Below are 144179 nucleotides of genomic sequence, written 5' to 3'. Positions count from 1 at the left end.
CCCAGGAAAACAACCGGTTCCTACGGGATTGTAAAGAATCGTATTAAACGACAACGAACACGGGCAACAGCTAATAGTTAATAATTAATAGCGTAATTTTCCTAATCGGTTTATGGATACTTTTGTGATAATCTTACAAAGGAATATACAGACTTTTCAAATAATATCAACTATATGAGTACCTCAAACAAAAAGAGAAATACGTAGCTAATGAAATTCATTTAAAGTTTTCAAAGCCAACAAGCTTAAACCGTAGTTACATGTTACCAGTAATGTTAGTTACATGAAATATACCTAATATTCCTCATTTCTTTTATATAGTTCAACGGGTAAATACCACGATAATGTTTTTAGATTTGTCGATATTTCGACCCAGTTGCATGGATAGTGGTTACGAAGGGACTGCGTAGGTACGAGATGTCAAGTTGGATGTCACGGGCAGAATCTGACTACCCGCTTTCGTGTTCTTTTTGTCGGTATTTCACGAACTGTTTGACATACTACACTGACAACGTCACTTTTAAATTAAGAAGCTGTACGATGCTTTCTTGGTTTGCATAATTCTACCACTGGATTTCATACACTTGCTAATTGAACTAGTCTTGGAATATATTGAAAGTTGGTGGAGAGAACTTTAGGGTCATGTAGCTCTATCCTGTGCTTGGTGCCCCCTTCTAGAATATGCTCCGCAATCGCTGTCTTCTGTGTTTCATTGTCTCTTACCGCTTTTATAATATTCCTAGTTTAAAGTCGTATATTACGATTTTTGTATATTACAACCCTCCAGAAGTATTTGCTATCCTCTGGAAGTATAGTCGTATAAGTGTGAAATAACTCTTTAGCTTGAAAACAAAATAGCCAAGGTCGTGAAATTCGATTAGGTATTTGCGCAATACTTGCTACATGTAACCTGCCTATAACTTTAATATAGTAGCTGAAAGGCATCACGTCCAACAACATATTACACTTTCTAATATAATATACAGTCCACAAAAAAATCCATAATGCGCCCTCCTATTTAGCTTTCTATCGATTGCATGAAAAAAAGATCGATTTATGCAATGTGGATTGCAAGCGCACATAATAAGATATTATGTGCACTTAATGTTTATTACAGTACCTACTATAAAATTCAGTTTTTTAGTTTTATTAGGGTATATTGGATACTTCCAATATATCCGGATACTTCCAAGCAACCTTGTCATTAAGAAATTCATCAATTGTACAGTAACCTCGTTGTCACCAGGGATCAGACGAACCTGAGCCGCAAGCAGAAGAAGAAGAAGAAGAACCTCGTTGTAATAAATGTGTTTTAACATATTCTTTGAACTTATGCATTGGTCGGTCCAAAATTACCTTAAGAATCATATTATAAAAGCGTATACTCAATCCCACAATACAATACTTCTGTAGCTTTCGCAGACGATATGCAGATGTCACTAATTTACAATCACTTGACACTATACGACATTTTTATACCGGAATAATGCAAGGGTATGTGCGATAGACCTGTTCACTGCAATGACAAACCTGCTTTTGAATATTTTTCTAATATTAAATCTCGGAATACAAAACCTACATGAAAGGCAGCAACTTTCGCATTTACGTGTGAACAGATAAAACATTATTGCCGTGAAATAGGAATAATAATACTCAACACGCGGGCGAAACCGCAGACAGTTATATTTACTTAAATAATCTAAAATACTAAATACTCTTTTTTTTTTAGGTTTTCTTGTAATGTGTGTGTTTAAGTATGAATGCTGTACTTTTTTTTTGTGATTTAATAATTTGGCCGTTTGTTATTGTGCCAATTTTCACGTGACAGTCAGTGGCAGAATGTTTAATCTTTGATCGACAAACCGCTGCGCCGTAGGGGACGACCGGGGCGTGTGTGCTCTCAACCCTGAAATGAGTTCGAGGATGGCTACGGGGCGACTACTAGCGGGGAGCGATGGAAATATTCGATGAGCTTCTACGCTTGAACGTCAGACAACCACCTGATTTGACTTGATAAATGTTGTCTAGTTGAATACTCTGGGTTTCTTACCAGGGTAAGAACATTTTTATACAGCAGGGAAATTGCATAAAACGGGAAAAGTCCTCGTAAGGAGGACTTTTCCCGTTTTATGCGTTTACGAGGAAACGAGTACGGGAAACGAGTTGTAAATAAATTTTAGGATAGGCAGTGCTTTTGTGCATGCATGAAGTGCTCGCCACTGGTGTTGTCATCATCCTCATTCAAATTTCTCAGGCAGGTTATTTGTGTCAGATTGCATTGCACAGTATGCGGCCGCAATATGGTAAGTCAAAGTCAAACTCACTATATTTCTTTATTCAAATAGGCACCCAGATTGCACTTTTGATGCGTACAAGCCATAAAAAATATATACTTATGGTATGGGAGTTTGAAAAGTTTGAAAAGTAAGAATTTTAGGTCAGCTGATTTTGTGATGTGTCGTCCTTCTTGCACTTTCGGTTAGAGTCTGGGCTATCTGCCTTCTACCTTCCCTATAATTTTAATTTAAGGCTTAACAATCGAATTAATGTCTGACAAATATATTTTAAGTTTTTCTTATCTTTAAATAACATAATATTAAAATTACAGACATTATAAAATACTTTGAAATGTTATAAAAAAAAAAAAAATTGCGTATGGCACATAGCATCGTCAAAAATGTCTAGCAATAAAAAAAGTATGTCAGGTAGACTTATTTAAAAACAAAAAAATAAATATTACGCCTTCTGAACTGTTTTTAAAATCCAGAATTATTACCTGTACAGGTCGGATGCGCACTAATGAACGCAACCGCTACCGCCAGCCAGATAGACCATCACATCTAAAAGGCCTAGCAAGCAATGAAGTAGTTATAAGAAAAAAAATTGGCTGTCAGTTGTTATAATTGTAAAAGTATTTACACGTAAAGTATTTACATGTAAAGGATAAAAACACTTCTTTTTTCATGTAGTAATTTCAATTCAAAAGCACAGTTCAATGTTTATTTACTTAACTTGTACTATGGCTTTTTATTTTAAAAAAAATGCTAACGAAATAATGGCTTGCGTTTTTCCGGATCTTGGGTTAAATTAACTTAATGTTATCTGATGCCGGAAAAAAAACACTATTTATTGTATAAGAAAATAAAATGGTAGACACCAATAAGGAAAAACTAATTCTTCAACCAAAAAAAAACCTAACATCCTTACAAGAATTCTGTGGAAATATACAAAAAAAATGTTGTCCTACAGTTGAATTGCGATAAATAATAGGTATTATACAGTTGAAATTACTTCGAGAATTTCAGACATAAAAAGTAGATTAGAGTTTTTGCTTTTATTGACGGAAAGAATTAAGAATTCGGATTTATTAATGTTATTCTAGTACAGCTAGATAAGTACATAACTTTAAATACATACTTAAAATTTCAATTGACTTTCAAAATAAGTAGGACTTCACACCTTTTAAGAGGAGGTAATTCATTTTATTAAATTGTTAGTAATCATGTACGAAAATCCTATAAATTCTTTATTTATATTTAAAGGATTTTGCTATTTAGTGGTTTCCATTTTAATTTGATAAGGATCTGACGATACACAAGGAGAATATTATATACCTTAAGCTAAGCTAAGCGATTTAACGTTCTGGTCGGGAATAAACGTTTGGTATGGTTTATTACTACTTTACCCCGAACAGGTTAGCCCGCTTCCATATTAGACTGAAAGATTCCTTTTGCGTCAGCACGATGACCGCTACTAAAATGTACCTATCTACCTATACCTACCTATCTATGCTTAGATATCGGGCTTTTGCAGAGCTAAAATCCCTACAGGTATATAAGCTTTGATTAGAGCCTGTTTTCTCGAAATCTTCTGGTGCACTTTATTGCTTTACTGTGTAGATACCCCAAAGGTATGCTTCTATCTAATCTATGATAGCCTAGTGAGTAATTCTTCGGCTTCGCTTTCGGTGGACAGAGTTCGAGCCCCGGCACGCACCTCAACTTTTCGGAGGAAGTCCACCAATCCGAATTGTCCACCACGCTGGCCAATTCGGCCTATGCCCTTAATTATATTATTATATATGTTAGTTTTTATTTATTATTATTATAGTTGTGGGTTTATTTAGTTAGTTTAGTAGTATTCGTCATATTGCTGTATTTTTTTAATTTTAGTTTTTTTTTCGATTGTTTTTTGTTACTTAACTTAACTGTTGCTTAGTTCATTATTAAATTAAAATATTAAAATGTGGTCAGTAGATGGCTACGCATTTCCGTGGTGTCACCTGGTACAGGTGCCAACTGAAAATGGCACCATTTTTCCAGTTTGTGCCACACATAACACATGTGGTGTCGTTAATATTGTAATGTGTGGCGCAATGTAAAAAAAATTTCTTTCTTAATTCTTCTCATTTTATAGTGTACACCTTTGTAGTGTGATAATATTTGATGTTCGCAAAAAATAATAATTAACTTCCTCACCGCGTTAACTGACGCCCTACACATACGAGTGGGGCTTGCGTTTCCCGCTCTCACCCAATCCCTGTTTAAATTAGGATAGGCTTTGACATGTCTTTAGTCCCCGTACACCACCAGTTGTGTGTATATGTGAGACTTTGTGGCGTGTGCCATTCAGTCTGAACATAGTTGTTCGTATTCAGTACATTTTGTACATAATGTCAAAGTAAACCGAATAAGAAAGCTCATATGGATATTTAAAAACCTAAGGCATATTTCATCTAAAAAACTACTGAACACCATTTATGTTACACTAGCGCAATCTGTTATCAGCTACTGTATTCCTGCGTGGGGTGGGGCTGCTAAAACAAGGTTTTTAGATCTAGAGAGAGCTCAACGTTCTCTCCTCAAAGTAATGCTTTTTAAAAATTATATGTTTCCCACAACACAGCTGTACAGCTTATCTGGGCTGCTTTCAGTAAGAAGCCTGTACATTTTGCGCACAGTTCTAAAAACGCACAAAACCCTGCCACACTCAATTGACAGTCTTCGTAAACGTCGTCTTCGTAAAGATATTGTAGCCAAAACACATCCTGCCAGGACTAAATTTGCCCGTAATCAATTCCAACGGCAATCTCATTATTTGTATAATTTGATTAATAAGAAACTCAATATAAATCCCTTAAACGTAAAAACGCCTGCAGAAAAATTCTTGTTGAGTACCTCTCATCTCTTAGTTACGAAGATGTGGAAAAACTTTTAAAGCGGATTATATAATCACTTGAAGCACATCTATTATTCGTATTATACACATTCACACACTCACCCACATATCACATACACACGCACACACACGCACAACGTTAATTTGCCTAAATATATCATATTTTAATATTTTAAAACGCAACTTACTTCTTTTACGCATATAACGGATATTGTTATGGAAGAGCGGAGTCTTCTGATACAGGTGTAGTACTACTACATCTAAAAGAAGGTTCCAAACTTGCAATCTTGTTAAAACTGTAAAAATTTGGAAAAAATAAACTATTTATTTATTTATTATTTATTTACTCTACAACCGGTTCACTGGAGATATTCTACCGAGAAGAAGCCGCCAAGAAACTTAGCAGTGGCTCTTTTCCAATATCATTTTACAATTTAACAATCATTGTTCTAATCCAGGCAACCTTATCATTTGAGCAGCATGCTGGGAACAAGATCCATATCTCTATGATAAAAGAAAAGACCTACCCCAAGCAGTGAGATATTAATTAGTCATTATATGTCCCACCTCTTCTCGTGGTTTCATACGAAGCAACTAAGGGAAAATTAAGGAGAACGAGTTGCATCATTCTTTGTGCTAGTACTATCATCTACTGCGATCATCAACCCGTCTGGTGATTGTGGAAAACTCAACCGCTGGGGGAAGCCTTTTCAGTCCAGCAGTGGAATTTAATTAGGCTATTATTGATGAAGATAATATATGTAAATAGGTACAGGAGTCATCTATATGGTGGTATGAGTGGATCGATCTGAATATGCCGAGTTTCTAGCAAGTGTCATCTCGGTAGAATATGCCCTCCGAACTCCGAACTGGTGGTAAATTCACAACGAACTGGTGGTAAAGTCACTGCGTACAGGCAATAGGATTTAATCGTTTAACAGGGTTATTCTGTATTACAATTAAAATCTAATTTCTTTTTATAAATGATAACGTGCAAGTGAGTAGCCAAGGAATTGCCAATGTGTGGCTTATGAGGGATACATAACCCCCAGCCCCCCACTCTTAATATAAACTTCATGCTCTGTGTGACATGTAGGCATACAAATTTTCTGTTCAAGACAATTTGTAAGCCCTACAAATTGTCTTAAAAAACAAGATAAAATACTTGCGCCGTACCTCACTTAAGTGTAAAAGCACTTTTGCAGAAATTTTTTAACATTAGTAACATTTTTTAGATAACTTATTGTATATTGACTTTGGCTTATCTGAAAAAATATACTACCTACCTAATCTTACCTAGATATACTTATCTTCGATATTCATTGTAGGTACTCTTGTGTGCCTAAAATCAATTTAAAGAGTACTCATCCATACTTAATGTTATAATTTATTTGTTTGGTTGTTTGTCCTTTCTTCAGGACCTAACTAAGCGACCAATTGACTTGAATATTGGCATGAAGTTGGTTGAAAGGACGGAGATTAACGTAGGCTACTTTTTATTCCAGAAAAATAAACTGTACTTACGACATTTGTAAAAAAGAATGCGGGCAACAGCTAGTAAAGTTGCTTGAAATAAATAAATTATGAATTTGAATTTATTATCGCAGATGTTTCGTCGGTTTTCAGCGTAACAAGGTTAGTAAGGTCCCTGAGGCTTGTGCACAAAAAAGACTACCACACAAATTATTTTATCGGTTTTTATCGTTTACCGATTATTTTAATCGGCTCGGGTGTCCGTCTGTCGGTAATAGTGGTAATCGTCCGCTAATCGGCGGACAATTTACCAAATTGTCGATCCATGTCGGCGTCCGAGCCGATGATCGATTAGTGATGTATCGATAACAATATCGATAGAATGTTTGGTAGTAAGGACGTCTTTATATAAGATTTCTTTGCTGAGAGATTAAAAATATATATGCTATATAGGTGCCATGCTTCGTGCAACAGTGTTACAGGAAGTTATACCTTCAGTTATTATTCGGTTATTATGATATCCGATAGCTATAATGACAAAAAATAACGTTAAACCCAATCGGAAAAAATCCCACGTGATCAAATCCTAGATGAACCAGTTTTACTGAATCCGTCAGTTAGTTTCGAAGGAAGTGGTGATGGAGTGATGGATAGGGTATGTAGACGTTTGACCCCAAGGTCACTGACCTCTGTTTTTACTACTGCACAGGCTGCTGTGATTTTATTTTGGTCTTCAATTGATTGACTCCATTTTGGCGCTGTAGCTGTGCGCTAGGTTAGGCTATGATTTTTCATTATGTCTACTTTTATTTAGGTAACTAAAACTAGAAGGTACATGAAAGTAGGCATGGAAAAGTGCACGGAGTGGCCACTTAGTACTTTAGCTCGCGTTTAAGTAAGCAACTTTCTAAAATGGAATCTGGTCATCTCATCATGCTTGGTTTGGTCCCGGTTTTTTATCAGTTACATGAGAATAAAACTCGTACCTCCAGCATACTGGGCAGTGGCGTGCATAGAAGGTATGCACAGGGTATACAGATGATATTAAATTAAGAAAATCTCCCGTACGAGTTACATAAAACTTCAGGATAGGCATTGTAAAAGTTATAAAAAGCCTAGCCTTAAGTTTTGTATAACTCGTACTGGAGATTTTCTTCATTTTATATCATGTGCATGCCCTGTGCATACCCTCTATGCACGCCACTGATAGTGGGTCTACCCTCTTTGATTATTTGGTCTAATTTTCCCAAAATTAACATCCTGACTACGATAATGTCAAATTCGTGCAGTGTAAAGTAAGTTGCCTAACGTAAACAGCAAGGTAAATGTTCTAAACTTCAGTGGTCGAACAGGGTAATCCCCTAATCGCAGAAAACGTAGTAGATGTTATATTCCCTTATTCGTCTAACCGCGGAGAGGGAGAGGGCTGGTGAAAACTGTATTCTGATCTGCCATCAGCACACGGCACCTATTAACTCAACGTATAACGCATACATAACTAGTGGCGACGAAATAGCCCCAAGTCATCCTTCCAGGGGAATTCCGACGTTCGGTAAAAATATAAATACTTCTACGTTCCCGGTATTTGCAAACCTTCCAGGGGATTTCCCGGTCTAAACATTGATATCTATATCTTATTATTTACAGTTAGCAGCTAACCAAATGCTCTTCTCTGCAGTACCCGGTATGCGCTGACTTTTTGACGACCTCCCTGGCGTAACGATGAGCGCCGTGAATTTAATTAGGAGGTCCCGGGTTTGATTCCAGGCAGAGGCATTTTAGGAATTTATAATTTCTGAATTTTCTCTGATCTGGTGTCTTTGTCGGTAGGGTACCGACAAATACGCGCCAGTAAGCGATTAAGTGTTCCGGTAAGATGTCGCGTAGAAACCTAGTAGGGGTATCCAGTGGCGTGTCCTTAGTTATTTCAGGGTATGCATACAGCACGAACATTGCATAAAACGGCAAAAAGTCTCCTCCTATGCGTGTGATATAACAATTTTAGGGTAGGCAGTGCTTTTGTGCATGTATTAAGTGCACGCCGCTGGAGGTATGACTACTAAAGTCGCTAACAGGCTACCCGCTACCATCTTGGACTGCATCATCAATTACCACCAGGTGAGATTGCAGTCAAGTGCTAACTGGTAGGAGGATTTAAAAAAAAATACTTTGATAATCGAGGCAGCATAATTTATATAAGATTTTTTATTTTGATAATCGAGGCCGTTTTTCAATTATTTTCAAGAAATGCGATGTTAATCTAACAGTTGTTTGAGTAAGAGTTATCGATAATGTGAATCGACCGCATTATTTGTAACCAAATTATATAAAAAAAGATATAAAATTGGCAGCGAACCGTCTAACCCCCGTATTGATCACAATAATCGATCGTGTGCCACGTAATTGCGCAGGATCGAACCCGCGACCCATTATACCATTATAGTCTATCGACCGCAACAATAGAAAAAAAGATTTTAATTAAATTTCAACCTTACTACTTCAAATATAAAGCTGACTAACACGACAGCAACTAAATAAGTTGTATCGTTTTATTAATAAGTTCAGACATATTTTATTTAAGCGAATTTAAGTTTTAAAATAAGGGATTGAAGAACACTTTGGTTTGACTAACAAAATCAATAACTAGACTGCGCTGCGTTCTAAATTCAAAATTGGCAGTGAACGTTGTTTGGGCGCCAGCGCACCTGTGACGTCACACCGTTCATGACAGATGACATCATTTCAAAAAATAATACAGCACTGTTGGTATATCGGGTTTTATCTACTTGTTTTAGTAAACTTCTGTTTATATCCTTAGTTAAGTATATATTTAATAAGTATATATTCTCTCTTCCATTATTCGACACAAAACACCTAGACCAACCGTGTCAAACCGCCCGCCTGTTTAAATCGTTCTCGCTTGGCGTTTAAATTTACTTTTACAGACTAAAAACAAGCATAGAAGTAAGCGTGCTGTAATAAGTAAGCATTACTAGATCGTGGGTACGAATCCTGGGCAGGCCAATAGTTGTTATTTATGTTTTCTTTTTCTGTCAACAAATTTCAGTTTTCAGGAAATTGGCTTGACTAACATGCGACAATATTCGTTAAAGCTCGCCAAAGCTCATTGAAGCAATCTGGTGGGTAAATTCTTTAATCTCGGTCATTTGACTCTGATATTTCTTAATATTTAAGATGAGTACACTTTTTGTGAACGCTGTGTTCTTGTGAGCGAAGGACGATCCCCGGCAGAGGCCATTCGGGAATTTATAAGTTTTATCTGTTCTGGTTTGGTTTTGTAAAGGCTTCTGCCGAGGCTAGCTATCATTCCATTACGCAGAATGCGATTAGTGGTATAGGTTTAATATAACTGCTATACCCCTAACAAGTTATTTTAGACTGCTTCATTATTACCACCAAGTGAAATTGCAACTTGTAGTGTGAAGAAAAACTCCTTTTTAACTAATCAACTAGTATCCCATCTAAATAGTAATATTCAGTTCGAAAAAAAAAAATGTAAGTAAATAATAAAAGAATAAAATAATCGTTCCATGTCTAATAGGATCCTTTCTCACCTTAAAATAAAAGTTAAACTTTTTCCCGGGAGTGTTTATAGGTCATAACGTTTCGTCGGGCACGATTGCTGTGGTTGCTGACCGCATGCATCATTGAGCGCCGCCGCGAGCATTGTGAGAACACCCATCAGCCCATCAGTTGACGATAAAAGATTACGTCTACACCGCAAGCCCTACTCGCTTTATCCACACTAATGTACTAATATTGCAAAAATGCAGGAGTATAATATTAGGTACGTACGCAAGCAACTCTTTGATATTTATACTTCCCTAGTACCTACCATTTTTAGATGACTACTAAGTAATATTAAAAACTTGGAAGTTTGGTTGGTTGCTTGGGTTTTTTGGTTTGCTGTTCTGTTGCTGCGTGAAATAATGATAATTTTTTCTTACACGAAGCAACCAATTTTTGCATACGAACAGTTTTATGGGTTAGAGACTGTTAACATTATCTTTTCTTAGAGAAAAGAGTTTTTGTAGGTCCTAACTTTCAATGGGGCACGATTGCTGAGGTTGCTGACCGCATGCCTCTTCGAGCGCCGCCGCGGGCATTGTGAGAACACCCATCAGCCTAACAGTTGACGATAAAAGATAACGTCTACAACGCAAGTCTTATTCGCTTTATCCACACTCATCCTTTCTATAAATATTGGAAAATATTTGAGAGTGTAAATATTAAGTCAAACAACTTTATGCAAAAGTATCAATCTTATATGCGAGATACTTTGCAACAGGCCTTAAAAGCTAGCATCGCATATGTTGCTCTTCTGGTGCTGCAGATGTTTATGCGCGGCGGTCGTCACTCAACATCAGGTGATCCGCTTGTTCTTTCACCCGTTATAAATATGACATGGTTTGCGTTAAAAGTAAGTATCTATCTATCCTTTCAACTAACTCAATACCAAAATAAAATGTTTAAATAAATAAATAAATAAATATACTACGACAATACACACATCGCCACCTAGCCCCAAAGTAAGCGTAGCTTGTGTTATGGGTACTAAGATGACTGATGAATATTTTTATGAATTATATATACATAAATACTTAGAAAATACATATAAACACCCAGACACTGAAAAACACTTAATGCTCATCACACAAACATTTTCCAGTTGTGGGAATCGAACCCACGGCCTTGGACTCAGAAAGCAGGGTCGCTGCCCACTGCGCCAGTCGGCCGTCAATGCTTCGTTAGGGCGTAAAGGAAGGAAAAACAAAAAACAAACGCACTTTCGAATTTATAATGTTAAAGTAAGATGATTAAATTCAACTAACAGGTAAGTTCGTTCAATTGTTTTTATCATTGACGAATTTCACGCTGTATCAATCGCCCCAGGAACAGCTAAGGGAGGTACTATCGTCGTTAGGAAAGTATTACACTACAAAATATGAAAGTGTGTTCCAAATCCGAAAACAATGGCCCTTTCAAACTCTAGACCAAACCTGATTGAAACTTAAATTCTCTTTCATTTTCTATTTATCTTAATTGGTGGATGATAGATTGTCGATTTTTACGTAGGCTACCACTGGAACTACATTATAAGTTGTCTCAAGTGACACATTAAAAGGACCGACTGCAACAAATCACAAGTCTTAACGAACTATATATAAAAAACTCGATTAATCCAAAGTAAAACTAATCAAGCCTATCAGAAAATCGACTAACAAAAGTCGTGGTGGGGTTAAAAAACAAATGAATGAGGCGGTGCAGGCACCTCGAGCATAAATCATGTTCGGACGGGAACCGAACGCGCGATCTTAGTAGATTTTAATAAACATGAGGCTATCTTCGTTCATTCATGATTTTTTTGTTATTTTAATTACAATTTCGTGTGAAGGGTTCGTGGTCAACTTTAGGTTATAAGATGTTAAACATTAGCAACAGAATTCTAAAGATAAAGGCCAAGAGGCCGAAGGACACGGACTTTTGCAAATATTATAGCAACTTATAATACTTTCTGTAGTAGCGGATGTATGGTTATTATATGACATAGGAATACATCATTTAACATCTGGTAACTTCTTCAGTTGGGTAAGTAAGATAGTGCTTCAAATTCCCTTAGAAGTATATTACTTATGTACTTTGGGTGCACGAATTAAACGAGTTACTCTTTATCGTTTGATTCTTTTGTTTTGGAACTATTAATTTTTATTTGGAATACACACGGTTTTTCTATTTTAAGCCTTTCTGATTCTGAGAATCTGAGAAATGAAACGATTGGGCCCTGTTGTTTTAGACAACTCCGTTTTGGATGGGTATATATTTACATATATTATTTAGTATTAGATCACCAGGAACTTTCTAAACTTTGCACCAGATTTGCATAATATTTCAGGCTCATTCCTTCTTAAATGTTTTGCTGTTAAGCTCAGTAGTCATATCCTCTCTTGTACACTGATTAAACTGAATTTAAATTAAATAATTTGCTAAATATGGGTGAATTTCCAACTTTGTGTTAGAGCTGTACAGGTCCCAATATATTCTACTTATACATAAGCAATATCAGTCTATTATTAGGTAAATTAAATTAAGTTATGCAATAGAAACTCTGATACAAATTACGTTAATATAAAACAATCCGTTACATTATATATAATACATTATTCTTTACATTAATCTTCTTTAAAAATATATTTCAACATTCGAATCCAAAATATAAAATCTTTTAGGTCTCTGAATTATAAATCTATAAATACTCTTTTCAATAAAAACATTGATCAGCAAAAACATTAAGCCGCAGCTACAAATAACTTCGGGATAAACAACGCAAAACATATCATTATTTCAAAAGCATCGGTACATGGCTGCCTACATAAAGGCTGTGCTCGGTAAAAAATAAAAGAATGTCTATGGCAGAGTGGGCGGCGCGCACCAGCAGCCTTAATTACGGGGCAGCTTCTTGCCTCGTACTCTCTGGTTTCTACCAGATATCTGTATATTGCTTAACAAAGGCATCCTGCATACGCTGGAATCAATTAAACGGTTTTATACCGCACGCACCCATGAAATCAACTAGTTGTATACGTCACCAGGCACATGGAATGCTAAAAACACTAATTTTGGCAGAGCGATGCATTTACATTGTGCATTATGTATATACAACATACGTAGGTACACGCCAACTCGTTATGAGGACGGCCAAGTAAGATTGTGCGATCTGTAAATGTCATACACTTTTCTTTTTCCTCTTTCTTTTCTGTGTTTTGTGTCGTCAAAATGCCTGTAGTTTGGGATCCACAATTGCAACCACTCATATTGACAGTCGTTATACGTATCTAAGTTTCCTTTGTCATTGGAAATATGCCGTTCATTTTAGTCTTACAACTCCGACAGCTTCAGTCGAAAGGATAAAAATGTTTCTACACTTCATAGAGGTTGTTTTCGATTTGCCTCCTTGCAAATTTTGTTTTAAAATAATTAGTTTCCAGCAAGCCTTAGTGCCTTCGCAGTAGTTATCATTAATATGAAATCTTTTAGTACGATACTGTGTACGCGTTGTGTTAGTAAAATGCAACCTTAAACGAGAATTTGCGATTATAGAAAGCATGTTACAGGGCAAAACTTGATAGTATCTTCCTATACTTAACCGTTATTTGTAGGATTATATTTACAATAAATCTGTGTTATATTTATATATTATATATTTATTTATATTTCTTTTCCTAGCTGCATGCCGAAATGCTACAAACTAAATACGTACATACCTATATTATACATTCAATTAATTTAATTTTTTCAGTCAATAGCATAGCAAACAATAAAGCGTCTAGTTTAGCTACTGTTACAATTACTTTGTAATAAAGCCTTTCTAAAAAATAATAGGCATACAAATCTGGGGCAACTAAGACGAAAATGTTGTTATATACCTATATCGGTATATTGTAAACAATTACTACTTTATATTATTGAAATCGCGCAAAGGTACAAAGCATCATACCTACCTATACCTTTGAAAAACACACAATGGAAATAACGAATTGGCGTGTCTATTTTCATTAAAATAAATTATTGCTAAACTAGTTGTTAAAAAATAATATAGTCGCTTAGGTACCTAGTATTATTAGTGTAACTTATATAAGCTGAAAGTCTGTCTGTACATATACTTTCTCTAATTTTACTAAGGTTAGCAAGGAAGTCTGCATACATTTTTGATTATGACAGTTATCTATTGTATTTGGCATAACAGCATCGATACTGCCACCTGACTTGACAGTCAGCAAACATTATGCAGTAATGTACTTATACCTACTCATGATCAGCGTCAATTTTCCTTTAACAACACGTTAATTTTTAGTAATAATATATTTTTAAAATGTAGATAACTTATCTGCAAAATGTCTCCAGTCCCTACTTTTCAGTCAGTCCTCATGTATCAAACGATCTTTGCTTTTTTGGTTTTCATTTTAATTTAGGGTTTTCTCTGCATCGATGTTATTACTGGTTAGTTTCTTATAGATAGGTCATATTCAATGTTAATTAAAGCAAATTAGAAGATGTTGTAAACGTGACGCAATCACATAGATAGTCACATAAGTACATGGGGTTTGCATTCGATGTCAAGTAAGTTCGTTATGTGAACGCACCCGTACACATAAAAGTGCGGTAACGTTTGCTCCACGCAGAGTCTATTTTCCCGATCTTTTTTTATGAGGTAAGACGAGATAGTAGTTTGACATATTTATCTCGGTGCGCATGTCTTAGCCCGCTAGACGCTATAACTTTTCCTACGTGGTAGTAATGAACCAAGACCAAAATTTGCTCAACAGATGACTAATGTTTGCACTTAGATTAGCTTTTAGATTTGCATGAAAATAAAATTTGTCATTTAGGTACGAGTATCTAAGTTTATATAAGCATTATAATTGTGTTTTTAAATTCAAGTATGCTTTACTATTTTAATAATTATTAGATTTTAGAAAAACTATATGTCAGGTATAGAATAAACGCTTGGTAACTTATTTTATATGTAGAACATTTCCTATAAAATTGAAATACTTTAAATTATAATTATAATTAGACGGGTTTTTTCTCATAAAATAAATAAATTTGTTCAAAAATTTGTGTGCTGTTTTAAACCACTAGGCAATTTAAAGTCTCCATTCTATTCAAATTTATCACTATATACAAATTGCCTATAATGATCCATGATCAACAACCATGAACAACCTAAAATAATCTCTCTTCAAAACTAAAGTGATAACTTTAAGTGATAAGACCGCCATTGCTAGGGTGCACTATATACTTTTGTCTTTGTATTGTTTCTTTGTGTTTTGTTGCAATACAGTAATTCTATCTATCTCAAGCAATGTAGAAATTACAAAGTCCTTAATTGATCCATCTTCTGTATACCATAAAGCTAGCTTGAACACCTACATTGGAGAGGTGTGGACAAAGTCACGAGCATTCTTAGTAGCACATTCTTTACAGAAGTCACATTGCTACATAATAGAACCAATAGAAACGCACCACAAAAACTACTACCTATAGAACAGTAGATTAAACTATGATTAAATTTTATTTCATATAAAAAGTTGAAAGGCAGAGTGACTGTACATTTTCGGCTGGGCGGTGCGGTGGGAAAGGCGAGATTAAAAAACATCCATGTAGGTTGGGCGATGCCTTATCAATGGCTATATATTTTATGTGTAAGCTATTGTCGTTTTTTACGTTTGACTAGAGTCTGGTCGTAACCTGATGCCTATAAAGAAACATCCAGAATTCTAATAAGATATGGAAAAAATTTACTTTCACGGGAAATAATCCCCATCATTTTTCACTCAACTTTCCTTCAGCTGGAAATAGGCCTTCTCCAGTGGCTAGGGTATTACGAATCTCACAATAGCTTGGTTGCCAAAAGTAATTTTCGTATTTATACTGTCTTTGTATACAAAAATGATGTCGGCAAATATCGCCAGATTTACGCTTGTCGCGAGCCATTAGTGATATTCGTAATCGCCCTGCCGAACATACTAAAACACTTAAAACATTTAACTATCATGTAAAAGAAATTACAATTTAGAACAATATAGAAGAAACAAAAGATCTCGTGGGTTTAGAAATAAAATAAAAAGACAAAATATAAAACCTACTTACCCAGATTTTTTGGTCTTATTTTCCTTTATCAAGTTTAACCGATGGAGGATGAGATGGTTGGAATCACTCTAATACACTCGATCAGAATTTATATTTTTTATTGCTCAAACTGTACACAAATAAAAGTCTTATCAACTATTACGTTTTTTTAGTATTCTACCCTCTTTAAGTTGGCGCCAGTATCCAATGTTCAAGTCTATAAGTTGTGCACCATTTTATCATTTGACACCACCTTTGACGCCACCTTACGACTTACAACAACTTTTGATCAAAGGTTTTATTAATAGAGGATACAGGCTAAAGCTTAACACAATCTCGGCTGGTAGTTAAATAAGTAGTTAGATGGTAGACTTTAGATAACATGTGCATTCTCACTAAAAATTTAGAGATGTCTGAGGGTTCAGACACTGACCTCTGTCAATACAACTGGCAGCCAAACAATTGTTCTTAGGGACAGGCTGCTGACACTTAATATTTTTCTCCAATTGTTTAATGTTAATTTTGAAATTATTTGTAAAAGTTGTGAAAACCTGTAATAAGCTGAACATTCACTTAGCTCGCAACGTAACAACTTGGACAAGAAAAAATGTATTAGCGGTTGGATTTCCTAAATAAATAAATAAATAAATAAATAAATAAATAAATAAATGTCATTTTGACGTTGTATAATTGTAACGTTATACTAAGAGTACAAATATTAACATAACACCAGCCCACTACAGGGCACGAGTCTCCTTCTAATAATGAGCAGCCGCAGTCCACCACGCTGGCAAAGTGCGGATTGGTGGACGTCACAACTCACACGCCTTTGAGAACATCTCTCAGCTTTGAAGGTTTCCTCTTAATAATTTTCTGCGCCGTCATATTTAATAGTCTTTATTGAAAACGCTTATAAATCCGGAATGATAGAGGACGAAGGACAAACACCGTCCCCCAGAAAGAGGCTGAATCCACAACAACTACGCTATAACCACTTCAAGGAGCTAAAGCTAGAATTGTAAAAACGCTTTATTATTAGTTCTAGAGACACTCGTGTAACACATGAGCTACAAATACGATGCCGCTTAAACACTGATTGGAGTTCCACACGCCCAACAAGTGAGCCCGCTAACATCTTAGGCTGCATAATTACTTACTAGCAGTTGACATTTCAGTCAAGGGCTAATTTTTAGTGGAATAAAAAAAATTGGGACAAGAGTTAAGTTATCATTGTATAGACAGCCAGTCTAGGGTGTTTAAACATGAGTTCAGTAAAACCAGGAAACGTTTAGGTACTTGAGCACATTCAAATATGTTTGTTAAGACGAAATCATAATTATGTTTTTATTGCTCTTATTTCTAGTCTATTATTTTTTATTTGTAGATAAAAGTGTATTCACGCCTAAATTAGATATTTAATAAATTATATTATATATGTGAAACGCATAAATTATATATGTGAAATTATGGCAAAGACATAAATTTAAATTCAGAAATCAATATGGAAATTTACCTGGAATAGTTAGATCGTAAGAGGAAGTCTGGAAGAGACCTTTGCCGCTAACTCGGCCACAAGATAATAACTATCTACCATCTACATCAATTAAAAACCCCATTCAGTTAAGAAAATTATAATATTGGAGGTGCAAACGTGAAATGCCCAGGGGTGAACCGGCCCTGGTATTATTAGGAAGCGGTCCACCCACCACCGCTAGCGATCGCTACCTTAAAACGATGAGCTACGAGTTACCTGTTCACAAAGTTTTACTTTTACAGTGTTATTTAATTATTTACAAATTAAATTTAGGCAAAGTAGTATGCATTCATGGCTGGTGCGGATTATAAGATTTCAGTTAATACTAAATAACGTGCGTGTTGTAACATATTTTGTTCTTATGTTCGAGTTTGTATCTACACCGATTTCTTTGTAAATACTATTATTATTCGACAGAAAGTGTGCTCTTCAACAAGCAATACTATATTGGGTTGGCATAAAAATATGGAATGGATGAGCCTCACGATCCCACGAATTCGGAAACATAGATACACCATCTTTTCCGAATACACCGATCGTATACGAATGCCGCCGTACCAACGTTTCATAAATGTCATATGCACAATAATCATCACTTCTCCTGAAGGCAGAGCCGTATCATTTACATATCTTGTTTACGGGCTGTCTGTCCGTATATGTTAATGACATACGAACAAATATATTCGCCGTGGACGTCTCACCACGTCGCGTTGTATTGTTTTGTAACAGCAACCGATATTTTGAGGTCCCGCTTAATTTATATTATCATAGTGTCAAAGGTTCTCGCCAAAATGGTTGTATAGTTTGTTTTTTTTTACATTATAAATCCCAGCTGGGTTTTGTTTTTATTTTGTTATAATTTCGCGAAGATGCCGCGGGCGAAGCAGCAATATGAATATTAAGTTTTTTTTGTTTAATACTCGTGTAACCGTTTCCATTGTAGCTTTAGATAGTCTTTTTTATTTCTCGGTAAGATGATGCAGCCTAAGATTATTTGGCGGGATAACTTTGTAGTATTATGGCAGTTATACTAAAACTATAACCTTAATATATTTCAACGCAACATGGTACCGGGAAGTTAAATCTTCGTCGGTACGGTGGTTACTAGCCACGGCCGGAGCATTCCAGACCAAACCAGACCACATCTGGGAAAATTCAGACTCTTAGTATGCTTATGCTTGTAACCTTCTTGAATGAACTTAATGCATTTATTCTATAGGCAACAACTCATTAGTCATATCTATAATTTCTGATTATGAATTCATCATCTTTATCATCAGCCTATCAATGCTGGGCAAAGACGTATTTTATCATAGGAGAGTGGTTTACCGTATGTTAGTGATAATAACAGGGATCGTTGTCTTTTCTTCAGGAAATCTCATGATTCGTATTCAAACACGCTAACCACTAAGCCTACAACGCAAATATATAATAAGAAAAGAATAACAAATTTTTAAGTGTTTCAATTTTTTCTATCACTACACTTCGCCCAGCCCAAGGAAGTTTTAATTTAATATTTTTGAAATTGAACTCAAAGAGTCGTAGGTATATCAATTGATTACTTATTTGTAATTATTTGATAAAAATTATCATTTTCACTGTATTTTGTTGTTATTTAAAAGTATGATTCCAGTCATGAAATTAATTCATTGCTTATTTCCTTTAATATTTCAATGTTTTATCTTTGGCATGGAATGTTTGCAATAAATGGGCAATCTTATCGGGTAATGTTAATGTAAATGGGCTTAGTTCTAGACTTCTTAGGAGGTATAATTTAGATTCTAATATATTACCGTTTTATTCAAATTCATTAAGCTGTCCTATTTATATCGTTATAGTTGTGTCATTAATATAAATAGTTCGTTATAAAATTATTAATTGTTTTAAGTAGATAGGCTTAAGAAGTTAAGCGGTGGGCTATTGTCAAAGTAGCAAGTATATTTTATGCAAACTACGACAAGCATTCTGGAATTATTGCTTCGGCTTGAAATTTCTATTAAATTATTTCCCGCGTAAAGACGGTCTGTTTGTCCCACATATGTCTGACCATAAATCCTTTTATAGGTGCTTAGGTTCTTATGGCATCCAGATATCTTCACAAACTATTTACCTCGTTGCATTGCCAACGATGGATGCCAATTTGGTTCTTGAAATTGATTAAAGAGTATCACTTCTGATGTGTGTCCCATGGAACCTTTATTTTTCTCGTTATTTCGTTACCTTAATTATTTTCGTTATCAATAAACTGATTAATCTGTATAATGTTCTCCATTCATTTAAATGAAATTTTCGGATCTGGTTTAATATGCATTCATGACTTAAGCAAAATCATTATTATATTTTTTATATATAATATTTCGTAAGACGAGGGAGAAACCAAGGAATAAGACATTTTTCGCAATTGTATCTAATCATCGGAGTAAGCTAAGTATTTAATAGTAACTAATTACCAAATCAAACTTAAGGGCATTAATATTTTTATTTTAATGCCCAAAGTTTTGATTACAAACTTCATTATAAGCGAAATAATTGCATTTTTTTTTGCAATGTTCCCAGGTTTTTCGCAAAGATGCGATTCGTCTAAATATCCTTCGATAGAGATAGAGTAACTCAAGTGTACTTACACACATTCTTTTGCTAAATATTCTCTATATTTATGTTGAAAAGGCTTCGTGTTTATTCCTTATTACATTCGCTTCTTTTCAAAAATAAGCCATAGACTAGCATCATCTAATCTTACAATAACTTTATATAGTACGTACCTAAATAATACAACACTTGATAAGTACATATAACAAATGTGCTTATAATAATTATTATTTAATTAATAAATAGTTTTTAAGAAACAATGAAATTTATATTTGGTTGAAAGCCAATGTTCATGACATTGTGTCGATGGGTATTTTAGTATATAAATACTAGTGCATTTCCGACACACTTGAGTCTCGTATGGAATTGGGACGATGCAAAGATACCTCATGTTGTCATAGTCGTTATTACTAAAGTTTATGTTCACACTTTAATATTAATTTTGTATGTCACGTATGTTGTCCACGTAGGCATACTTTAATAACGTGCCGTTTATATAGAAGCAATGGATACTAAACCTAACGGACACCGGACCCATTTGACTGACGGGTGACTGAAATTTATGGCGGCCGATGGACGAATTAATAGTAATTGTTCGAAATAATAGGACGGGTTTATGGCACAGAAGCACGGTAATTTGGATTAGAGCGTAGTTTCGGCTTCAAGTCTTTATGTTATGGTAACTGTTATAGAGTTTATCTCATCTAATATCCATTCAACATTTCCTGCCTCGTAATCTCGTAGATGTAGAGTTTCTTGTTTATAAGTAACTTGCCATACCAACTTGTTTTTACCCGTCTACAGAAATTCCTGGCTATTGATTTGCAGGAAAATTTATCAACTGGAAACATTTAGTTATATGCAAAACCATCCGCGAGTAAAAATCAGCGCAGGTTGGTTTCGAAACGATTGAATATTTTTTACACCAGTTTATGTCTGCCCTTCACGAAGTCCAAGATGGAAGACCTAACCTGTTAAACAGCCAGGCTGTTAGAGGCTATGCCCCTTATTGGTTTCTACACAACAACTTAGGTTCTTAAAACCAACTTAAAGCACCCACGAAAACAAGATATAAAATATCCCATGTTTGCCCATAATCAACGTGCCCGTTACATTCCTCTAGTCGCCTATTACGACACCCGTGAGAAGTGTATGGTTGACAACTGAATTCTGATCTGCCGTCACCACACAGTACAATAAATTGTACCGATAATAGTAACACACACTAAAGTTATATAAACCTTGTGTCATTTCATAAATTTAACAAAATATAACTACGCCCACACTTCACGAAGATTTGCGATATCTTGTCAGGGAATAATAAGTTAAAAAAAAAAACTAAGAGCTAACTTTGGGATTCCTTGGCTCTGCGATATTCCACCTTTAGGCTATAACAATAATACATTAACAGCGCACGCAAGACATACTTTTCGTGGCATAAATGTTATTTGTTCGTGAACTGGAAAAATATTAACGGCACAAATTTAAATCCAAATAAAAAGACTAAGAACAACATTCAAATCCAAACAAAAAGATGAACTCCCAAATTCCAATACAGACAAATTTAAAAGAACATAACTCAAATTCATTAGGCTAGTCCGCCGATTTTACACGGCATAATGATCTACAAACCCCAAAAGAATCGGCCAACTCATTAATGGTATTCCGTAGAACTATATTAATCACAACTCACCACGCCCTCTGGCGGCTAAACACCAAATAATTTCTGCCATACCATTCTCGAAGGGCGCGTAAAAAAACAATAATTAATTTTATTCTTTGGCATTTTTGGGGCGGACGTTTTTTAACCTCTTCTCCGGCAGGTGAAGCTAGATATATTGCGATTATTAATGTTTGATTACAGAATCTCGTAAGGCTGAGCGTCTCAATTTATTTTCTCTTTTATTGTTTCGAATTTCTCACGCCGTCATAAAGTAGGAGTAATATTTGTATTAAAGGATTTTGTTATCCAAACAAATTGAACTCAACATTATCTAAATGGTCCGTATATCCTGACAAAGAACTAAAAGTGACTTTTGCGTCCATCAATGTATATGTATATATATGTATTCTTACTCTTATTGAGCCATCAGTATTCAATATCATAAGATATAATAAGATAATATAGATATAGATAATCAAGAATGTAACATCGTTATCTCCCTCGATGATCATCATCATCATCATCATAATAAGGCATTATTAGGATTAGGATCTCAGTATAAGGCATTCTTTCTAATACCTTTATTGTATATTTAATTTCAAAGAGGTACATAAACGGTATATAATATTCAGATACTCTTACTTCTTCGTTTTCTTTAAAAAAATAGCACTTAAATCAAATAATATTATCAGCAACTGCATCTGTTTGTCTAAAGACAAAGGCCTCTTTCAACGTTTCTATTCATGTCGATTCCTTGGCCATATCTTTCCTGCTACAGCTTTGAGTTCATCTCCCCATCTTCTATATTGTCCTGCTTGTCTTCTTTTAAGGTTCTTTGGGTACCAGTTTGCGATTGATTTATTCCATTTGTCTATGCCACGCCATGTAGATATGTCCTGTCCATCTCCACTTCTGTTTCCTGTTAGTAAAAGTGACATCTCCTAGTTTTGTTCTTTCCCTTTGACTATATTCCTTACATTATCAGACCTCCTACTCTAGCGTACTTCGCTCCATGGATCTTTGGCATAGCTCCAGATATAGAGTGAGCGATTGGGTAGGAGCCCATGTCTGGCAAAATAGTACATTTATTTGAATTGTTAAGAAGTTATTTTGTTGCATTTTGCTTCACTATACTATTTTGACCTTCAACTATAGATCTTTAAAGTTCTGTGTTCGATAATCGGGTGGGTTCAACAAGTCATCATATTGACCCATTACCGGGCCACTACAAGGCACAGGTCTCCTCCAACAATGAAAATGGGTAAAGGCCGTAGTCCACCACGCTGGCCCAGCGCGGATTGGTGGACTCCACACACCTTCGAGAACATTATGTAGAACTCTCAGGCATGCAGATTTCATCACCATGTTTTCCTACACCGTTGAAACAAGTGATATTTTGATTGCTTAAAACGCACATAACTTAGAAAAGTTAGAGGTTCGTGCTGGGATTCGATGCGGCCCCCTTGAAGGTGAATTCGAAATCCTACCCACTATCGCTATCACCGCTACTACTCAGGTCAACAATTAATAGGTATTAGATTTTTCTGAAGAAATTTAAATGCCAGCTCATATTTAGGAAATTGATGGTTCCTACCCTTGTACTTTGAACAGCCTCTGAAGCCATCGGTTCTTGTAATTATCACTAACGTTAAGCTATTAAGCGTAAAAGTCCACCAACTTGCATTGGAAAAGCATGGTAGGTCCATACTCTAAAACGTTAATAGGTTGATGATGATACACTGAATGCGATTAAAAATCCACCTAACATCATTAACACATCAAACAACCCTTATTCAAACAATGGGACATCCGTAATTTTGTTGTCATCATATAGTCAAGCAATTAGACTGTAAGTACTTAATAGACAGTGGTAGGTACACAGCTACATTGTGTTTATATCTACGACATTAATATTCTGAGTAAACAATTAATTTACATAATAGTATGTTAAGAGTCATTTAAAAGCGTTTACAGTTTTTTAAACTCATGTTTTTGCCACCAAGGAACTAATCGATTTGTTCTAATCGTTGAATTACAAGACCTAGAATTTTATCATAAAGATGATCTCTTTGAAATATTACCATGCGGCCGTGTTCATTTAAAAGAGAGTTCGATTTTCGTGAGAGGAGCAGTAAGCGGTGATAGCCTAGTCTAAGCTGTGATAGGCTAGTGGGTAGGACTTCGATTTCACTTTCGGTGGGCTGAGTTTGTAACGCAACTCTAACTTTTCTAATTTTTGTGGGGTTAAGCTATTAAAATAAAACTTGGTTCAACGGTGAAGGCAAATATCACGAGGAAATCTGAATGCCTGAGAGTCCATAATGTTCTGTAGGGTTTATGGAGTCAAAAATAACCCTATTATTTTGTCTACGATGTCCACCAGTCTGGCTGTAATAGGTGGTAAGTTAAAATGTTCGCAGTATTTATTACTATTGCCACTATCGTCATCAAAATCATCTCAACCATTGGGCAAAGGTCTTTTGTAGAGAGTTCTAAATACTATGGTCTTGTGCTGTTTGGTTCCAGCGGCTCCTTGCGACTTGCTTGATGTTCACCAATCAGTCAACCTCGTAGCGGGTTTACCAACAATGCGTTTACCGGTTTGAGATAGCCATTCCAGTACCTTGGGATCCCAGCACCCGGGTTCTCTAAGCTATTCGCTCCGCCCGTTGCCACGGCAGCTTCGCGACTAGTTGAGCTATGCAATTAAGCTTTAACAAAAAATAGTAAGAGATAACAAGTTAATAGAACTCGGTCCATCTGAAAGAGAGGCCAAAGTGTTCACTTATCCTTCACGTGTTTATTAATCTTAGAATCTTTATGACGTAGATTAGGTATATGTAAATCATGGTCTATTCTATCAGCTGCTGTCTCTACTTATGTAAGCTTTGAATTTTTAGAACCCACCAAGATAAACATTGGGCCGCATAGGTACTAAGTATTCCATTTCGAACTAATGGAATGAACGAAAACAATTCCATAAAACAAAGTAAAGCCTTTTAAGTGCCTGTAAATTAATATAAAACCATATTTAGCAGATGTTAGTTCTTAGCCGTAATTTAAGTATTAAATTCTAACGTTAGCGGTATATGTTACAAGCCTAACCTTTCCGTGGACGATAAATAATTTACGTACGTTTCGAACGCATGACCACGTTCGGCAAAGATCACACGCCACTGACCAATGGGGTTCGTGCACGCAAATGTCACTTGAACACGTGCGACCGTACTTATATAGAGATGATTACGTTAATAATATTCGTTAAGCCCTATTATTTCGGCTTAAACTCAAATGTGTCAGCGAGTTAAGTTTATCTTTACCCGACTGCGAAGCGAATGGATGTGTTTATCCATAGGTTTGTAGGTTTCGTGCTGCTCTGATGATAAAGATTGTTGTAAGATCTTTTTTTTACAATTCTAGCATCAATATATAAGAAGTCAAAAGTCAACGTGGCTGCCATTAGATGCCATTTTGAGAAAATGAAACACCAAATTTACTTGGATTTACTATGCGGAAATCCATAATATATTATAAAAATTAAGCTTAATTTGCTATACTCCGCGAACAGCAGGAGATAATTCTTAACAATTATTCATTGTAAAGTCATTATCATCATCTCCTGAGGATGCTCTGGTTTCGGAGCGAAACGTGCGTAGAGGGTACATTGCCGAGGATCTGTTTGTCGTGGAGTAAAAGGATTGAAGAAATAATAAATTACACTATACAGATTCTCCTGCTATTCGCGGAGTATAGCAAATTAAGCTTAATTTTCATAATTCCAAATTTACCTAAATATATTAAATACAGATCTATTAAAATAGCTTATTTTATTTAATACTTTCTCCTTTTGAATTACTGTTTGACTGTAGTCGCTTACAGTCAGATTTTTGTATTAAACTAGGTAAGGTAAGGTAATGTAAATACTTAAATCTTATAAGTTTTACCAAGAGAGAAAGCTTGTCTTGCGAGGAATAAAATAAGAGCTGGTAACAATGCGTGGAAGCTATCAGCCAACCGGGATTGGAATTAATAATTTTGTAGAATAAATACTACCGTGTTGCTCTACCAAGTGGGTATTTAAAATCATTATATTTATCTCAGTCCGTTAGTTGTAGTAATCTTTCTTCGAAAGGAACAATGTTTATGCTCTCTTAGTCCAAAAAGAAAGGGAATATTATTCCCTTTTTTTTTTTCTTTTCGTTAAATTTAATATATTTTTTTTAACAAAAGATCCAGTACTAATAGCCTGTTTTCAATGCCAAAAAAGGTCTTTGTCAGTGAATAAGTCAGTATTATTTAATGTCACAATCACCATTTTTTCTCAAAAAGGTGTCTGTTTAATCAAAACAAAAAAAAAAGGAAAGAAATTAAATGTAAAATATTTTTTAGTGAATTACGATAAAAAGATGTGTGATCGTTAAATCCATGTTTTTTTGGGAAAATATTTTCTGTTATATAATGGAAATGCCACAAAATGTAATCAATTATCCGCTGTAAGCTGTAACATAAACATAGTAAATTAAATTCAGATATAAATTATGCGAGCTGCATTTTGTCATTAAATCCCTCGTAAATAATGCTCACTTTAATCATAAAACTGCATAAAACTTATATTGCCCTTTTATTATTTTTAGTTTATTAAAATTAGGCAGACTGATAATATGAAACGAAGGTTTATTATCATTATTTTGATTAAGCACCTTTTCTACGTACCTTATTTGTATACTGGAATCCTAAGGAAGTTTTACTATTTACCTACTTTACCTACACTTAAAATAGACAGGTCTAAATACTTTGTGGTTTAAATGCCTTTGTTAGCTTAGGTATTTTGTGCAAGTTTAACTATTATTACATGAAACTATGAAACTAGAAACTTTATAGTTAATGTAGTTAATGTAATATTCTGCACACTCGAATTTAACTGTGCATAAACTTTGATGAAACATATAAGTTATGTAGTTAAGTAAATAATGGATGTCTACAAGTAACGATACACTTCATAAAAATACTTTTATGTAATATTTATGTAAATATAATATTATAATGTGAAATTTTGTAATTTACATGAAACGTCTTTTGCATAAGATGTTAAGATTAGATCGAATGGGATGTTTGAAAGTCAGCATATCAAAGCTACAACACATTTTTTATTATAGTAAACATACTATTAATAAAGCTAAAGAGTTTTTTAAGTGTTTTCCGAAATGTTTGTATGCATTAAAGAAAATTAAGTTTTTTTTTCTTTGGACGCGCTAACCTGTGGAACCACCAATTAAATTATAAATCGAAGTTAAAGCGCAGTGGGTCAAGGTGATTTTAGAGTAGCGGATCCGTACTAGAGGGGGTAGTAACTACTCTATATTCATACAGTATAGTATTGTCGAATCTGTAATAGTTGTATGTCGCCCCTTCTAACAACAATCGAACTAATTAATGGACAGTTTCGTGTGGAATTCTGCTATTTACTTGTTAGTGGGGACTGGGGATGCTTTGAATTTTGTTTTACGTAATTCTTCTAAAGAGAATCAAGTACCCTCCAATTACAAGAAAAGAGTTCACTATTTTATTATATATATATATATTATATTTTTTATTTTCAGTTACAATTACTACAGTAAGATATTTTACTAAATTCCTTCAAACTGTAGAAAAGTTTGTTGACGGGATCGGCCCTCCTATTAATAACGTAGGTAATAATATGTATAGATGCTAAAAACTTTTTCGACTCATGAATAGGTAAGTAGATGTTTTATCAATGGTTTCATGATGGAGCTTTAAATGGTTACTTTATTAGTACTTACAGGTCCCTTACAAAAACATCTCTTAGCCTATTTTTAAGACCCTTTTTAAAGACTCACTCTCTACTGTACTTAACGACACGAATGCAGAGACATTTGTGTTCCCAAACTCAGCAGGAAGTTTATTAAACAGATTAAGAACAAGAAACTTAAAATTTCGTTCGTTACGTTGTTCAACCACCAAAGTAATTATAAATAAATAAATAAATAAATATACTACGACAATACACACATCGCCACCTAGCCCCAAAGTAAGCGTAGCTTGTGTTATGGGTACTAAGATGACTGATGAATATTTTTATGAATTATATATACATAAATACTTAGAAAATACATATAAACACCCAGACACTGAAAAACACTTAATGCTCATCACACAAACATTTTCCAGTTGTGGGAATCGAACCCACGACCTTGGACTCAGAAAGCAGGGTCGCTGCCCACTGCGCCAGTCGGCCGTCAAAATTACGTATAGGTATTTGTGATGTAAAAGGTACCTTTTTCTTCTTCTTTCCCTGTGACTGTCGGTCGGAACCTTCCGTTGTACGAAGTGCCACTGGTACGGCTCGCCCCTGGGTCACTCCAGCCAGCCGAGCTCACTCTAGAAGCTAAGCAGGCCGCCCAGGTCGCCAAGTGCTTATCGGAGTTATGCTGGGGAGCCAAGTTACGCTGCGCGTTGCTCTGCTACTCCTCTACATCAGAGCATTAAGTGTGTCGGTGTTTCATCTGCATCTATGTATGCTCTGCACAGAGGACGGTCGGTTATACCTAAAATTTAAAGGTGTTTGTTTAATAAATAACAAAAAAATAATAAGTTATACAAAAAGAAAAAAACAATATTTAAAGTCTTTACAGATATTTAAAACATACTTTACAAAAAGAAGTTCAGTTTGAATCTTTTAAGGTGCAATAACGGAAAAAAACTAGTTAACAACAGATGGATTATTTAAACGGTCCTTAACTTTATCAGTAACTTTTATGTCTCAAGTTAAATATGCCGTAGCCGCTGCTATCTTATGACTTTTATAGCAGTTATGGCACAAATTAAACAGCATAAATTACGACATGTTATAAATTACCACCGTTATAAATATTGTCTACCTTTGTCACAGTCACAGACTATAAAGATTTTTATTAAATAAAAAGCTAATAAATATATCTTTATAACCATACCTATAATATTATAATCGTAAGCTTTTCAAAGTGACGGCGTGTTTAGATGACAAAGACCGAGACTGAACAGAAGATATGAATAAGTATAGGAGAAGTAGGGAATTACATATTTTATTTTATTTCGTAAGATTACGTGTTCTCAGCCCAACCGCCATCCAAGATCTATTCGCGAAATATATAACGACAATAACAATCATTTAAAAATTGTAGGTTATGTAAACACCAATAAATATTACGAAAATCATTATCAACACTACTTCAACCAATTGACGTCCACTGCTGGACATAGCTAGGTCTTTTATTGGGAGTTCTAAAATCTACGGTCCTGTGCCGTTTTTTCCAGCGATTATTCACGATATTTTCCTTCACCATTGAATCAAGTGTTATTTTAATTGCATTGAAACGCTCATAACTTAGGGGAAGTCTCGTATCGTCGTGAGGAAGTTTGCATAACTGGGAGTTCTAGATAAGGTTCTCAAAAGTGTGTGGAGTCCAAAAAACCTTAGTGGGCCAGTATGGTGGACTACGGCCTGAACCCCTCCTCATTGGGCCGGTGATAGGTTGATACAGATTTTATAGAGATATGGAAAGGTTTGGACAACAGGTTTGGTCTAAGCTCTACATCCCTCTACTTCGAGTACGTTTGTGTAGTAGATTTATTAATTTGACCGATAATGATGGAGTAGCATCTCCTCAAAAAATCATCTATATAATGATGTAGTAGGCACCGATGTAGAATGAATCCAAAAAGGTATACCTTCTTGCAAACGATATCCAATCAATCACAATTCGTCACGCTCAGTAGGCAGTTGCGACTTGCGTGCGTAGTTAAAACTACCAAAATACATCAATACATCTGTAAGGAAAACGTGTGAGTACCCTTAAGGCCTAAATCACATTCATCAATTCATTCAAAGTTGCTCTTCATTATTGTATTAAGACGACTCCAAACGAGTTGCTGGGAACAGCTAAAAGCAAGCGGCAATGGATTTTGGAACTCCCTACAAAAGTCCTATGTCCAGCAGTGGATTTCAATCGGTTGAAGTGATGATATTTCTATGGATTCATCGTTTTTATCCCTTTACCGGTCCACTACTTAAAATGGATGTCTTCTTATAATGAGAAGGGTAAGAGCCGTGGTCAGCCCTCTGGCTTTGAGAACGTTTTGGGACTTCGGACCACCCGAAAGAGAAGATTGAGTTCTAACCACAAAGCTGTCAGCGCTAATAAACTATAAGTTTCACTAATAAACATTTATATTTATATCTAAGGATTTTATAACAAAATATACATTCAAAGGTATACTGTTAAGAATTCACTTTCAAATGTTAATTAGATACTCCTAAACAATAATAACTTCGAAGGCGTTATCAACACATCTCTACCATAAAGGAAGTGGCTTTAAGACTCATAACAGAGCCACGTCAACGCCCCTCGGACTTATTAAAAATAAACAATACTACAATATTTTTTTTATGAAGTAGGGTGGCTACCGTCTAACTTTTTATTAATTGATAGATAAGTCAGTACACCTGGAAGTCTCTTTAAAGGTCGTTAATGACTTATAACAGAGACTTTTAAATTCGACAACGGTTTTTTATAAAAATGTTTTTTTTCCGGTTTTTTTAAACCTTCGCAAGAAGTTTAAATTCCACCAGCGTTCGTGGGATAACAATTAGTGCTAAACCGATTCCAGAATTCGTGTTATCTCTGTAATGGTATCTCTCTCTCTCTCTGTTTTGCGGTCAATCCTGCGAGAACCATTACATTTTTCTTTTATGCCTTCCTTAAGAATGTAAGGTATCAATGTAAGAAAAATTAGCTATATATCATCTTTTCAGCGGTTAAACCGTGTATAAGTATCTTAAAACAAACAGGCGGGTATAAAATAAAATAAATATATTAAGTAGGTATGGAGCGACTCACCTTAACATAGGCTGTGACTTAACCAGCCTAGTAATTTAACCTTATTAAAAAAAATACCTATCGTATTTAAACTATTCAACAGGTTATTGTATTTCAAAAGAAGCTTACGCTTAAGTTATATTTATAGATAGCTACTCAGTTTTGAGTGACACGATTTTACTGCGTTATCAAAAAATATCCGGAGAAGTTTCGTGACGCCCTTGTTTAGACAGGAGGCATATGTGAAACTCTTTTCGCTTTAGTTTTATTTTTTAGTATGATTTAGAGGTGATGGTAGCAAAAAAAAAAGAAGAAAAGAAGAATTTATTTTCTAATCATCATCAGCCTCAGCATGTTAACGTTCCACTGCTGGATAAGGGCAGCTTATTCTTAGTTGCACCGATGAGGGTTAGCAGGTATATTATCACGTAAGGGAATAACCAACGGCCTAGTGTACCCTCTCTCTACGACACGGTAGACAACGCCAATTTCTTAACTCCAAGCTGCTACTTAGAATTCCTAGACGAATTGCGAAACGCCCATTGCAATCGGGTTCCTACTTTATTCGTTCCAAATTTCGGAACAGAAAAATAACTAAACATAGCTTTACCCGGCGATCGATCTAAGAACCTTGCAGTTATAAATAGTAACTACTTCTAATCTAAAATGTCATGCTGCTAATAGAAAAATATGAACGTAAATTACTTAAAAAAAGAAACTTTCATATACATTTTCATCCCCTATTTGATACCTTTGGAATTGGATTTTTTTAAATATGTGAAACACGTATTTCTTTATTTTAAATCGAAAACCTAAAATAAAAGTTTCATGGAATAAACTTGAAAAATAAATTGATAAATGAAGGATTTTATACAAACTTTCATTCCCCATTTCAAAATTCAAAATTCATTTATTTCAAGTAGGCCTAATATAAGCACTTTTGAAACGTCAAGTCTGTCTGTTTGTAGTGATTCTACCACCGGTTCGGAAGGCAGATTCTACCGAGAAGAAGCCGGCAAGAAACTCAGCAGTTGCTCTTTTCCAACATCAACAATTTACATTTTACATTTTAACATTCATTTTTCTATCTTGTGAGAGCTGAAAGCGGAGCCGGAAGCTTCCAAGCAACCTCCAAGCATTTAACCCTCTTAGGGTTGGAATTTTAAAATTCCTTTCTTAGCGTAGCGTTACATTGTAATAACTGCAAAAGTACAGCCCAATCCGTCAAGTGGTTAGAGCTGCGCGTTGATAGATCAGTCAGGCACCTTTGCCTTTTATATATATAATATAAACAAATAAATATAGGCCAAATAAACTAAAAACAGTGAAAACACAAGGATTACATACCTACTAGCAGTCGTCATTACAAAGGTACACATCAAACACCATTTCCAATTACCAGGCTCGCATAGCACCGCAGCTAATTCGAGCGTGCGAACCGCCACGTGTAATCGTGCCCTTCGCCCGTTCCAATTTTCGTTTACGATGGCGACCCGACCGGGGGTGGTTATACACTCTATTATTGTCATCGCGTCGCTGATAAGATGCGATTGTTTGTGGAAATGGTGATGAGTTTTTTTAATTAAATTTTTACAAAAAACTCAATTATTATTTCACTTGCTTTTAGTAGTAGTAGAGCTTTTCGTGACAGAGCTCGTCCGGGGAAGTACAACCGCTATGGTTATATCCAGTGGCGTGCATAGCCCTTGGACCCAAGGGTATGCACAAGGTGTTCAGCACAAACATAAAGTAAAATTAAAATTTAGATTTTAGATAAGTATGTAGGTTTATAATCAAATTACTTTACGAAAGTTATATTTTTGATCTATTTAATACTATCGTCTATCTACTGCTAATTGATAAAAGTACATACCCTGATTTACGTCACAAAATTATGACACACCTTTCGGCAGCATTTTCTAAGCACACTGATGATGATAATATTTTTCCAACATATCATGTTTTTAGCGTCTTTATGAAAATTATTAAGATCACAATATCCTTTATCATTCCACACTTTACGTATATTGGACAATAAAACAAAAGGAAAGCAAAATAATCGATTGGTATGTACAAAGCCGCTTAGCCAAGAAAAGTTTTCGTAATATTTATTATTAAACATACGTGTTACTTTATCACCTTTTTTTTGGGATATTTGTAACATTGGTAGGTACAGTCCTTCCTTTGCGAATGATTTCTAATTTTACGATATAGGGATAGAAATTAAAGTTTTCTCTAAGTACTTTTTCCAGGAACACTGAACCCAAACAAAGACCGCACGAATATGCTTTCATTATAAAATGAATGAATAAACTATAAATTAACCTTAACACATTAAACTATCACTACTCAAACTTTTATGAGATACTGAATTTATGCACTTGAACCGTTTATTTATCACCAACGCCGTACAGCATTGTTCGAAGGTAAACAATAATGGCGATTGAATATGCTAATGATAATATTGCAATCGAAATTAGTCAAAATAATCTTTAATTTTTTTGTAAGTATGGGTACGAACGCTATTTTATTTTGATATGTAAACAATAAATAGAAACTATATTTATTGTTAACTCTCTCACTTTCCAATGATTCCTGGAAAACCTAAATTATTCATTTTTCAAAATTTAGACAGCGTTTGGTTTCATAGATTATTTTCAAAACGAAAGACTCACGCCAGAACAGCTTCTAACCCTGTACCAAGCTCAGGTTCGGTCGTGCATGGAGTACTGCAGCCATTTATGGGATGGCTCTGCCAAGTACCAGCTCGATGCTTTGGATTCGGTGGATCGTCGTGCTAGGAGACTCATTGGCAACGACCTTGTAGTCAGTAGACTTCAAAGCCTTGAACACCGGCGCAAGGTTGCTTGTCTGGCTGTTTTCTACAAGATACATTTCGGAGAGTGTGCTCAGGAGCTATTCGATTTGGTCAAACCATCTCCTTTCTACCATCGAACTGCGAGGCACCGAAAGAATCTGCACCGTTACGTGGTTGAAATACCATCAACACGTACGAAGCGTTTTGCTTCTTCCTTTCTGATCCGCACCGCAAAGGCCTGGAATGCCCTCCCATCTTCCGTCTTCCCTGATACCTATAATCTGGGTACCTTCAAATCAAGAGTGAATAGGCATCTTCTAGGCAAGCGCGCTTCATCTTAGGCTGCATCATCATTTACCATCAGGTGTGATTGCAGTCAAGCACTTGTCTATATACTTTAAAAAAAAAAAAAAAAAAAAGACTAATTCGATAATATTAGTTCCTTAATTTTCTTAAAAGCAATTTACATTTGTGAATAATGTTTTTAATTCTAAAAAAAGAATAATGACCGTTTTCAACAATAACAAACCAAGGAAATCATTTTATTCATGAAAAATCAAACACGTAATTGATTATCCACTTCCGTAAGCAGTGCGTATAGACACCCATACTTAAAGTATTTACGAATGGAACTGTTCACACAAGACCGATGCTAATCTTGTAAGTACAAGCGCACGATTATAACATTACACGACACACTACTAACTTGCACGCACACATCTAGCAGAACGATTCTTTTTTGGGCGTGCTTATTTTATTTGATATTTCTATGCAACAGTAGAGGGCGTCATATGTCGAGTGATTCATAATAATTGATTTACCCTGCAATCATGAGACATGAGAAGATTTTATTTTGTACGCTATGCGCCTCGCGCATAGTTTTCGAAATAAAAGTATATTTTTTACTTAGTGTTTTTTTAATTACAAAACTTTAATCATCCTATCTGAAGGCTCTTTAAGACCCTGAGGGTAGGGTATGCACTGCTTATTTGCATATATGCTATGCAGGCCACTGGTTATATCACAGGCACATAAGGCTTAAAACCTCAGGCTGATGGACACAAGGACTTTGAAAGACTTGTTCCCTGCATGCTCTGCGAAGTAAATAAATAAATAAATAAATAAATAAATAAATAAATAAATATACTACGACAATACACACACCGCCATCTAGCCCCAAAGTAAGCGTAGCTTGTGTTATGGGTACTAAGACGACTGATGAATATTTTTATGAATACATAAATACTTAGAATATACATACATATAAACACCCAGACACTGACAAACATTCATCACACAAACATTTTCCAGTTGTGGGAATCGAACCCACGGCCCTGGGCTCAGAAAGCAGGGTTGCTGCAAACTGCGCCAATCGGCTGTCTAAAGTACCTATTGCTCTTGGTTTTCCACCACCGGGTGAGCCATCTGCATGGTCCATCAATTATGACTATAAAAAATATATCGTTTGCGAAAGGTACAGGAGTCCTTTATGGGATTGAGTATACTATTTTATTATATAATGTGATTCTCAAGGTAATTTTGTACCTACCAATAAGTTTAAACAACATGTTATACACATTTGTTACAGTGAGATTACTATACAATTGTTAAGTTTCCAAATGACAAGGTTTTTCTGCTTTATATGCGCTTATTACAGAACTTCAAGTATGTTTGTTTTAAGCGACTCTACCATCGAATCGGAAGGCAGATTCAACCGAAAAAGTGCCCGTAAGAAATTCAGCATTTGCACTTTTCCGCGGTGTAACAATCTGCATTTTTTAAATCTATTTAAGAATACTCAGAGCGTAGATTTTCACCTAGCGGAGCGACCTGCTTTTAAGTAACTTTGCCATTAAGAAATTCAAGAAATTCATCAAATGCGTAGTAACCACGACTTATGAAACGTGTTCATTATTATATGCGATGATATGTGCCGGGGATCGAACGGCATCCCCGGCACATACCTACCTCTTAGCTATTCAATGGTGAAGGAAAACGTGAGGAAACCTGTATACCTGCAGAAAGGTGTGAAGTCTACCAATCCACACTGACCTGCATATAATACGGCCCAATAAGCCCATGACAAGAGACCCGTGCCTGACAGTGGATCTGGTAATTGATTGAAAATAAATTTTATTGATTAAAGTTATGCAAAGATAAATCTTATATTACCTTTTTTTATTTCATGTTATATCTTGTTATATATGTTTATATCTTCTTTGTATTTATTATAGTAATATATTTTTTTTATATATTTGTATAATTTTTAAATCTTATTGATTGCACCACCTACCTCTTTTCTATGTTTTTACCTTTCACGCCTTTGGTTACCTCGAAGAAAACCCTATGTAGCGATAAGGCCACCAAATTGTACTCTCTTGCTCTGTATTTATATCTCTGTAACTACTTTTTTCTTTGGTGTACAATAAAAGTGTATTCATTCATTCATTGATACCTTCGGCATCATGTTAAAAGACTAAACTCCCTGAAGGATTTCTTTACTTTTCTCTGGTGATATGCAGATGTCACTAATTTGTAGCAGCATTTTGATCGGTCAATGCTATAATTTTATCTTCGTTTAAAGAGGGGGCCTATGTCTGCACATCAATAGGGGAATAAAGGAAAATTATGAAGGGAATTTGTGGGCTAAGGTCCGGGTGGTGGGTACATTGGAGGCTTGAGAGGGCTTCCGTAACAGCCAGTTTCCACGCTACCAAAAGTAACGAGTCGACGTCTCGGTTAAATAAGGTAGGTATATATTAGGGATATGGGGTTTACTAAACTGTCAGACCGTTCCAAGGTAGAATCAAATCTTAAATCTTCTTTTAGCACCAAACGGGAAAAAACACAGATAAAATAAAACGTAATCTTAATTTATCGAATAGATTTTATTCTTATAGACAATTCCATTATATTTTTATTTCATTTACTAAATACAGATAGACGACAAGTATGTACCGAATATTGACACTTATAGTAGAGTACATACTTAATTAGTGATCCTGTTTACCCTTATGTACATTGTCTCTTGATTCACGATTACAGGACATTTGAGTAAAACTTTTACTAAACAAAAAAATTACAACTAATTCCCTGCCCTAATTTTTTAAGAAAAGCGTGATTTTCAAAATTATTTACCCTTGGTTTAAGAATTGTACGTTCCTAATCGAAGATAGGTTTCGACTAGCGATACTCTGTGACAATAGGCTAAAATTGAATTTTTTAAACCTATTTGAAAGATCAACAGTTACAGTAGTTCAATGCTAGTTAGACACTCGATTATTGCGAGCGTGCTAATCTATACTAAGCTTTGCGTAATTTTCGCTGCTTTGGCTTTGGCAAGCTGTAAGTATACTGAGGATATAACTAAATAAATGTCTGAAACTGTACCTCTACCAAGACTGATTCAATTCAGTACAACTAACGCTATAGGTACCTAAATCGACAGAATAAAATGCGCTACTCTACCTACAAAGTTAAGATCCCATGGCTCCTCGCTAAATCATAACAGCTGTTCTCGAAATGACATTTTTTGACATTAGTACAAACTACCTTTCTTCATGCAAAAACTAAATTTATACTTACGTCAGAAATTTTGCATAAAACTGTGTGAAGATTAGTTTATTAAAGCGTATTAGGGCCCTGTAATTCTTTCTACGGCCTATAACCGTTAAACATGTGTAGCTAAAGAATTTGGTTCGTTCACTTAACTACACAAGACATTGACGCAAGTTTTATCTTCTCGCCATAAAATAACTGCAACTTTGATGTTATTGGCTTAGGTTATTACACCAATATTGCTTGTGTTGCGATCTAAATGTCATAGCGAATAGGGGCCTCGAAGACCTATATTTGCTGTGACATTAGGATCGCAACACAATAGCCGGTTCAGAGACTTTTGAGTAAAATGTGTTTCTTTGGAGAAAAATCTTGCTAGATTTTTTCTCAACAGTCAGAACATCTAGAAAATTTATTGTACTTACCTATAATATTAGAAAATCAGTATTATTTCTAAGATTGATTCTTATGTTTACCGGAATTTGACAAAATGCCAAAAAAATATCGATCTTTCATACTATATGTTTCACATACCTAGTTCAGTTATGATGCTTCTGTTTATCTAACATAAAATAGAAAAATAATGAGGAAGGTTACGGCGTTATAACATCACGCTATTATAATGTACAACAAAGTTAACCTCTTCTATATTTATACAAATTATCGTAATCGTGAATCAAAAACAAATGTATTCTACATATAATACATATTCCTAATATAATACAATGTTTACTTAATTACAGAAATGCTTTCGAAAAATATTTCGCGAATATAGATATATATTACAATTTTTACAGTCACTACCTAAATTTTGCTTAGGAAGATATATAAAATATTTTTATCTACCAGTAAAAAAACTGTATTGGTAGTTAGGTACCTAGTATATTTTCATCAAAATGAAAAAAGCTTGTTCTTCGAAAGCAATTAAGTTTGTTATAAAAAATACTAACACATTTTTAGCTGCTTGGTTAAGCTAATTCCTGCGTGCCCCGGAAATACGCCATCGGTCTAGGTCTTTCGTAACCAGTCAGCTACAGTTAGTCAGTTAGTCAGTTAGTATAGGATTTTCTCGCTCGCAATCGAAGAGTCGTTATAAGTATATAAAATACTTGAAGATGAAAGTAAAATTGAGCCTATTTGCATTGTGCTAAAGCTCAAATTTACCTACAATTCTTTAGCTCGGGCTTTTGATAGAGCGTTTGTAAAACAAAAAAAAGTATTTACAGGATTTGCATCTCTAAAACGAGTGACATTAGGTCTATTTTACTGTGACTGCACAGAGTTTTATATGTGGTAACGTCTCCTCGATTGCGAGTGAGCAAATATTACGAAGGCTACAGGAGCATTTGCAAACTTCGTTTCGCGAGTATTCGTTGCGCGAGCGCGAGCGCGAGCAAAACATTCTTTCGTGATCACAAATTTGCTAGTTTTTGCTTACACCAATCTCTTCTGTACCCTTAGTACCTACACACATTTAACGTTACATTTATTCGCTCGTTTTCAAGTATCGAAATACTACAATATCAGAGAAAAATAGATTTTGTTCATATTTCATTAAACAAAATAATAAACAAAGTATGAAATAAGGTTGATTTTCGGATTTTCAACATAACTGTAATATTATATTGCGGTGCAAAGTAATAGTGCGTTTTGATACCTATCCATTTTTGAAACGCGTCCTTATTTGCCTACTTTCTACAGCTTGGACTTTTGGCAGAATGTTTCTTTAATCAAAATCAGATGTATAGGAACAAATGACATTAGCCCCAACTTTCTTTGACGTTATAGAGTTTGATATGGGAAAGCGACTCTTCGATAGCGAGCGTAAAAATCTTGTACTGCCTTGTTGTTCTCGCAAATGTTCGTGCGAGACAAATGCTCGCGCAACGAATGCTTGCTAAAGACATATTTCAATGGGAATACTCCTGGTGTGTACCGTCCTCAAGGCAATAGGCAATTGACGAAAAATGTATGAACCCATCATAGATATCCTGTTATGAATTATAAGTACATCACTATCTTGTACGAAATAGTTTTTTTCTACTTTTATAATACCCACGTCAATTAAATACTTTGTAGTTTGATTATTTAATCGCAAATAAAACAGGAGTAAATTAGATAGATTTCTTATTCAGATTTAGATATAGATTCTATTGTTTACGTAATAGAAGAACGTCAAAATGTCAATATTTACTCAGTTATAGATTGTTTGACGAATGATAAATCGCCTCGTAATCGAATAAAAAATGATTAAATACAAAAGATTAACTATTATGAAATACAAAAGATAGTGTTATCTGCATTATATCAATATATAACATACATATATAAGCTGAAAATACGAATGTCGAAGTGCATAGTAAATATAACTAGGTATGTGTTACTACACAAAACGATTACATATATTATAGACAATTAATAAAAAAAATTGCTCAGCAATGTACTACTTACTGAATTTTATTTACACTAAAATATATGTATTTACACCGATAGTTTATTTATATGCGTGCATAATAATTAATTTATTTTGACTTAATCATAAAGGTAAGCTATTAATTTACCCAATAAATATACATAAAACAAAAATGTGTTAACTAATAGTTAACTACTATCTTAAAATAGGAACCAAAATATCCGCTTACTTTTTTTCAAATACTAAATGTAAATAAATTAATTTTATTTAACTTAATAAAATTCCGATATTATTAATATAATATTAGTATAATCACATTTCTATACACTATACACATTTAGATCACAATTTATTATGCAGTACAAGTTAATAGTTATGTTACAGAATATTCAGTAGGGTACCTAAGTACCTATGCGAAATCACTAATATCAGGGCAAAAATAAATTCCTATCTCTTTGAAAATCGGAATATTTCAGATATATAGAGATAAATCGTATTTTACATGATTATATAAATAAATTGAATAATTATAGTAAGCCTTTTACATAACGTCACAAGCAGGTTTTTGCAATGCTTATCGCTTTGTCCATTCTATATTTATATTGCTATAAATTAACAGAATAAGTATTTTACTCACTTGAAAAATTAACCCCAATAATCTGAATACCACCAAATCCTTTTAATTTAAAAATAACGACAATTATGTTATCTGTAGACAATGATTGTTATAGGAGTTGTGAACGAAAAGGCTTAAAGACGATAATATGTAAGAAGTATAGTTAGGTACCTAGAATGTATAAAAATCTATTACATATTATTATATTGTACAAAATCATCACGTGTTTTCTAAATCGAACGGATCAGTTCCTTTCACAATATGATACGAAACGATCGATTTTAAAAACACTGGTAATTCTAGATATCGAATATATTCTAAAAATCAACAATAAAGGACATAATATAGCATTCAAATATGCTATGATAGTTTTCTCCCTAAAAAACAAATAATAAAGTCGTGAAAATTACACTTCCGTAATTTATCGTCACTTTTTTATAAAATAGATGTTTCACTTAGTCCACTTAAAAGCCAGTCGAGCCGCATCATTCGTGGTAGTCACGCGGCTCCGGCTTCAGCTACCACACCAAACCCTCAGGATGGAGGGGCGGAGGGGCGTCGCCAAAGGCGAACTCGGGGGAAGATGGCCGCGGCAGCCCGAGGTGGTCGTGAGGTTGAAACTGGTCCTGAAACTCGCCGCCTTGCAGCGTCTCCATTCCACCTGCGAAACGACCTACTCCCGTTAAAAGCCTGTCAATGTTCTTTAACGAAATTATAGCAATTTTTTTTGGAAAACGTAGAATTTGGGATTATTAAATAAATAAATTATCATTTATTTCAGACCATATAAAGTCCAGAAGTATAAGACCTTTAGTACGAGGTTGTTAACATTTTTTCCTTACGCATCTATGTTAGGGTTGTTAGTGCTAGTCCAAAACAATTGCCATCCATTACATAGAATAACACGAGGTCATTGTCAAGTATTATGCTACCAATGGAACCCCAACCCAATGTTTCACTATTGGGCAGCCAGGCATCTCCCCAATAGAATTAAGAATGCTGTTGGTGCGGAGAGCGTTACAGGATTGGAAAAAAGGCGAGTGTTTTAAGTTGTAGCATTTCGGATTATTTCTTTTTAAAAGAGTTACTGGATATTTAACTACAGGTAAGACGCTAACTCTGTCTTGTCATGTGAAAAGAGTTTTGATAAAACAATGTTTCCAGCTTCACTGGTTCCAAGATACCTTAGTCCCTGTCCAAGTTGGCAAACATCGTCAGACTGATATAAAAACTACATCAACAAGAAACAAAATTTTTAAAATTTTTTAATATTATTTAAACCAGGAAATGAAATATTATAAAACTATTTGAATGAATAAAGTGGAGGATTAAGATATCTTAAAGTTCTACGGTATTATTCCTATATTGATAAAAAACGCGAGGTTTTTGAGTTGAAACCGTTTGGATTATTTCTTCAAATAGATCTTACTCAACAATTAATTGCAATAGAATTAATTACCTGCAGGCAGTATTTAAAATAGAACTTTACTATCTGCTTCTTCGTTTGCTAATATAAAGAATGGAACACCATTCAAGTTATTGAAGAAGCTATAAAAGCTATCTCATTGGCAAACAGGTATTGGCGATGGCGCTGTACTAAAATTAGATATACCATTTTTAAAAGATTAAAAAAGAGTCGTTGGATACGCCAAGCCAAATAAGTAAAGTAGTTATAGAGTTTTCATAGTAGGATTAATTTATTTAAGTTACCAGCTGTGTTGGATGAACTAATAAGCACCAAAATTACAACAAATTTATTCCGGTAAACTTGTGTCACCTTAGTTATAAATAGAATATTTATAAGTATAGCAAATGACTTGGACATTTTAAAATCCAAGCAAAAAGCAACATCAAGCAAAACAATTTGCTCTACCGAAACTTTTAAGCTAAAAACCTTGCATCGGTTGAACTTTTTACTGTACGATAGACGCTAGCTGAATACTTATTTGTAACATATAAATCGCAAATATTTTAACTGTAAATAAAATTTGGTCCGAGTAATATTAAATCCAATCCGGGTTCTCAATGAGTTTATGAAGAAGACTATTTATTTTTAAAGAGATATTATTTTAATCACCTGTATAAAATTGATCTAAGTAAGAGTGAAGAAGTGATTTAAAGGTTTTAACTAGGAATATACCTGGATGAAATCACGAGGTAGTAAAAAGGAGTTAGGTCTTCTTGTAATTAAGTATTTACTAGTTGGTTGTGCTTATTTCGATTTTAATACATTCTGCTAGGAAAATTACTTAGTAGGTAGGTGTTGTTATTGAAAATTCTACTAACCTGGCTGATTAAACGGCATGGCCGGTGGGGGGTGGAAGAACGGCGCGTCATGGTGAAACGGCGGGCCATAACCAAATTCGAACTTTCCATCTGCTGTCGCGAAGTACGGAAACCCCGGCGGCCCTTCCTCTAACCCTCCCGGAGATAGGTTCATGGGGAACCCCCTCATCTTGCGGGAGGAGCCGAAGAAAGGGCCCCTGCCCATTGAAGTTAGCTGTTTTAAACGCCTTTCTTTTGACCGCTTGTTTTGAAACCAAACCTGTAAATAAAATGCATGGTTAGTATCATCAATAGCCGATAACAGTCCTCTACTCGACTAAAGCTCTAATTGCCTGGGCCTCTCCCAGGCAATAATAACCATGCTGGGCAGACGAAACAGGAAATGACTGTTTCACTTAAAGTATGCATACTCTTTTCATCTGCGACCGCAGCCATAAGTTTGCGAGTGTGCTCAGGAACCGTTCGATCTCGTTTCCTCTTCACCATTGTACCATCGCACCGCAAGACACCGGGCGGATTTACATCCGTACGTTGTCAATATCCCAAGAACTCTATCGTCTCCCTTCCTTATACGCATGCCTGGAATTTGTAGCGCCTTTTCGAGATCTTTGTTTCCTATCTCTTACAACCTGGGTATCTTTAAAATAAGAGTGAATAGGCAACTTCTTGGCAAGCGTGTGTCTTAGACCACATCTGCACTTTTCATCAGGTGAGGTTGTGGTCAAGCGCTGGTCTATTACCAATTAAAAAACAAAAGTTCCGCGGTTACAAAGTTGTATCGCATGTTACTTCTTTGAGTTTACTTTGCAGTTAAAATGTTAGTAATACCGCAAACACAAAGACTGTAATAAATGTATGGCTTGATAAACATACATTTATTATCAGACAAGACCAGTCATTGGTAGTTAATTTTTTTTTTATCTTATGAATTCCAAAAAGAGATTAATTGAAAAATGTCCTACTAAAATCAGACTTTGGAGATAATAAATTTGGCTGTTTAAGAAAACAGCCAAGTACATTTAGAAAACAAGATGTCGAAAAGCATTATATTTTTCGTATATAATTTACGAGTAATATAAGTATATCACAATATCACATCAGACGGTCATTTCGAATTAACGGTGAGTTAGTGATAGGGCTGCCCCTTGTAAGGCACGTTGGAATAAACGGCTTTGATAGAGAAAAATTTATTATGTTTGCAATAAACATCGCTTATTTAAAAAAAAAGTGCTATTGAGAATTACATTACCGGTCCACTACAGGCCACGGATCTTCTCTCGGAATGAAAAGGGTTTAGGCCGTAGTCCACCAAGCTGGCCAAATGCTGACTTCACACGCTTTTGAGAATGTTATGAAGCAGGCATGGAGTTCTCCTTCACCGTTAATGCAAGTGATATTTTTAATGATTTCAATGCGATATTTTTAAATAAAAACGCGCCCATAACTTACAAATGTAAGAGGATGCCACTAGGCTATCACTGCTGATTTCTTACTGTCTATATATATAATTTTGAAATTAAGTAAAGTGGGTAAAATTCTTTTTTTTTAATATTCAACTACAAGTTATTCCTTGACTCCAATTCCACCTGGTGATAAGTTATGATGCTAACATGTTGGGGAGTATGGTAGTCATACCTCTAATTGGTTCCTAAGCGACATCGCTCCGGAAGGGTGGTAACCAGCTACGGCCAAAGCCTCCCACCAAATCAGACCAGAGATAATTTCCTACTAGCCATGCCGGGAATCAGGTAGGGACTTCCAACTTAAATTCATAGCGCTCACCGTTGTGCCAGGGAAGTCGTCAAAATTTCTTACCGTAATGTAGTACACATTTTTGTAAAATTCTACACGCAAAAATGATTTTGAAAAACTAATAATGAATTGCGATTTAAAAAGGGTGTGTATATCTCAAATTTAAAATTAGGATCAACCCTGTATCTTGCCGCGTGGCAAGCCGCAACTAATCTATAACTCGACTGTAACGGCGATATCGCACCTCACGTGTGAGAGCACCATTACATTAGCTATGGTACAGAGTGACATAGTTTTACACTGAACCTGACAATGGCATTCCTTTCCTTTATACTTAAGACATCAGCTCCCTTACTTGAAGCAGTATTACTGAAATATTGTTGACGTTTTGTTTCAGAATTATAATTTTGTTAGAAATTGACGTCATCGTGGTGTGTCCAATAAACCGTCATTTTAAAATAAAACTGTTTTAAACAATGGTCTAAAGAACAGATTTTTGTAGAAAGGAAATAAATAATATACCTATTTTGGCAACTGTCAATTGAAGAAAAGATTTTTTGTTTTTTTTTTCTAAAAATATAGTCGGGGCACTTAAAAAGAACTCTGATGGTTTAACTTAACGCAGTGGGCGTTTTATACTAATTTTTAAGAATAATATGCAACGTCTCAATGAAAACCAAAATAATACTACACAGGATTTAGAAGCTGTCTCTGAGACTTTTCTGTGAATCCGAAAACCTTATAGTTTTCGAGTAAATCACTGCCATAGTATTTACTAAAAGAAATCAGATACAGCCCTAACATAACATGGAAAATTAAAATCATGTGACTCCTGTCACCTTATTAGGTTCGCGACACGGAGCGTAGATACTATGCACGTGTCGGTCTTTTATCTTCAATAGGGTTGTCATTAGTAAACACTTAGAGTGTTGTGAATTCATTTGCATGGAAAAATAAATATGCTTATTATGATTTAATATTTTTCAGGATGATTCCTTATAAAATATACTTATGCATCCTTCAATATTATTTCGAAATTCTGTTAAACGTTGTATAAGAATGAAGCCTAATATTTTACTATTTAATACGTATTTAAATGTTACTTCCGTGTTATTAATATTCATTGTCTTATATAATCACACTAGTTTTTATGTTTTTATAATTATCTACTACGCAGGTCGATCCTTAGATTTCTTTTTACAAGAGTGACCTTTTATATCTTTAAGCTAATTTTAGTTTAGTGTAATAATAGCATACGTTTTTTACAGCGGTTAAAAAATACGTTTATATAAGGTGAAAAAGTCTACTGAAATGTCAAGAGTAAACCAAGTCACTAAGTTAAATTAAATCTTTTTTACGTTTTATGTAACCTTTTCATTTTAATTCTCTCAGGAACTGAACAGTCTCAAGGACTGTGCATCATCGTATAATTCTAATTTTCATGTAGATTAATTAAACAAGTGTGAAATAGCACAGTAAATCCAGCGACAAATAAACAAACTACATCATTGCATTATTTCACACGTATTAAAATACAATTTGTTTTCCTAAAGTGATTTTTGTACGCGGAAAAGTGTTTTTCTCGCAATGGATGGTCCAGTGGACTAAAAACTCTGTAATTTTTTCTGTTGTACCCACTCAATATGTATCAAATTTGAGCCATTTCAAAATGATATGTCCAATAAGTATATGCAATACAGTCCTTATAAAGACATAAATTACCTCAATGATACTACGGCCTGATTCTGATACGCTAATTATTTATTGCTGATAGATTAATAATTTGCTGACCTGCTAATAATTGATTATTAATTAGTAAAATAAAGTAATGACAATTTTAGAAATTTAAGTAATGACATCTACCTTATTAAATTGACAACAAAATTCAAAATTTCTTTATTCATGTAGGTCTATCACAGGCACGTATGAAGCGTTCATATATGTTTACATAATTGTAAGGGGATGGTGATAACTTCGTTCGCCAACTTAAACCTATAGCTTTTTTATCGTTTAAGTAATCCCTCATTCTCGTATTTCTTAACGGTGTTGATTGGCGGATTCATTTAGAGCCGTATGTCAGGGAATTTATGTGTCAGCACTTTCAAAAACTAACTGCCAAAGGTAAAAACTGGACTATTATCCCCATCCTAGATATGAAATAGGTGTGAAGGGCTCAGATCATATAAACAATAATTTATTACTTACAACATAGTTGTATCGGTGTTACGATGATGGCCCAATAAAGTGTAAATCATAAGTTAATGCGAACAGAAGCCACTAATAAACATAAAATATCTACCTAAATATGAAATGGGATAACAATTTGTAGTAGTAAAATCGCCTATTAAAGTTAACTACGCAAGAGGTAGGTGGGTACGGTCACGTAAAAATTGCTCTGACAGTTAACTGTTTTCTGCGCAGTGGGTAATTTATTTAATTACATCTTTCATTAATTCAATGCGATTAATTAAATTTGTGTGTGTAGGTACAGTTTTTATAGGGGAAACATTAAGATTTGGATTTTCCGACATCTGTTAGTTCTAAAACATAAAAAGATATCTATGCCAACAAAATATCTGCAAAGAATGTGAACACAGTCTTTTATATAAAATATTTGATGGCATAACGATCTGCAAACTTAGCTTGAGAGGTATCGCTTAAACAAGGATATTTCACCGTACCGTACAATCAGGTATAATAGTATGAAAGTATTATATAAATCTAACAACAGCGATTATCTAAATTGTCTATTATACATTGCGTATACCTTTGAGGAGCAATGTGCGCAGTACAGTTTTTACAGCGGAAAAGTGCGATTATATTATTTAAAGATTTACTGGAAATTATATATAATAATAAAACTATAGGCTAAAAAACCTGTCAAATTCGTGTAAGTAATCGCCTACCGCATATTAAGACCGTTAGCGCCCATTTAACGTGACGCAAACTATAATAATTAGTTAATATCATAAAAAAAATACATCAAATTTAATTGTTACGTATAAAAACGGTAACATGTTACAAAATGACCATCGGTAGTCCTAAAAGTTACCTTGAACAATCACTGATTCTCTATACGCCTATTCCGATATACATAAAAACGTATTATAGACAATATATACCGTAGCTATATTCAAACTTATTACTATAATTACTTAATAGCTTCTCATAAAAATGTCGAGCATTGTTGGATTGCCAATTAGGTAAGTTTGGAATTTTTTATGTAAATTAATGTAACATCCAAGATAGCGTATTTCTGGTTTATTTATCTAAATTGCCAATATTTAAGAATTAAAAACTTCATACAAATAAATTCCAAATAAATAAATCGACACATTCACATTTACAATATTAGTCTGGGTTTTGATGAGATCATGAGACTTTGTGTGGTACATGCCTACTTGTTTCCACCCTACCAGCAAAGGCCAAGCGATTTCGCTTGAAGCGTTCCGGTACGATGCCGCGTAGAAACTGTTGGTTGAGGCAAGGGTTTAATAAAACTGCCACATATCTTTAACAGTTTATCCCGCTATTATCTTAGACTGCATTATTAGGTGAGATTGCATTTAAGGACAAACTTGTAGTAGTAAAAAAAGAAACAAACCGTATTAACAATATTGTTATGTTGTTTTTTTTTAAAGTAATTATGATTATCCATGCGTACAACTGTAAGACTAACTAAATTCAGTAGCTTTAACGTAAACATTTTATTCTATACTCAATAATGATGAAATTATAAACTTGTGGATACGCCCTATTCCCGGGGTGACGATGCCTCAAAGCCTTCCCGGACAGTACTGCGCCGCGGGGCATCGCCCGAACAAGCCGAGCGGCGTTAAACACTATATTTCATACGTCTACCGCTGAGAGAGCCCATTCTTTTACCGCAAGTCTGACGCCTTATAAACCTCATAAAATCTCAGTATTAAGCACTACAGTTCACAATATGGAGTTGGAACGCGGATGTTTACCTATAACTGCGAGATTCTTTTTTTACTCCACTATAAGTAAGACTCTGTCTAGAAAACCGCCGACACGGCTGGTGAAAAAATGATATCCCCCAATTTTATCCCCTGAGAAGAGATAAAATTTACGTGTCCACTGCCAAAGCACGGCAACCGGCAATAGGAGAAGTTTACCCCCGTTTATTTTTACACGTTTTTTATTTTCAGGAGTTGATATAGCTGTGTAAGAAGATACGATTTTGTTCTTTCCCTGGTGAGAAAATGTCTCCTACCCATGTCAGATTGTAGACTCGTAAGTAGTAAGTCACTCAGTTTTTTACAATACCTATTTTATCTTCTATTTATGTCATGACTGGTCCAAAACTGTCTATAGAATCATTTTAATAAAACGTGTAAGTAATCCTGTTTGATGCCAAAAAACACCAATATCCAATAATATGTTAGTCCTACTTACAATTATAAACCGTAAGTTTTGCGAACTTTTTACGCTCTTGAGAGAATGTAAAAAATAAAGTATCTATTGTTATTTACGTGGTCGGTTGGATGTAAAGAGACGATTAATAAGAGACTGGCAAGGATATCGTTCTGCCCTAAATAAAACGTCGCGAGGCGCTTACCTGCTGCATACCTTCCTATACTAGTGATGTAGAGTCGAGAGCTTTGTAACAAAAATATGGTAATTATCTCTTACGTAGGGTAAAAGGAAAGGTTATGATTACAGCAGTAGGCACTTAGACATTTTTTGTATGTACCACATGTCAATTATCCTCAGGTTATTAATAATTTCCTAATTATTGGGCATAGGGGTCCTTGTTCCAATGAGACGAATCTCGAGCATATTATATGTACAAAATTGCTCTAATCTGCGTCGAGGGAAGTCGACGAATCAGAAACGAAGAACGCAATGGATTGAATTTAGTCTGAAAGTCACGTTCGTTTGCTGCAGAATGAAAACAATGAGCCATGTTTTAGAAACATGACTAAAAATCTCGTTCCCTTAAATTAAGCGAAAAGCGTGTTCTTATAGTAAAACTGGCTAGTGGGGGCTATAAGGTTGAATATTTAAATCTTCAGTAATTCAACGTTTTATACATTTATATCAATAAACAAGTGTATTGGGTTGGGGGACATTGGTCTGGTTTAATAATGGTTTATTATTATTTTACCTACTGTTAGCATAAAATATAAAATATGCTATTGTATCATTCTTTCTATAGTTCGTGAGCATTAGTTAGATTTTCACCTTATTGTATGAAATGGAAAAATTTTAATCGATTTAGATTTTACCATAAAATTCGCATCGTTCTGTCATATGCAGTCACCTCACTAGGTCGAGGCGCCCCCCAGTGCTAATGAGTCGAACAAAATAAACCACAACCAAACGCTGTCTATAAAATATACCATCGGCATAATTCGGCGAATTTTACGCAGCTTCGTGCATTAATTGCGAGCCTTATTATGTGGACGGTATCAACGTACGGTAATATCATAATAGGGATTAAAGTATTAACCCGTTGTAACTGGCCACTTCGAAATAAAAGGTGATAACAAGTATCTTGTACGAAATAACTAATAAAATATTATATATCTCTATTGTTTGACTTTAAATTATTGTTTAGACCCGAGGTTTTAAGATGATTAAAGTAATGTTTTCCAAAGAAACGCGATTATAACGCAGTAGAGTCAATACTTAAATAAACGTTGCGTTTAAATAAAATATGACTAACGAACACACTGTACGTTTCTTAATATCAATTGTCAATTGTCATAAGGATTCATTTATTAATCCCCAATAAACTACAAAACTCATATAAACTTCCTTGTTTGTTGTTTAAAACAATATCTTTAGATCAGATGATATTTTCAGTATATATCCATATATTTTTTATATTAGGTTATTTTTTTAATCTATTAATTTTAAATAAAATAGGCAAATAGAAATAAAACAATATTCCCCTTTCCCTTCCAACTGAATATAAAACTTTTGATATAAGAAGATACGACAAAATATGTATGACAAATCGAATGGTTTGGATTTTTAAACTCCCTGCACGAATTGAGTGGTTGTGATTTGCGGCGAACTTTATGGTTTCAAACTTTTACTACCATAGGGAAGTTAGTCAAGTTTCTAGAAGATAGTTATTTTAGGGATTCCTAACCACATATAATGAATGGTATTTTGTGTACTTCAACTTTTCGTGGTATTCTGTATAATACATGCTACTATTAAATTCGTTTTTAGCGTTTTTATAGACAGATCAATAATCCTGTATTATTAACCCTAAATCCTTAGATCCGAATGTGTAATCTGGCAAGCAAGGTGACCGAGGTGAACTAGTAATTTGGTCTTAGAGAGTTGAGAGCGACACAGCGGGCGATCGGAACCCCGCTGTGACCGACACAATACCAGCTTAACTATAATACGTAAGCACCGAACAGTACGGCGTTTTGTTTTCGTTCTTCTCTCCGCCATAAACAATATAGAGCCATATGGGAACCGGTGAATACAGATCATCATAGCGGTTTTGCAAACACCATCATAGGCTCAATGAAAGAAACTACAAAGACCGTTATGTTTTGCTCTTGCAGTAACTCTTGGCTGTATAGGGGAGTAATACGAAACAGAGTATGAATAATCGATAGACACAATAATAAAAGCGTCCTTTAGAACTGAAATAAATGAGAATGCTTAAAAATAAAAATAAAATACAGCTATACACGTGCCACATCTAAAGATATCATCGTCGATTTGAAGACCTTCTTTGAAAGTTGGATGATGAAAAGCACCCTTAAATTATTATATAATGAGAATTTATGACAAACAAACAATTATTAAGTGTCGATAAAATTCAAACGCACCAGAACAAAACAAAACGTACCGGGGACGCATATTTAAAAAAGGAACGCGAAGATGGCGTCACTGAAGCTGCGACCACACTGCACGCACTGCATGGCCCATGTACAGCCAATTGGCGTAGCAAAAGGTAAAAGTAATTATTTCCGCGCGCCTTCATACATCTTATTTGTATGTTCGTTTAATATACGTACGTAACATTTTCTTGAATGCTTTCGTACCAAACATTACTAAATAACTTAGCGTTTTTAGAGTTCGTATGTATCTAAATTTATTTAAAAATTTACCTTAGGTAGGTATATTTAAGCAAGTTTGAGGCATAAGAAAAATAAAGGCTCGCAAATTATTTTAGCTCAGTTTTAGGATTTTCAGATTTTTAGACTTTCAAATAATCGGCGGTATAGTGATATACCGCCGATTATTTGAATTTCGAATAATGAGCAAGGAAATCATAGCAAAAGTTCGAAAGGCTGTATTATTTTTTTTATAAAAACCTCTTCTCTGGATTCTGGCTATTATTTTAGTAACAGAATAGGTAGTACAGAAACCTTACAGGTAAATTGATAAGTAAGTAAGTTGAAACAATTTAACCATATTTAAAAATAATTAAACAGTACCTAATAATAGTATTGGAGATAAGGGTAAGTCATTGTAAGTAATTAGAAGTAACTATGATACTGAAAGTGAGATATCAAGTATAAAGACACCTCTGATGGATTAAATCTTATGGTACAAAGATAATATTTAGTCACATTTTTTTGACAAAAAACTTTTGCCTCTTAGCAGTAAAACTAGCAGTAGAGCTTTTTAAGTAGAACAGTTTACAATGGTGTTAGCAGAGGAATTTATTCACTTTGGACATCTTTCACGGTCAATAAAGGCGCGAAATCTTCGTATTTCATTATTACGAAATCGTGATTGGGGCCGTTCAATATTTTTACGACTGCTCGCTGACAGACAGTTAAATATTTAAACGGCATATCCACAGCTTATCTAATAAATTAAAAATGTTGGCCATTCATAGAATGTTTTACGACTTCATTATTCTTTTATAGGTAAGTTCTGTAGAATATGTGAAGATTTGGTCTGGTCTCACTTGGAACATAAAATGCATACGCAAGTTTTATATATATACGCTTTGCCAAAGGGCAATATTTATTTAACTAGGCAAGAAGTTTTTTGCCACGTCTCATTAAACAACCTCCCAGTGTTAGGATCACTAAGAAAAACACAAGCTGTTAAGAGTGTTTCGAAGAAGCTTTATTACACTATAAGCCCTTAACTGCAATCTCATCTGGTGGTAAGTAATGATGCATTCTATGATGGTAGCTGTTTAACCTGTTAGGGAGTATGGCAGTTGTATTACCCCATATACCGAATAGGTTTCTAGCGATATCGTACCGGAACGCAAAATCGCTTAGCGTCACATTTTTGTCAGAAGAGTGGGAACTAGCCACGGAAGAAGCCTCCCACGAGACAAAAAATAATTGAGAAAATTTAATTGAGCTTGAGAAAATTCTTTATCTCGCATAGCACTTTTCGTAAAGTTATCATCAGTAACTTAATCAGTCAGTAGTCCAGAGTTTGATAGGATACTTTCCGTTACTTTATATTCATATTTTATTAATATGTATTTCTTAATCATTGTTTATTTTGTATAATTAGTCTGTTTAGTATGTAGTTTAGTATAACATAATTTTAATTTTGAACAAAACTTACTTTTATAATAATAATTTAGTTTTTTTCTGTTTCGTTGATGATTCTTTTTTATTGATTTACTTTGAAATACAAATATACTACGTCAATACTCACATCGCCATCTAGCCTCGAAGTAAGCGAAGCTTGTGTTATGGGTAGTAAGATAGCTGATAAATATTTTTATGAATATAATACACATACATTCTTATAATATACAGATAAACACCCAGACACTGAAAAACATCCATATTTCCAGTTGTGGGAATCAAACCCACGGCCTTGGTCACAGAAAGCAGGGTCGCTGTCCACTGCGCTAACCAGCTGTTAAAATTATGAGTCCATAAGCGAAATTAGCATTTAGTGTTTACCTATTAATGGTTTTGCATAGTCTGTGTAATGTATATATGATAAGGAATATTATTTTTATTTATGTAAAATCGCTGGTAGAGCCAATAAATAAATATAAAGGAAAAATGAGACTAAGCAACATCTCCTATCGAAAAAGTTTTACTTGAGCGTATCGAGTTTTAGCAGACTGAATAGCACAACGCACTCGTATCTCCATCTAAGCAAAATCTAAACCACAGCTCATCCCTTGTACTTGTAAAACCCCCTGTTTAACCTTCAGCAGTTCCATTTTTTAGAGAAAATTAATTAAAGCAGTTATCAAAGGAGCCTAGAAAACACACTGGCAAAATATAACGCTATCTAGTAGGTACACGAGTGGAGTGGCTTTAAGTTATTCTGATAAAATTAATTAGAACAATGCTATAATCAAAGATGTTATCAAGTCTACGTGTTTCTATGACATGTTCTACTCTTTAACAAACAACAAAGCACATAATTAAAATTGTAAAACAAATAACGAGATATGAGAAAGTTAGTTTAAATAGAAAGCGAACGAGAATAACGCAACGGCAATGACGGTAGCTAATTAACTGAAATAAGACAAGTCACAGATTGCTGCGCGGTAAATTAAACAGGAGCCAAGTTTTTTTAGTCATAACATATGACAAACACGGGGGTTTAATTTTGATTGGCTTATTTTTCTTTTAGCGACTTCTATATTCTCTTAACTTTTCCAACAGAATTAAGAACATACAGTATCCTCATTCAGCCATTATTGCATATAATGCATTGTGTCTAAAAACAGAGAAGACGTCCCGAGCACGTACCTATCACTTTTACCAATTTGCTTATTTTATGGTAAACGTTTAGAACATTTACCATAATACGAGGTAAAATAATTACTGTGAACTGCTAAATTAATGAAGTGACTAATCGCCTGTTCGAGAAACACTACTAAAGTGGAGTGGTTTTTGATGCTTCAATATTAGTCGTGTACACGGATTCTGTATTTTCTTAGTTCTGTGGCTTATCCATATTTCATTATCTGATCCATCCCCGGGAAGTTTTTAATAAAAATTTGATTAATCACCTCATTACTTTAGGTATCATAAATTGGTTGCAGTATCCTACTGGGATAGTCGAATTAGCGTTCTAGATTTTTATGACATTCAAATTATCTACTGATATGTAATTACTTTTCGATTAATTTTCATACATTAATAAAGTTCTACAAACCGAAGCCAATTTCAAAGTTAATATGATTCTATTTTAATGTTTAAAAACGACATTGTTGCCAGCACAGCCAATCGGCGTGTAGCATTCATAAATGGAATTGTTATCACACACTGATAACATATACAACTGTTATTGGTCACGCTTTTCAAAATGGCAGCCTTTATCTAAATCCATTTGAGCGTGACTTTTATTTACTTTTTAACCGCTTTCGATAAGGTATCGCGTAAACCTTTGGTAAACTCTGGAAAACTCATTTCATTGTAGTGTCTGAAAATCTGCTTGATTTTGTGAAAAGGAAAACTGATACTTTTGGTAGAGAAAATTTAAACTTGCCTCTATTTTAAATTAGTTTGATCCCGTGGGCACCCTTTGGTTGCGGAACCCAAAAAGCTAAATGGTCAACTTTGCGCGGGCATCATTTTATTAGCCTGTTAATATTTTTAAAAAATTCAAAAGAGTAAAAATAAATAAGTTCGTTGACCAGAGTTTTGGCGTTTCGCAAGCACGTAACTGTGACGCTTCACGCAGCTAGTGACGTGACGATTTAGACGTCAACAGAGCGTTTTATAGTCGATGATTGGTTTTTGTGGTTTTGACACCGCTAAATGGTGGGCGATTATAGGATTGCAACGTGATATTTATTTGATTTCATGATCTATGTTTATAAACCTTATTGCATCATTCACTGAACATTTGGGATATTGAGATGCCTGCACTTTCTGTGGAACTCTGTTCGTGTAAAGGTTTCATATATATTTTTAAATAATATTATCCTTATATTCAGTTATTTGAGATAGTTGTGTAGTGTATCTTTTACACACAAAGTAAAAAAAAACTGCAAGGTGTAAAAGTAGTTTTACACACTCCTTTCACGAAATTCCAGTATAAGAATAACAGTTTTTTTTACTCTAAAATGGCAAGTCTAGAAACAATGTTTTTCTTTTCAGGTCTGAGCTTAACATATTTGAAACAGTGTATTAACAAATGGTCAGTTGGGCTAAAATCGTATCGAATATTATCCTATAAATAGATATTTATTATTCATCACAAAATAAAATGTGTTTAGTAGAAATATTATGCAAATTGCTTAATAATAAGATTAAGAATATTTATAGAATAAATATTTTTTAGATTCCATAAATAGTAATGTAGGTTTGTAATTTTTAAGCTTTAGTAAAGGGACAATGTTGGCTTCAACAGAGCGTTTAATGACAAGATTTTGCGGGTTTCAGCAACATTAAACTGTGGACGATTTATAGAATTGCGACGTGATTCGGTTTTGGATAGTTCTTGTGCTCATTTTAATTTAGCAAAAACAGGGTAATAAATGCGACTGATTTTTATTACTGAGGGTATACCATACAGCGAAGCATACACATTTTTTTTTTTGTGGATCGATTGATTTCGATTTATTTACTACTTAGGCTTTGCGCCATGGCCGAGATACTTTATGTCCTCGGCTATCTAGTATCTACGACTTGCAATAGACAAATTGCCATATACCTAATAAGCCTAGGCTTCAAAAACTTATCTTCTAATGAGATAAGATGCGGATCATGAAAATATCGATAGAATGTCCCATCGAGAACAGTCCTTTTGTAGTGTTGTCTACCCCATCACTAAAAGCACGGTCCGTATCACCACGGTTGATTGCTCAGTCGTATTCCGCGTCATGACGTCTGCCTGAACTTCCTAGTTTTTTTTCACTTCTCACTGAATTTAGATAATTATGTTTAGGTAATTATGTTTAGAGACGTCAGTTAGTTCGCAAACGCAAAGGCAATTTTAAGGATGCATCTGTATACTATTCATAAATAAATAAAAGCTTGTAAATAAGTAATTCAATTACTTAGATTTGAGTGCCATTGATGATAATAAAAAAAGTTAAAAACAACGTGGGCTTTTTAGAACATGCCGTACCTATTTGTAATCCTGTAATGACAAAGTAGGCAAATAAATAATGCCTTCAAGCGGGGATAGATTACTGGGTACTGGGTATGACTTTTACTTCACTTACGGTGAGCGAGTTCGAATCCCAGCACGCATCTCTATTATATAATATACCTAGACATTTCTACGCTATGTGCATTTTAAGCAATTATCACTGCTCCAAGGGTAAACGAAAACATCGTGAGGAAACCTGCATACCTGAGAGGTTCTCCAAAATGTTCTCAAAGGTGAGTTAAGTCCACTAATCTGCACTGGACAAGCGTGGTGGACTACGGAACAAAGACGGAAAATAAATTAAACTGTTTTATTTAAATGTGAAATTATTAATGTACTATCGTATCTTAAAAAATGTTACCGTCTCTTTAAATATACTACAAACATAGGCACATGCTTCTTCTATCATAGGACAGTTGGAATTGTGCGAATTCTCTGTTGAATAGCCCTAAATATGAATTGGTATGAGACACAAAATAGATATAATTATTTCCGATTTAGAAACATTATATTTGGTATGTGGAAAGATTAGGTGTTTCCGATTTTAGGTTCATCTAGTAGATTACATGTTTTGAAACCTATGCAGGTTGCAGCAGCACAGATAATCAATTTGCCATAATATCCCTGGTCGCTCGAGCTGCGATATAAATCACTGGAGTCTTTGATGGATGGATGCGTACGCGCGCTTCGTGTTTACGAGTTACCGGGCTACCGTCATCAATCTACTTCTTGTCTAAGTTATAGGAGATCTTTTTTCAAATTTCCATGCTTAAATGACTGATAATTATCCATTCTAGTCCATTTTCCTGAGGTAGTTTTACAAAGTTTATGCAATTTATACATTATTAAACGATTTTGCGTAAAAAGCTTGATTTTGAATCAGTTGGGACTTCGGAATCACTTTTCGGGGACCTAGTTATAATCCCAGCACACACTTCTAATAACTTTTCTAAGTTATGTGTTTTTTATTGCATATATCAATTGCCTGCCTGCTTGCCTGAGAGTTCTCCATAATGTTTTCAAAGACATGTGAAAGGGTATGACTTCCATACTCCATAACAGGTTAGCCGGCTACAATCTTAGACTGCATCATCACTTACCACCAGGTAAGATTGCAGTCAAGGGCTAACTTGTAGTGGAATAAAAAAAAATGTTTTTATCGACTGTTTAAAGTAATTTTAAGGTTTTGATAAACGTATAAAAATTTTATATATTACACATGTTATATATTACAAAGCATTCGGATGGAAATAAGACCTAAAATTTCTATCAGCAGGTAGGTAACACAAAACCAACACGCAGATGCTATCTTGAAAAAAAAAACTTCCTACTTTCACTTACAGTCGGTTCACGTATCAATAGGTACATCAAATCATCAAAACGATTCGACACAGAAAAAAGCATTGGTAGATAGGTAGCGTACGTACATACGAAAAGTATCTTGGAAAAAGATCAATGCACCTTTTAAAGAGACACATTGCTGTCTCGACTTTATTATTGTACTCAAATTAATAAAAGTTTTCAAGCTAAATGCATGCTAGTATTTTAGAGATATAACACTGCTGGGGCCTGAGAAATTGTAGGTTATTAGCAGATCTGTATTGTGTGGTGTATAAAGTATGAATTAATTATAAATGGCACCGTGCAGATTGGGTGTGATTTTATCGGATTAGCAAATAATTCTTAAGGTTCATTGTCTATATCAGGGGTTTTCAACCTTTTTAATCCCGCGGAACACAAACATCTTAAGAAATTTGTCACCTAGCTTTTTGAAATAAATAGGTGACTACTAGTTAGGCAGATAGACACAAATATCAAACATAAAAATGGTTTAACAAAGATTAAGATAAATAATAGGTGATCTCCATACAATTTTTCAAAGCGTTGGGAAATCAAAAAAATTACTGCGATGGAATTGAGTTATTACTGTTGGTTTTTTTAAGACAGAAGGATCGCCTAGCGGCGCACCTCTGTAATTTCTACGGTGCACCAGGTTGGGTAGCCCTGTATATATTCCTTTTCATTTTAAAACCATACACCGTACTTCTACTTACGATGAAAAAAAGCATGGGTCCTCTAACTGCATCATTTATGCTGCAAAGTTAATTTAATTAAGAATCGTTAGGTATCTACCTTGGCCAGATCTTTTGTATTCCAATGTTTATTGCTAGCTACCCTTAGTATCATCCTTCACAAATCCTTAATAATGGTGCATGTATATATATTTCTATTTAAAATACATTCAGACTAATCGAAATCACCACAAAGTTATGAAGTTATGTGAACACAAAGTAGTGTAGGTACTTAGCTACGTATGAGTAAGTTGTGATACAAAAACCAGAATTATTGGTTTGGTGCTCTTATATGAGATCATTATCATTGAATTAATTGATAAGATTCTTAGATTAAACACCCGCTATAGAGTGGAATAAACTTACATAAGTGAACTATAGACGCCGTGGCAAAAGAAAAAAAATATTTTGCTTATAATTCTACTCAACTTTAACGTAATTTTTAATAATTACGGTTATTTGTAATGTGTCAAAATCACTGAGTTAATTTAAATTATACGTATTTAGCATGAATGAGCAGCTGTCAACAATGATATGCATAATAATTATGTGAAGTGATAAATAAATAATTATATGTTATTATATGTTATTAATGGATTTTTTTTAGTTTTGTTTTTGCTTATAGTCTGGCTGTGTGCTTAACTTGAGTTCGAATCTTCTTCTTCTTCTCTTCTAACCTATTTATAGCAATTTTGGAGTGACTTTATCAGGCGGTTGGAGGTTTTTACTAGAAATTTCTGTGAATACAACCTCCCTTGCGCAGCGGTGAGCACTGTGGTCTTATAAGTAAGGTTCCGGGTTCTATCCTGGGCTGGGGTAATTTAGTAATTTTTATTTCTGAATTTCCGTTAGTCTGGTAGGAATAGGAAACCAAATGCCGCCAAAAATAAATGCCGCCAAGCGATTTAGCGCTTCGGTATGATGTCGCGACGAAACCGAATAGGTATGCAGGTTTAATTTAACTGCGATATCATCCAACAAGAAGGCCTGTTACCATCTAAGAATGTTTCATCACTCGCCACCAGATTTGGTTGCAGTCAAAGGATAACTTGTAATGGAATAAAAAAAAATTTACATTGAGTAGTCTAACCAAATGCAAAATTGTTCTTCGTGAATCAGTAAAACGGAAACTCCTTGCGGATGAAGTCACGGGTAAATACTAGCTTACAACCTTTATTCGGTACTGGACAGATTACATTACTACGGTTGCTGCAGTGAAGTTGACAGATGACGGGCCTAGGGCGATCGAACATTAAGGCCCTACAATATTAATGTAGCATTCTCACCCACGGCAATAAAATAAATGACGTCATTTTTTGTCCGCGCGGGGATATCTTTTGTCGGCCGCGTCTCCAGCTCGAGCCGAAAGCTCCCAATCCGCAGGGCGTCCATAGACAAAGGACCATAGGCGCCGTCCGATGTTCTTTTCGCAAGCGATTTGTATGACGTTGCTCTTTATCATAATTAATAATTTATCGCTTTCGTCAAGCGCCTTTGTAACGCCGCACCTGCACGAACGCAAGGTGCCTCCGTCTTGTAGGTGATAAATCATACATTTTTGTTATTTTTGCGTAAGAGACCGTGTAGTCGTATGTTATAACGGTTTGACGCCTAACATCGCATTATTTGTGGATAAGGCCAACAATGTAGGAATTATTTAACGAATTTATTTAATATTCAACGACCACCACAGCGACATTGGGATAATCTCCCTGGCGCCCAGTGGCGTGCATAGAGGGTATGCACAGAGTATGCAGATGATAAAATGAAGAAAATCTCTAGTATGAGTTATACGAAACCTAAGGATAGGCATTGTAAGAGTTATTAAAAGCCTACCCTTAAGTATTTATAACTCGTACTGGAGATTTTCTTCATTTTATATCATCTGCATATCCTGTGCATACCCTCTATGTACGCCACTGCTGACGCCACGTTATTTGTTGCATGCCTTAAAATTTGGGATACTGTGATTTGTACTCCCGTGCCTCGGACAGCCCGCTTAAGTGGCAATTCCTTTTATTATCACTATCATGTGTTAATAATAATGGTAAAACCAGCTATTATCTACAACTGCTAATGCTTCACATTGGAGCAGTGGGAGGTCAATACCTTTAGACTTAAGTTAGTATTCGGCTACTTAAAAAAATAAATGAGTACAGCTGCTTTCTTGACTGTTTATGGATAAAAGAATCACCATATAGTTGATCGATACCCTGCGTCATAGTAGGTATTGGTGCAAATCCTATATTCATACATCGGACATTTTTACGACAAACATGTCGATCCCGTTGTAAAACGCCTATTTTATCGTTCACTCATGCATATTCCATTTTGTGTTTCGATAATAAACGATTAAAATTACAAATTTATTGTGATAACATCGACGTTTTTAGAAGTGCGGATTCGACAGCGGGGATTTCGTAAATTGCCGACGATCACCATTATCGGAAACATTTCACGTGCGACGACACTCGGCGACATGATCGCGCTTTGATAAAACGACTTCTCATATTTTTGATATTATTTTAACAACATACTTTAGTATTTTTAGCGGTTGTAAACTTACATTTTTTATCTTTACGGCTTCGCGGGAAAAGAAAAAAAAATTAAAGGATCACCATTTCACGTAACTTTTTTTTAACTACATCTACATGCGGAGCAAATTATACTCACAACTCACGAGTGCATTAATACTGCCTTTTTATCAAAGGTTTATTATGTGATTCAATAAGAAATATGCTAGACGAAGCTTTTATAGTAAACATTGCCGGAACATACAGATTGCCTAACTGAGTGTATGTCTGATGGTATATACGTCTTTAAACAGAGCATCTCTTCGCTTGGCATGCAAAAAAACACATCCTAAGTGTATACGTTGTTTTGTTCTATGTCCTTTTTGTGGTGTGTTTATTATTATTATCATTTATTATAAACTATCCTTACCCTGCGTCTGTTAAACCTAATGTGTCTGTAACTATATCGGCAACCACGCCATTTGGGGCTCGAAATAGGAATGGCCGCATTTCCCCAGACAAGCAAAATGCTTTACTATGTACTTCTACAACGAATAATAAAAAGAATGATGAAAACACAGCGGATTCTTTTAATAAATTTTTATGGATGTGCACGTCCTCTGCTGAAGATATCCGCCCATCCTTGATGGGCCTTTGATGGGCACACAGAAATAAAAAAATAGCTGACGAACTTAAAAACAGCCATCTAACTTTAAAACCCGAACAATTTGTCGTAAAACTTCAGGTGCGATCGGCTGTTGCCGCAAAGCTGCGGTCACACAAGCCTTTACCCGTTTGCCTCGTAACTCGTGAAAGTTATAGTATTTTAGGGCAGTTCAAAGCCGCCGACGGATATTAAAAGAAGAGATATGGTCGTGCGACCAAACGTACGGCTCATTCAACTTGGAAACCGACGTTTCCATAGATCGAGGCTTGATTGACCGGTTGCTGAAGTTAATTTTGGTTTATTAGCAATCATAAGCCTCCAATAAATATCTCTTTTGACGGAACTTTTTTTTTGTATTAATCCATTTTTAATACATGCATCTTTTTATTGATAAACAGGTAGAAAGTTCTATGTTGAGCTCATTCCCACCTGCTTAGTCCTACAAGGTTCCATTTAAGTGATGCATACATTTTAGAAATCAAAGATTCATTTATTGTTAGCCCCAAGCCTCTTTGCAATGACCTAAAGCGGCGAGCCCGAAGTTGAGTGTGAAACCTCTTTAAAATAAACTTGACTTAAACCGGATTCTTAACATTGAGGGCCTACTCGTCAATCGAATATAATAAAGTTTCGCAAGGTTTGTTATGAAATGCGCATGCATCTAAATGCGTTCGCAGGTTAGTTAAACCTCACAATTATACTAGTGGAGTTATGCGGCTGTAAACTTTACAACATCTTAATATAATGATACCCAGTAATTGGTGGTGTCTTGATCTGCATACAATTAATGATTTACCATGAGATTCACTAAATTAAAAAAACAATACTTTCATCATCATCATCAGTCTATTATAGTCCACTGCTGGACTAAGACCTCTTCACGTTCACAACATCTCGGTTAGGTGCATCCGGTTCTTTCCTGCTGCCTTTAAGATATCATCCCTCCATCGAGCTGGTGGTAAGCTAATGTTTCTGTGTCCACTGTGCGGTAGCCAATTCAGAATCATTCGGCTCCGCCACCCATCCCCCGTACAACATATGTGGCCCGCCCAGCTCCATTTCAGGGCCGCTGCTCTTTGTAGGGATTTCTACGTTGGGAACCCTAACTAATAGAGACAATCCTAACATCGATCATTCCATTGCACGCTGGGCAACTTTGAGCCGGTGCGGTGTACTTTCTTTTTTTGAAACCCTATCTGCGGCCTAGTAAAATGAAACATATCTTCACAGATATACATGTGTTTAATACAATTTTTGTATTTTCGATACACAAAATAATTTCGATATATAGGATAGCATATAAATCTGTCTCATTCTGGGAAGGATTTAAAACTATGGTACTAAAGAAAAATATGAGCCTTACAAACTGCAGCTATTTCAAAATCACAGACAGACATATCCATTTTACTTATCCGTATAGATATGAAGGTATAGATTGGTTCGCCTTCATATTGTATTAACATAATGAGTAGCTCTACAATTTATGTTTATCTTCAACCTATGAATAAAAAGGAGCTTCAAAGGTTATTTTATGTACTTGACGACAAAGTGTAGGGAGCATTTATAATTATAAGCCCAAACGATTTCATAACCTCGTTTCGGACATCTTTTCTAGCTCCTTCGGATGCGTGGAAGTCAAGGGCTGTCTAAAACAAGCTTGTTCGCATAGAGCACTGCTGAACCATACTGTCACCCCATTTTTAGTCTGTAAGGGACTCTCCTTTAGCAGCATATGTGTAGAGAGCAGACAAAGCCAGGTAGTATCACCTGCCAGACCTCTACGCTGTAGTACTCTGTTAAGTCAAAATCCAAAAATGTGTGGTCGTCTTGGAGTATCGAAACACTAAAATGTCAAAGTAAATTAAACTTAATGTCAATGGTTTTACAATCGCAAATTCTGTACTATTTTTATTGTATAACGTTCCACCGAAAGCCCTCGCTGTAGAAGTGAGGCCAATTACAATCATTAAGCAATAGCAAAATTAAAATAATAGTAAAGTTAAATTTTACTCTGACCTGGGACGTCAGTTCGATAGCCAACAACGAAACTAAGATTGCTGTTGAGCTAATCTATATAAATTAATATAACTGACGCGTCTGTTTATAATTGCAAAAAACTTAAGGTATAGTAAATTTTAATATTAGTTTTTTCTGGATGTATGCTCGTTTCAGCTAATGTCTGAAACAACTGAACCCATTTTAACAGTATTACTTCTGGCAAACAGACGATATTGTTAGAAATTACTTAACTAACTATTTGACAAAAAATATATCAAAGTAAAATAAGTAAAATATCAAAGTTAATATTGTAATTATTATCATTTCTTTAAATCGTTTTGACTTAAAGAACGAACGAAGACTTTGACTTTGTACTTTTTGACTAGTAACCAAGTAAATTAATGCTTTCTGAGGATGATGTCCTAGTACCCTACCAAAATGACCTTCCATAAACGCAAGACAAATGTATGCCCTCTTTGCCCTTTGCTTTTGTACTAACCGCTTAAGGCGGTACATTAATCAGGGCACGTCACATCGCTGCCCAGTGACATAATAACATGTTCACATTGACAAGCATTTATCAGTTTTAATAGACACTATCAATCAAAAGTGGGCGCTATAGCTTCCGTGTGGAAATTACTTTCTCTTTATGGCATCTACAGAAAAAAATATACGACGTAGAACTAAAGTTGTTTATGAGTTCCTAATAAAGTAGTAATTAGGTATATAAAGTGAGTTCTTGAAGAGATCCGTAATTATTATGCCTATCTTGGTTGATTTATTAGGTACCTACCTATTAATAAGTCAAATTTTAAATAATTCATAAAACGAGGTATTTTGATGATGCCGTTTTCGATTTGGACCAACCTATTTGTAAAATACCTGTTTATATGTTATTTTGAGATTGTTTACATATTCTGCGATATTAATAGAAGTTCAAAAAAACAAACATTATGAGAAGCAATTTTTACATTTGAAACTAAAAGATTAATAGAAAAATACCGTGATACTAAATATAACTATCCTTTCATCAAATCGTAAATTAATGAATTGTTAGTAATTCTATTTGATGTAAAATCCGAATATTTTGTTTGTGTAATCTTTGTAGCCATAGACTAAAGTGAATCCATTTGTTATAATATTTTTTTGTATGGCGCCATTGATTACGAATAAAAAAAAAATCTAGTTGTTGGAAGTTGAATTTTCCATGATCCACCTGTTCAACAATATTATTAACAATAGGCTAAGTTTTATCAAATAGAAATATATTTCCTAGGTGTGTGTGTACTCATTATTCATAAACACTACACAAAATGTATATGTGTAACATGAGACATGAACAACGCACCGCACTTGTAATAAGCAAAAAATCCGGATAAAGTTCGGATAAGGACGCATAGCTATTACGCAATGTCACACGATGCACCGAAACACACTTACATGATTTTAATTTAAAACAATTTAGGAAAACAAAATATATTTATCAAATCAAGATTTATCATTTAATTGTTTGTGTGTGCTGTGTGCAAACGGTTAGGCACAATTTATCGATACGATTGCGAGGAACATTACGTGCACAAACTCATTATTTTTCTTTAAGTTGAGGAGTTCCAATGCTCATTTTGCGCCTCATTTTACCAGCCCCTAGACATAACCTTTAGTAATTACTAGCTGTTGGCCGAGTTCTTCGTCCGCGTTTATTATTTTTCTTCGTTACGGTCTCTTTACAAATCCTGTGGGAACAGCCTGAAAAGCCAATATTACTTCCAGTCCTTTCAACTAACTCTATGTCGAAAATCAAGCTGATTGGCTGCTAAGTTAGGTTGTGAAGGTAGAATAAACAAACTAACATAAATTCAAATGCACTTACACATTAGTACTATAACTAAAGATAAGGTAAATCCTAGATAGCCCCATCACTACATATGTTGCTATCTTGTCCAGTAAAAGATTTTCTTTGCTCACTTTGCTGCTCTATCATCAGACTCTAGGCACCGCCTAGATATAGGTAGTAATTGTTATGACAAATCCAACGAGACCAATCACGACATGGCTGTAGGGTTCATATGACCACAGCTTTGTCATTAGACTCAGCGATAACCTAAAACCGTTTAGACTTGTCAAAGCAAATCCATATAAAACCGGTTCTATGGACACCTTACGGCTATGAACATTTAGGCGACCTTCATGTTCTTATAACCCAAGTAACATAGTTATGTGAAATTTCTGCTGAATCGTATACTGATCGTGCGATCGTGTGTTGTATCGTGCTTTAAAAATGTACTTATCATCAACATCATCATCATCAGTAGTATACAAACTTAGCTAAGAATTTTACATATTCTATTTTATAAGTAGTAGGTAATTCAAAAATGTTAATCAAAAAATTATTAATGTCGCGTAGTTTAAACATGAAACTATTATCAAAGTTGTCGTTGATTTAACACCTACTTAACTTTACCCGTCTACCTTGGGAGTCTTGGGACTTCAATTTCACGTACGAGATATTAAAATAATATGTAATTACGATTATTTTTCTTTTTTTACGTGTGCATATAGCGGAATATTGTTTAGCGACTAATTAATAGTGATTAATGACCATGTTTTAAATTGTTAATGGTTATACTAGAGGCGGTGAATATTCTTTTGAGTAATGAGGTAATTTGTAAAACGTAACTGCACGCCGATGACATTACACATTGTGGGTAAATGAATAGGTGTGAATTAATTTATTCGTTGGGATATGATTATGAGGTACGTACGTATTATAAGGATGTTCCGATCTAGCACAAGATTTTTCAGAACAGTCACGTCTAAGCACTAGATTATGAAATATGTTATAGGATCCAAATTCAACTAAAAAAAAAACTCTTTTTTTATAGATTTTACTTTACACAAAAAAATATAAGAATGATTGTTTACATTTTAAAACATTTAAATAAGAAAGAAGTACTATACACATCTAAATAATTATCTACAATTTGAAAACACTTCCATGGCTAATACACCTACCTAATTTTTTTGGCCAAAAACCTTATTCTGTGGAAAATTAGCATTACCATGATGACGTTATGACTCAATATCTGCCGAATAAACATTCATTTAGCAGTATATCGACAGCCCTGGACGCTAACTACTCGAGCTGTCAAAATAAAATATGAGCCAATAAGGACGCGACGTATGCCGACAGGGCCGTCACACCGTAGAAATTACGATATATGAACTTATTAAAATATCTCCGCTTTTTTTTCTCGTTTCGCGGTCGGTTGACATCGCGTTAAGGTGGAGTGACGGCCGGTTTATTTTGGAGTTTCTTTTGTGAAGACACTAACGGTATTGTAAGATATTTATAAATGTAGACAGTAGACACAGCAATGCTTTGCTTATAATTATAGAGAGACAACTAACAGAGGTAGGTACCATATTCGTCACACAGAAAATTTGTGGCGGATAGAAACAATAAAAACACTCACAAACATACATATTAAAAATAGTAGAGTATTTTACGTTTAATCAGCTTTATAAAGGCTCTTTTATACGAAGACAATTTGCAGCAGCAAGCCAAAATCGACTTGAAATATTTTTTTTATTTTGTGCATCGCGGCATTACTTTTTTTGTTTCGTTAAAAATTAAAATTGGCACTATTAAAGACCAGTTTACCGTTTCTTAGACAGTAAAAGACAAAATTCAAAACACTATCAATCAATTTTAATAGAAATTATAATATACTTATAAATATTTTTTTATCATGCTTTCGCAAGTATTTTGGTAAAATCGTCAGGCTACCTTAGCGTAAGGTTTCAAGTAGATTTGACAAATCAAATTAAAGTCAAAAATAACTCGAAGCCATCTCATCGTCTGTATTATTATCCATATTGTTTAGTGTACGTACAGTCACTGTAAACCTTGTACTACTCATTTCCGTTCCCTTTGATAGGATAACTTTTAAAATGCATAGTATGGCCCTAGCAGCTGCAATGTGACGCAGCTTACCATTTTACAATTTGAACTACTGCATAAGTTAAACAATGTATTAAAACACATTTATTACAAGGTGACTATACAATTGATGAGTATTTAAATGACAACGTTGGTGTAGGTTTTAATGAAACTTGGTTGCAGTCGGCTCCGCTTTCATCTCAAACAAATTAGAATAATTGAACCACTTAACTTAGAAAATGTTAATGTTCGAAAATATCATCTACTGACCCTCTAGAACCGCTAGTAGAGTCACTAAAAACTTTCAAAATAGTCTATAAAGTGACCTAAAACCAGAAATAACTTATATTTTAGAGAGCATATTAAAAAACGTTGATGTTTTAATGATGTGTCTTTAGCTGCATTCACCAGTATATATTGTCAATGTCCATTATTATTAATTTTCAGTAACATCAAATATTATCAGATAATATGTGCTATGCAACTTCAAAAGAACCGAAAATCGGCTCCTTCAAATGTCCAATCGTTCACACGCACCGGTGTTAACTAGTTAATTCCGGAATATTTAGAGAAAAACTTGTTACAGTTATTCGAAGCCACATGTGGTATGCGCATTTGACACGCGCGATCTGGCGGGACTTGACGGATGGTAGCAAAAAATGTTGTTTATGAACCCACTTAACATACCCGACATTGTTACTGAACTAATATTGATACACAACACTTGTTTGTACAAATATTTATCTTTGGGAAGCCGCCTTTAGGGGTTGTCACACCTACAACTAACATATGAGAACTTTACGAAGTGCATGACTGTATTTGGACCGCTAAAACGAGTGGCAGTTTTAGCAAAAGTCGATAAACTTCGCATGAGCTCATAGGTTAAATATAACATGTAGCAATATAAGACTTATTATTATATAGATGTTAGTATAATTTTAAGTTTAAATTCTCCTTCCGATAATATTAGGTTGTATAATCTCCAGAAATATGCGGGTTATATGAGTAAAACAATTTTTAGGTTAGTGAATAGTGATTTTCGATCTGAACTACATTAGTCCATTGGCAAAATAATTAATGAATGTATCAAAAAATTCGCCTTTTCATCAGAGATAGATATATCTCTGGTGAAAAGGCGACCTTAGGTCTTATAATTTAAAAAACTTGACAAGGACAAACCACGTTCAAATTAGTTCCTGGTATAAGTGTTCATTTGCCTACAGCTTTTGTAAAACCAACTCTAAATAAGTCACTCGCGGAGTATCTAGTCGTTTTTCGTTCGGAAATCGTCTACAACAAAAACTGAAACAAAGAGGAAGCAACGCAAAAAGCGTGACGATGGCAGACGGTTCTATAACAGACATCTGTTGCTATGGTGTGGAGAATCGCGCGGATCCATATGTTAGATCAGACTCTAAAAGTCATAAAACTTATAAGTCACTGTGCTAAATTTGGGTGTAGGATAGGATTAGCGTATTCATAGGCCTAGCATTTTAAGAAAGCAAAAAATAAAGATCGTTAGCGTTACTTTATTCCAGTATAAAATAATCTGCGAAACAGCTCCGGATATTCTGTTATATTTCTGTTATGTGCTTCGATAATTAGGTCATTTGTCATGTCAGCGCCAGCGTTCCTGAACGGATGGACGCACAATATTCAATTTACAAACAATTCATATGCCGCCATGTTGAATTATCGATATTTTTTAAAGGTTATTGAAAAATATTAATTGTACCATATTAAGCATTTTAAAAGCAAATTAACGAGAACTTCGAGTGTTGAATTGAATATTTTTGAAAACACAAAATCAATAACCATTAACATTTTTAAAAATATACACAATTTCAATAGCATGAGTTTTATGGGTACCGAAATTATATTCTTGGTAGGATTATTTATCAAATATAAAAAAAAAATACATAAGAAATATAATAATAAAATCTGTGAGGATGAACTACATAAAGGGTCCCGCAGAAAATTCCAATGACAAAATTGAAACAATTTTCAATTGTTCAGCTGTTCCTCCAGGTATTTTTACTTTACTTCCAAAAACGAGGGCGATTCTGAATAATCTTTAATTTCACTTGTTCAGTATTTTATGTTACCTATATTGTCATGTTTATAAGATCAAAAGTTTGAATTTAGTGATGGATTAATCTTTCTTGTGAGATCTTTCTTTTAAACTATCTGTTTCACATAATCATATTAACCTTATTTGCACAACAACATATGTGAAAAAATTTGTATTGGCAATTTGCAAGGCTTTGTATAAAAACACTTACTTGTATCACTCTCATAGGTAGCCCTGTTTCTTTCGCCAACTGTTCCCGTATGTGCCTCGTCGGTTTGGGTGTCTGTGAAAACGCTGATTTCAGTATTTCCAACTGTTTTGCCTTTATCGTTGTCCGAGGACCTCTCCGTTTTGACCCACCGTTGCCGTCATCTGGTGACTTGTTTTCCGCCTGCGAGTCTCTTGTCTCCGTATCCCCATCCAATGAACCCTGGTACGGGAAAAGAAACAACTGAATGCGACTATGTGGAAAGGCCCCATGCATGTGATATAGGATGGTCAAGTTAAAATTGGCACTAAACAGTTTTCATTGTGCTTGCTAGAACATTAGTAAAACTTCAACGGTTGAACCATCCAACTTGGAGAATTGAAGCTCTAAAGCTCTTTAACATAAACCATCCAGTTAGATGGGCTGTGGATGATGATGCTGATAAAACAATAGAAATGTGATGAACATTGTATTATTTCTTACAATTAACTTCATTCATAAGCTCATCCTCAGAGGAATAAAATTCGTAACTATTCATTTTATTCACGCTCATATATTGTCATGTCTACATACAATAAAAATGAATTTTCCAAATCCGAATAAAATGCAGACTATTTCTTCAACATCACTATTGTCAGTTGCAGTTGACTTAATCGTTGCATAAAAATCAATATCTGGACAATACCGACCTGGTCTTCTGAATCCTCGTGTGGTTTCGTATCCCCATTATGTGATAATTCAGAATGTAGTGCTGGATGCGGCGCATGCGCTGGACTACTTGAGTTGTTTGCCGCTCTTGCTTCCTCTTCTTCTTCGTCATCTGTTCCTGATCCAAGAAGTGAATCAGCTGAAACAAGGATAAAACTGATTATTTACTGATTATTCCATTTTCATTTAATCGTAGATACCAGATTCCAACATTAATTTGTCGTCTTAATCCAGTTTCTGAAATGCTAGTTTTAAATCTTATTAGTGAATCTGTAATCATATTCCACCAATATATATAATATACCAAAGGCCGATATCGTAGCTCAGTTGCTATTTGCTCAATCAATTTTTAATTTCTCTCAATGCCTCAAACCAAAAAATTGCACAATTCACTCCATCCTGTATTTTATAAATAATTTCGTGTGCCTTTTTTTTAACAATCTTGAGGAACCGTTACATTTAACCAATGATAAAAATTATCCTATGCCGTCTCTACAGGATGCAAGCTATCTCTATATAAAATGCATAGCTTACAAATCTTTTACTAATATATAAAACTGAATAGTTTATTTCTTCGTGTGTTTACTTATTAGATAGCCCACTTATCGAGGAAGGCTTAATATTATTGTAGCAAAGCACCCAATTAAAATCGGGGTTTTCATCTTTTCGAGAGATTCCACTGCGTGTGCTTCGATAAAATCATGTATAACAAATTTAAAAGCACTAAAAAAAGTCCGCGTGAGCATTTGTCTTGTATAAAAGGCATGTCCTTCATTGAAGAATAAGAGTAATTTGCCTAGACTTTTATAAGGTATTGAAAAAGGTTTTTTTTTTCAAAACCTGATCAAAAGCTCTGCCACTACGACTAAGGAAAGGCCAATTCATATAAACTGGGCTGAAATAATTACAGACCGACTGATAAGGATTTCTAGCCGAATAAAAACGACTACAATGGAGTTCACGAATGCACTTTTTGCGATCGTTTGACACAAAGCGATTCTAAGATCTCGGGGCTAATGCACGGGGACTGAGAGCTGTCTATAGGATTTAATTTAGGTGTAGTGATAAGGAAGTAAAAACATGAAGCTGATGATCATGACATGCAAGAATCGGATCGCTTAGGAATTCATTTGCTGAAAAATTCATTGTATCTACTCTTTTACGATACGTCAGTGAAATATAGCAAGATCTTTCCATTGTAATTTTTGAACGATTGATATTTAACAGCAAGCGAGTTCACAGTCAATAACGAATCAGTTTTCGTTATTTATAATGGTTTTTAATACTTTCTGCTTCCAGCAAAAAGGCCACTACACTACCTTCCTACTTACCTAGGGATTATAGCAACATATCTAACAAAAAAAACGCATTAAGTACTTAAATGCATTCGAAGGGTTTCATAAACAACACCAATTTATATTATTTGTTATTATAGAGTCAATAGAAATACACATTCTGCGGAAATTTCTACTCTCTACCATATAAAAGCAGCGCAATATACGCAAAATATAAAAGCAGCGCCCTCTGGCGGGTTACAATCCTACAACCTTAGACCAAGACTACAGAGATTTAGAGTAACTGAGCTTGGATACGTGTACCTAAGACAAATATCAATTGTATCACTGAAATCCTGCATCAGCTGACGACAGAGCATACAATCCTTAATCAGTAAAATAACCACTTGTCATAGGTTCGTGAAATATAGCAATCAAACATCACAAAGATTGTAAACGTTGATGTGGGAAAGAGCAACTACTGAGCTTGTTGCCGGCTTATCTCGGTAGAATCGGCTTTCCGAACTGGTGGTAAAGTCACTACAAACAGACGTAAAGTCTTTCTTAAAGTATGCTTACTTAAAGTAAATGAATTTTGAATTTAGTTTTTATTTTTAATGCATGTTTAATAACCATCGCTTTGGTGAACTTTTTTTTTATTAACTTCCACTGAAATGGCCATTATGAACTCTTTCGAATAAATAATACAGCATTAAAATTTTCCTTCCAATGGCACAGACATACATAGCGTTCAAACTGAAAACCATCTAATTTTACGTCAGGATTTTTAAAAAACGGTAAATAGGTAAAATAAATATCTAGTAAAAAACGAAAAGGATTAATTATGTGGAAAATTTAATGTTCTTAAATTATCGGGCATATATATGATTGCGAATGTGTTTGTAACTATCTAAAGAAGGTATTTAATTAACCTTATATACGGATAGAACTTTCTGCAACCTACTCGTAACGTGTAGAATGTAAAATTTTATTTTTTACAATGAAGCAGCTTTTTATGTCTTATTTCGATGTTACCACGTACTTGACCGAAGTTTGATTACAGTTTACTCTACGCAGTAAAACAAATTTCGTTTCAAATACAAAACAACAACTTAGTTTTCAAAATTTCGTATGTTAATATTTACAATTTCAATTTACCGCTTCCGTAGTTTCTTCAATATTACAACATTTGCATACAATATCCAGTAATAGTCCTGTACGACCAAATTGACTTATCAAAAAGCAATCGCCCGACCCTTCGCCCGTTTAACTGAATAAAAATGTAATTTCGCCTCGCATCCCCCAGCGGGAGGAGAATTAGCCGCAAAAACGTTTAGTTTTGGTAGATGCGGACCAAGAATTAACTTTGTTGGGCAAATAGCTTGCAAAAATAAAAGAAATATTATGTATAAAATATATTAGGTGTGTATATGAGATAGGCATTCACATCCATCAAAGTAGAACCTTTCTGGCTTTGAAAAACCAAGGCTTTTAGCACCAGTTCGAAATGTTGATTACTCTTATAGGAAGCCGGAAAGAAATAATAGCAATTGCTCTATTTGCAAGATGGGATAGGCACCTTGAGTTAGGATATTGACATTACCAGTCAATGTGCCTCGAAATATACGTTATAAGCCGTCGATCCCTATTTTTATTTTCATTACTTACATGTAACATGCAATAATAATTAATAATGCCCGTATATCTGCGTTGGAGCTCTATATTTCTCTTCTTCTTTCCTCCTCTATCTCTCTCTCTCTTCATCCTCGTTGTCTCATAGCGAGAGGGAAGGCCTTACAAACTAATAATGATAAAAACTTAAAAAAAAAACTACGAGTAGCTCATAGGAAACCAGAACCTCTACCAGGAAGTATTAAACAGAAAACCAAGAGGAAGTTTTTAGTGATCAGATCAAATTCCTGACATCTGGACACATTAAATATTGAAGCGAATACAGATACTCAAGTCAAATATATCAAGTTGTTAACAGAAACAGTAGTACGCCCAGTAATAACGATCGATTCCGCCAGCGCCCGGGGCAATGGGCAAGAACATCTGTCGTCGAAACTTCCATTCCATCAAACTTTACAGATAAAATATTGAATGGTAAATTACTGGGGTATTATAACTTGGAACAGTTCAATTGGAAAGTTTACTGACTTCCACTTCTAATGTTTATTTCTACTTTATGGTGGCTATGAATCTTAGTAGGCATTAAAGCTTTTTGTGACAGAGCTGGTCCGGGGAAGTACTATCGCCATGATCATTAATGCCGCGAAGTGTGAAAAGCGTGATTGCCGGTGTTATTACAGGCATATGAGAAGAAGAAGATGAAACACTTTATTGCACGTAAACATACATATAGGAAAAGAAACGTTAATGAAACAGTAAACAATGTAGACATGCAAAGGCGGCCTTATTGCTGTAAGCAAGCAATCTCTTACAGGCAACCTTTGTAGATAGGACAAGAGAACGGGATAGTGCCAAAAGTGTTTTAATATATTCATAAATATCAAAAAAATATATTGTATACAAATACATAGTTAATTTAAATAAATAAACGTAATATATACATATAACATATATATAGAATATATAACAATAAGAAAGCAAAAACTTCATATGCCATCATACAAGGAGAGGTAGTAGTCCCTCAGGCGACACTTAAATATAGGAAGGGATTTCAGAAGGCAGATTGTTCCATAGCATAATTAGCAGGTAGGAAAAGTATAAATTTATAAGTAAAATTATAATAAACATCCCAATAGAACTATCTTTTGTGTTTCCTGTAAAAAAAAAAGCTTATATATATGTCGAAATAAGCTTTTTTTACACACGCCACTATACGTGGTAACTACCGGTAATGATTTGCTTTCTAAACTTAATGTTATCACCTATTTATTGCCTTAGAGGGCTCATTTTAGGGACTGACCCTTACTTAAAATAGTGACAATCATGGTAAAGCCGTGAGATGTGCTAGGGTAGAACTAAATTAATTTTGTGCTTAAATGAACTGCGGTCCGAAATAAGATTTTTTTTAACTAACATGTATGTCCTTGTGGACTTTTACTGGCCTGATTTTTTATAACCTGAGTACAAAAATATAAAAAAAATGTGACAGTACCTATTAGAAGAATTTATGAGTAGGTATAAATAAAAAATCAAATAGAATTTTGTTGGTTAAATTAGGGCTTTATTTTAATTAATTAATAGTTTATAAATGTGGGAGCTCCTCAGAGTACCTAAGACTTTGTTATACCTACCCTAGTTGTTTGTACCCATTGATTTAACACGGTGAGCTCACTGTGAAACCCCACCCACCCCTTGAAATAGTAAAAAGGCCCCCAGGCCTTAAAATAGTTTGTAAAAAAACATTTTATCTCTAAAGCTGTAATTTTTGTGTTATTTCAGTCAAAATGCTGGTTACACTTGGCAATTCGACGTAGTTAAACGAATAGACAACGTGATAACCTAGTGGTTAGCTCCGGCCTCCCTTTCGAGAAACCGAGTTCCTTCTAAACCGCACATGCGCCTCTATTTTTTCGGACTTGAGTGCGTTTTAATTTAAGCAATTAAAATATGTCATACGCTGTCTATGCTGTAACTGTGAAGATAAACAGCGTGAGGAAACCTGCATGCCTGAGAGATCGCCATAATGTTCTAAAAGGCGTGTAAAGTTTACCAAACCACACTTAGCCAGCGTGGTGGGCTATGGTCCTAAACCTGTCTCATTTTGAGAGACCCGTGCCCTGTTGTGATATTAAATAAATATATATATTACTACAACACGCACTTCGCCATCTAGCCCCAAACTAAGCGTAGCTTGTGTTGTGGGTTCTAAGATGACTGATGAATATTTTTTTATGAATTATATACATAAATACTTATAATATACAAATAAATATCCAGACACTGAAAACCTTTTATGTTCATCACACAAGCATTTTCCAGTAGTGGGAATCGAACCCACGGCCTTGGAATCAGAAAGCAGAGCTGCACCAATCGGCCCTCGAACCGTGAAATTGATGATAAGTAATAGTTACATATTTATATATATATTTAGGATAACATCATAAACCATTATTTATTCATAAACCCTTACCTAAAACACTCTTCACACGTAAACAAACCATCAACCGATCAAAGACTAAATTTCACATCGATATAATTCTAAAGCAAACCACTCAAGTTTTTCCTACAAACGAAGTGTTTGCTTAGCAGGGAGGGTGAGGGTACTCGTTGCCCGGACGTTTTACTTTTGAGTGTTTGCCCTCATTGAGTGCGATCTGGTCTAAAACAATCGTGAAGTGTAACTTCACACGGCATATGTAGTGCTAGCACAGTTTAACAAGTGCATACCTACCTACCTATTGTCAGAGGCGTGCACATCATATATGCAAAAAAGTACTGCCTACACTGTTTTTATAGGGGGAGGACTTTTATATTATATTTGACATCTTCAACTGCCTATAGTAAATCTAGAGTAGGTACTCTCAGAACCTTAAGTCTATATGTTTTTACATAGAGACTTAAGATTCTATCATAGATGGAAACGCCAACCGCATCTTATACCTACCTACAGTGTACTATGTTGTAGACTCCCTAAACTGTAACTGATAGGTGTTATAAAAAAGGTTTTAGCCTCTTTTATTGTATTACAAGTCAGCCCTTTAATACAATCTCAAGAACTCAGAAGTTATTAATTCCATAATTTTTACCGCTGGAGATCGAATCCGGGACCTCCCATTAATAAGACCACAGCGCTCACCACTGCCTTAGCAAGGCGTTATAGGTAGTTGGTATAAAAAAAATTGTGAAACAGCAGATAATTAATAGTAAAATCTTACCTAATAGGCATGTAGGTACTTTTTATTATTACGAGTTATGTTCCTGTAAGAATACCAAAAGCTTTCCCAACTGAACAAATTTTACGAACTTTTCAGTAACCGTCAAGTAGGTACGTAGGTAAGTACCTAAAACATGAATGCACACCCAATTCTGAAATCAATTTTAAACCGCCCCCAAATAAACGAGTTCTTTTGTCCCATCCCTCCTCCCTAATCGAATTTTGGCGGTAAAACTGCCTTTTATTGTGTTCGAATTTCGAACGAGGCGCTTTTCCTTTCATATTTAAACTGAATTTTGTGGCTTCTTTAATTTGGAATTAAAATAAATTGTTGTTAAAAAACCCCAGTCACGTGTTAATCATTTATCGTGTTTACATAGTAAAGGTGATAGCCCAGTGGGTAGGACTTCGACTTTCGGGGAGCCGAGTTCAAATCCCAGCACACACCTCTAAATTTTTTAAGTTATGTGCGTTTCAAGCAATAAAAATACCACTTGCTTAAACGGTGAAGGTAAAGGCAGCGTGGTGTCCACCACGCTAGCCTTAACCCCTTTGCGTTGTGGAAGGAGACCCGTGCTTTGTAGTGCGTGGGATACTAAAGATCTGGTTCTGATTTGAAACATGGTTATTTTGAGTGGTTTATTCTGCCTCTCCACTACAACTGATCAACAAACTCTAAGTTAAAACTATATCTATTTGTTACATTATGGGACGGTAGATAACACAAAACTAAAGCAATCTTTCTGAAACTTCATTAGCATAGATTAATTTTTGGGTTTGCGACTAAATGCATTTACAGAGACTTTAAGCTACGTGTTTAATCACAGAAAATTAAAAAGTAGAGCTTATTTCATGCATCCTATTGGAAACTTGTAAGAAAATTGGCTTCTTTAATCTAGTGGTTAGCTTGATCGAGATCCTGGATTCTTTTGCAGAGTCGGGCCAAAAATGAAATTAAAAATTTTCAATAGAGCCAATCTGGAGTCAGGAAATAAGCGTTATCTAACCCGTAACATGTTTTATATGAAATAAGTGCTATACGTTTAAGCTTACCCACATTGGAGCAGCGTGAATGAAAGTTAACACTATTTGTTTAAACATCATACCTTCGTACACCGCAGAGAAAAATAACAAAATACAAATAAAAATAGTGATACCAGTTAGGCTCGCAAACCCTCTCTTTAATGTATATATAAGGGAGGAGCAATGGAATAGGCTGTGTATGATAATATAAAATAAAAGTTTTCAATATTTTACCTACATCTTAAATGGACTATGGATATGTAATCTAGGTAGGAACTCTACGTATTTTCAAAAAGTCTCTAGTTTATGCAAAGCTTCATGGGTAAGGACTTGACTGTAAAAAAGCGATTAGTGGCTAGTGGGAATTAATGAGCTCAGCGTCATAAGCTCAAGTAATGATCTTATCTGCAATGTTAATCAACAATTAGAGACGATTAACAATTCAATCAAAAAAGTTGAATAAATTTCCAAAAAAAAAAAAACGTTACTCTATCTAAAGATCTATAACAACCTATTAGCGGGGTAAAAGCTATAAAAATCACAGATTATTTCGTATTACAGGCATATTAAAGTTTGTTATAGCGTGTTTATGGGGCCGGCCGTTAATTCGAGACCACCATCTTAAATGTAAAATAAGAAACCGCGAGATAAGAATCTTAGAACATAAAAGATATGGGAACCTTTGTGAAGCCGGCTACCGGCGTATACTTATGCCGGGTTGTACGCCCATGTATAATACAGGGGCACGCACACAGGCTCAGTGATGCGGCACACATGAAAGGGCGCTGTACGCAAACGTCGAAACGTGGATTGTGATTGGTGGATGCGGTTGCGAGGGCCACGCCCTCTTTTATCGACGTTGCGCCAGGAACGTGCGTGAGGAACATCCGTATATGTAAAATAGCCGCTGTATAGGTTCGAGCCGATTTTAAAATGTCATTTCCATTCGGCTCGTCCGCCGTCTGTGGGAAATCCGCGCGGATTTTTCAAAAGGTCTTTATTGTTCCCCTCTGACTGTTTCACTTCGAACATTTTGTTCCACTGATATTTATGAATGTTTTGTTTCAAAACCTTTTCGTAGGAGAGTAAAACTCTTGTAGTGAACTACCTTAAAGAAGATGATAGTAGGTAGGTACCTATATTAGTGAGGTAGGTATTACAATAGGAAAACATATGTTGTTATTCAGATAGGTGGCTACTTACTATTTTTACTTAAGATCACTTTTTGCCATACTCAGCGAAATGTAGAGACTACACTTTAATTTATCAAAAAAGTTGACCTTATTTCTTTATGATCGTGATATTCACCTATGGACCTACTTCCCCAAAGGCGGTCACTAACTACCTAAATCCGTATAGTAGATAGGTATTAAAGTAGAAACTCTTGACTTGTTAACGTTTTAACAAATTCAACGAGAAGGTCGAGGGTCAAATAAAACTGGCGGCACAACAAAGGTAGTCGTGAACGTGACTTCCCCAGGTAGCAATGGGAGGGTAGATACAATTAAACAGCTTGGTAGCATGAGTTGAGTTTTTACGGACTTTTGATTCGCGGCGCCTCTGCGGCGGACGTGGGATGCGATGACTATGGATTTTAGTTTTGATATTTTTTTACTGTTACAAAAGTTTTATGCCGAGATGTGATGAGTTTAGTTGTTGCTTATTATTCAAATATAAGTAACAGTTAGTATAAAAGTAAATATATTTAAATAGATAAGGCTATGCTTAATAAATGTAGAGTGTCAAATAAGTTCCCTACCTAAGTCTGCAAGAAGGCATCTAATAGGTTTCTAATAAATATATAGGTATAGTTAAGAAGAGGTACAAAATCGGGTCATAATTTGATGATTCATTGTTATGATGTCAGTAACAGAAATAACCGCAGAAATTAAAAAACAGTTTAAATTTTACTTGACAAAGATATGGAGGAGCCAAATCTTCCTAAAAATAATTTTAAAAAAATCGCATCGAATTGAAAATAATGGGTGTTAAATATTTAACAAGCTAAGTAACAGTAAGTATAAAACTAAATATTTTTAAATAGATAAGGCTATGCTTGATAAATCTAGAGTGCCAAATAAGGACCTTATCCTGCAAGAAGTCATCTAATAATAGGTTTCATGTAAATATCTTTGGCATATAACCTCAAGAAATTAAAAATGAGACCGATTTAACTGTAGGTAAGTGGCTAGGGAGGTACCTAAACTATTTTTAATAAATATATGTAGAGTTAAGAAGAATATATAAGGTTTCAGTAACAGAACTAACGGCAGAATTCAAAATCAGTTTAAATTTCACTTGACAAGGATATGGAGGAGCCAAATCCCCCTAAAATGAATTAAAAACAAACTCACCGAATTGAAAAATCATGGGTGTTCCATATTTAACTCAAGTTAGAAAAGGTATGTACCTAAATATAGTTAATGATTGCAGGTGTCTATGTTGACTTTTTTGGATCTTTAAATTTTTTAAACATTACGTAGGTATTTTTTGTTGAAATCAACAAATCCCAAAGTGATTGAAATAGATCCATCGACGTATATCGATCGATCTTTTGATCTATGTAGGTATGTAATTTATCGATGCGATAACTTCTATAATGGCGGTTAAAGTAAAACGGAAGGTACTAGACATATCTACCTACTGTGTCAAATTAGGGTTAACTGATGAAATCATACTGTCCGTTGCGTGTTAATATAGGTACCTCATACCTCTCCAGACTTGAGGCAGACTTGAGGCTTGATGGCAAGCCTCAAGTCTGCCAGTACCCAGCCGTAATAATAATGCTACCTAGAACGATTAATCTAATTATCAGTAGGGTACAGATTTCTAGTTCCTCTAGTACCTACCTAAGTATATGTCTTAAACTTATTCGTTACACGGATCATGCTCGAGGTCGTAGAATTCGCTGCGGCGTATAAAAAAATAATTTAACACCGATTTTTCACAGCTATCTGATGGATAGCCTACTAATTTGTCTACCGTTAAGGACACTAAATCTTCGAACTTTCCAGGACAATCCTGGATTTATTTTACTACTCTTAATTAGACTTAAAGTAGTATTTTAGTCAGCACAGCCGAAGAATCGGTACCAATCTATAAATGCACTACATGGTTTTGCGTACCTACTTAGCTACGTAAACGAACAATAAACTTTAAAACTGTTAAGACGCCCAAAGCGCTACATATTCTGTATTTCCTTTTGAAGATCACGTCTTCCAACAGACTGAGCACCAAAATAACAATTTTAAACTTCGTTCGATGGATCATTAGATGTAGGTAGGAAGATAAGTTGCACCTACATACTACAGCAGTGATTTACGCTTATTCGCTCAAAAATGAGACAATTATTCTTACCGCAACAAGTCAAATATTCTTGATATTTTTATGAAGAATATTGGGCTTGTTGTAGTATCTTCATGAAAGTATTAAACATCAAATTAAATAGTGGAGTAATTTAGAATATCCCATCAAATATTTCTAATCTGGTAACCCTACTACTAACGCCATGGATGCGCCTGCGCATTGTATTGTGTTAGATCAAACATGGCGTCTCTAATGACTGCGGGGACGCTGACATATTACTTTTACATATGCTCTTACCGTTATTTATGAGGTTTTCTTTGTTTATTTGGAAATTAAGAAGCTTTATGGTACCCAGGTCGCTAGTCTTGACCTCTAGGTGTGCATCATTTTTGATGTTATTGAATATTGTTAACGAGACTCTTTGTTATTTGGAGATGAACTTAAATTATTATTTAACTTATTGGTAGATATTTCCGAAGCATAGGTAAATGCTTAATTTATTTACCATTTGGGATTATCGTATCTTCAGCTGGGCGATGGTGTACTGGTTTTTGTTAGGCCATAAACAGGTGCAAATCATATACTCTAAACTTTAAAGGCTAGAAACTTTAAGGTAGGTACTCGTAGTACGTTTGTAGATAAACTAGAATACACCAGCCAATTCGTCGATCCCGGTTATTATTGCACACAGCATGCTAGGCCATTGCTCTGATTTCTATTCATCTGCCCTTTGAAAGAAATTAAAAAAAAAACGACTACAAATTTATTTTGTTGTGCGGATTATAGTATTTTTGTGCGGAGTTTATTGTACTGGACTGGATGGACTTCGAGAAAGTAACGCCTCCGGCTTCTACCATACCATTACCCATATGTACTATGTTGTACATTATTTAATAGGGTAGGAAGTTATCCAGAACAAGTAGGTATATCCACTCACAAGTCTTGTCAGTCATCCATCATGTCTCACGTGTCTTCGGGACTCATTACCAAGCCGTCATGTGAAACTTTATGCTAAGAGAGCTAAGCTTGATAAATGGTTTTAGCAAATAGCTTAAAGTGATTGACATTTGATTTTATGCATTTTTAAAATGTTTCTGTAGTCAGTCTGGCTTAGACAGCCATAATTCGTAAAGGCATTCAATAGAGAACAGTTGGTTGTTGTTTATCCGCTCAAATAGTTTTCAATACTGGGTGTATAAATAAATAATTATACTACGACAATACACATATCGCCCTCTAGTCCCCTAGTGAATATATTTATGAATGATAAACATAAATACTAATAATATACAGATACACACACACTGAAAAACATTTATTTTCATCACACAAACCGTTTCCAGTTGTGGGAATCGAACCCACGGCCTTGGACTCAGAATGCAGGGTCGCTGCCCACTGCGCCAGAATTATTTACTGCCAAAATTAGATACAGCTATATAACCTCATTTACCACTTAAATTTTTGCATTAATTACAATAATGCAACAACGGTAAATCAAAATGCTAAGTACATATTTGTCATCTGAATCCTCGGAATCATGACGTGTAAGTATAGGTACTCGCCGAACGAAGAAGTGGCCGACGCTCGCCTTGCTGCATGAGCCTTCGCTTTAAAAGCGCGCAAACTATTCAAGATCCATCTACTTATTAAGGATAATTTAATTGAAGACTTGAACTTCATACAACTTTTAAATTGAATAAAACGTACACGTAAACGTACATACGTGAATATAAATAGATGGTTTCGTTGTCTTTCAGTTAATTTCAAAGATAATTATTTTGTTTTCTATTTGATGTTGATTTGAATTCAACATTATTTTGGAAAACGTATGCGAGAAGTACGATTTTTACTACTTTTTCTAACAAACTTGGCCAGCCATAAAGCGATGAATGTTGCGGTTTACAACTTTAAAGTTAATAAATTAGAATAGTAGTGATATTATATTGATACGACTGTGGTCAACAAGATACTGCAGTATGCCATACATCATACGACGATATATTTATTGCGTAAAACATTCGAGAAGCGCACAGTAGGTATAGCGAAGGTATGTAATGGATATGTGAACTGTCTCCACGGTTGTGTGACCTCGCACCTATCTATTACTTTCTTCGGGGATATCTGAAGTGTTCACGATAAACTACAAATGATTGCTGGATGAAGTGGTAGAAAATTGGGCTTCCCGATTGCGCTTCATTCGAAAATATCTTGTTGGCTATTGCCTACAAATTAAGGAAAGGCTACCAAGACAATCTTCACAAAAGGGATATTGATTCTGTAAGCAATGTATTCCAGACAACCGTTGGCAAAAGTATTTTATTTAGGTCGGTAAACTAAACCTATTGGTTTATTGATATTAGCAACAAAATAGTTTGTATATAGTTTTAATTTGTGTATAGTTTTAATAAACAAAATTGTTACCCAGTTAATCTGGCCAATGAAGCAAAGAAAATTAAATGAATACTGTGGTGATAAGAGGCATGCTGTAACAGATGTCAGCTGCACAGAGCGGCGGCGACATGAATTCAATAAATTGCGGTAGTTTCATGCAGCAGAAAAAACATGCCTACCAAAATTCTAAATGAGGAAATTAATCCCTTAATTATATAACACTTATTTTTTTTATTTAGTTTTTAAATAGTTTATTTTAGGTTATAGTTATGTATTAATAAAAATTATATTTTAGAGATAATCAAATAAACATGTTAAACACTGGCGTAGTAAACTTCAATTTGGTAATTGTTAAATATTGCTAAGAGTTACTGTACATCGGATAGATTGGAGGGGCTGTGGATGTACAGTCTTCATCTGCACCCATATAAATATAAGGTACCAACCTACCTACCTATATAGTAACAAAGCTCCGTGACCACAAATCGTGACCGTAGAGATTGTTCGCGTGCGTGTGCGGTGGCTTTATTTATTTTGTACGTCCTTTTGAAGTTTAAAATGTACCGAACATTTAGTTTATTTTCAATGTAGAATCATTTGAAATAGAGGATGCACAAAGACAAAATATATGTTTTAGGTGAAGTACTGGATGTTTGACTGTCATGTTTAAAAAATAATTAAGGAATCAGGTATTTTCATACTTGGGATGGTCAAAGTCAAAGTCAAATATTTCTTTATTCAAATAGGCACATAGATGGCATTTTTGATGCGTTATTATATACAAAATTGGTTAAAAACGTTGTTGAAGTAATTAGCAAGTAGGTATCAAAGAATTGCTATGATTTTAAGTGGTTAGCTGTTGTTTCTTTACGAAGTTCTAGGTCTGCTTATTTCTGTATTTCCAAAGATCTTCACCAAACGGAAACTGAACTTTTCCTACGTAACCAGGAAAAATTTTAATCACTAAATATAAGATAAAAATATGCATCAAGCCATGTTTTTTTGCATGCTTTATACAATGGTCAATTTTCAAATAAATTCTTAAAAATTTTTGCATGTTTTAGAGAACTCTAAATAAGTATGTATTAATTTCCTGCCAATCACTGGCGGCATGAAAAACTGGATATAGAGAAAGCTGAAATATAAAAGCATCCAAAAGTTAAACTTTTACATGCCTACCTAATGCTTTTACTGGAAGTAGGTACGTACGGTATTGTTATTAAAAATACCTACATAAGGTTATTACCTATATAATAGGTATGTACCACTACATTATACATAGATAACAATAATAACAGTAAAATGACCGCAAATCGTGACCGGCGAGATTGGCCGCGTGCGTAGGCAGGTAAATATACAGTGGCTTTATTTATTTCATCTACTCCCATGCTTTGAAGTTGAAATAGTTTAAAAGATTTTGAAACAATTAGTTTATTGCCAACATTAAAACAACCACGGTCCTAATAACCAATCACATCTCAACGGACGATATTATAATGTTGTACTGAATTTCATTATAACACTCCTTTGTTTTTTTTTTCCATCCCTTCTACGCAAAGGTTTTCACCCGGACAGCCGACTGCTCAATGCAGGTATATGTATGAATTTAAAAAAAAAAACATTTTCATTCACGCGCGTGTCCGGATGAACATATTCCGCCGAGTACATCGGAATCGTGACCTTCCAACATTAAAGAATAGCCCAGTGTAATTACTACTAAAGGCAATAATTATTTTATTAATACTTAGTTTATTTGTATATAGATACTCATTAATGGATAGACGGTCACTAGGACTGACTGTTTTAATATTAACAGTAATTTAACTGTTTTAAATTTTTTTGTGTTTTCATATTATGGGAGTAGATGCAACAGTCTTGTATGCAACTGTTGATAACTAGGTATTAAAACACTCATGCAATACTATAATAACACTCGTTAATACCCTTTATTATACAACAGTTACATAAATAACAGTGTAGGCAGTTCCAACACAATATTATCTCCTGGCAGATATGCGACAGTACGTTGCACCCTGATAACGGAGGTAAGTATATTATAAAGTAATAAGTGGTTTTTCTGCACCCTTAGACGTGTATGTTTTAAAGTTATTTATGTTGATTGTAGCATATTAAAACAATGCCATAATTTGAAAACTACATTCAAAGAATACGACATCAAAAAATAATAGTATTTTATTTAATAAAAAAATAAAAATCTTTATAGGTATAAAGAAATTTGGTAATTACGATTTATTTTGGTACTCCACACATTAAGATACAATTTGTTATGTGAAAGCGTTGGGGCGCCAAGAGACCATCAAGCTCTACATTGCTCAAGGCTTTATAAAGAAGGGCGTTGCTTACCTACTCATTGCAGTTACTAAGCCAAAACGGGTCATATTGAATACTTATGGTGATCAATATGTCACATTTTGTAACGTTTTTTATCAGATACGTAAATATATCTGCATCTTATTAGATTTCTACGAACGTATCCATCAACACAATAATATGACAAAGTATACTTAAGTATAATTATTTCGTTATTACTACATAGGTACATAGGTAACCAGTAATTTACAGAAAAAGCCTTTACAGATGGTTACGTAATCGATAATTACATGTATTAAGAAATCGTACATCAAGATGCAAGACAATTCAAGCAGATGAGCACAAAAAGCGCAAATGAACATAATCGCTGAATAAATAAAACGGTGTCCAAGAGGTCGACCAGTAGGTACACGCTTAGCATTAATGACGACTGACAAGGTTTGCAAACCTTTATAGTACTGGGCAAGTTTGTTGGCAAGCTTGAGAACTTCTCAGACCCACGTTTGGAACCCTCGCAACTTTACTTTTAAGTTAACAATGTTATAACATGTACTAGCTGTTGCCCGCGACTTCGCCCGCGTTTGATTTTGTTTTTTGATGTGGCATTCAATTTAAGTCGTAGTTCTAAAAAAAATTAAAGTATTCAGTATCGCTAAGTCTTAAATTAGGGGTTTGCTGCTGTCTGCTGAGGAGTTCTGTCCTCTATCTCCAACCACATTCATCAGATCTACACAAACTTTGGGCAAAATTAAACACATATTATAACTTCTATAGTACAAAAATTATTATTTCAATCGGTTATAATTTGTCAGAGTTATGGTGTAAAATCGTCAAACACTTTCATCCCCTCTCCCAAAGGAACCGAGCTTAATTTCGAGGGAAAAGTACCCTATACTACTTCTATCACTTTCAAGAATATGTGTACAAAGTTTCATGATGATCGGTTAAGTAGTTCTTGCGTGAAAGCGTAACAAACAAACTTACATTTATAATATTAGTAGGGATACCTCAAAACAAGACAAATATCGATGAAAGCATAAGCATCCGTGGCTAAGACTTTTATTATAAAAAAATCCTTGAAATAGTACTGATTTAATATATCCGGAGAACGTCACCGCATATGCCTAAAGGCGTCACATAATATGACTTTACTTTGTGTTGAAGCTGAATTGGTTTGTGCCTCATATATCTATTGTTTTCGAGGTCTTGTCTTGGTCGTACCGGACTATGGGATTTGATGTATCGGGAAAAACATTGAGATCAAAGATGTACGAAGGTGCCAGAAATACCAGGGCTGATATAGGTCTATGGTGGGTAATAGGGAATCTCTGTTGATATTAATACGTTATGCTAGAACCACTTGGGAATCTGTGATGAAGTTGTTTCTGAGTTCTAAGTTGAGCAAAAGAGAGACTTGCACAAAGAGCAGTGTGTCTGAAAATGAGAGAAGTGACTACAGGCAGTAAGTAGACCTCTTGGCCTTGGCGTACTTGAATGAATATTGTCATAATAACCCGGACTGACTTGTTAATGTGCTCTCCGAAGGACGGAGGTGGACAACTTCCAAACTCCACGCTGGCATTAAGACTAACATAACATTTTTCATCCGATCCGGGATTGAAACTCAGGACCTTTAAATACTAATGCCAGTTTTCATTAAACCTAGGAATCGCCTTAATCGGATGCCTGGAGATTTAGGTGATTCCTAGAGAAAACATGACTCTTATGTGATATCTCACGACGTTAGGCACCGTCTAAAGTTACAACTCCGATTCGGCGGTTCGGAGTTAAAGTTTACAGGACTTTTAAAATCAAACTTGACGGATGAAAAAAGGTTGTTTTTAAAAACGAAAAATAAAAAATATGACCATATAAAGAACCTTGTGGCAAGAACCATAGAAATAATAAATAATGAATAGAAAAGTTTGTTTATGTAGAAGTTGAGTATTGAAAGTAGATTGGTGAAAGGTAAATGTATGCCTAATCATCTTATTTGGTTAGGCGTTTATTATTTAGGCATTGCCTTGTCCGAAGTTAGTGAAAACGGGCATAAGTAACTTTAACATGCTCGCCACTAAACCAATATGTTAGTTAGGTAAGCTTTCTTTTAACTTTTTTTTTTTTCATTGGCACCTTTTAGGCAGACTCTATAAACACTTTTGTAACGTAAAGTCTGCTTGTAGTGACTCTACCACTGGTTTGGAAGACATTTTACAAAAAAGAAATTCAAAATTTGGTAACAGGTTTCAAATTGTTTAGGTACGATTTAACAACAATGTTATAAAAGTAACTTTGTCATAAGGAATTTCATCAATTGTATAAATAAATCTGGAGAAGATGTCGTCAAGTATACGCTGGACAGTCGGCACGGTAATGACGGGTGAGCATACGAAATCGTACAATGAGACGAAACGAGGCACGCGAGTACGCGCGCGGCGTGCCGAATCAGCAATGTACGGTAGGCCACCGACAGCTTCGCAGGCCGTTTTATTACCCGACTACACAAGGGATATGATACATGCAGTTGTGTATATACTTTTTATAGTAAAAAATCGCTGTTACCCGCGTTCTTGGACCGCGTTTATAAAGCCCGTTAATGACCGTTTTGTTTATCTGGGATAAAAAAGCCTACGTTACTGTACATCAGCTCAACTAACTCTATGCCAAAAATCAAGTTGATCGGTTGCTCAGTTATGGCGTCCAAATAAATACAGTTAGAGCACAGACAAAATTTCGCATTTGTAAAATTATTAAGGATTCATGAACCAAGCAAATGGCCGACCATATGGTAAATTGAAATCTATCGCCTATGACCAGAGATAGAGATATTATAATAATTACTTTACATTATAAAAACTTTATGTACCTACATTCTTGTAAATTTTTTTTTTTTATATAATAAATAAATAAATATACTACGACAATACACACACAGCCATCTAGTCCCAAAGTAAGCGTAGCTTGTGTTTTGGGTACTAAGATAACTGATGAATATGTTGTATGAATAATATACATAAATACTTATAACATACATATAAACACCCAGCACTGAAAAACATTCATGTCCTTCACACAAACATTTTCCAGTTGACGTTACTTAATAGACAAACAATTATTATTTACTCCGTTGATTGAATACTCCATTTTAATTAAAAAGTTCATTAGCAAATGAGTGATAAATTTTAGTAGAAATTAAAAACCGCAAAGCGTTCCCATTTTGTATATGACTTTAAATCGTTTGTAACCAATGCAAAAAGGAAAATGACCTGAAAGTCATATTAGTATCTATAATTGTATGGCTGGAACCTGGGCTTGCGGTTATATTTTATTAATATTATTGTTGTTATTAAGATTAATATGTGCTATGTATGTCACTACGCAAGCAAAAGAACGTTTGATAATGCTTAGCAGCTGAACAGAACATCTATATTTTAGAACTAACTCAAATAAACACTTCATTCACTTCATCAAAAACGTTGCACTCAATTTAGTTGCCTCTTATCTAAGTGATAGAGTTCAAAGGGTATGCGTAAAAGACATAAAGTCTAAGGGATCATCTGCCTTAATGGGTGTCCCACAAGGCTCAATATTGGGTCCCTTATTGTTTCTGGTGTATATAAATGATCTGCCACACCATGTCAGGGGCACTTGTGAGATTGTACTGTTCGCAGATGATACATCTCTCATTTTTAAGACTGATAGAAACAAAGATAATTTTGACGACGTAAACCGTGCTTTGTCACATGTGTCAGACTGGTTTACTGTTAATAACTTACTTTTAAATGCAAAAAAAACTAAGTGTTTGGAATTTGTTTTGCCTAACGTAAAAAAAATTGATAAAAACATCATAATAAATGGAGAAACACTTGAAATAGAAAACTCCACTGTTTTTCTAGGAGTGACCTTAGATTGTAAGCTACAGTGGGGTACCCATATAGAAAGCCTAGCGAGTAAACTCAGCTCAGCTGCATATGCAATCAGGAAAATTAGACAGCTTACCGATGTTGAAACAGCTAGGCTTGTTTATTTCGCATACTTTCACAGTATTATGTCCTATGGGATCTTGCTGTGGGGAAAAGCTGCAGATATTGAAAGTATATTTATACTACAGAAAAGAGCCGTACGATCAATATATAAACTTGGATCACGCGAATCGCTTCGTGAAAAATTTAAACAAATAGGTATTCTTACAGTAGCTTCGCAATACATTTATAGTAATATAGTCTTTGTGAGGCAAAATATTACTCTTTATAAATCAAAAGCTGAAATTAACAATCGACTTACCAGAAACGGTCATAAATTAGTGATATCTGCATATCGTCTGCGAAAGGTGCAGAACTCCTTTCTTGGGTTGAGTATACGCTTTTACAACATGATTCCTAAGGAAATTCTTGACCTACCAATGCATACATTTAAAAAATGTGTAAAAACGCATCTAGTACAGCGAGGTTACTATTCATTTGATGAATTCCTCAATGACAAGGTAGAATGGAAGCAGCCAGCCTCGCTCTCATCTCCCGCAAGATAGCAAAATGATTGTAAATGTTGATGTTGGAAAAGAGCAACTACTGAGTTTCTTGCCGGCTCTTCTCGGTAGAATCTGCTTTCCGAACCGGTGGTAGAGTCACACAAACATGCATACTTGACGTTTCAAAAGTGCTTATAAAGTAGGCCTACTTGAAATAAATGAATTTGAATTTGAATTTGAATGACTTCTCCAAATGACAAACCACATTCAATTAGGGCTATACGTTTGCGCATTGCAATAAAAAGGGATACACTTCATATTGTTAATTAATTTAAAGAAGGTACCTAAGCATGAAAAGAAAATAAATATACTATTTGATACAGTTACAAAACATTACCGATACAAAATGGATACTGTAACAAGAACCGTGTTTATTCCAAAGCCGCTAACGCCAAGAATAAAGGAGCCAACAGAAACCGGCATGTAGCCCGGTGCATAGAAGATTAATGTGGTAAAGTAACTTTACCTACAAGAGCATATAAATTAGGTAGCATCAACCGCACAGTAGAAACTCCCAACACAAAGCCTGAATGCGATATAATTAAAAGGGCCGAGCCAAACACGATCAATCTCAACTCCATCTCCCCACTTAAAGTCAAAATAATAGATGGCCAAGTCTAATGTCACTTTTTTCTTCAGACCGGCGCACAACGTACAAGGCGGAATTGACAGGTCATCAGCGAAGACGCAGGCGCACGGTGACGATGCTCTTTCTTTCACCCGACGGCGTTAGAAGAAAAGAAACATCACTCTTGAAATTCTCTATGCGATTGTAATCCTTATTCAGTAGCTACAAGAACGGCAAGTTCCGTGAAATCAACGCGCGAAAAAGCCTTTTATATTTCAGTTGAGTGCCTCCTGTTCGGTTCTTTTTTTCAAAGATTATCTTCGGCGGCCGAGGCGTGAAGGCCGAGTGCCACACAACATGGCGTCGACAGGTTTCTTCCCGCTTTTTTACCTCTTTGTTTCTCTCCATTATTGTCTATCGATGTTTTCCGATTCGATTTTTGAATAACTTTTCTTTTTTGCATTATTAATATCACCGCCCCAGGTTTTGTTTCTGTTATTTACATACAGCCTAATATTTTATCGCTGTGAGAAACAGTGATAAAGCAGTTTGAACAAATTTAATGGTAATTTAGTTCTGAGAACATAAATAAACATCATCAAACAATTTTTTAAAATTCATGGTCCAGAATCGCGAGGTTTTAGTTCTTCGCAGAATAAAATGATTTAGTGGTGGCCATAAAATATTGAAAACAATAAAGTGAAGGAGGTCCGTTGATACGGTAGCTAGAGATCGTCTGGCCAATTTTTAAGAGTTATGTGCCATAATTTGAAATAACTTGACCGTATAATTTGTATAGGTCCACCTAGAATATAAATATTTTCATTCATGATTACTCACCTAGGTACGTTTCTCTTATGATATAGCAAACGCTAACGGGAGTAAGCTATGGAAAGCAAGAGGGACGTCACATTTAAGCAAGGTATGCGATTATTTTGATCAATTTTGCAGAGTTTTCAATTGAATGGAAAGTCGATTATGAAACATTTTGAAAGTCATTTTATTGTACCCTTAAGTAAATAATTTACCACATAAATTCTTTAAATGTCTGTATGAACTACGTTTATTTAGAAGGATATCAAATTCTCTACCTACAAACGTTACTTACCTTTTATTACTACAAAAAAAAATCCTTGCTTTCTAAATATCTGATATCTCAAACTTTAAGCAGTTGATTATCATAATGAAAACTACGAGTGTGATTATTTGAATAAATAATATAAGAAGGAATCGTAATATAAGTTACCTACCTGTCATCTCCTTGTTGACCAACAATCGTCTCTCGGATCTAACTTTTAATTGATTCATTAGGAATTTCGTTACTCCTGACTAATATTAACGAATGCCATAAAACTGTTGTGAAAGTAAGAATTTTTACATTATTCTCTCATTCCTATTAATATTTAACTTTACTTAAGCTCAAAATTAGGTCCATATTAGATTGATTACTTGCATCATATACGATTTTTGCATTCTATGGTAGCCAATTAACTCTTTTGTTCAGCAAAGTAGGATTTTCAATTTTAAGTTCAACGAATAAGGTACAATTTCAGTTGTCAATTAGTAAGGAAGTCGGATGAAATGAGGCGTTGCGGGTTCGATTCCCGATTCAGGCTATTAAAGTGTTAAGGTTAAGTTGAATAATGGCACGGTCGGTTTGTTAGCATATGTTTTATGATGAATGGACCGTTTTGACTGAACAAGCGTTCAATTGAGTGTCGGATGTCATTATGTTTGTGTAGATGAGTTATGTGATTCTGAGAATGTTTTGTTATGGTGGAAGCGGGTCATTGACCTAATAATATGAAGTTACTTAAAGATTACTAATTTATCTAGCCAATCTATTCCTTTCACAAGTTTTTAAAAAGAACAACTTTATCTTTATATTTGTTTACCGTTCATTTGATACGATTTGCAGAAACTGGGGGTTAGGCCAATTTTGTAAAGCTTAATGTTAAAATCCGTAAACCACGTATTATAACTATTGATGGGTAACTAAACGTTATACCTAGTAAGTATGTAGTTTATTATTATTATATGTACGAACAATATGTATTAAATATAATAATTATATGTGTAGTATTAGAATTTATAACATGTAGTTTAGTTTGCAATAATTTTAATTTTCGTATAATTTTTTATTGCCGCACCAACCCGTTCCTTATAAGAGCTACGAAAAGTCACCTAAACTAGTTTTTTATTATTTTTTTTATTTTCTAATGTGTTTCTCTTTGTATTTTTTTTTTGTGTGCATTAAAGAATTTAATAATAATAAAACTAACGTAACCAAACCTCTACCGAATGCTGCACTAACAAAAAATCCAAATTTCTCACCAGTAAACTTAGCACCTTTAGAAGGAAATAGTATCATTAAGACGGTATAGAATAATAATCGATGTCAGATCAATAAATTACCATTGTTGCTCGTTTTATGGTGACTCAGGGGGTCCAATTAAATGCGTGTGATAGGCCTTTGCCCCGACCGGCTGAGGTCTCATACGCGATGCTTTTTTTGTTTCGGTCCGTTTTATTAACAATGATCATAAAATGTTTGATATTCTTAAACTGGGTCTTTCTATTGATTTTTCCAAAATTGACCGACATCCTATAAACTCTTTTAATCTTAAATTAACTGTTCCGTACCATAAATATAACTGTTATGTGTATTGTCTAATTGAGTTATCTATTTATTTAATTGAACATCAAAATGAGATGAGAAATAAATACAAGAAAAACAGAAACAAAGAAAGGAGTAGCAACATTTAGCTACCTCAACCAACAACCTTAGAATAATACGATGAATATCGATCGATGTATGTTATGTAATTTTTACCACAACGGTTAATATAAATTTTTACCTAAAATGAAATTCCTCTATATATATATATATATCCGTAGCAAATTATTATAGACTGTTCAGCCGTAGGTCTTAGGTACTCAAATACCCTGAACGGAAGAGAGTTTCAGTACCTATTAGATAGAAGAAACACCGACGAGACAACCCAATGTCGCGTGACATTCGAATAAAAATTAACCAAAAATTGCACAACTTTTTCTCTCGCAGTAGGAATCGAAGGTCATCGCACGAAATCTAAACTGGAAGGTCGTTGCGACAGTAAGATTTTAGGGTTCCGTCTTTATTGTATAACCTATAAAACAATCCTTTCTCTCTAATCCTATTTACTACATCATCAATAGCCTAACCAGTACAGGGCTGGACTTTAGGACTCTCCCAACGGGAGGGTTTGCCCTCAATCATCCACAACACACACGGCACACGGGTTGGTATCGCAGCATTTTTGACGACCTCCCTGGCGCAACAGTGAGCGTTGTGAATTTAAGTAGGAGGTCCCGGGTTCGGTTCCCGGCAAGGGCATTTTGGGAATTTACAATTACTGAATTTTCTCTGGTCTGGTCTGGTGGGCTTTGGCCGTGGCTAGTTACCACCCTACCGACGAAGTGCCGCTAAGCGATTTAGTGTTCCGGCATAATGCCACGTAGAAACCGATTAGGGACATAACTACCAAACTTAGGCCGATTGGCGCAGTGGGCAGCGAACTTGCTTTCTGAGTCTAAGGCCGTGGGTTCGATGTCCACAACTGGACAATACTTGTGTGATGAGTATGAATGATTTTCAGTATCTGGGTGTTTACTTATAAAAATTATTCATCAGTTATCTTAGTACCCATAACACAAGCTACGCTTACTTTGGGACTAGATGGCGATGTGTGTATTGTCGTAGTATATTTATTTATACTGCCTAACAGGTAAGCCCGCTTCCATCTTAGACTGCATCATCACTTAACACCAGTGAGATGTCAGTCAAGGGCTAAATTGTAGTGGAATAAAAAAAAACAAAAACGAAGGTAGTAAGTAGAAAAGGTAGTAGTAGTAAATAGTACGCTGTGGCATGTTCTCTGTTATATTCCCTTAGTCGCCACATACGACTCCCGCAGGAAGATTAGGGATGGTGACAACGGTGTTCTAATCTGCGGTCACGACATAGCACATATATTTACTAGTAGCTGTTGCTCGCGAGTTCGTCTTTGTTTGATTTTGTTTTTTGATGTGGCATTAAATTTAGTTGTAGTTCTAAAAAAAATTAAAGTACTCAGTATCGCTAAGCCTCGAATGAGGGGTTTGCTGCTGCCCGCTGAAGACTTCTGTCCTCTATCTCCAACCACAGTTTGGACAAAATTAAACACATATTATAACCTCTAGAGTACAAAAATAATTATTTAAATGGGTTATAAGTGTTAAGTCGGAGTTATGGTGTAAAATCTTCACAAATTTTATCCCCTCTCCCAAAGGAACCGAGCTTAATGTCGGGATATAAGGTATCCTATATTACTTCTAACACTTCCAAAAACATGTGTACAAAGTTTCATGAGGATCGGTTTTTGCGTGAAAGCGTAACAAACAAACATACATTGACATTTATAATATTAAGTAATAAAGTAAAGTAAAAAAGTAAAGTAAGTAAGTAGGGTAGGAATTTACTATATAACCGTATATAAAACAAGCCTTCTACATCTAAGCTTCCTTCTCCCAGAATGGTTTCTAAAAACCCTTGAACTAAGCTGCTGCAGCAACAGTGGGCAACTTTTGCCCATTGGGCTAGTAACCCAATCTTCTAAGGGGATGGATAATTATGTTGGAAAATATTTGTTACAATTTATTTTGAACAATAAATTAAAAAAAAAACAAAAAACCGTTTTCCAAATAGTACACCAAAACCAAAGTAAACCAAATAATATGTTTCAGTACGTAGCAGTTCGAGGTGGGTGGTTCTTGGAACTAATTATTTAAGCTATAGTTTATCATGATATTCTAAATTAGTTTCTCAAAATAATACAACAACCACCTTTATCAAAGTCAGAATCTTTTGCATTCTTAGTAGATTATTTTACTACTTTTTTGTGTTGTCCTCGGTTGCAATTTTACTTGGTGTTAATTTTTGATGCAGTCTTAGATGGTAGGTATCGCAGTTCTATTAAACCCATATTTCTTATCGGCAAGCGTTTGTAAATAGCGATGTGTGGCTCAAAAATTTGGCGACATCTCTGGTGGTGTTAAGTAGGAGTTCCCGGAGGTCGATTCCCGGCAGGGACCACTTGGGAAATAATAATATCTGAATTTTCTCTGGTCTGGTCTGGTGAGAGGCTTATGCCTTGGCTTATTACCGATAAGGTTTGTATTAAACGTAAGCTTATAGAAAAGTCCTATTATAGTATAAAGGACTACGTAAACGATAAAAAAGCTTGGGTGTAAATTATTGCTCTAACCAGGTTGCTCTTCTAATAATTTAAAATGACATTGTGAGATGGTGATAACAAAAAAAAAAAAAAAACATCCGGCTAAGTTTGTTGTGGGCTTCTTCTTAGACCGGGACGCGTTTGGAACCCTCTTAGCTTTAGTTTTAAGTTTACGAATGTGGTTATCGCCATCATCTCACTACCGTGTAATTCTTATGTACGCATCAAAATTGCCACCTGTGGGCCTACTTGAATAAAGATATTTTTGACTTTGACTTTGACTTTAGGACGTGCCGCTAAGCGCGAAGAAACCTATTATGGCTATGGGTTTAATATAACTGCCATACTCCCTTATAGGTAATCACGCTACCATCTTAGACTGCATCATCACTTACCACTTGTAACCTTACCACTAACTTGTAGTGGCTCGGCTCAGGTCCAGCGGTAGATATTTATAATTCTTTGCGGTTATAGCTGAGAGAGGACCAAAGTACTGCCAGTGTAATACCGTCATTTGCGAACTCGAGATGATCCCAAAATTAGTGATGGGAATTTCATTGATTTCGGTCCAGTATTTTTAAATTCTTCAAATGAGCTGTACGTGTATCTTTTTACTTAAGCAATGGCATTTAGAACCTTCGAAAAACTTTTACAATTCGCTGAAGTTGGTTTTTGATATAATATTTTTTAGTAAAATTCGATTCAAAGTTCACGAGAGTTAAATGAACTTTGATGTTTTTTAATTTCAGATCATATGCAAGCAGAAACAGTCAAATACGACCGGCGGCCGTCAATTTCACGCCATTTACCTCAGCACAATGCGAAGTGCAACAAGAAACAAAATAATTCGAAAAAAATTACATTATCCGCACCGACTGCAAATGCGAAAATATCCAAGAGATTTTAGGAATTACATATTTTTCTCAGAAATTGAAATACTTATCCTTATTTACAGTTTAGTTTATAAGTAACGGAAACTTAATATGCTACCGAACATTTGTCGGCTTAGCCAAGTGTAACTAAAATACTCGTAGGTCGTACCTTGCCAACAGATTCTTTACCTATGTATACGTTATGATTTTAACAATTAACGTTTATTTATCGTTTTTTTTTCACAAGAAACGTACCTACACATAAAGATTAAAATAAAAGTTGAGAACTCGCATTTTCTTAGGCGTTTTAATTTAATATGGCGTATACTTATTATGTATCAGTCATAAATACTCAAATGATAAATAATTTATTTACCTTTCATTATAAGCAAAAACTACCTAGGTAGTAGGTACTAGAAAGTTAACGGTCCGTGACCTTATGAACTTGCTGAGAATTTCCATACGCTGTTAACTCACTCTTTAGTCTTTGGTAATTTATAGCGCGTATCTTTTTAATAAGCCACTTCCAAAATGTTTATAAAGTACGACCTCAGAATTTGACAACTAATAATTACTAATAACCCCAAAATCTCGAACCAAATTACGCTAAACGCCGGACTTAACCCTCGAATCGTCGGCGACAATTACGGTTAATAAATAATAATTTAAATAATAAGCGTACACAAAAAGTTGTTGGGAGCACCAATGTAAGGTGAGCTCGTCTGTTAATATGTTCGAAACGACATTGCTCTAGAACGTCATATTCGATAGCTCCGACATCGGTGGTTGTTTTTAAAAACGCTGTGCACGTACCATAATGGCGACCGGCAACAATCGCGCGGCACAGACGATTATAACGATTATTGTCGATAACTTGTATCGACACCGGCTATTTGGTTAGTCCGTCGATTATCGATAATTTGCCTTCGGGGTACGCTCCTGACGTTGTAAATCGCTGACCGATTAGCTTTTTACCTGTTTTGATTGCACTACGAAGTTTAATACACCTGACTTCATATTTTCGATAAACACAACAAACAACGATAGATAGGAGATTTCCTGGGTACTAAACTTACAACTTTTTACCAACAACGTAAAACGAATATAATTTAAACAAAGGTTAGCCTTTGTTTATACAGATGTTGCGGTTGTGTGCGAAAGCGTTCCCGTGAAGGAGAAGGTGAAGGTGACAACTATGATGATCAAAAAATTATTACATACTGAGGTGCAATTTGTAAAATATAAAGCATACTGTATGTATGACAATGTGTATTTTGACAATGTGAGATGGTGATAACAAAAAAAAAACACCCGGCTACGTTTGTTGTGGGCTTCTTCTTATACCAGGACGCGTTTGGAACCCTCGTAGCTTTAGTTTTAAGGAATATGGTTCTCGCCATCATCTCACTAATTAATAATTCTCATGTAATGTACGCATCAAAAGTGCCACCCATGGGCCTACTTGAATAAACATATTTTTGACTTTGACTAAGATTGGGATGATCAAAACCCGGAGCTAATAAAGGCCATTGCCAATGTTATGTCCACTATGTCAGACCTTGCGTGTGGCCTCGTTTAGACTATTAAATGACTAAGTTCATGAAGTGATCATCATTACCATCATGGTAGTGATGATCACTCAAATACGAAAATATAACATACTGTAGAAGGATTTTTGGTGTAGGTATAGCATATTATGGTTAGGATGAATAAGACCCGGGGCAAATACCGTTAAAACGCATCATCGCCAATGTTTAACTACCAATAATTCTATTCCACGAGTCCATATAAAATAGAAACCCGGGACTCGCGAGCTTTCAAAAACGCTGCATTAAAAGATCATAAAACTCAAACATAAACGTTTACTGCTACGACTTTACGAGCACGCTACCTATCGATCGTTTTAACGATAAATAAAAATTAATGGTCAGACAGGACGGAATCGGTGGACATGTTAGGTTTGAACCGACAGCCTTATATGGTTCAGCGCAGCCACAGGTACTACCCAAGTCCCTAAATTTATCAAGCTTCAACCCTAAGCTATAGTGTTTTATATGTACGTAGACATATGATCATCATCATTAACATCCCTTTACGAGCCTATTACAGGGCACGGGTCTCCTTTCAAAATAAAATGGGAGCAAGCCGTAGTCCACCACGCTGACCAAGCGTGCAATGGAAGACTTTACGCCTCCCTTCTCAATCTTATGAGGAACTCTCAGACATGATGGTTTAATCACGATGTTTTCTTTCACTATTGAATTGTATAAATTGATAACGCCCGAATAATCACATTACAGTGCATCTGAAAAATTAAAGATGTCCGGTATGCAAATTTCAAATGCAGATTCAGCTGTCACCATTTAGTTTGTAGACATTAGGTAGTAAAAAATAAAAATCCAAATACTATCTTTAATAATGCTATCAAATAACGTCTATAAAGAATAAAATATACTAACCTACTCATAAGAATGATTTTCCCATTTAACTAAGTGAACTCTTTGGTTTTCCCATAAAAATACTTTGCATACTTTTCTTAGCGCCTGACTTCAAGGATCTTTTAACAAAAAAATACTTTTATATAATAGAAAATACACTATATCAGTTTTGTACGTATATCGACCCATTACCACCGACTTAGTATAACCTACAAAACTCAATTATTACAGGAGCTCTATTAAAAAAATTTAACACATTAAATATGATATCAAATTAAAATTTAACTTATTATAAAATTGCTTGTTTTCAATCATTTTATCCATATATACTACATCTGACGTAAAGTTTTTAACCATTTCATTTGTGCAAAGACACGGGTATTGATAATAATCGAGTCTGAAAATACAGCCGTTATTAACTCGATCGGTCCGTCGGATGCAGTAACCCGCCCCCAGCAGCCGGCTACCGGGGGTGGGGTACGAAATAGGATTCTATCGGTCTCTTCCATTCCACGCCGTTCGTGTCCCGGCTAGTGAAGCGACGAGATCCATCATCCGTCGACGTTAACCGCGAGAAACTTATTATTATGCTAAGGTGACTTTAAAATACATGAAATCATTTTAATGACAAAGATGCATGAAACAAACGATTCCACTTTCATCTGTATAGAAGATTGAATAAAAATACTGGAAAACGTTTATAAAGCACAACTGCTAAGTTGCCAACTTTTCAGTAGAATCTATACCTTCCAAACAGGTGGTAGTCACAACAAATAGAAAGACTTGTTTTTTAATACGATCATGTGTAGACAGCCTTAGTTGCGAAATAAAAACTATTAATTGTATTTGTATTTCAGCAGAACACGTTTCAGACAACCACAATTTTCGCGCGGCGTTCACACATATTTTAATGAGAAATGTGAATTTTCAAGAAAGTTACACGTCATATAAATGCAGCCCTAGTGCCCAATAGTGCTTTCATCTATGCCCAATTTTAAAATAAAAAAGATTAGCAAATGTTTATTTGCTTTAGATCATTTATTAAATAATTCTCTATTTTAACTGTGAATTTAAAAATAATTATCAGTAGGTATAGTTAATTATATAGCTCAATATTTTAGTCGATTAGAAAAGTAAGCATATTAACATGCGAAATTTTAGCTTAGAACTTTTTGAAGTTACAGGTACTTCTTTTGGTGCGTTAGGGAAAAATGATGAGAGTAAACTTTTACACAAAAAACCGGCAACCTGAAGTTAGCTATGTTTGACAGTGTAAACTTTCAATTGTCAGAGTCGGCGGACTCATTCCGGTGATTTAATTGATTAAATTGTACAAAAATCTCAAATTTTAATGTTGAGTGAAACCTGGTGGTCTGATAATGGGTGCATTAGTATTCCCAATTTAATTATGTTTTTTATGTCAATTTCTTTAATTATGAAGAAATTATGTTTTTGTGATATTTAAATAAACTTTATTTAACTAGATCTAGGTCATAAAAAAACTTTCAATGTAGTAGATAGTATTTTTCTATTGTTAGTGTAGTTTTTTTCTACAAACGCAGAATAAGGCGAAAGGAAAAAATCTTGTTACGCCAAAGAAGTATAACTTATAACGCTTTTACATAAGTACACACAAGTTTTTTTTAATGACTACAATATTTGATGCAAAAACATTATCAGTTTATCTGTATTTTTTATTATTTATATGTTTACTTGCCCATGGGTTATTGTTTTTGGTTTTTGCTCTAGACGATTACATTTAAAGGTAAATGGGATCATCGTCCACGGATGAGGTAAGCACTATAGCAACAGCAGAAATATTATAATCGTGATTACCAAATGTTTAAACAATATATCACACACGCATTCATACTCATGTAAATGCGATTTCAAGTCATAGCTATAAGAGTTGCCAATTTTATTAGGTACTGAGAGTCACGTTTTTGAAATTACATTCATTAAGCTAAAACGAGTATTTTGGCATTAAAGTATACTATTAATGGGCGGTTTCAGAGTACACCCTATAGTTTTATATTTAAAAAAACTCGAGTATGATACGGACACGAGCCTAACGTCACATCACTAAAACCAACATGACTGTATTTATAGTTATACAATATCAAATGGGCTCTTATTGCCGGAGGGTAAGGATTAAATTCCGTCGCCCTCACAATCTATGCGGTTCAATGGTTTTGTTTACGTCTGTAATTTCGCGTTTTATACTTTTTTTTCTCCGGTTGACATTCGTGTCGCCTGGAGTTCGTGAATACTTTTACTGAAATTGTAGTTTTCCACCGGGTATCAAAAATGTGTCATGAAAGCTACGATTTGATTGCACGACAGGGGTTTTCGCAAATCTTAAATAACCGTGATAACTTTTAAAGAATATTAACCTATAATAAATAGCCCAGTGGGTAAGGCTTTTGCTTCCATTTTGGGAAGACCGAGTTTGATCCCTAGCACGAACTCACTTTTCGTAGTTGTGAGCGATTTTAACCATTAAATATCACTGCTTCAGCGGTGAAGGAAAACATTGTGATATAATCTGCATACCTGAAAATAATCCATAATGTTTTTAAGGGCATGTGAAGTCTATCAGTCCGCACTTTGGCGTAGTGGACTACGGCCTAAACCCTTCTCATTCTGAGATGTGACCCGTGCCCGGTAATTGGTTGGTAATGATTCGTTGAAGGAAGAAGGTAAACTCATAAGTAGGTATAGGCGCAATTTTATATGTGGGTTTATAAGTATCCGACAATGTTAAGTAGTATATGTAGTAGAATATTTTAGTAGCAGTAGAATTTTCGTGATAAAGGCCGCCCGTGGAAGTACTACCACCATGCTTATTTCTGCCGCTAAGCAGCATTGTTGCAATGCTGTGTACCTACCGGTCAGAGGCTCATGAGGCTTAACACCTACGCCTCAAGTTAAAGGACACGGGGCGGAATGTTGCAGGTCATGTTCCTTTTTAACAGGCGATGGTGGTCCACTTTGACGGCCGATTGACGCAGTTTGCAGCGTACCTGCTTCTGAGCCCAAGGCCGTGGGTTCGATTCCCACTACTGGAAAATGTTTGTGTGATGAGCATGAAAGTTTTTCAGTGTCTGGGTGTTTTTATGTATATTCTAAGTATTTTATTTATAAAAATATTCATTAGTCATCTTAGCACCCATAACACAAGCTACGCTTACTTTGGGGCGATGTGTGTATTGTCGTAGTATATTTATTATTTATTTACTCATCATTCATATATCAGGTGGGCAAACTGCTTGAACAATCAATTATTACGATAAAAAAAAAAACGGTGATCACGGATCATAGGTACATGGGTACTTAATTTATTTTACTGCATTTGTGTTCATATTTGTTTATTATATTTCACGTTACGATATCTAGGTTTTGTGCGAGTATAGTAAGCTGGGTGTATTCGCTTTCAAGCTACTCCTTTAAACAACGAACACCAGTCCCCTGTCCCCAGTCCCCAGTGAAAATGGTTGAACGAATACCCCTGCCTGGCATGGGCCGATAACGCTTATCAATCAAACACACGCGTAGGGTTCTCTTACGATAAAAAAACGCGTGCGAGTCAGCCCTCACTGTCGGACTGAGACTGTGGGCTTAACGTGCTTTATACAGGAATGCTTTAAACTCATTTGCGGGTTTAAGATTTCATTAGTTTATTTGTTAAATACTAGATAGACTTGGGTTTGATAACAATAACGCATGATGGAAAGCCATGATGAGGTGTTGAGATGAGGAGTACTTTTTTTTTATTCCACTACCTAGTTAGTTCTTGACTGCAATCTCACCGGGTGGTACGTGATGATGCCGTCTAAGATGTTAGGTGGGCGAACCTGTTAGGGGTAGGTACGGCTCCCATACCCCAAATCAGTTTTCATGCATCGACATCGTATAGCGGAATGCTACATCGCTTTGCGGCACGTCTTTGTCGGCCGGGTGGTAACCAGACAAAGCTTAACTCACTCTTGCCTCGAAGGTACTTAAGTTATACATTGTCAAGTCTAACTTTGGTTATAGTTCCGCTACCGCAACCGAGTACTTAGGCCATACCACCCTCATATAATAAAACTTTATATTATACGATATTCATTTTCTTAGGGTTGTTGTACAAATAACCGCGGTCGAGCTCCTGGCTATTTGCCTTGCAACAAATACGGGGTGCCCCGGATATGTTTTTGTTTATATTCGCTACGCTCTAACGCGCTAGTGCTTCATGTCTGCCTAGAAGTTTTAAAACATGTAGGTACATTGTATCAATTTATTAAAACGTTTCAATATGCTTTTGTTTGGCTTAAAGTTTTTTTTTTATTGGTAGTTTTGGATATATATATTCTTAGCTACATTTTTTGGTCTCATTGCTTGACGCCTGCCCAGTAATATGGATAAGTTAATACTTGTAGGTAAGTTGGAGGGTAAAAGACCACGTGGCCGATCACCTCGTCGCTGGTCTGACCAGATAAGTCGCTCACAGACCTCCCTATCACAGAAGCTATCAAAAAGGCCGGGGATAGAACAGGATGGAAGGCTGTAGTAAAAATCGCTACGAAGGAACTTGAATCCGGAAACGACCTTCAGTAATGAAGTAAACGACGAAGAAGAAGAAAGAACTTTTGGATTTTCATCTTCCAGAATAATGCTTTAACACAAATGAGGTTTAGTAACCTGTTTTTAAATTAAAAGCCATTCACTATATTAAAAACCATTCCTACTGAAGGTTCCGTATTAAAATGCGCTAAATTATTCGCTATACATGTTAACTAAAGCTAATGGTTTTACAAATTTATTAAATAAGTATTAATTTTGAAACTAAGTGAGTATTAAGTGCAAAATTATTCCAAGGATCTTCTTAAAATAGCCATCTACGCTGTAGCACGAGTTAAGCTAGTTCCGTGCGACAAATAAAACGTACATTAAAAAAACCCTTCCACCAAGCATATAAAGTTTCACGTTTTACTCGTAGTGCACGAATGTGCTCTTATTCTTATAGATTTAGTCATGGCATATTGGTCCGATAATTTCCCGGTCACTTTCCGCTCAAGAATTATCATTACCCTTTATTCCATATCATACCATACAAATTCAAATTCAAAAATGGTTCAAGCCTTTAAAAAAAAAAAATCAATAAAATAAACAGACTATAGATAGAATTTGGACATTAAAATTTAAATATTCAATAATAATAGAGAATAGAACTCCGTATATATAATATAAGCAATCTTATTATTATTACTTATTGGCATCGTAAGTTTACGAAATGTTACAAATGATATGACTGTAACACCTCTAGCTCCCTTGACAAATATTTATTTCTTTCTTAATAAATAGCCAACTTTTAATTTCTTACAAAAAAATTGGCGGCCATAATTCTACATAGCGATCAAATGGCGTTAACGGAAAAGCTATAAATGCATAGAAGGTGGTACAATAAAGATTATATAGGAACAAAAAAAAACATAAAATCAGAGAAAAAATAATCTCTACATATAACATCACCCGTCAAAACTCATACAAAAGGATAAGGACAGATAACATCTCCCTCTCCCTCGCGTGCACCGAACTGATACAGATAATATATGATATGGCAAACAAGTAATCGTTTCCACTAGCTAAACTAAGCCCCCGAAGGAGATTAAGCGACTTGATCCCCTGTAAGGGTAAAATTTGTGCGGGTTGATTCAGATATCTCGCACACTTTTTTATAACTATAAATTATTATTATAACCAATGAATTTTACCGAGACGTTTTGGATTCAACTTATTTTAACATCAATTACAAATTGCTTAATAAAAAAAAAATCACAAAGTGTTATTAGTTTTTTTGAAAATTTTGTTATTTGCTAGGGGAGGTATAGGTAAAATATTTCAAAGGAAACACTTAAGTTATATTTTGGTTTTAGTAGAAAATAATTGTTTTAGTTAATATATAATAAGGAATATTCTTTAAAAATTTAATACTAATGCCCGATTTCACTAATCTTGAGAATAGCGTCGGATGCGTAGTGATTTAGGTCATTCATAGTTATGTTAATCGCCAAGTGAAATCGGGGGTGGAAGGTAAACGTAGGCCTAGTAGTAATCTTCTATGATTAGACGGTAATTTCTTAGGCATTACGTTGGCCGCCGTTAGTGAAAACGAGCATAACTGACGACAGTTTTATCAATTGAATAGGTATTTAATTACTATTCCTCCTATTTTATAGCATTTTATTTGCATCCAATTTTAACTGACCAAAGATAAGTAATACCTGACAACCCTAATGAATGTACTACGTATGTATCAACAACAGCTAGCGGTCGATTTCGGATTTCAGATTTTACCAATCATGTCATATTTTCCAATTCAAAACAATATTTTCACGTTTTTCATGCCATTACACTCGTCCCAATTTCCTCTGGCTATTTATTTACGGGTATTATTCCAGTAACAATGTCTAAACACAATTACCCTGTGCAAATAGATGGCGCCGCGGGCGAGCACATGTTGTGGGTAGGAGCGGGTAAACAAGACAACCCCACCGATGGGTGTTTTATCCCCGCGCCACAAACGCGTTACAGCTTCAATTTAAAAAACACATTAAACGTTTTAAAATAAGTGTACGGATATTAACTAAGGCTTCAAAAGTAATTTACTTCCTTTCCTAGAAATATAAAAAAATCAGTAAATGAAAGTTAGTTCTAAGTTATAAAAAACGACTATCATTACTCTGTTACGTCACAGAATTATGGGATTATTTTACTTTAAACTTCTACAACCAGCGCTCCTAGTGAACAAATTAACAATAACAAAGAATTTTAGATTTTAAGATGATTTAGAGTGTAGGTCCATTTTTCTTAGACGTTATAATATTTCCATAATCGATCCATTTATTTGAAATTTTTAAATTAGTTATACTATTTCATTACAAATCTGGTATTTTGTAGATCTCTCCCCAAGTAAGTTTGATTTAACAATTTGAAAAAATCCGCTTCTATTGCTCTATATTCGTCTATTGATATAAAGTGTGTTAATCTTTGTTTAAATTAAATGTATCTGCGTTATCTTAAAGGAAAATATGGCCATCTATCCTTTGAGACATACCTAACATTTTAGTACCATACATTTTTCGGACTGATGCGACTTTATAACCTTTATTAATTCTGCAATTGAAACTTCAAAATCTTGTCAAAAATTAGATGAGCATGATATAAATAAATGTTCAATGATTTTTTTTATAATTATAATATATTTTATTAATACCTTTGTACCAAATTTAATGATATTCGAAGATACAGTAGCCGAAACCGACTAGGTATGTAAAGTAATCAACATTCTAAAAACCAGTTATACCGGATATAGTATTGAGAGACAGAGGAACGAGAATACGGCCCAAACGATTATAAGTATAAAAACGTTAAAAAATGCACCAACAACCCCTTATCATAATATTTGTATTTTTGTATTTAATTTCCCTAAACTCTCGTGTCTTGTCCACGATCCGTCACTTTTTCACTTCACATCAAGGTGTTGCCTACGACAAGCCGTAAAAAATAAAAAAAAAGACGTCTATGGTACTACCGCGTGGAGACGTAGCTAATGTGTAATGCGGTTGGGTTTTTGTCCAATGCCTTGATCTTTTTTGTTTCTTTTCCTCTCGGATTCGGTTACGGTTTGTATTGATCGAGAAATCTGATTTTGAAATGGGTGCTCCGAGTTTTATTGTTGCCACGATACGTTCTTAAACAATAAAAAACGCATTTTAAACTGAGAATGCAATTCTCACATGTCACGTTCAGAAATTGAAGGGGACCTGGTCTGTTCGTGTTTTAGAAAAGTAATTATTCAACATCGATTGGGTTCGACCTGAGGTGAGGACAATAAAAGACCTAATTTATTTTTTCGTATAGCGATATTACCTTCGATTGCAAACGTGATATCGTGTGTAGCTGTTTGATTGAAGTTGCGCAAATGAACGCTCAGTCTGAACTGTAGCGGCCAATTTTAAACCAATTTTGCTGGTGACATGTTATTTTATTTTGCGGCATTGACAATTTGTGTGGTAACTGAGGTTACTAAGTTTCCCTTCTATTAGTGCTACATTTAAGGAATATTATTACAATGCACCATCAATTATATACAACTGGTCTTATTTTAAGCTTACAGAGTCATCTGCATAATTTTATGAGGCGTATCGCTTGCTACAATAAACTCATAATTCCGTAAGAGGTTTTTATAATGACCATACAATTTAAGCCGTGAGGTGTTAAAAACTTAAAATGAAATAAAATACCAATAAAGTACTTACAATGAGTCGGCGCCTTCCCTGCTAAGTAATCCTCTTTACATATAAATTTGTTGTCGTCTAACACGTACAATTCTTCACCGGTGGACAGTTGCTTCCTGCAGACTAGGCAGGTGAAGCAATTCAGGTGGAACACCTTTTCCCGTGCTTTCCTAACGAGATCTGATGGGGATATTCCGTGACCGCAGCCGCTGCATTTTGTACCGTAACGTCTGTAAACAAAACGTTAGCAAATGATATTCCAAACTAGCTATCTTAAGACAAGTTGGTTAAGACTTTTTGACTTGGACCTAGGTACGACGAAATGTTATTCCAGTAGTTGTATATTAGATAATTGTTCATCATCGTTACGACGAATGGCAGTTGCCAGTCGGCATAAAATGGAATCTAACTAGTATTTTCTGAAATGCATTATAGGCCCCTGAATTCCGCTGACGACTTTTACTAGTATAAATTAATCATGAATGCCCAATACCCATTTTCTGGTAGTTACACCACTTCTTCACTTAACTTATTTGATAAATAATCATTGAAAAGTAAAACTACCCCACCCACCCCACCTGACACTGTTTCAAATTTGGGTGACTTTTCTTTTGAATGTTACTTTCAAAAATTATTTCTTCCCAGAAAACCACTTGTAGTTAAATGACAAAGTTATATAATTTAATTTAAATAAATAATAGATGTTATTATTCCAACCAAATTATTATTATAATATTGTTTTGAATGCTTTGTATAGTACATAAATTCAGAGCTGTTTTAGTAATTTCCCACACAATCATTCCTATTCCACACAATAGAGACTTCACATAATATTGCGTGATTTAAATCATTTGTAGAGCCATTTTTGAATCGATTTATTTGATATCTGATGATCAGCTGATTGGTAAAGACCAACCTTACCATAATAACCCATATAAATACCGACGGTTCGATTAAAAATCGAATAAATCGCCAGCATCTGCCAGATTTTACGTCAATCTATGATGAAATATTAGTCGTAAACATAATTTAGACACCTCTTGACTACGTTGAGATATCAGTAACCTATCGGAATATCGATAAAATATAATATTAATATTCGTTAACTGGTTCGGAGAACTGTGTTAAAATGCAAATCTCTAAGATTATGCTGTGTATAGGTTGATCCCGGAAGTAATAGTCAGTAGCGGGCTTAATGAATATTGCTTAACTAGCAAATCATCCTACTTTGTACCCACCGCTAACAACTTGGTTATTATTCGTTTATTAACTAAATTCAAAGGGGAAGTTTTGAATTTCCCTAAATTTGGCTCTCTTATTTTAATTTTAGGGACAAATTTTTATTCTTTTGAACGCATTTTAGGACATTAGTCAACAGAGAAAATATGTAAATTCCAAAGAAAAGTTGTGTTCTTAAGGCACCAATTAATTACATGGCCAAACAACCTTAGATTTACGGCTAGGCTGTAGTAGCCCACATTCCTATTCCTCACTTATACTTTAATGCTTTTTAAAGCTGTTCGCACATTACATTGCGCGCAGCAACTTTTGTATTTATTCTGTAGTAAATACTTGAAATGATCAATACCCACAATTCACCAGAGTTATAGAAAATTATCATAACAGTTCTATGAAATTAATATTATGTGTAAGCACAGCAGCTTATATCATACTAAGTAAATAACGGCATAAAAATCAAAATTTTGACCGGGTTCCGGATGTGTGAGCTTTCTTACGTATGTGACATCAGATTCCGACATTTTACGGAAATTGGATCAGTTTTAGTTCGGGATTTCAAAATTTGTCCGGCCGTCATCAGGTCATTTTTCGGAACTAATACCGATGACGGTACTCTAGATACGTAGATAATACAAATTATAATATACTGCAGCGTCTAAATAATCTATAAAATTTCTCATAGATCTAGATAGATCATAAATGTCTTCACGTAAATTGCATTTCTCACGCTATGCGACAGACTTGATTATATGTTTTTTTCCTTCAATTTAAAAGTCATTGTATTCATTGACAATGTATCCATTCATGGTTACACCAACCTAATTTGTTCATAGTTTTAACGAAGGGGTCAAGTTTACAGCCCCGTGTATAGGAATCTAAATTAAATAGACCATGAGTATTTACCGAAATCATCAAAGTGACTTTTACGTAGTTAAACTATTAAAACAAAAAACATTACTTAAAATCATAATCATATCAAACAATTACCGAACTAGTAGGTACAAGGCACGGGTCTCTCTCCCCACAATGGTTTAAGGCCACCACGCTGGCACAGTGCGGTTTGGTGGACTAAACTAACTGATGGTTAATTTAAACATCTCAATATTTATATAGGAGATATGTGCTTTAAATAAAACATAGCCTAATTGGCTAACTTTGATATTGACGCCTACACATCATTTTTGTAATTATTTTAATCTATTTATTGCACGTACTTTAATGAATTGACTATACTCGTATTAAGAGGGCTGACTAACATTGGCATACTGGAGTTGAAAACCTCTTAGCTTAACTTCTTTAGAAAGATAGATTTGTAGTTATTATCTACTTTAGTAGGTACAAACCTTTAAAAACAACTACAATTTTATAAGTCAGGTATAAGAATTATTTTGAAGTCAGGTATAAGAATCGTCGCAAACAAAGTCAGGATGTCGCAGCGCTTTAAAATAGTACTCATCTAAACTTAACTACCTAATTAAGTATGAAGGGACTTTAAAATTTTTCACGCTTTTAATTTTTTTCTACGCACAGAAATCGTCCGTCTCGAATATATTTTACTAAGTAGTGTTATAGATCAACCGTTTATGACAGACATAAAAATTTAGAATTATACTATAACGGTGTCGGTAAGATTCGTGAGTAATGTTCGACGCGGTGATTTTTAGGTCAATACCAAAGCCAGGCCGCCGTGGTCGTGATGACAGTCGTTTTATCGACTCTTAACACGCAACCGGTCAATTGGCACCTGTTTTTGTATTCATCTAGTTAAAACGAACGCAAACCTGGTTAGGGTAATGCTGTAAATACAAAAATTGGATTATTAAAGAGTTGAACTGTCTGTCATCTGATCTTATTACATATAAATTATATGATTTTACTTAAATATAGTTAAACGGGTACGTATTTTTTTTTAAATAACATCGTGTGTACCCGTTGGACTACATATTTAAGAAATGTTGATTAACCACGAACATCTTAGTTTAAAATCTTTAATTATGATATGATACAGTAGGCTTATATTATGCTGATGAATAACACTACAAGTGATTAATTTGACTATGGCTGTCTAATCTGCTTAATCTTAAAAATATATCCTCCAAAAGTGTAAGAATCAACTTTAATCAATTTTAATGGGTTCGACAGAACAGTAGTCCTTACCGAATTGCATGAAAATCGACGGAGAAACGTGCAAACATAATAAAACGACAAAGACGATAAAACGTACATAAATATTTACCTACAATACGCTAATTGTGTGTAAAATTTGGTATAACAGACGAAATGGGGAAATTACTTATTTTACAATATACCTATAAAGAGATCCATATTTATTTATTTACTTACTTTAACATCAATCCGCTATACTTAAATAGTTTATTCGATATACCTAATAAATCATTATATTATACTAGAAAATTATTCAATATTTTTAATTCAGTACCTAGTTATCACCAGTTTTTAGTCTACAATAAATTAATTAAAAAAAAAAATACTCGAGGCCTTATTCGGATTGAAGTTGTATCTCGATATCTGCTTAAATATTTTTTTAAATATTATCATCGCACTGAATTATTATCGTACCCATTTGCATAAACGATGTAGGCTGCATGAATAAAACATAAGACAGCTTTGGCGCGAACTGGCAAGCCGCCATGTTAGTTTGATAGTTGCCGCCAAATCTCAAATTGTTTTGATTTCATATAAGAATCCAATATCCCGATAAACGTTATGATACGTCATGAGATACTTAGACTCGGAAGCTGGATGGACTTGAGTGTGCAAAATGTTAAAACAGCTTTTTATCAAATCAGAATTCAGAAAAGCTGACAAATAATTTGAGTTGTTGCCAGAATAGTTTCTGGCATTTTTTTTTTCTTGTTCTATTTTCTTTGTATTCCCACCTCCTTACGTATCAAGAGGTTGGACGGTAAAAGGTACAAATAGGCCTTTATAGATTGATAATTATTAAATTTCAAAGCAAATAAATGTTCGGGTATGATGTCGCATCGAAACCGATTAAGGTATGGGTATAATATAACTGCCATACCCGTAAAAATTATTCGCAACCATCTTAGACTTTATGAACCCATGGGTGATTTTGAAAACAAGGGTAACATTACTTTGGAAAAAAATATTAAATACGACCCAATATTATAATAGTAGAAGATCTATACATACGAGTACATACGTACTTAACGTATTAAACACATTAGTCCGGTTATAAAAATCGTATTATATATATCGCTTGCCACTTCTTGAACCCGCGGTTTATATCACCGAAAGCTCGAAAAGCTTGTCTCTCAAATATAACATAAAGTATTAAAACAGCGGATGTGCTAATGGACCTCTTTCCGCTGACCTGCGACATAATAACTTTTTTTAAACTTTTGGGCGCCATATGATTCAACGAATGCTAATATTAGTTATACTTTTTTGTAAAAGGTCGAGAAACGTTGGATAACTTCCTACTTGATAACGGTAATTAGGCGTGTGGTTTTGGAACAAAAAATACTAAGTTCTTAGTTTTACAGAAATCGGGCGGTTAATGCACTTATATTTTAGATGGGAACGGGCAGCAATCAGCAAAATTAAACCCCCCATCCCATTGCTTTGTAAGGTCATATTTTGACTTTACAAAACAATGGCAACCCTAAATTGCTATAAGCAACTTTACTTGTCTCTCTGTTCTAGAACTTTGGCAGCATATCATATCTATTTCCTCCGGCAGCATAACTACCACGCTGCTCTAGCTAAGCTCTTAATCCTTCTGTCCAATGAAGTAGGAGACCCGTGCCAAGCGGTTGGATATAATAGGATAAAAATAAATTCTGAATTATAACAAGATCACAATATTTATTTTACTCCCAAAAAAGCTTATTTAAAAGCATTATACGAATCCAAGTCTGCTATTGTAATTTTATCCCAGTTGTGGATTTATAAAACCATATAACCATTGAAAAAGATATTGAAACAACGTTAATTGTTGTTAAAAAAATATGTGCATGAAAATAGTATGTGAGAAAACACTTTTTTTCTGGAATTCCATTGTAAAAAAACTTCGAAGTAGTTAAAACAAGGTTATCTTGTGAAACTCAAACACAACCATTGCATTTGTTACATGCTATAAACAAGTTACCAATACCTCGACAATTTACCCTACCTATTACTTTGATTATTTTAATGAGTTAATGAATATACTTTTGTTGTACACCACAGAAAAAAATGTTACAGAAAATAAGAATACATAGAAAAAGTTACATAGAGCTGTAGATAAGTTCTGAATAATATAAACAATAGCTTTTATAAATTGTTGTCCCTTTATAATTAAACTTTGGATTGTTTGGTGTGCTCATTAATTGTTTTTCTTTTTTTGTTACAGTGAGTAATTTTCATGCCATGTTCAAGTCACTCACTCGCATTTATATCTAATGTAAAATCAACACAATGTTGTCGTTCCAAATGTTACATGTCATATCAACAGAAATCTTTTCCACAAGTAAAATTCTTTAGTAATTTAACACGAGCATTATACAAATGATACAAAACCGTCATTTATCGCGAATCACGAAGATTTACTTCACACAACCAGATAACAAATCACGAGATTCCAAACAAAAAGTAATGAATTATGCATTGCGTTTTTGTTCTGTTTTAAAATCAAAATTGATTGCGTTAAAAGCCACAAAACATTAGTGTCTAGAATTTGTTCTTTTCAGATTTCGGCATTACACGTCTTCTTGCGCTATTTTAGATTTTTTGCTGGCATTTTAAGATATTTTTTGTCTAGTGACTCTTGCAAGATAACAAAGCGCTTCCTTGGCGTTGTAAAAAGTAATCTAAAGAAATCGTATTCGAAGAAACTACTTTTTGGCCCTGGACGAGCCTACAGTGTCTACTGAATCGCAACGTCTTGCGTCTTCTGCGTTAGATAAAAAGCTGGAGCGTCAACTGTGCACATTTTTTTTTTTCATACCTATTAACTTTTCTTTTCATCAGGCTTTAGTAACGCGGTTTTGCTCAAGAATAAATTATTGCGTAGTGCAACAAAATTTTTAAATTTAATCACCGAAGACGGTTTCAATGTTCTTGACCCTTTGTGTAATACCTAAATGACTTGTGTTATTTTGACACTTCGATCATGCCATGATCTATTCTTCACCCACTTTTATAACTGGGGTTATAAGACTGATCAAAATACATATTATGATTATTTGGTAACGGTGGCTGAGACTAGAAATTATGACTTAATAATAATTGGCAAAGCACGCAAAACTATATGTTATTATCGTTAAAAGTTTTCCTATACTCGTATTGGAGTAGTATTGGGAGGTTAAGGCTAAAATCACTTGACTAATATGATACCTATGATCAGCACTGGGCAGACAACTTTTGTTTTCCTAACAACTGCAGTGCTATAGTGTATTTTAATCAGCTCGTATTTTAGGAATGATGAAAACATGGAGCCCGAGGCGAAGGCGGAATGGGCGGTCTGGGGCAGGAGTGAAATGCCCCTTGACGATATTTTTAATTGTTACAAGTATCTATTCTCTGATGATCGTTGTCCTTGTACAAGTATATATTCTCTCTCTCTGGTTATCATTGTAAACCCCCGTGCTTCAAAGAGCACGGCCTGTACCCCAACAGTGGGACATTAATAGGTAGGATAACTCCAGTAAGGCTTAAAAGGCTGTAAAGTCCCTCTCTCTAACGAGACGGATGACGTGTGACTGGGAAAAACTAATAAATTCAGTATGCAGAAATTAAAGTTAATCTCTAAAGAAGCTCTTTCCAACAAGACAGTAGGTCTCTGCCCAATGAAAAACTAATAAAATATAGTATGATGAAACTGAAGTCAACCTCTAAAATCCCTCTTTTCTACGAGACAGGGTGCCTATGTCCAATAAGCCGATTACAATGAATCGTGGGCTCAGCTCAAAAACCCACTCCTTTGGAGCAGGAGGCCTGCGTCCAGTAGGAAACTAATAAGCTGAGTACGATGAAACATAGGTCAAGCTTTAGTATCCCTCTCTCTTTAAAGACAGGAGCCTGGGCTCAGAGGAACACGAACAGGCTGCTGGAGTAAGATATAAGAATACTTGGGTAGCAAGTTCCAAAATCCATGTCCTACGGGAAAAGGTGGGCTGATGTCCAGTGGGAAACTGGTAAGCTGAGTATAAATCTTAGACTTATCTTGGGTCTTGGGTAGAGCTCTGAAATTCTTCTCTTCTATGAAACATGAGGCTGTTCCCATAAGAGACAGAAAGCTGGGCACAGCGCAGCAGGGTAATAATAACTGAGTATAATATTTTAGTAGTAGAAGCAACAGAGCTGGTCCACGGAAATACTATTATTTCTGGTTTCCGGTCTGAACGGCTTGGGCGCCTGTGTAATTAACACAAACTAACCTTAACACCTATGTCTCGAGTTTATAGACACAGGGCGGCACTTTGTAGGATAGAAGATAGTTTGTAGTAGTGTTGCTCGGTTTATAGCCGATAGTTTTCCACTTTATCAGTTGGGCGGTTTGCTAGGTCCGTCAAATTGACTATAAAATATATATTTTTATTATTTCACTACAAGTTAGCCCATGACTGCAATCTCACCTGGTGGTAAGTGACGATGCAGTCTAAGATGATGCGACTAAGCTCGGATATTTAAAGAGCCCAAGAGAGCGTATTATCCATGATAATACCCAAGTTTTTAACAAAACTGCGCCATCAAAAACTACAGAAGGAAGAGACGAGAAACTAACTTTAAAGATTTGCTGACGGCTGCCGATTAAGATGACCTGGGATTTACCAGCATTTATAGAAAACCCACTCGATTTACTCCATGAACTAATTAAGTTCAGGTCGGAATTCAAACGAGTGATAGCCCCCGCCGATAAGCGGGATAACCTGTTAGGGAGTATGGTAGTCAGTCAGTTTCTACGCGACATCGCACCGCAATACTAAATCGCTTAGCGGCACGTCTTTGTCTGTAGGGTAGTACGGCCACGGCCAAAGCCTCCCACCAGACCAAACCAGACAAAATTCAAAAATAATAAATTCCCAAATTTCCCCTGCCGAAAATCGAACCAGGGACCTCCTACATTCACAGCGCTAACCGTTGCGCCACGGAGGTCGTCGAAAACATCAATATGAAACTTACCTAAAAAAATCATTTCTACAAAAGAGTTTGTTGTCCCGCGAGTAGCATTTGTCGGCGAGCGGCGCGCGGCAGTCTGCACAGCGCACGCACGCCGCATGCCATGCTCGCTCAAGCACGTGCAGTAGGAACTTATCCAGTATGGGCTTCTCGCAGCCAGCGCACGCCATGGCGCCGCCTGCCTCGCCACGTCCTGGTGACAAAGGTTTTGGTTAAACAGGAATCACTTTACATAGCTAACCTAACCACAAGTTTGACAGAAACAGACTTGGGTTATAATTCTAGTGTGCTAATAAAGAAAGCGATAATTTGGCATTTTGGTAAAACTGCGTTCAGACAACAAATGAAATTAGAGGGGCTGTATATCTCTAAAATGCCTCTTGATACTCTCTGCTCATGATTTTTCTAAAGAATAGCACTAACGTAGGTTTTTTTTATATGGCTGTTAGTTTTTTGAGTTTATCTTCGATGAATATATTTTTATGGGACTTTCAGCCCGGAGTGTGTATAGTCCTTATTAATAACGTTGCAAAGCCGTTGTATAGTTACTCAACGTTTTGTCTTCAAATTATTGATATCTGTTACTTAGACAGAACAATGTTTATTAGTAAGGCACTACCACTAAGTATTTTAAACCATGAGAAACGGGATAACAGACATTCTGGGAAGAAGAACGAAGTAACTGTTTGTCTCGTAGAAGATAACCTACCCAATTTTATAAATAATTTCTACCCACATACCAAAAAGACCAGTTTCTTCAAAGAAGTCACTAGTAGGCGCATCTATCCATTTCATTAATCTATATTAATAGGGTTTGGATAACATTCTAAATAGTTAAATAATATAATAATGTAATGTTAACCGTTTTTAAGAGGCTTTGACTATGTATGTATGTACGTACGTAGGTACATACAAACATACGTATTATAGAGCGGTATATATAGAACATAGGAGAAATGTTCCAATGCTTCGTTTTATCGTACGCTGGTAGCAAACGACTGCACCATAATAGGATTGTGTTTTACGATCGATAAAGCTTAGTTGAATAAAGTTTTATTAGCATATGTTATTACCGGCCACGTTATGTACTTTCGCAAATAAAATGTAGCACTGCTTTCAACGTTAAATGGTACCGTACCTCGCTAACTTTACTTCTGTACCTTATGTATGCTTTAGATTTCCTTTACGTAGTAACTCTACATAATCTGTGATTCTACATAATCTATGGAATTAAAATTGAACAGAGCTGTGAAGTACGAACAGCTTTCTATTTATGATTCAGATAACGCGCGTGTGTGCCTTTGTTACTAAAAGGTACTTTTTTGTTTTTTACTGCTTTTGTGATGATGAATTACCTGATTATGACCATGATAACTTAGAAAGCGACACTGCAAATATTGTAACACTCTTTTGAGCTTTTCATATTGCGGGGCTATGCTTACGTGATTACATTTATCATACCTTACACACAGTGGCGTGCATAGAGGGTATGCAGATGATATAAATTTAAGAAAATCTACAGTAAGAGTTATAAAAAACTTAAGAATAGGCATTGTAAGAGTTAAAGAAAGCCTAACCTTGAGTATTTATAACTCGTACTGGCGATTTTCTTCATTTTATATCATCTGCATACCCTGTGCATACCCTCTATGCACGCCACTGCTTACACATTGACAATAGTTTACATTTTTTTGCTTTACAATAGAATATAATCATCTTATAATCGGCTCCGAAAATTTTAATGCGCAATAAACGCAAAATCTTTTCTATGAACTAAGCCTTATTTTTATTATAAGAAAGAAGGCTGCCTTTCTACAGATAGATACATATATGTGATGATATAGATATCTTTGTGTATGTATGACATTGACAGGATCGCTTAAATGTCATAACTCTGATAGAAACTGAACAAAATGGGCTACACTATGATAAGGTACACTATAGATAGTTTGCTAGGTAACATTATTATCCCGAATATCCTTTCTTGAAAGGTTTTATGGTTTGTTGTTTAGTAATTGATATGCAAAGCATTTCGCTTAGGTACCTACCTACCTATTTTTACTAGAAAGCCCCTTCTTCTTCTCTTGGCGATTCCTCTAACCAGCAAAAGACAAAATTCTAATAAACTTATTCAAAAACAAAAGCACGTCAACTCGAAATCTTTCATATATTTTTTTCAGATACGTTCTTTTTTGGAACGATCAAAAAGTTGACATTTATTGGCTAAATTTATGAAGGTCGCGGCGTCGTCGCCCGGTTTGTATTCCACATTCAAATCTGAATGTCCGATTGGTCGCGCACCATTTCACGCGATGCGTTTAGAAATGTCTCGACGGCGATTTACCTACAGTGGTCATGGTTATGCAGTGGTGCGTGTGATTTCGGATGAAGTATACCGCTGGCACGCTACCCAGTCAAGATTTACTTTTTTATGCGGTATTATAAAACCACAGATTAGTTAAGAAATTATAGATCAAAGACTTACTAACACTTAAATATGTAGATTAATTTCAAAGCTGACAGTCTAGGTTATTTCACCATAATCCATAGATTAATAATTATGAAAGTGAGATTATACCTTAGGGATCCTAACTATATTAAATTGCTCATTTATTTGAAAAATCCGTCCTTATCTAAATTTCAAAACCAGCAAGATTTGCCCGCATTCGTCTCGCGGCCTGAGTGACTTGTCAATATTAAGCCTCGGCCATCCTATCCACTGATGCTGAAATTCATATACGCTTAGATAAATTATTATTTTCTCAGTAGTATATAAGCGACTGTATGCGCTGCGCCATCTATGGTGCCGCGATAGAGAGATGCGAGTCAAAATCCCGTATTATACCCGACGTATTTTAAATAATATTTGGTATTTCCTTTAGTTGTGGATAGTTCCACTAGAATTAAAACCACGTTAATTCACGTAGTCAATATCAACACGCACCTGAATATTTGCTTTGAATGCCAAACTTACCAAATTAGAAACTATCAGTTACTAACGCCAAGTTCTACGCCAAATTTCGGTTGCCCCATTTCTAATCTAATAAGTATATAGGGTTTAAAAAGTAGCCTGGATTGGGTCTCGCGATGTTAAAGATTAGCCGATAAATAAAATGACAGAGTTAAATTTGTAAAACTATTAAGGGTGCATTTCTGTCTGTCTGTGGCTTTCTAACGTAAACTTTGTTAGCTTCACCAAATAAATCTTGTTAAATATTTGTATTTGCCTGCAGCCAGTGGCGTGCATAGAGGGTATGCACAGGGTACGCAGATTATATAAAATGATAAAAATCTCCGGTATGATCTGCATACCCTGTGCATACCCTCCATGCACGCCACTGCCTGCAGCTTAGTTAGTAAAGATAGGCATAAGCAGCCAGACGAATTAATCTCAGTGGAAAACTCCTTTGGCAATGTTTCGTCAAGTACTACATATTAATTTTTCACATCTACCTATACTACCTATCACTATCACTGGCCAACCAATTCACGGCACCTGGTGGCTAAATTAAAACGAATTCCCGTCCTCTCTCAGGTTATGTTTATTTTTGAGATATCTCCACACCAATAAAAGATACCAAACAGTAATATTGAATTATGCTTAGAAGACGCTTAATCTAATGAAATTTTATTTCATAAAAAAGTTGTCCATCAATACATTTTTTTTTTCAATTAAATTATATGTAGGTTAGGTAATTAACCTGATAAATAAATGGTACATAACTTACGACATAAGTACATACGCCAGCTAACAAATATTACATTCCCATCCAGTTCATTACAAAATTTACAGTTTGTTACAAAAATTACACTCCTAGTGATGTAGTCGGGTAAAGACATATCATAAATATTTAATCCTCCTTAAGTGAAATCACAAACCACATAAATAAACTTGTTGAGTTTAAAAACGTGTAAATAGATTTAAAAGTTAATCGGCTAACGTGAAAGTTAGTGGGTATAGCGATCGCCTTTACTTTCCAGAAATGCAACGGGGCCACGGATTATACGGACTTATTTACAAAGTAACTTGTTAATAATCTGTGGTTTACCTCAATGTTATGATCTTATACGATCTTAAGCCTATTTCCTTCAAGTTTAGTACCTACGTTCCTATTTATTTTCTACTATCGGTCCCCCGCGACTTTATCTGCATCCAAATTTCACATCTAAACTTTCTTCCAGTATCCTAAACAATATACCTCGACCCACCGCATCGTCGTGCCTGCCTACCTTCACCTAAATGCAAAGAAGACTTTTTAAATCAACTGTTATTCGTGAGTTTAGCACGTTTTCACAAATAAACATTCATTCCTTATTTAACTGAACCCTAGATTTAGGGAGATTTTTTACAAATCCTAAAAACTGTTTTTTCTTTGTGACAAATAAAGAAAAAAACATGTTTGAACCTAAATACAAACATTTTAAATAGAGCAACAAAAACTATAAACGTGACACAATGTCGGTTATAGCTTCAAGCTTTTGATGACCCCCTGGTGCAGTGGTAAGCGCTGTTGTTTAGAGGAAGAGGGCCCGGATTCGATTCCCAGCACGGGCAATTTTGGAATCTTAAATTTTTGAATTGTCTCATGTCTGGATGGGAGGTTTTGGCCGTAGCTAGTTACCACCCAACCGACAGACACGTGCCGCTAAGCGATTGAGCTTTCGGTACGATGTCGCGTAGAAACCGCTTAGGGTTACCTACTTATGGGTTTAGTATAAATGCCATACTCCCTAACAGGTTAACCCGCTACCATCTTAGACTGCATCATCACTTACTACCAGGTGAGATTGCAGTCAAGGGCTAAGTTGTAGTGAAAAAAAATAAAGAGCTATAAAACTATATTCCGAACGAATTGCAACTTTTACACACCGACTCGTAAATTAAAATTTTATAAAGTTACAAAATGCTCTAGAGGAAAATAAAATGTTTTCAACCACTTGTTGCGGTGAGATAATATGAGTAGTCACTAGTCATACGTGGCTTATTAGCGAGCCCGGATCCTTCGCAAATTGTTTCAGCGGTTTTCAAGTAATTGGAAGGCAAACATATACCGATGAAAAACGCAAATACATTGTTTAAGGTTTACGACAGGACGTGGAAATTTTTCTTGCTATTTTTTTACGCGATTTACAAAGTAAGAGAAAGGTTATGTATGTACAGGTCGCCACAATTGAAACAATTTCCTCTCTATTGAAAATTAGTTCAAAATAGACATACGACGTTATTACTAAGAGATATGACATTCTTGTAGCACCTACTGCACTTAAGTTAGTAAAAAATCTAGAAGATTAAATATATAAATTTTATCAAATTATTTTATTAATAGATTGACCATGCTATGTGCGTCCCCCTTTGCTATGTGCGTTAAAATATACAATAAATTAGATGCAGGTCTAAAAAATCAACCTACGCGTTATTTAAAAAAAAATCTGGCGCATTGGCTGTGTAAGTACAAAATGTTCCTATGCAATATCCGAGTATCTGACTTCGAATTAAAAATGATATTATTTTGACATTATTATGATAACATTGATATTACCTGTATAATTTAATAAATAATTACTTTTCAATGCTTGCTCAACAAGTTTATGCAGACATGTGTAATGATTGTTCTTGTTGTGCATTTTACATTTCGCATGCTTAGTAGTAGAATATGGAGGAATGTTATATTATAATAAGACCCTATGTAAGCTCATATTCAGCGAATAAATTTCATTTCATTTCATTTCATTTCATGAATATAAATTAAAACAGTTAGTTTTAGCCAGGGCAGATGCTTAAAGGTTCGTTTGCTTCTACACTGCCGTGTATATTTATTTCTAATTAATAAGTGCCACCGGGAATACCGATTACTTATAGGTGTTTTAACTAAATAGTCGCCATTACCGAAATTCGCATCATCTCTAGGATTATTTCTTTCTCAAAAAGCAGATTAAATTATGGATACAAATCATCCTTTATCCACAAAAGTCATTGTTTATTATATATTTTTCTTAAAAGCACCGTTGCATATTGACAATAAGATAAGACATTTTAAGAAGCGTGCCAAAGATTTGTCGAGATTATTAATCCTCGAGTTTTTTAAGTCTTCCTAATTTTTACCACCCTAATTTTTTACAGTAAGATCTCGGATTATATTTTTTCTGACCTTATTTTGTCTACATAGATAAATAGTTGCTGATACAGAGTGCAAAACACAATATGCATTATATTCTTAATGAAAAAGTTAACAATCAAAACTTATGACGCTGGTATTAAAATTAAATTTTCTATGGAAAACTTTAAAAAATTACATCCACAATAAAAGTTTTTTGGTCATTTATATTATCTACTTCCCCTTGTCTAATCGGATTGAATTATCGAAGGTAGTCTAGAGTATATTAGTTAACTTAATTAACTTGTACCGGTCTGGAGCAGTATTAGCCAGCGCTCGGTCTCGAAAAGGAGCCCCGACGACGGTCGATTCGTCGCAGCGATCCAACTCGCTTCAAAACTGCCTCTACCTCTTCAATAAGTCGCTATGATAGATAGTAGTATGATCGATCGGCTAGCGTCTCGCAAGATTCTTAATTGCAAGAATTTAGATGATATGTAAACTTTACAGTAAACTCAAGTAGTAGTTACTGCCTAGCTAATTGCAATTGCAAACGCGCTAAAGATTTCATGCAATCTGCGTATTTACGACGTAACTGCGGCGATTACGGACATACTGGCAATAACAGCGACGGATTGTCCCATGTATGGTTAACCTTAGATAGGTAATAGGGAAGTAGATTAAGTATTAATTCCTACCTATACCTAACGAGTATTCTGTACCTACCTACTTTCTCCTAAAGTTGAATGATAAGAGTGGTCGATGATAAAAATATAAACCGAAAACTGAAAAAGATGTTGAAGAACAAAATTGTGGGCGATATGTACCTACTACTACCTAAAGTCTAAGTCTATAAATCGCAACTTATAATATAGGTTGGAAAAGCAACCAATAGATAGGTTCCTACCTACGAGTAGAAGTACAGGAAGTGCTTATATAATCAATATTTCGATAATCAACTTTAGTAGGTATCTAGTATCTACCCTAAGTAAGATTTTGTTGACCTAATACACATTTTTAATTCAGCAAGACACACATCGCCATCTAGCCCAAAAGTAAGCGTAGCTTGTGTTATGGGTACTGAGATGACTGATGAATATTATTATGAATAATTATGAATAATATTATTATACGCATAGTATACAGATAAACACCCAGCCACTGAAAATCATTCATATTTATCAAAACAATATTTTTCCAGTTGTGGGAATCGAACCCACTTTTGGCTCAAAAAGTAAGGTAGCTGCCGACTGCGCCAAGCGACCGGCAAACATTTTACAGCCTATTTGCTTTACCGTCTTCGCATATATCTAATATTTAAAGACCTAGCACAATAGGTAGATATATTATTAGGTATAGTAACTACCAAATTTAATTTAAAGCCTACGTAACGTGTCCTGCCAACTACCTAGGTCGGCTTTAAGATTTACCTATCATTGTAACTAAAATCGCTACCTATATGTAGAGATGTTTCTTTAAGTGATACTTACCTAGGACAGGTATTATAGTTATATTAGTAGATAAAGCAAAACAAGCTAGGTTTGTAATACATAATTATAAGTATACTTATAGAAATATTTTTTTCTTTCTTTCTAAAAACCTACATTGACCTACCTATTGGGTATCTTATAAGTGGGTAGGATTATGTAAAAAATTTTGGTAGGAAGTAGGTACCAAGTACTTACCTACTTATATGAATGTAGGTACATTTTGGTTTTAATCCTGATTAAATTCATTTGTACTTTGTGCAAAAGGCGCATGCACTATAACGCGAACTCTACGTAGAGATTGCGCCGTCAACATTAGGCCTAAATATCGAACAAATTAAACGCTACAGCCACAGGCTACAATACTTATAATTACATAAATAGATTAAAATACTAATGTATATTTATGCAGTGACCTTCTTGTCAACATTTTGGTCTATAATAGATTAATAAAACTATAAAAAGGTAGGTAAAAATAGAGAATAAGTTAATTAAGAATATAGAGAATTGGAATAACAGACAGTATAAAAGGTGTCATAATCTGAGGTAGGTAAAAAAAAATTATCTGAATTATAAATAATATGAGAAAAATCAATTTAAAAGTCAGTCAGTGAGTTTCAAAGTTGGCACGTTTAACTTAAGCTAGAACCAACTATTCATAAAGAAATGTCATCAAATTTCATTACTGCTCTGATAAGAAAAATTGTCATAGATTATAGAGTGGTTGGTACCTACCTATAGCCTAACAATATTCTACTGGGCAAAAGCCTTCCCATGTCTGAGAGGATATGAGTCTCCTGCAGCCTAGGGGAGCGAAATGTCATACAGCGGGGCATAGATCCACCACGCTAACCCAGTGCGGATTGGTGGACTGAACATATCTCCGGATCTCCACTGATAGACGCCTGTACTGATTTCCGCATAATAAAGATACGCAACGTATTCCTTTAGAGTAATAAGCACAAGTTACGTTTCTTAAAAATTATGAGTGATAAGATCTTATCAATTTCAATGGATAGCTTTTTATAGCAATTATACAGAGCCAGGTTTTGACCTGCGACCTGCGACCCTCGGGCGACCATCACCGCGTTCTAACCACAAGGCTATAAGTGGTATCACGATTAAATATGATAAAATAATCAAAAAGAAAATAAACAAAACAACCTCCATACGTCGGCATCGCTGATAATAATCACATTCAATGTTCGAAAAAGCACGATTAAAAATTCGGTCAAAATCCTATCACGAGACACTGACTTTTACCAATGTGGTGCTGGTGGAAGGGGGGGTGTGCCCCCCGTCCTGCGGCTAAAAATCCCGCCACTTCGGCTCACGTCACTTCACTTATCAAGACACTTCGCGGCTCGAACGCGCGTGGCTCCCGACAACGATCCAACACGCGCGACTTCCAAACGCGTACTGATCACAAAACCATAGCTTTTCCATCAAAACGCGCACCAGACAGGGACAGCTATACAAATAATCGATATATTAGAGCGAGAGGGAAAGGGTAGCGTTTTGAAACAGGCGTGGTTCAAGTGAGCGGCCACTCGCATCGAGGGGGTGGCGCCATCGTTGTATATTTTTCTTTATTTTTTCCTCCGTGCGTGTTCCGTGTAGTGGGACTTCGTTTTGTGGGACACGTGCGTTCGCAGTAAATTTAAATTGCCTTGTATCGGGTAGCTGTGTAATTATAGCCTGGATTTTTCGGTTTCTCATCTAGGTTCTTTATAGTTCGGTTGTTTTGACGGGGGGCGTGTGAGCCATGTTTATGTAGATGCTCACCCGCCTTCTGTGGTTGAAGCTCTGATATTTTTTATTCTGAGTTTTGAGATCTGACGTGTTTTTGTGTTTTAGTTTTCCGGTGGTATCTAAATACACTAAAGGCAATAACCACAAATATACAACAAGTTTTATTCTGAGGGTAGGGAGGGGAGACTCGGGTCGTAGTCAATTAATAATAAAATAAATAAATAAATATACCTAGCTACTAGGACAATACGCACTTTGCCATATAGACCCAAAGTAAGCGTAAGTAGCTTCTGTTATGGGTGGGTTCTAGTGATCCTACTAAGATGACTGATGAATATTTTTAGGAACAATATACATAAATATTTAAGATATAAAATATATATATCAGGGTGTTTATATATATAGATATATTATATCTATATATATAAACACGACAGTGAAAAACATTCATGTACATAACATAAACATTTTCCAGTCGTGGGAATCGAAGCCTTAGTCTCAGAAACTGAGTCGCTGACGAAAATGCACTGAACGCTGCCCACTGCGCAAATCGGCCGTCCAAAAATATTTATTATTCAGCATATTTTAGTTAGTGTTGCCCAAATGCAAGAACAAGACGAGACTTAGCCAGTCTTGGTCTTGGTCTTGCGCCAATACACCTGGTCTTGGTCTTGGTCTTGGTCTTGCGCTCCCAGTCTTGGTCTTGGTCTTGGTCTTGCAGCAAGAGTCTTGCAAGTCTTGCAATTACCTATTAGTCTATTACTATTTATTAAAGTTTACTTTAAATCTTAGAAAAACGTATTAGAATTGGAACATTGTGAGCTTGAATTAACATAGCCATAGTAAAGATCAAGCAGATTAATAAATAACTGAAGATTTGATAAGGAATTCGAAAAATCAACTGACCTATATGTCGTTTTCCATGGAAGTAACTGTTTCTTAATAAACATTTATGATTTATAAGCTTACATTTGCTAAAACATGTAAAAAAACAAATTAATTACAATAACTTGACTGTATTTTAAAGAACAATACTTATCTGTCTAGAAAGAGATTGAACCCTCAACTTATAAGAAATTTAATAAAAGAGTTTTACGATTTATCATTTATTTGAATAAAAAATAAAATACAACACAAATCAACAGCTTTATCATTAGGTTATGATACTTTATATCAATTCTTTTGACCAAGAATTAATACAAAGTAACCATCTGGCTGACTCATCACTTAACCTATTTCTATGTTTCTAATTACTAATGATGCTTTAGAAAATAACCTCTCAGCAGGTACTGAAGTTGCAGGTATTGAGAGAAAATCACGGGCCATTTTCGATAAAATCGGATACTCTGTCTCATGCGTCCTCCACCAATCTAAAATCACCAATCTGAAACTTATTTATTCTTTGGAACACCTGTAGGTACTCTTAAAATTCGAAATTATTTTGCATGAATAGTGTCAAATGTTATGATTTCGGCGCGGCGGCAACGATTGTTTTAGATTTCAAAAGAAGCCGCCGGCGCGTGTATCATAACCATGTACTTCCGAAAAGCGGCAAATTTCTTTGAGAAGTAAGTACAAAACCTTTGATGCCGCATTATCAAAGTGCCGATGGTTAAAACATAACTATGCATGCACTCAGTTTGATTTTAATAGATATTTTTTTATTCGCTATGTTTATGGTATTAGTCGTAATGCGCATAGGTCCAGTTTTTCATATTCTTTGATATAGTTTTTTGCGTCTCATAGAATTCCTAAGCGTACCTACCTACCTATACACCGAACTGTTACACCTAACTACTCCGTGAAATAGCGCTAAGTCCTAGCTGCAAGACGCAAGAGTCTTGCAGGCTATGTCTTGTTCTTGCTCAAGTCTTGCACGGTCAGTCTTGGTCTTGGTCTTGCTAAAAATACGCGGTCTTGTTCTTGGTCTTGGTCTTGCAAAAACGCAAGAACAAGACCAAGACTGCAAGACCAAGACTGAATTTGGGCAACACTAATTTTAGTGTCCATGTTACATATTTGTTTAGCAATGATTTTAATTATATATGCATAATTAAATATATGTATTATTTTGTTGTGCGAAACGAAATAAAAATTTTTAATTTTTAATAATTTGATAGGATTTTATATATAATATTCTAGATTGAACAGAAATGACGAGTCTTCCTCTAACATTAAGTACCTAGTAGGTACCTACCTAACTATAAAGGAGGAATATAAAAATAGCACTAAGAAGCTAAATCAGTACCATGTAGGGAATAGTTTTTTTTTAAATCAAAAATGTCAAATTACAAAATACTTACTTACAACTCAACATTCGATTTTAAAATTAAAAAAAAAAAATAGGCAGTCCATTTAGGTACATATAGGTACAATTATAATTGTGTTGCATATATATGCCTAATGCCTTAAAATACTTAATAGGCTCCCATATTTAAATAAAATACCTAAAAGACAAAACAAACTTGGTATATATTTAACATCTTACACAAACTCAAGTCCTTAGGTAGTTGCTCGATATGATACAGATGAACAAAAAAACACCTTTGCTACATGTATTAAAAACTTACGCATAAATACCTACCTATACTTATTAATTACCTCAATTATAGCACTTTGGAGCGGGCTGTAATGAAGAAGACAACAGTGGTCGCTTTCGCGCTCCATAGAAGACATTTTAAAATCTTAATATTTGTTCGTTTAGTTTACAATTAGATACCTACAGCCTCTGTGACGGTTGTCACAGAGGCTATAGGTATCTAAACCCGTGTTACCACTTTACCTAGTCTCCCCTATCTGTATCTGTTTCTACATATAAAACCCTAATATATCCGAAGGATACATGCAGAACCTTTTGGAACTCTATATTTCTCGGGTGGACGACTGGTGCAAATACGACATCATACACGACTAATATTGAAAAATCGAAAAAACTACTCCACTTTAGTAGTGTTTCTCTAACAAGCGGTTAGACTCCATTCCATTTAGCATTTGACAGTAATTATTTTTCCTCGAATGGTCTAAAAAATGGGGAAATGGGAAAGTTTGTAAGCAAGCATCATTCCGCGGGTGTGAGGTGAGATGTTATTTCAACATGGATTCAAGTTTATACAACTGTTAAGTAAAACTTGCATTTGTTTTTATCTCTAAAAGCCGATTTTCATGTATTCCTACATTAACTAAACTAACTTCTAAAATATTGTACTTTCGAGGAATCTAATTCTATGAAAATGCACCGCTAATGAGAGGATTTTCATAAAATTAGAGCAAAAAGTAACTTAGGAGGTATCGAAGAAACCAACTTTCGAAGTTTCATTTTTATTAAGCTTATAACCAAAACCTTTTAGCCCCTTCCTAGCCCGAAATCTATAAACCTACCCAGATTCTCATTTTTTTTTGTAAATAGCTGATAAAGGTCAATAAATCTAAAGGTAGGATTAAATCGTACCTTTAGAAATAAATGAATAAATAAATATACTACGACAATACACAGATCGCCATCTAGCCCCAAAGTAAGCGTAGCTTGTGTTATGGGTACTAAGATAGCTGATGAATATTTTTTTATCAATATAATACACATAATTACTTATAATATACATATAAACTCTCAGACACTGAAAAACATGCATGTTCATCACACAAACATTTTCTAGTTGTGGGAATCGAACCCACGACCTTGGACTCAGAAAGCAGGGATGCTGCCCACTGCGCCACTCGTCCGTCAAAAGTCCAGAAAGTATCGACTTACATGGTGGGTAACATGGTGGGTAATAATAAGAAGATATTACAGATAACACATAAAAAGTCATTATTCGTAGATCAACTTGTTTAACTTTGATAGTCGTAGATAAAGTTTATTATTTATTTCCAGTTGTTTTAATACATGATTATTTAGGCAGAAATTTTTTCACAGAAATACTTACACTACATAGGTAGTGTAAGTATTTACACTACCTATGTAGTGTAAGGAACAATGAATAATAAACTACCCGCTGATGATGCTACGCCGGAGAGCTTGCGTAGAGCTTCTCTTAGCGGATCTACATATTATGTGGTTTGGGGTATCTACCTATGTATCTATCAATCTATTAAATCTTTGAATGTAGTTACCAAAATGCTTTTACTTGAATTAAAAAATCATACAAAACATACCTACTTATATAATATTATTAGATATACCCTGATATAGTGGCGTGCATACGTGCACAGGGTTATGGAGGGTAGAGGTAAGGAGAGTCATCTTATATGGGAGAAAAGTTGAAAAAGTGTCCAGTTGTATGCGCTAAATAACAGTTCAAAAATCCTCCACAATGGCGCTGGTGGATGCACAGGGTATGGTATGAATGTAGCAATCGTAGATGAATTGAAGTATGCCGAGTTAAAAAATTTAATGTCATTATCGACTAAAGTAGTTAATTATTGAGAATTTCAACAACTTACGTTGTACAAAATATTGTGGTAAATATAACCTTACTTCCTTGTTTATTTTTCAAGCCTACTCTAACAATATTTATATTTGGCGCTTCTTTTAAGAGTTACCTTGATGCAAATGTGGCGCCATCCTAATTTAATACATTTTGACGACACTTTTTCATATACACAGATGATCCTCCTTACCTCTACCCTCCATAACAGGGTATGCACTAAGCGCACAGATGATATAAAATGATAATAATCTCCTTTCTCAGTTGTAAAAAACTTAAGGATATTAGGATAGGCATTGTAAGAGTTACCTCTCTTACCTTTACCTCTCTCACTTATCTCCGGTACAAGTTATAAAAAACAATTGTAAAAGTTATAAAAATCCCATCCTTTAGATTTTATAACTTATACTGGAGATTTTCTTTATTTTATATCATCTGCATACCCTGTACATTAATAGAATAGTTAAAAATTTAAAAACGATTGTATTAGTGTAAGTGTTCGTAAGTAAAGCTAATAAAAAAAAAAAATAGCCTGTCCATACACGCCACTGATTAATACTATTATAAAATAAAATAATAAATAAAATAGCCTTTTATTTCAGAAAAAAGTTACATTAAGTTTTTACATTTCATTTTATCATTAAATCAAGTCCCTTAACTCTGTGTGCCTACGATCCTGTGCCACCCTTCTCCATAGTGGACCAGCTGTAAGTTTCAGCTCGTCTTCCCAACGTCTTTGTTGCCGACCCTTTTATCTTTGTCCATCTCGTGGATACCAATGAGTTACTAGGGTACTCCACTTGCCTTGGTTGTCTCGTAGCATGTGATGTGATTATTACTATTACCGGATTGGAAATGGACAACCATCGCCTATTAACAGGGCAAAACAGAAGGGCTGGCTCGCAGGACTTGTAAGAAACATGTCCTATAAAGTGACGCCCTGTGTCCACCAACCTGAGGCGTAGGTGTTAAGTCTCATTTGCCTGTAATTACTCCGGCAGCCACACTTTTCAGATCGGAACACAGCAGTGATGGCTTGTCGGCAGAAATAAGCATGACGGTAGTACCTACTTCCCCGGGCAAGCTCTAACAAACTTGGCTACTTTGTACTTTCGATGTGAAACATCTATAGGCGAGGGTAAAACAGATTGTTGGCGTTACGACGCATCGCCATATATGATGGTCAACTACACGTAGTTGAGTTGTCGGGATTTCAGATACATTTTTAAAATTAGATTTTTTTTATTTAATTAAAATGAATATTGTAATAAATAGTCGCTATTTTATGGAACAATATCTGATTCCGTTTTATGCATATAAATTTCGATCTGTCAGGCGTCTTAAAACGGCTCACACATTTTTTTTAATTAAATATAATTTGCTTTAAGGCCTAAGGCAGACATCGTGAGAGCTCTCCGGCATGTAGGTTTCGATGTTTTCCTTCACCGTTAAAGCAATGAAAGAAAAGAAAAATTGAGGTGCGTGCTGGGTTTCAAACTCGGCCCCCCGAAAGTAAAGTCGAAATGTTACCCACTGGGCTGTCACCGCGTAACTACTATATTATACTTAGATAGTATACTTTCTTACACTCCTACACAACTCTGCTCCATTTTAGGGTTACTTTCTGTGACTTGGCTAAATTATGTTTTAACCATAGTTTTTAGAAGGAACAAACATTTTCCTTTTATAGCTTTATATAACACGATTCACAGAAAACTTAAAATACTTATTTGTGAAAAATTTTCATGTATGTAAAAAGAAAATTATTTTAAATAAATATCTAAAAACATAAAGTTATAATAAAGTTGAATCCCTAATAAAACACAAAATTTAAAATTAAAAATAATAATCACACAATCTATACACACTAATACAGTTAAATCAAACACGTACACGCTTACTAATGTAAATACAAAAAAAATAGGAGTACCTATAAGTACTTATAAATGTAGGATGGTGTAGGTTAAAGTTAGGTTATGGTGTTTTAATGACAAAGTTGCAAATCTCTTCGCTTTTATCTCCCACAGACTTGACGTTTAGAAGTGCTTTTAAGAAGGTATACTTGAAATACCTGAAGTAATTTTGATTTTGTTTCAGTACCGAATGGTGCTTATAAAAAAAAAAAACAAATTGCACCGAACAGATGATAAAAAATAATAACGACTAAGAAATCGCGAGGTATCTTTTGCACCGTACAGAGTCTCATACAAGACTGAACTGTATGGAAAATGTCCGCATTTATATCAAAATACACATCAACTCAATTCATGAACATTATCAAGTTTAATTGTTTACCCACTTTATAAAATTACTGTAACAAACCGTAGGTACCTACCGCCAAACGATGGGTAATCTTGCGTAGAAAGTGACAAACAGCTTGTCTTTGGTTCTAAATAGCAATACCCTTTGCGTTCTAGCGGGCTTACTTCATAAGAATATAGATACTAGCAGAAAACTCCGCGCATGAGTAGATACTACTTTTAATAAGCTATCAAATGCATAAGTTTTCAAATCCGCCTAGAGATAAGCGCCTTTTAAAAAGCGAAGAAATGGAAAACATTAGCTTTTTTATCGACGCAGCATTCAAGCAGCATTGCATTGTTCCGGTTTGAAGGGAATGGTTGCCGGAGAAATTACAAGCACATCTGGCTTAACACCTACGCTAAGGTTACCTGTCAGAGATCGCGACTAAGCGATAAGGCCGCCTTTTGTACACTGCTTCTGTCTGTGTTTTTATTTATTCTTCTTCTGTTTTTTTGTGTACAAATAAAGAGTTTAAATAAATAAATAAATGATAATGATTGATTTTCACTTTAAAATCGTAGTTCATAAAACAAGATAACAGAATAACAGTCAACAGTAACAGTTGAATATTATCCAATATTCTACTGTCAGGTGAGACATAACTAAATTTTATTTAATATATGGGATTTTTCAAATACTTTTCAATTTACACAAATTGTGTAAACCAAATCCTTGGTTAGTCCCTCTCATTTTAATTTTAGTGGCGCCATCTACTGTACTATCTTGAACTAATTTTACAACGTGACATCTACTGCCATCTATTGGGACTTTTGAAGGCTACTTAAGTATCAGCGCCATCTTTATTAACTACGATTGAATATTTATTTTACTGGTTCATATGCTATGCACTAGATGTCACTATATATGAGGTCTCCGATTGCTTTTGTAAACATAATATTTCTTCCCTGAATAATACGATATATTCTGATTATACGATGAAACATGAAAGTGCGTTCATTCGTACTTGTACATTTGTGTAATTTATTTAAGTCAATTAAACAAGTATTTAAAAAATATCACTTTTATTTCCTCACATTGGAATAGGAACACAGCACACAACAAACTCATTTGTTTCCTTAATATGTAAAGGTTCTTAATATATACATAGTTAAATATTTATTAAAATTCATTTTACTTTATTTATGCATTTTGTCACTCATTAATGAGTAAATGCCTTCTATCTATCATTTCGCATCACCAAGAGTACAGATTTAAATTGTGAAGTACAGTCCATTGCCTTTAAACTCGTCGCCTATCTAATATTATATGCCCTCATATTATACAAAGGATAAGTATATCATACTTTATAATTTAAATCAGTGCCAAAGTTCTGCCAGTCTTATTTTTGATATTTAAAAGTGCGATGATATTTCATTAGTCATATTATGATTTTGATATTAATTCATCTAGTAGGATTCAGATAATTCAGCCATTTGAATCAATAATGACTTGGATTTCGTTAATATCAGCGAATTTTCACTATAGTCAACACATACCTTAATTAAACAACCTCTTTGAATTTCATAATAATATCTTTTATATATCACATATATAACGGTGATAGCCTAGTGGGTAAGGCTTCGGCTTCCCCGAGGGACCGAGGTCGTTCTCCAGCACTCCCCACAGCTTTTGGGGTTATGTGCGTTTTTACTGTAAATGTTATAACATCGTCCGGAAACCTAAATAAGAATTATTAAAGAGCGTGTGAAGTCTACCAATCATTTGGGTAGGCACTTGGCCAGCGTGGTAAGGCGTAATCGCCTTAAATTCTTCTCATTTTGAGAGACCCGTGCCCTGTAGTGGACAGTAATGGGTTGATGATGATGATTATTGAAAATTATGGCCAACAAGTTTTTTTGTTAAATTCTGCAGGACTTATAAAGGTTCTCGGGATAAAAAGTATCCTACGTCCGTCCGCAGGATATCTCTATGAATAATTTCGCTAAAATATGATGAGCCGGAAAGCCAAAACACGAAAACAAACAAAACAAGCTAACAAACACACACATTAAATTCATCGAGCACATACTCGCGTATCACTTGTTATAGCAGTGTACATCAGCAACTGACTGACCCACTGGTCGTAGTTATAGCACGTAAGTCATTTCGAGTTCTATTGAGTAGTTTCGGACTTTTATATAAAACCGAAAGCATCCGAAACTACGCGATCAAAATTACTCGGCTAACAACTCCGCTCGTCTGAGTGCCTAGTATAAAATTTTCTACCATCGTTTACCTATTCGATCGTGGGAAAGTTTACTACGATTTGTATGGAGTCGAAAGATCGCCATCTAGTGACAATATAGTTTCCTAGGATTGTAGCAAGATGGCGCTCTATAAATTTCATACTTATCGTTGTTAACCTTCACACGATCGAATAGGTAAAAAAATGTTATACGAGGTGATCTGGCCTAGTCTAAGCCCAAGCTTGAGTATTCCCCTCCCTTTGAGCGCGAGCGATTTCGCCGCGTAGAAGACGTTCGTGGGCGGCTGCGGATCTCAACTCCGCCTCCTTGCTCGCAACCTCCTCCATCTTTTCCTTCTGTACACGCAGTCCATTGAGTTGTGACTGAAGCGCTGTTATAGTTGAGTATTGCGTATTTTTTAGCTGAAACAGAGTAATTTTTTTTCTGTAGTTTTTTATTTTTATCTAGCCTTACCTGGAGCTATTACCGTGGCCCATATACATTTACAGCATCAAGGGACCTGCCAATGCGTTGCCGGCTTTAGGGTATTTGTTTTCCTCTCCTTTGATAATGCCATATTGAAGTTAAGGACATTAAAAATCGAGCTTAATTCATCATAACATCTATGATAACTTAACAATTATTAATTATAAAGTTAACATCTCCTGAGGAGGCTCCGGTGTCGGAGCGAAACGTGCGTAGAGATTACATTGGCGAACATCTGTTCCGTGTGGAGTATAAAGATTGAAGAAATTATAAATTACACCGTACAATTTCTCAAGCTTAGTTTTCATTACATATCATGGAATTCCGCTTAGTAACTCCTGCTTCTATCCAATATATTGAAGTTAGGTGAAAATGGAACCTGGTTCCACAAAATTCGCACGTTTAAATAGCGCAATTGGCTTTTTATCAAAATTCAAAATTCATTTATTTCAAGTAGGCCTAATACAAGCACTTTTGAAACGTCAAGTCTGTCCGTGTGTAGTGACTCTACCACCGGTTCGGAAGGTAGATTCTACCGAGAAGAAGCCGGCAAGAAACTCAGCAGTTGCTCTTTTCAAACATCAAAAATTTACATTTTATATTTTAACATTCATTTTTCTATCTTGTGAGAGATGAAAGCGGAGCTGGATGCTTCCAAGCAACCTTGTCATTAAGAAACTCATCAATTGTATAATAACCTCGCTGTAATAAATGTGTTTTAACACATTCTTTAAACTTATGGATTGGTAGGTCCAAAATTACCTTAGGAATCATATTATAAAAGCGTATACTCAATCCCACAAATGACTTCTGCACCTTTCGCAGACGATATGCAGATGTCACTAATTTATGACCATTTCTTGTAAGTCGACTGTTTATATCCACTTTTTGTTTATAAAGACTAATATGTTGTCTTACAAATACTATATTGTTATAAATGTATTGTGAGGCTACCGTAAGTATACCAATTTCTTTAAATTTTTCACGGAGGGATTCACGTGATTTAAGTTTATATATTGACCGTACAGCTCTTTTCTGCAATATGAACATAGTTTCAATATCAGCAGCTTTGCCCCATAATAAGATCCCGTAAGACATCACACTATGAAAGTACGCGAAGTAAACAAGTCTTGCTGTTTCTACGTCAGTAATCTGTCTAATTTTCCTGACGGCGTAGGCAGCCGAGCTTAGTTTACCTGCTAGTGTATCTATATGGGTACCCCACTGAAGCTTACAATCCAAGGTCATGCCCAGAAAAACTGTGGAATCTTCCATTTTTAGTGATTCTCCATTTATTATTATATTTTTATTAACTTTCTTTACATTTGGTAAAATAAATTCCACACACTTAGTTTTTTTTGCATTTAAAAGTAAATTATTGACAGTAAACCAGTGCGACACATGCGACATAGCACGGCTTACATCGTCAGAGTTGTCTCTACCTCTATCAGTTTTAAAAATTAGAGATGTATCATCAGCAAACAGTACAATGTCACAGGTTTCACTGACATGGTGTGGTAGATCATTTATATACACCAAAAATAGAAAGGGACCCAAGATTGAACCCTGTGGGACACCCATTGACGTAGCCGACCCCTGCGACTTAATGTCTTTTATGCAAACCCTTTGGGTTCTGTCACTGAGATAAGAGGCAACCAAATTTAGTGCAACGTTTTTGATACCATAATGGGCTAGTTTAAGAAGCAAGGTTTTATGATCGACACAATCGAATGCTTTGGATAGATCACAAAAAACACCAATGGCATTCTGCAAACGTTCCCAGGCATCGTATACATGTTTTAAAAGTTTAGCGCCTGCATCCGTGGTGCTACGACCTTTAGTAAAACCGTACTGCTCCGGATGTAGTAAGTTATTTACATTGAAGTGATTCAAAAGTTGATTTAATATAATTTTTTCAAAGACCTTACTAAGAGCTGGTAAGATTGAAATGGGTCTGTAATTGTTAATGTCGTTTTTATTGCCAGATTTAAATAGAGGTATAAGTTTACTATGTTTCATTAAATTTGGAAAAGTACCTCTATCAACACATTCATTAAAAACTATGGCTAAGTAAGGGGCAATAACGTCTATAATGTTAGATATTACCATTCCAGACATACCCCATAAATCACCGGTTTTTTTCTGTTTCAACAACTTAAAATTCTTTATTATATCATATGCAGATATATGTTTAAAATTAAATAAAACGTTGCACTCATTAACGTTGTTCCTCAATAAACTCTGAGCTGCAGTAGGTGAAGAATTAAGTGAATCAGTCAACAAAATAGGAACTCTCTGAAAAAAGTTTTCAAAGGTACTTGCAACCTCACTGTCAGCGGTAACTTTATTATCATTAATAATTAATTCAAAGTTTACGTTGCGAGATTTAGCTTTCCCAGTTTCATTATTAACAATTTTCCAGGTTGTTTGTACTTTGTTATCCGATTTTATGATTTGATCCTTAAAGTATAGCGACTTAGCATGAAAGCAAACGTTCTTAAACGTTTTAGAGTACATTTTTACGTGTTGTAGGAAAGCTGGAGTATGGTTATATTGTTTTTCACCATAGAGCTCATACAAATTATCTCTACTTTTGTATATGCCAATAGTTGCCCAATCGCTAAACTTTATTTTTTTATTGAAATCTATATGTTTGAAATTGAATATTTTGTTAAATTCATTTTCTATAATATTAAAGAGCGTACCATAAATGCTGTCAGGATGACCGTTCTTAAAGACAAGGGCAGGAATTTTGGATGATATTTCACCTTTGAATCGCGTCAATTTGCTCTTAGTTATCGGCCTACACTTGACGATATGTTTATCTTTGTTTATATTATTCAAAACAGTAATTTGTTGGCCACAATGATCTGATCTTAAGTTGGTTATTATCGATTTACCTAAGATATCATAGTTGAGAAAAATATTATCTAAACACGATGCTGAGGTTGCTGTGATTCTAGTAGGTTCACTAAAAGCATAATTTAAATTAAAACATTTAAATAAGTTTAGCAACCTAGTCGTAGTTGCATTACTAAGTAAAATATCAACATTAAAATCCCCGCATACTATTGCTTTTTTTGTGGATACAGACAATCGCTTAAGCACATCTTCCATTACATCCTCAAAAAGGCTAAAATCACCTGAGGGGGGACGATATACACACACTATTATAAATCGCTCCAGCTCCACACAAGATAGTTCTACAGTGCGTTCAACAGAAAGACTAACTATGTCTTTTCGCTCCTTACAAGTTATATTATTGTGTACAAAAATTAAGGACCCACCATGAATTGCAGTCCTTCTGAAGAACACACTTGACATTTTGAAATTCCTTAAGATAACTGCTGGATGTGCACCAGTGAGCCAATGCTCAGTAATACACAGAATGTGTATATTGAGTTTTTCCACAAACAGTTCTATTTCAATTTCTTTGCCGGTTAAGCTCTGTATATTTTGATGTACAATGTTCGTATTGGAGAGCTTCTCCGTTGTCTGGCTATCTAGTTTAAATAATTATAAGAAATTTTCTTAGTACTTGAACAAGAGAATCAGAAATATTAGTACCTAAAGTACAATTTGTAAAGTTGTCAATAGACTTAGTTACAACACTTGTAACTGTATCATTTAAATTGTAAGCTAATAATGAGGCTATATGTTGCTTAAATTTTTTTGACAGATAAAAAGTATCCCTAGTCAATAACAGTGGTGAAATAAATTTATTCACATCAAAATAAAAAACTGCCTCACTATGACGGCATGTCAAGTTATAAATTAATAAATTTAAATTATAAATTTGCTTATTTCGCTTAGAACTAAGTGTGCCACAGTACGGAAAGGCACACATAACAAATCTACTTTTAGATTTTTCATGCAAAGCCAGCAATTTTTCTACACATCTTATAATTTGTGTCTTTTTTACATTTAAGCTGTCTCCTAACAAAAATATAACATTTTTATTTACATCTAAACTGTCTATGTTCAAACTATCAATAAGATAGTCTAAATTAGCCCCCGGTGAACATCTATTAGTCACTGAGTGATCTAGGTAACAGTTCATAATAGGACCAGACATTTAGTATCTAATAGTGAAGTCCGACAGAAGATCTAGAATTTCTGGGTTAATTTCCTGGAGCCGAAAATTATAAGGTATTTCTGTCATAGAAGGTTTTTCTGTCAGAAAAAGGTTTAGAATATTGGCTATGTCCAACCATGCCTGCCAAAGAGCACTTTAAATTTGGTCCTTCCTTTTGTCCTTTGGTCCTTATCGATAATTGTAAAAGCTGGCTGACCAGCATGACTAGAAGTAGGGATAGGTTCGAAGTCCTTCTCTTCTGATCTAGTTGAATATTCTCAAACCCTAGACCCTATATTATTATTTTTTAACTCCCTTTAGTAACAAATCCTTACAATAAGTAAGGATTTGTTTGATTTGTGTGTGACATTGTCTTATACTACCTGTGTTTCTCTCTCTCTAGCACGCACTTCCTGGTGGAAGTTGTCCATTTGCTGGAGTATTTCCTCCCGTTCCAAGACATTGGCCTTTTGCAGATGAATATTGGCTTCAATTTTTTCCTCCACTTGTCTCTTGAGGGTGTCTATAACCTCTTTCATCAGAATGCCTCGGGCTTCGCGTTCTTTCGCCCACAACTGAAATAATGGCTAAGTTTTAGGGTGGATGGTGTTTTCGGGATGGTTGGTATAAAAACGATTTAATGAAACTATAACTTGCAACGCAAAGCAAAGCAAACTCCATCTACAGCATTCTTAGTTGTTTTTTTGTAAAAACCTAAGAAGTGTTTTAAAGTGGCTTTTGTATGTATAACTCGCGCCATTAAAAAATAGATTTACAAGACGACTAACGTCGTTCTATCTCATTAGAACGGCAGCATTTCATAAACCTATTCTTTAATGGCGCAGGTTCTACAAACATTAACTAACAGATCATACCTTGTCTTGTTTTTCATTGATCTGTCTTGCTTCGCCGTCGTACATTGCTTCGATATTCTTTTGTCTTAGTCTTTCTCTATCTCGATGCTCCTCTAACTCTTGTAATACCTCGTCTAACACTCGTTTGTGATTAACGCATTTGGCACGATCAATTTCATATTCCTAAAATTATATCATCCTCGTTTTTAGCCTACTATGTCACAGATCTCTCTTCTCATGAGTGAGTTAGAGATAACGATTATAAGAGCAATGTATCAGGTGTAACAAAATCGGTGGGGCTGTTATGTTGATTATCTAGGAGTATATTTACAGACTTAGTACAAAACGTTTTTTGCACATTTCTAATAAGAACCGCTTATGTTTTCTGCCACATATAGCTTGGAATACTTTCAAGACCTTGCTTGAATAGGCACTTTCTAGGCAAGGGAGCGAGATCTTATTGGATAATGGTTAAAAAGTTACAAGCGTTTAAATTCTTCCAGAAAGGGACAAATAATTCTGTCCGGCACACAAAGAGCTCTGGGTTTTCGTACGTTTTGTAAATCAAAACAGAATTTAAATACAGTAATCTTGTACAGATCATGGCCTTGCTTAAATATGCAGAATAGATAAACATGTTACCTTCAATACACTTTCCCGTAACCTATCCAACATTTTAAGTTCCAGTTCTATCTCACTTATCACTGAAATAACTTTTCTTTTCAGCTTGTACTTATGCAAGCCCATATTGACTATAGTTGTGTCTCTTTCTGACATCAGCTTCAGATGTTCCCTCTCCCTTTCGCTCGAAAGAATCTGAAGCTCTTGAAGTATCAGTCTTTCTTTCTCTTCTTGCTTTCGAAGTTTTTTAACTATCGTTTCTTTGTCGCCCAATTCTGCTATCTGACCTTCTAAACTGCTCCGAAGTTCCTAAAATTTTCTACAATATTTTAATTGTGATACAAAATTTTTGTTTTTATGTTTTACAGTTAAAGTATATTTTCTAGAGTAATTTTACGGTTTTCCTACCTACCTTCATTTGAATTTCCTTTTCCCTGAGTCTTTCTTCTTCAATTTGTATCTGACGTCGCAAAGCCTCGTCTCTCTCTTGTAGAACTTTTCTGGTATCTTCCTCATCTTTCTTCTTTTGCATCTCTTTCTCAACTATTTGCTCCATCCTAGAAAATATATGCAAAATAATATTATAGAATATCAGGTACCTACTACGTATTTCGGCCAAAAAATCGTCTATTTCTAGATCGCAGCCAGAGTAGTATTTAGCGAATTTTTTCGTTCTCCTAGTATTTATTCCTCCTCCTCCTATATATCCTATTAACTGGACTGTGTGTTCTAGGAATACACATACCTAGATATAGGTGTAAACTGTCTATGATATCGAGCGCAGATTTCTCAAAGACCAAAAAATTAACATATGAATTATTAATTCGTCATGATTTTCGTTCTCCTAATGAACAAACGCTGTACTACCTAACTTCTATACTTGCTTATTACCACTATGCAATGTATACATTTTGGAACGCATCAACTTTCGTATTTGACTTTATAATTTTCAAAAACTCCAACGAAGACGTGGCTAAGATCTATTTCTGTATGAGTAGGCAAAATAGCTCACCAAGCTGATTTCAGTTTTCCATTCGCGATGTAAGAACTAGCAGCTCGTAATTCTGGTTGCCGCAATCTCCATGCATGATAGAGTTTCAATTCTGCTTCCTGTTTTCTCATTTGCTGCTCTTTCTCTATGATGCCCTGGTTGATCTGTTGCAGAGTTGATGTAGGAATTTTGTTTAAATAAGACCTGGTGAATGGAATATTTTGATGACTTTAAGGTTTTACAATAGCTTAGCCCTACACTAATGTACAAGCTATTATTTAGTTTCCTTTGTCCAGGTGACTGTCTGTATGTAATCAAATCTTGAAATGTAAATTCAACCTACTTCACTGTTTCCGATTGTGCTCAAATTAAACATGCATGCATGCATCAAATCAGGATGACACTGTTCTATTTTCCACATACATATAAATAGTAATGGACATTTTCTCTTTTTTTGAGTACTTCTAGTAACATTGGCAACATAATACATTAATTTCAGTATTAGAAATGCAAAACTCTCGACTTCTTGCAGACTATGGTAGACCAAAGTTAATTACTTATAACCAGAACTTGAAATATTTAAGAAATAAACGAAATCAATTATTCACCACCGTAAATTTGTTAAACTTTTCATATACTTTTTATGATTTTTTTCGGTTTGCAATACTATATAATATTATATTACACTGATTGTGATTGATGTGCTTTTGTCCATTTAGAAGTTGTATCTTCCATCTTCAAAGATTTTAATCATAAAACAAATGGAAATGACCAGCCAGTAAAACTTTTCAAATGAAATGTTTCATAACTTTAAAAAAAGTTTAATAATATTGGTTTATACAACACACAAACATAAAAAGTGGGGGATAATAAAAAGAATGTAAGTAGATACTATATAACAGAATTACTTTTATTTTGACTACATAACAAAGATATGTTATACCCATTCTTGTAGTACTTGGGTTGCGCAGCCAAAGCTTTAAGCTCTTGTTGATACTGCATGTTTTCTTGGAATAACATTAGTTCCAGTTTCTTGCGTCTCTCCTCCAGTTGTCTGAAAAATTATAATATCATACATGCTGCTTACCTGCTTCATAACTGACACTCAATAATATTTTGATTATAGCATTCATTATGCTATATTTTTCTTATAAGACATTGTTTTCATTAGTTAAATATTTTTAAATAGATTAGCTAGTTTCTAAGTAAGAAATACTCAACAGAGATGATGTATCTCCACTGTGGCACACAGGCTTCATCTAACAATATCTACAGTTTTCCTTAATGTTATGAAAACTTACTGTTTAATTCACATAATAAATAATGAAGTATCCCTTATTAAGTTATTATATGTATTTAATAACATTTAACATGTTTAATGAAAACTTATTATTGAGATATACTTACGCAACCCTAATCTTTTTTTCACTCAACAACTCTGCTTCTTTATTAGCCTTTTCATAGTAGCCCTCTGTTGTCCACTGCTCATGGTGTCTTGACTTATTTGTGTTAAGCTCAAAGTAGCTTGCCACCTTCTTTAGCTCTTCAGCACGGCGGAGTTCGTTGTCCCGCTTTTGGGCTGCTATAGCTTGAAGCTGCCATTGAGGTCTGATGTGTGACATGTTCTAAGATCACATTTGAAACATTAGTTGTTAATAATAATAATAATATAAATAATTAATTCTTTAATATTTTATGAATGTTGATGAATTTAGCATCTCCTTTTTACAGACTTAAACTATCAAGAAGAGAATATCTTATCATTCTAAATGTTAACCCAAGTTAAAACATACCAAATTATAGTAAATGTGTCTCTTCATTAAGAGTGTTAAAAGTGGTTAGAGTAGAAAGGAAAGTTTAAAACAAACATAATAGCTAAGAATAAATAAAAGGTGGATATTTAAGCTATAATTAAGGTATAGATAGGCAACACTGAGGTCAACTAAAAGATTTCAAAGTATTATTTAAGGTAACAATTAAAAAAAATAGATAAGTACCTTAGATGTTTTGAACACCCAGACTTCTATCCAATGATTATTTTATCACAATGCGAGCCACTAGAAGCTTAATCTCAGAATGACTAATTTTGTAAAATCGATCACTAACCTCGGTTGACTGCACACAGTACGGCCTTAGCCAATTCTGGTGATAAACTTACTTCCGTGCATGATTGCTCACATATTGCTCATAACAACGCACAGTAACAACGCGTGGGCTATAACGACACTGAATTGGTCAGAATGGTCAGCATGAGGTCAGGCAAGTAATTAAATAACATTTAGACCACTTCCTCGCTTCAATTATTGCTCTCAGACACGCAGTTCAGCAATTAATTGCAATTGCAGAATCATTTTGTAACAGCAAAACAAAACAAAATAGCAGGTTCTTTTCTTTGTAAAATGTTTGATTTTTGTTTTCAAGTTTCAACAGCTCTTCCAAAGTCAAAACATTGAAATATAACGTCTAAAACTGACAGTTACTTAGCAACAACGTTTTTTTAAACCTGCTTTACGGGTTTGGGTTCTAGTGTATTTAGTGCAACCTTGTCTTTCTTGACATAGAGCCTGTCATAAAAGCTGACTGACCTTTAATATGTACTATAGTATAATATAGGCCAGTATATATAAAACTACAACAGCAAATACTACTGATGTATACCCAATTAACGGATCTTTATCCTTTAACTGATCATACAGCACTCAATGCACACCGTATTTCGGCTACAATGTTACAGTAGGTAATTTTAAAAAGTGGGTAAATATTTTAACTTTTAATA

General features: G+C 34.9%; 2 protein-coding genes across 3 annotated transcripts; both read right to left on the bottom strand.

Annotated features, from left to right (window-relative positions):
- Positions 1-40887: 40887 nt before the first annotated feature.
- LOC120628307 (LIM/homeobox protein Lhx1) lies at positions 40888-124890 on the bottom strand. Its single transcript, XM_039896615.1, has 7 exons — positions 124875-124890; positions 116132-116321; positions 107765-107973; positions 70611-70768; positions 69925-70143; positions 42656-42914; positions 40888-41030 (listed from the first exon to the last, which is right to left on the bottom strand). Exons 1-7 carry the CDS (start codon positions 124888-124890, stop codon positions 40888-40890), a joined length of 1194 nt encoding a protein of 397 aa, XP_039752549.1.
- An 8305-nt stretch (positions 124891-133195) lies between these two features.
- LOC120628265 (trichoplein keratin filament-binding protein-like) lies at positions 133196-143850 on the bottom strand. Of its 2 annotated transcripts, none has more exons than XM_039896549.1 (9): positions 143401-143850; positions 142811-143028; positions 142347-142457; positions 141425-141607; positions 140825-140969; positions 140434-140721; positions 139813-139974; positions 139321-139512; positions 133196-134798 (listed from the first exon to the last, which is right to left on the bottom strand). In XM_039896549.1, the coding sequence occupies exons 2-9, from the start codon at positions 143023-143025 to the stop codon at positions 134607-134609; spliced, it is 1488 nt and encodes a 495-aa protein (XP_039752483.1). In that variant the 5' UTR covers positions 143026-143028; positions 143401-143850; the 3' UTR covers positions 133196-134606. The 2 variants fall into 2 exon arrangements, with proteins under 2 accessions (XP_039752483.1, XP_039752484.1); XM_039896550.1 differs by having other exon boundaries at positions 143510-143850.
- Between the last annotated feature and the right edge of the window lie 329 nt (positions 143851-144179).

This window comes from Pararge aegeria, chromosome 12 (genome assembly GCF_905163445.1).
Source record: "Pararge aegeria chromosome 12, ilParAegt1.1, whole genome shotgun sequence".
Classification (NCBI taxonomy): domain Eukaryota; kingdom Metazoa; phylum Arthropoda; class Insecta; order Lepidoptera; family Nymphalidae; genus Pararge; species Pararge aegeria.
Note: the sequence above shows the minus strand (reverse complement) of the source record. Positions and strands in the feature narration are given on the sequence as shown.

Bases quoted from the DNA above. Each gene is read 5' to 3' on its own strand.
- LOC120628307 (XM_039896615.1), bottom strand. The intron at 70,144-70,610 runs GTCGGTATTGTC...TTCCCGTACCAG, and splicing joins ACGAGGATTCAGAAGACCAG to GGTTCATTGGATGGGGATAC. The intron at 41,031-42,655 runs GTTAGTAGAATT...GTCGTTTCGCAG, and splicing joins CATGCCGTTTAATCAGCCAG to GTGGAATGGAGACGCTGCAA.
- LOC120628265 (XM_039896549.1), bottom strand. From the start codon at position 143,025: ATGTCACACATCAGACCTCAATGGCAGCTTCAAGCTATAGCAGCCCAA. The intron at 139,975-140,433 runs GTAACATGTTTA...ATATAATTTTAG, and splicing joins TACGGGAAAGTGTATTGAAG to GAATATGAAATTGATCGTGC. The intron at 139,513-139,812 runs GTATGATCTGTT...CCATTATTTCAG, and splicing joins TCAATGAAAAACAAGACAAG to TTGTGGGCGAAAGAACGCGA.